The sequence below is a fragment of the Pagrus major genome, chromosome 18, assembly GCF_040436345.1.
Source record: "Pagrus major chromosome 18, Pma_NU_1.0".
NCBI classification, from domain to species: Eukaryota; Metazoa; Chordata; class Actinopteri; order Spariformes; family Sparidae; genus Pagrus; species Pagrus major.
Genome location: NC_133232.1, coordinates 29,099,993 through 29,208,914, shown reverse-complemented (window position 1 = coordinate 29,208,914; position 108,922 = coordinate 29,099,993). Strand labels below are relative to the sequence as shown.

The 108,922-nt window shown below is 41.7% G+C and overlaps 5 protein-coding genes across 5 annotated transcripts; 3 read left to right on the top strand and 2 right to left on the bottom strand.

The window, feature by feature from the left end:
- The first annotated feature begins 1,243 nt into the window (after window positions 1–1,243).
- slc25a5 (solute carrier family 25 member 5) lies at window positions 1,244–3,406 on the top strand. The gene is made up of 4 exons (XM_073487004.1): window positions 1,244–1,446; window positions 2,175–2,661; window positions 2,749–2,889; window positions 2,990–3,406. The coding sequence occupies exons 1-4, from the start codon at window positions 1,336–1,338 to the stop codon at window positions 3,145–3,147; spliced, it is 897 nt and encodes a 298-aa protein (XP_073343105.1). The 5' UTR covers window positions 1,244–1,335; the 3' UTR covers window positions 3,148–3,406.
- Window positions 3,407–9,441: 6,035 nt separating this feature from the next.
- LOC141012748 (uncharacterized) lies at window positions 9,442–25,975 on the top strand. The gene is made up of 16 exons (XM_073486258.1): window positions 9,442–9,859; window positions 10,342–10,453; window positions 13,312–13,525; window positions 13,828–13,970; window positions 15,624–15,792; window positions 15,932–15,987; window positions 17,635–17,834; window positions 17,927–18,037; window positions 18,176–18,301; window positions 20,503–20,601; window positions 20,689–20,847; window positions 22,561–23,176; window positions 24,745–24,808; window positions 24,895–25,073; window positions 25,165–25,253; window positions 25,361–25,975. Exons 1-16 carry the CDS (start codon window positions 9,671–9,673, stop codon window positions 25,457–25,459), a joined length of 2,625 nt encoding a protein of 874 aa, XP_073342359.1. The 5' UTR covers window positions 9,442–9,670; the 3' UTR covers window positions 25,460–25,975.
- Window positions 25,976–28,769: 2,794 nt separating this feature from the next.
- Window positions 28,770–77,328, top strand: mrpl11 (mitochondrial ribosomal protein L11). The gene is made up of 6 exons (XM_073487083.1): window positions 28,770–28,846; window positions 42,523–42,701; window positions 65,149–65,244; window positions 72,487–72,580; window positions 72,958–73,117; window positions 77,106–77,328. Exons 2-6 carry the CDS (start codon window positions 42,579–42,581, stop codon window positions 77,209–77,211), a joined length of 579 nt encoding a protein of 192 aa, XP_073343184.1. The 5' UTR covers window positions 28,770–28,846; window positions 42,523–42,578; the 3' UTR covers window positions 77,212–77,328.
- tmem265 (transmembrane protein 265) lies at window positions 53,750–54,814 on the bottom strand. Its single transcript, XM_073487682.1, has one exon. The coding sequence runs from the start codon at window positions 54,812–54,814 to the stop codon at window positions 53,750–53,752; it is 1,065 nt and encodes a 354-aa protein (XP_073343783.1).
- Window positions 77,329–83,249: 5,921 nt separating the features above from the next.
- On the bottom strand, window positions 83,250–87,057 carry npas4a (neuronal PAS domain protein 4a). The gene is made up of 8 exons (XM_073487742.1): window positions 86,883–87,057; window positions 86,393–86,556; window positions 86,195–86,297; window positions 85,786–86,095; window positions 85,545–85,654; window positions 85,261–85,396; window positions 83,384–85,161; window positions 83,250–83,278 (listed from the first exon to the last, which is right to left on the bottom strand). Exons 1-8 carry the CDS (start codon window positions 87,055–87,057, stop codon window positions 83,250–83,252), a joined length of 2,805 nt encoding a protein of 934 aa, XP_073343843.1.
- Window positions 87,058–108,922: the final 21,865 nt, after the last annotated feature.

The window sequence follows — 108,922 nt, the reverse complement described above, 5'->3', positions numbered from 1 at the left end:
GCAGTCACACTGAGTCAAGCAAAGGCCGCACATGTTGATGGAAAAGCCCCATTTTTGAACAAGTACGTTCAACACATAGCCGGTTGTCTACAGGAATATGTAGTTAAAAAGTGAGTATATCTCAAGCTTTATAGGTTCAAAGTTAATAGTTCCCTGTGGATTTTAATGACAGAGTTTTAATAGTTATATTTCAAATCTGAGTCACATGATGAAACAGTTTTAATCTTAACGAGGGTCAGCGTTTTTTCTTCGATAATACTGAGTGTACCAAGTAGGAAGAGTATTTACAGTGCCTCATCAATTCAAGACCCACCTTCAAGTGGGTAGCCCTGTTTTAATCGAAATGCAAATCCCTGCCATCCTCACCTCACCCATTTCTGAACAATTATGTTCAAGACATAGCCATTGTCTATTCGGACACGTACTCTAAAAAAACAGTATATCTCCAGCCTAAGTAGTTCAAAAGTTAGTAGTTCTCTGTGAACTTTAATTACAAAGTTGTAGTAGTTATATTTTAAATCTGAGTCACATAATGAAACATTTAACGAGGTTTTTGGACCTGGTGCACCACTGCATGCAGCTGGTGGCCTTTTTAGTTTTCTCCGCCACCTGCCCCTTAGACATTTCTTCTGTCTAGGTTTAGTGTGTTACAACAAGTGTTATTTCTCTTCACTTCTGACATTTAATTTAGCGAATGACTCCTCTTAATGCAACTTAATGTCTACTAAAAGTGTGACTTGTTTCCAATTAATATTCTTGCACCAGATTTCAATCGGGCTGACTTAATATTTAGGTCTGATAAGTTTGCTGACACAGAAGGTTGCACGTAATCAGTCTGCTGATTCAATCATGTACTTCTCCATACAGTGGGAAACTATGTGACAGCCAAAGGACATCAGCAGATGGGTTGACCTTTACCCACCATATCCTTTAGTCCACAGCTGCTTCAAAGGTGACATCTGACACGACCTTGAGTGAAACCCGGTCCAAAAACGGCACAACACGAGAGTAAACAATGAGTTATGCAGAGATGTGATTCAATCAGAACATCTAAAACAAACTTATTCACTAACTTTCTCTTGTTGGGAGAGGTAACAGATGGCGTTGCCATGAGCGACGATGGAGAGCATCCAATCGGAGTCCGGACACCCCGCTCGCCCCGCCCACTACTCCAGCTGCCAACCAATGAGACGCGAGAGTTGAAGTTCACGGTTTTTCTCGCGTTCGGGCTTCTTAAATCCGCTCTCCGTTAGATGGGAGTCGGCCATTTCAACTCCACGGGCAAACCCCACCGACGTGAAGTGAGCGGGACAGGCAGCTGACAACATCCGAAAGATGAGTGAGACAGCTATTTCCTTCGCCAAGGACTTCTTGGCCGGTGGTATCGCCGCTGCCATCTCCAAAACCGCCGTAGCCCCCATCGAGAGAGTCAAGCTTCTCCTCCAGGTGAGCGTGGACTTCACACCTCATCAGTCACAGCCGGTGGTGATAAGATGCTACTTCTTGTATCTGCGACACAAACTAGGAGTTGCTCAGTTTGAAGCCTCTTCTTGCTGATGTTTTCTAGAAGTTTCCAAGTGATGGAGAGTGAGTTTAAAGAGATATCGCGATAGGAAAAACAAGTGAATGTAGACTTTGTAGAGATGCTGCGTTGTTTGTGAGTCCAAACATGGTGAATCAGCTCTGTCAGAGATTTGCTGCAGGCTCACATGAATGAGCATAATCGAGGCGCATCAGACCTGTTACGTAATACACTGGCCAGCAGGCTGCAGTCTCACCCCAGCTTAAATGAAGTGTGTTATTAAAAGGCAGACATGACAGTGGTGTTTAAAAAAAAGTGCTCATCTTGCATGACAGGTCTGTAGTTTGGCTTCACAACAAACAAGCAAGGTCAGAGCAAGGTTTGCGACATGGCTTTCCTCTGCTGCATTGGGCCTGGGCTCAGCAGCAGGAGCAGGAGCAGGAGGAGGAGGAGGTGGGGCTGTGAATTGTTGAATGGATGCCATCAGAGTAGTACTCTGGCACATGGCTACAAATGTGTCTGTCACACAGACGCATTAGTGTGTCCTCACCAATCAAACATAGGTTAGGTTAACAGGTGAAAGGTAGAGGCTATGTTGAACTTTATCTGCTCTCCTGCCTTCATCGTGTCCTCATCTCTGCTTTAATTACAGGTTCAACATGCCAGCAAGCAGATCGCGGTTGACCAGCAGTACAAGGGCATCATCGACTGTGTCGTCCGTATCCCCAAAGAGCAGGGCTTCCTCTCGTTCTGGAGAGGGAACCTGGCCAACGTCATCCGATACTTCCCCACTCAGGCCCTCAACTTTGCTTTCAAGGACAAGTACAAGAAGATTTTCCTCGACGGCGTGGACAAGCACAAACAGTTCTGGAGATACTTTGCGGGTAACTTGGCGTCTGGCGGCGCCGCCGGAGCCACGTCGCTGTGTTTCGTCTACCCCCTCGACTTCGCCAGAACACGTCTGGCCGCTGATGTCGGCAAAGCCGGTGCGGAGCGTGAGTTCAAAGGCCTGGGAGACTGTTTGGTGAAGATCTCCAGGTCTGATGGCATCAAGGGTCTGTACCAGGGCTTCAGCGTCTCAGTACAGGGCATCATCATCTACAGAGCTGCTTACTTTGGTGTCTACGACACAGCAAAGGGTGAGTTTTAATTAACAGGCAGACTTAGTCGCTTTTGTTCGCCTTTGAGAGTTAAATTAACCTTCTTGATTGACATTTCTCTTTCAGGTATGCTTCCAGACCCCAAGAACACACACATTTTTGTCAGCTGGATGATTGCTCAGTCCGTCACTGCTGTCGCTGGTCTTGTTTCCTACCCCTTCGACACCGTCCGTCGTCGTATGATGATGCAGTCTGGACGCAAAGGAGGTAATAAAGACAACAAAACAAAGTATAAAGTCCTGTTTTTGCTGATGTGTTAGCAGAATAAAGTTGTGACTCCTTTTTGTAATTCTGTTTATCCCCTCAGCCGACATCATGTACAGCGGCACCATTGACTGCTGGAGGAAGATCGCGCGTGACGAGGGCTCCAAGGCCTTCTTCAAGGGAGCCTGGTCTAACGTGCTCAGAGGCATGGGTGGCGCCTTCGTGCTCGTCTTGTACGATGAGCTCAAGAAAGTCATCTAAGCTGTTTTTGTATGTCCACTGTTCATGTTGTGAAGTTTAATTGTAACATATCTTGTACATTTGGAAGGACTTAAATGCTGCACTATATTTATAGGGACCAACTAGTATTTTGTACTAGTTGTACGGGCGGAAACTGTTATGCACTCTTCACTTGGCCCATGCTTTGTCTGCTTTTGTTTTGCCCCTCACCAGAATGTCATTCCCTGAACACAGGAACTTTACCGGGAAAAGAGAAATAAACACAAACCTACTGAGTGAATCTGTCTGGTTTTGAAATGTAATCTCATTTATGGAGGGTGACGTTACAGAGCGTCCTGGCAGCTCATGTCCTCAGTCGCATTGCTTAAGGAAGCTATTTGGCAGCCTCTTGTGTCAAATGTAAGCTTAGACCTGCAGACGTCTCCCAGGTTGTAATTGGGGTCGAGCCAATATCAGCTGAGAAAGTTGACCTGCTGACAATAATTCAACCGAGGCACGCTTGCTGAAAAGTGATAGACGTGAAGTTGGAGCTTTACCGGTGTCATTTAACATTAATTGATAGTTCAGCAGAACATTTTCACAAGTGATTTCCTGCAGAGAAACAACCAGAGTTACCTATAGGGAGGTAGATTAGTCCCACCTACTAAATTTACTTTTTATCTCCTGCCAAGTCTCATCTGACTCCAATTGGAGTGAGTGAGGACTTTAACCTTGAGCTGTCTGACCACTCAGCAGAGTGACAAACCTGCTCCACGTATTTACTACCACAGTCAAGTGATCTCCAGATCTCTGCCAATTAAAGTGCGTTTAAAATTTTATTCCATATGCTTGCTATTTATTATCAGAAAGCGAAGGGCACCCAGGCGGGTTCATAGGGATTTAGGCACGTGTTCATTTGTTTTTTAAGGGGCGTCATGAATTGAATTCCTCCTGATACTTGATCTTGCCACCTTTAAAAGAAGCACATGATTGTAACCCTATCAGGACGAGACATGTTGCACTTCTTGGCGTCTAACCAGGGTGTGTACTGATCTTTCTCCAAAATCAGATCTTAATCTTCGTCCTAATGCTGTCCAGTGGTGGAACGCAACTGTAAAACAGATACTCAAGTTCAAATCTGAGTATTACTTTCTCATCCCAGTTTCTTTCTTTCTATTTCGCTACATTCTTTATACTTCATTTTTTTACTAGTTACTTTACAAATTAAGATTTTTGCATCCAAAACATACAAAGATCTTAAAAATGTTTTGTTATAATTGTTACAATTGATTAATAATTGAATTGACAGAAAATTGATAAGCAACTATTTTTGATCTGTTAAAGTTAAACATTTCATTGTTCCAGCTTCAAAAATGTAAAGATTTGCTGCTTTTTCCTTTTAATTATTTTAATTTTTGCTGCAAATAACGATTATTTTCAATCAATCAGTCCGTTATTGTCTTGACAAATCGATTGGTTGTTTGTTCTATAAAATGGTAGAAAGTGTTGATCAGTGTTTCCCAAAGCCCGAAAATCAAGTTTCTTGTTTTGTCCACAACTCAAACATATTCACTATTTTTTTTATTTTGTTTTTTTGGATGGACAAAAGCACAAGCATTGTGATGTTGTCACTCGGGGGACTTTAGGTGATTGTGACAGCATTTCTTGCTATTTACAGAATTTTTAAACCAATCAATTGATTTAATGTAGTAAATAATCAGCAGATCAATCTATAATGAGAATAATTACTGGTTGCGGTCCTTCACAAAATAGTTCGAAACGAGCTCCACTTTAACCAACCACAACAGTAAAATCCTGCTTTTACATCCATGCACAAGAACTAAAATGCATTTACTTTCAATACTTTAAGAACATTTTATGATTTTATGTACATACTTACTTGTAATAGAGTATTTTTACAGTGTGGTATTAGTACTTTTATGTAAGTGAAGGATCTGAATACTTCCTCCAACACTGGGGCTGCCATTGTTTCAAAACAACTCTCCACGCTAAGGATTTCTGACATTTGACGTCTTAAGTGTTTGCAGTAGCTATTATCTGCACCCTGATATTCCAGCAGTACACTGTCACTTTGTATTATGGACTGCACGCTGACTGTGAGGTCACATGGCCACTTGGCAGCTTTGATCAGCCTTCAGACATTTTTATTATGAACATTATCCATTTCTCTGTTTCAATTAGGAGGCTATTTGAAGTGTGCAGTCTGAAATTCTTATTAGCAGTGACTCGAACAAAAGGCAGAGTCAAATTCTCTGTTTGATTTTAACATCACAGAAAGTCTACAGCTGTAATTACTCTTACTGAAAGTGTGACTACATCATTTGAGTCTATGAGAATTAAGTTATTTTAAAATGGCTGAACCGTTACTCACTCTCACAGTTCATCAGAAGTTTAATTCTGTCAGTAGAGATGTCTCTATCGAGTATTTCCCTGACGTGATTCTTCAATTATGGATGAAGCATCAAGAATGATTAACTACACAATGAACTTTATAGAGTTTGGTGAAATGAAGCAGCTACAGACAATTTGCAGATATATTTTTTATGAATGTGGTCATGCTGTGTACTTTTAAAAGCACTCTGCTTGTGTGTAGACCCAATCGCTGTGTGTTGGACACTGAGCCCAGACGGATCTTGAATGGAGGACGTAGCCTCACTTTAGCAACACTATCAGATTACATGATTTACTCGGCTGGACGCAGTCTAATCTCCTTCCAGTGATTCAGAAAGTCTCGGATGTAACCGTCGACCTCAGAAAATCAGTTTTAAACTGTTTTGACCGCTCCATCCCCAGAAGCCCCTCTCAGCAGGTATATATGGTTAATCCTTCATCCAGCAAGCTGCTCCATTACAACTTACAACAGGGATTAAAGAATCAGAGGCAACGGGGTTCACACACAGTCTGCGTCCTCCTCGAGGTCACACAGGGAACAAGTCAGACAAGCGTAGTCTGCATGTTGTCAGCCTGACAGAGTACAGTATGATCCTGAAATGTGTGAATTCATTAATATCGCTCAGTATTTAGGGACAATAACGCCTTAAAACTTCTTCTGTTTATGCAAAGTTTTCAGCCGTCTTGCAACAGAAACACTTGTAACACTGGTTGCACTTACAGGCACACCAGCACATAATTCAGGTGTACCCAATAATACATTCTGATTTAATTTCTCAACACATTATGTAAAATTAAATGTTTTTTTCTTCATTTAAATCATAGCAGATACAACAAGAAATTGCAATAAAAGAATAAAGTTATAAAGTGCTTGTCACAAACTGACAAATTAACCTCAAATCTTATTGGGGTATTGTAAAAATGATCGATTGATATAAAAGCTTACAATTTAATCTACAGAAAATATGTTCAGAGGCTAATATCTGACTTTACACTCAGTTGGTGTTTGTTACAAAAATGTTTTTATACGGTTTTTAATCTGTCCTGCTGAATATCAGGTGCACCGGTGCGACCAATGGAAAGGGAGAGTCGCAGACTTTTGGGCAGTAGTATTTTCAAACTAAGATGGTGAAAAATATTAAATCTAATTTTGGTAAATATTTCAGCCCTCCTGTTGCAAGTACTTCCCATCATTAGATGTCCCAGCTAGAAACGCCTGCTGTAACTTTAAGGTTGAAGATACAAAATGAATTTGTCATTACACAACAAAAGATCAGATAACCAAGCTACATACCTTCTTAAGGGAAGTAGCCTCCCCATTTACTGCAGTAAAAGTCATCTTACTTGTGTGTACGTAGTATTTTGCAGTTTAAATTGTTCATGTTGGGGCTAGTTTTAACAACTATATAGACTGTTTGGTAATTGAATCTATAAGAACTCGACGTATCTCTTAAAAAGTACAATATTTATCTATGATTTGTATTTAATTAGCAGTATAAAGTAGCAGAGAGAGAGAAAATACTCAAGTACAAGTACTTCAACCAATGTAGAGTAAATGCTGTGGCTTACTCTTAAAAGAGTGGAGAGCTGTGTGTGTGTGTGTGTGTGTGTGTGTGTGTGTGTGTGTGTGTGTGTGTGTGTGTGTGTGTGTGTGTCTACATGTAGGTCTACGGATCACTGAAGCGTCCCGTCGCACTAAAAGCCGTCTGTCAGGCAGCCTGTTGCGTAATTTCAGCTGTTAGACTGAATGACGTCAGCGGGTCATGACCTCGCTGTTTCCACTCATGAGGAAAAACCACACAAAGAGATGACTGATAAATAAATAAATAAATAGTGCAGTTTAAAGGAAGTGTGGTCTTGTTATAGTTGTATCTTTTATGGTATTGAAGGAGAATTCACCCAAAGACTGTAGTGTGAAGGTTTTTAGCCTCAGTGCTTGAATATCATAGTAGTTGTTGAGTTTATTTTCTGCTTATTTATTCATCATTTCCTCATTATCAGATGTGCATTTAATGACAGTGAGCTTTGCTGTGCTGTTAAATTTATGCTCAACAGTACACATCATATAATCCTGTGTTCTGATTAATAGTATAGCATAAATTATATTTAATATCATAATCCTTGTACAAATCAGAGGGTGTCCTTCAGTTCTGATCTGTGTGTGGTTAAAGAGCAGTGTTATCGCCACCCTGTGGTATTTAACTGGTTACTGCCACCTTAAATTCAGAACAGTTAACAGTGTTCGATGATTTAGAGCATATCGATGTAACATAACGTCCTTGGAGCATATTTTATAGCTCCAGCAGCACTTTAAATTTGAGATATTTCATCACTGAGTTTGTGCAATTTAGAGGGTAGAAAACTAAATGTCATTAAAACTGATTGAATGAACCAAAGCATTTTTCATTTGTTTCTTTATTTATTTATTAAGTTTAATGGTCTGTCCAGTGGATTAGTGCGATGATGACTCTCCCCCTTCATGAACTGAATTACTACAACTTTTAAATCTTTTCCAAACATGTTCTCAGTCTAACTTTAAGATAATAAATGTTTCTCTTATCAATATCCAATTTCTTATTAACATTTCCTGTTTCCTGTTGATTTAAATAATGATTTTGGTTGGCTGATGATAGGATGCTTTTCGCAGTTTTACTTGAGCATTTCCATTTTCTGCTACTTTATACTTCCACTCCATTTTGGAGTCATATTTATGTGTACTTATTTGATAACTACAATTAGAAAAATTGTTGATTAATTTAATATCAGATACTTTATATATTTACTAAAGTACTATTTGTCTTCGTCAGAGTAATATTTTCACATGATATCTTTACTTTCACTCACACTGTGTTTTTGTGCATCCCTGTAATCGACATTGGTGGAAAGTAACTAAGTACATTTACGCAAATATTTTACTTAAATACAACTGTGAGGTACCTGTACTTCACCTGAGTATTTTCATTTTCTGCTACTTTATAATTCTATAATTATCTATTAAACATTTCAGAGGGAAATATTGTTGTTTTTTTTACAGGCACTGCGAGACGATCCGAGGCAGTGCCTACATGTACCTTGGACTTTCTTTCTGTACACTCACTGTTTTTTTCATTTTTTATGTGCGCCTGACCTTTGTACTCATTCTTGAAGAGCACCTGACACATCACTCCATTTTTACACCTGACTCGCTGCAGCACTCGCCTTATTTTTCTCAAGTATTCATACACAGTTTGGGGAGATGAGGTGAGTAGAACCCGACTGATATTCGATTATTGGGGCTGATACGGATAACGATACTGATAAATATAAAGATAATGATAACGATAATTGTAACGATAGCGATTACAATAATTGTAACAGTAACGATAACGATACTGACAACAATTATGACAAAGACAATGATGATGATACCGATAATGATAACTGTAACAATACGATACCGATTACAACAAAGATTACGATAATGATGACAATAATGATACTGACAACAATTATGACAAAGACAATGATAATGATAACGATAATGATAATTGTAACAATAATGATGCCGATACCGATAACGATTGCAACAAAGATAATGATTGTAATGATTATAATGGAGTCAAAATTTCTGATAGAGATATATATAATATATATATTCTGTATATCCGCCGATATATACAGTACATAGTTTTTGCAATGATCCTACAAATGTGGGCTTTTTAAAAATATTTTTTTGTTGCACTGTATATTAATGAGACAACTAGTTGTTAATATAATACGTCAGTCAGGGGGCATTTTATTTAAAAACCAGTACTTTCACATTATTACTGACAGACAGACATACAGACAGGCAGGCAGGCAGACAGGTGTCACATACAGCTGGTACCTGTAGATGGCATCCTGTCATAATCCACGGCAGACACGCGCCGGTTGCCTGCAGCCAATCACAGCTCCTCTTTCAGCAGCTTCACGGTTCAAGTTGGCTCCTTTCCGCCGTCTTGACTTCGTGTTATGAGGAAACAGCGTCTCTCTTCTCGTTGCTGGAGCTGAAGATGTGGGCGAACAAACACACATCCCCGACCATGAGCAACACACGTCGGCTCAGAGTGAGACACACGAGCAGAGAGAGCCTGTGGTAGTAGTGAGGAGGAGGAGGAGGAGGAGGAGAAGGAAGATGTATCTATGGCGGTTCTCCATCGCCATAACCCTCGGCTTGGTGTGGTATTTGTCAGACTGCGGCCGCTCTGTGACTCAGTACTTTTTGTGTTTCCTCTTTTGTTTTTACACTCCGCTTTTCTTCGGGAAAAGTGGGCGAGAGAGCAGCACCCAGACTGATGAGGAGACGGAGGAAAACCAGCTCCAGGTAGGCTGTTAAACGGGCTACATGTTGCATTGTTGTATGTGGGGGGGAGGAAGTGTTGCCTTCACGGAGCACTATCAACACTGAGTCATGTTTTAGTGAGTTGCATACCAAAAGTATCAGCTTGTGATGCAGCTGAAGCTCATCTGATGCCACTTTAAACAACCGTTCTCCATTATACGCGTGAATAAGTGAGATAAACATGATTATATTTTAAATAAAACATATTTTTTTTATGCCTCGAAGATGATTTGTCAAAGTAAAAGTCAGTAATCTAACTTGGTATCATTAATACCTGAGCTGTGACATCAGTACAAGTCAAATATTTAAGTGTGAGCCTATCTCTTGTAGCCTGAGGGGCTTTTTTTGGCCTGAACAACTTGTTTCCACTCATCACATAACTCAGTGTCCTCTAGAGTTCAGCTCTTGGTGTGGGTGGACTCTTTCTTTACCATGTTTTCAAGCTTCTGTTGTGACTTTTCCAGGAAACTGTGGAGGAAAGCTCGTTTGATTGCGTCTCGATTGATGGAGGAAGCCGGGAGCAGGCTGAACCCCTGGAGTCTCAGTATCCACATGTAAAGAGGTCTCTACAGAAAGGTGAAGCTTGTTTTTTTTTTTTGAACTGGTGTAAACACAGTTATCTCTCCTGCAAACGCACCGAAGGCTCTGCTCGGCTTCTTGACTTCAGGGTGTTTTGTCAGCACATTTAAGCTGTTATGACCCGACACACAGTTGAAAAGGACGGTTTTGCATAGACGCAGCTGCAGCTGGAGCTCATGTTACATGAAGCTAGGAGGGGCTTCAAGGAAGGGAGAAAAAAAGATGAAAAACACACCCTCTGAAAAGCTGGGTTGTAATGGAAATGAGATATCTGTTTCTCACACTTCATTATCAGTCGTGTTTGCTTTGCAGTGTTTATTAAATTGGCTTGCATTTGGCTAGAAGATTGATATCACAGCTCTGAATTGGCTCCGTTTCTTGGCTGGAGACACGTATTTTGTGCTATCTACGTTCAGTTTCATCGAGGCTCAACTCCGACCTCGAAAAAAGCCACTGACACGTTTGTGAAACTGAGAAATGTAGATCAAGCGTCTTCTTTTTTTTTTGCAGTAATGAGTCCTTGACTGCACTTATTATCTTCACTCCTAAATTTGCACAAGCTGATCACCCTCTGTAGTTCAGGTTGAGCTCAGGTCAAATTATTTTAGAGCTGCAACAATTAATCGATGAGATGTCAACCATTAAATATATTGCCAACTATTTAGAATTTTTTTTTTCAGACCAGCTCTTTGTGAATATTTTCTGGTTTGTTTATGTAAATTGAATATCTTTGCTGTGAACAAAACAAGACATTTAAAATCATCTTAGACTTTCTTGGTCAACATTTTTCTCCATATTCTGACATTTTATAGACCAAACAACTAATTGATTGATAGACAAGTAATCGAGTAATCGGCAAACGAAAACAGTCGTTAGTTTAACGAAGTAGGAACCCCAAAAATACATGAAAAATAACACAGGTGCCTTTTAGAAATGTGTGGACACAGTCACACAAAATATCATTAAAGAACAGTTTTATGTTGTAAAAATACTGTTTCACTATTTATACACACAAATACAGCAGAAAAAAAATATAAGACATACAACTATAACACAGTCTGCTTAGAGTCTATGTATGCCTAAATCACTGAAACTAATTAAACTGGCAGTCAGCATTATTATAAAGTAAATATTGATTGCGAAATGTAATGGCTATAGAATAATGACACCATCTGTGTTTAGATAGATCTCGCTTTCACTCTGCAGTTCGTGTCGGCAACTGGGAACGCAATCTCCCGGGGAAATAAAGACTGACTGCCGATGCAATCAGGCTGACAGCCTGGCATCGTTTCCGTCTGCTGTCACATCTCCATTATTGGCTAAATGAATGATAAACTCACATTTTGTCCTGCGTTGGTAGTTTATACTCTGAGGAAAACGCTGCTGTTGCAAAGACAGCCAACAAAACCATTTAGGCATGCCGGGGGAATTTCTGCTTAAAGTCCGCCTGCAGTCAGAAACGTGTGTTCTTCCTCTTTTGTTCCTACAGTTGAATGTTTGAGCTTCACTGTGTTTGCAGAGTGTAAATTTTCTCTGTGCTCAATGCAAATCTGATTTTAAGAGGCAAGGCTACGGGCATGACTGATGACATGGCACATAGTTTTAAAGCCAATCCAAATATTCAGCAAACACAAGTGTGAGGTGAAAAACTTGAAGCCTCCAGTGCACAAACACTGAGAATGGACTTTACAGTGAGGAAGGAGACGTCTTGTGTTCAGCAATTAAACTTGTCAATGTGCTAATTATACCATTATTCTGGGGGAACATGTCAGACACACATTAGACACACATCCGAAAACATAATGGCTCCGGCCATGACCGTCGCCGGCGTGGAGGCAGTAGGGACTTTGAGCAGCAATGGTGGAGGGACAGCTACGGCGTCAACCAAACATTCCAGCGGGTTGCTGAAGTAGTGAAAACAAATGTCACGAAGCAACGTTTAACTCTTACAACGGCTACTTCTGTAACTACACTTTTTGAAGTACTCCTCCTACCAGGGCTGGGCAGTATAAAGATATTACATCATTACCGTGATACGAGACTATATATTGTCTTAGATTTTGAATATTGTTAAGTCGTGATATAGCATTAGTGGTGTTTTATTCCTGGTTTTAAAGGCTGCATTTCAGGAAAGTGATGTAATTTTCTGAACTTACCGGACTGTTGTACTCGTTCTAATACTTGTTTTGACCTACTTTAGTCTTTATATCTACATTATTGATGGTTATCAAAAATGTCATTGCATTAATATTTTGCGAAAGAACCAATTGTCACCACTGTTGTCACAACAGAGGGGTTTTCTGTCTCTGTCTTCTGAGGAGATTTAACAATATCGAGATGTATATCGTATATTGAGATATAGCCATAATAATCTGCAATAAATGTTGCTGTTATTCGGCGCCATAGATCAAGAACAACAACTTGACTGGTGCGTGGAGGCATAAAACCGCCTGCCAGTAACTCTAGTTATGTATGCACTAAAACGGATGTGGATGTGGGAGGGATCATTAATAATTCACAGTTTTTAAAAAAAAACTTCTTCCAAAGAAATGTTTTATGGTCCTCAGACATCAATCAGCTTGTCTCTGCCTGATATATAAATAAAGTTACGTTGCTGTAAATAAAACATGCTCACTGTGTTCATCGATTAATAGTCCTGTCTCCAGCTCACAGCAGCTTCTGTCATGGATATGGATATATGTGTGCTCACTTTTGAGATGAATAATTTGGACAGGAGTTTTAAAAAGCGAGTCTGATTTTCAATGAAGTCGCTGCAGTCTTCGAGTTTGATGTTCAGGAGGTGAGCGTGGGCGCTCAGTGTTAATGTGAATTTCCTTTGTGACTGCTCCCCTCAGTGTTTGAGTGTGCCTACGCTCAGCTGGTCCTGCCTTGGTACGCCGTTCCCGAGCCTTGTGAGCACCAGCCTCTGCACCAGGTGCTCAGCAGGGAAGTCGACTACATAATCGACCGGATCATTGAGAGAGCCAAATACTTTGATGTCTGCCAGGCGGTTGTGGGCTCCATTCGGATTCTGACCCAGCACCTACATAATGCAAAGCAGTGTGACAGGTGAGACTTTACACCTACTTTCTCTTTAAATGAGATTCATGCTGCTTCAGCTACTCTGTGCTCTCAGTTATGTGTCTGAACTCCTATAAAAACCTCCATATTTCTTTATCATCTGTGAATAAGTTACCTAAGTTTTACAAGATCATACCCGCACTGACATCCTAACGATTGTTCTTGTCCTAAATGGTGTTTCAAGAGCAGTAAATCCCCTCAGATATAAGATTTAGATGAAGCGATTATCAGATATGTGGTGATAAGCATCTATGATCCATTAATCACTTCTGTTGTGCTTCCTGTTTCAGAGAGCTCTTGTTCACTTCCAGAGCAGAGGAGATGGCAGTCCTCCGAGAGTTTTCCGACGCTCTGGTACGTAACCTTTTTCCCGAATCTCTCTGGGGCCAAGAAGTCAACCGCTGTGCCTTAAATGAGATCATTGCCTTAAAGGGTAAGAAAGCCTTAAAATTTCTCTCTTACATAAGGCGTAAGCCTGCCGTGACTTCTTCTACAAGTGTGAATTGTGTGTAATCCCTAATTGTCAGAGGCGTTGAGCTCAGGATGTGAATATTCTCACTGATCTGCCAATTCCCTTCAGGGTTTCGTCATTTTTAGTTACAGATAAAATGTTTTATCTGGCGGGAGTCTTGCTGAGCAGGAGGTTTCTGCAATCAAGTTTGTAGCTCAGTTACAATAAGTGATTTTTACAGCTGTAGCTAAAAGTGATATGCATGTCCAGATTTCTTTTCATCTTGGCAGCTGCGAGCAACTCATTTCTATCATCCGTAGATATTTAATTGTTTGCAATAATTTGGAACAGTTGGTAAATTATGTAGAGCTTTGATTTTACAGTGAAAATGATTATCATAATTATGCCTAATATTGTGATTGCTCTTATCAGTTGGAGAAGACCTCAAAAGAAATGTTTCAAAAGGGCTGATTTGGCAGATTTAAACATGCTACAAGGAACGTTTAACTGGTTATGAAGCAGTCAGTTTAATTCTGAGACCTCTATATGACCTCCTCCTGAGCCGGGTTGGATTCTGAGAATTAAAAGTCGCAGAGTTGAGGATGAATTGAGGCGAGAAGCTGCTCCGTAGTCTGGTGGTACGGCAGCAGAACAACTGGCTCATATCATAACATTTTACAGTGGCCTTGCTACCGAGCTGTATCTTGCTGTTGGCGTAAAGTTACTCGGGAATGTTGATAACTTCAGCGTTATAAACAAAATTAGCTGTAGCTTCATGTAATCCATTTGTCTGAACAACTCTAAAACAAAGTTTACTTCACCTCACCAACCCCTTTTTCGGGGTTGGTGAGGTGAATACAACTTTTCGAGAAATACGACTTCAGTGACGTCTCGTCAACCCCTGCTGACCCCCATCGCTCCCTCAAACAAGCCTGTGTTGCAATATTTAACTCAAAGTCTCCGTGTGCTCGGCTCTCAGTAATTTTGTAGCTTCTGACTGAATCTCTGTGGTTTGAAGTTTAGTTTCTCTCCCGAATCCCTTTTGAGCTTTCAGATATCTGCTTTATCTCACTGTTTCATGACGTTCGTTTCCAGCAGAAAAAAAGCCAACATTTCCTGATTCTGCTGCTCTATCATAAGATGTTTTAAATAACTAAATAGCAGGGGACCTTTTTTAATGGGAAGAATTTATAGGAAATGAAATCACTAAAAGTAGTGGTGCTTTGTTTGTGGCTATGCTTCGATAGTACTGCCGCTCTTTTGACCGCCACTCAAAACAAACACATCATCAGTGAAAGACACAACTTCACCGCTTCCTTGTTGCTGTTTTAAGTAATTGTTTAACATTTTGGGAAATGCGCACACATTTGCTTTCTTGTACGGATTAAACAAACGAGATATAACATGGAAATTAGAGAGCTTTAGAGGTGTTAGTAGGTAGATTTTGTTCCCTTTGGACAGAGATAAGATGGCTGTTAGCTGCAGCTACTATATTAAGTGAACAAAAAAAAAAAACATGACTCTTCACAATCCATTAATATGATCAAATGAGAACATTGTGCCTCCTGATTTTACTGTGTTTGTGTTGTGATGAACAGCATTTGTAGGCTTATGCTGCTGCTGTGTTTTCCTCAGGTTTGGGCCTGTTGGTGACATGGCTGTCTGACCCCGACAACCTGAACCAGCTGGTGGTGAGCCAGCTTGACAGCGTGTCCCCTAAAGGCTCTGTGGAGGAGCTGAGTGAATCAGACCTGGATCAAACCTCTCTTGCTTCGCAGGAGGGCCAATGCGAGGGCAGTGAAGCGTGAGTGACTGTCAACTCTTGCACCCCACTGGCTTGACCTCGGCACAGTGAGCCCGAAAGCAATAAAAAGCAATGACTGCAAGAGCCGCCTTCTGTGTTTTGAAATTGGAACTGACCTGATTTTGACTTTTTTCCTTAGGAGCTTGGAGGGAGCAGGGATATCAACCCGCACCAGGATCAAGGCCAAAAGGAAAGGTGTGTTTTGTGATGGTTGAAATTAAAAGGCTGTAAGCTGTACATGTGAATGTTACCTGGTTTTCAGCTCGGAGCGTGAAAACATTTGTGACGCGGATGATGGAGACTTAAGAGTGGCAGATGGAGAGGTTTGTGGGTGTGAAGAAAAAAGGGACAGGGCTTACATAACGTCTTGTACAACAGTTTGAAAAATAGCAGTGTGTTGTCGGCTTCAAATATTATAATTTTCTTTACCAGCCTGCCTTTTGGCACGTAATTAATCCCCTGTTTCTTTTGTTTGTTGGTCCAGGCAGCTAATTACACAAACCCAAGCTGAATGGCAAATCAGTTCTGCTTCTATCTCTTTATATTGCGAACAATCCAACAGTTTGATGACTTAATAAGAATTCATTATGCCACAATAATGAACCCTGACATGATAAATGTGTTTATTCTCTGTACTGATTGCATCATAAATCCTGAAAAACGGCATAATTTGTCACAATCTGTAAGAATAATCTAAGGTTGATGGGATATTTATTAATTGTAAGGCTGTGTGGTTAATTATAAGATTGAAAGTTTGGTTACTAACAGAGGTGGGAAGTAAAATACTTCATTACTGTACTTCAAGTATCGGTACTTTACTTGAGTATTTATTTTTCTGACAACTTTTTGCTTTACTTGCTTTTTCTCTGCCATATATTTTCAAAACAGGCTTGTTACTTTAGTTTTAAAGGAGACCTGGTGTGCTTTTTTTTGTTTTTTCCCTTTTCTTCAGCGTTTTATAGGTTCTTGTGCTTGTAAAACATCTTGAAAGTTAAAAAGGCCAAAGCCCGCACCGACAGAAGCTCCTCTCTCCCACAGAAAACACTGCTCCTGAAACACATCGTCACCAGTCTCGCCTTTAATTCTGTGACTTTCTGACATCACACTGCGTCATCATCTCACGCATTTGCCTAGCGGCTAGTTTGGTACATAAGAATTAAATAAGATCAGCGGCTCTGTTGTTGTTGTTAGTGATACTGGCTCAGGTGTGTGTAAGCTGACCAATCAGAGAAGTTTTTGGGAGGTGGGGCCTCAACGAGATAGGAGCTCAGACGGAGGGGGAATGAGAAAACTGATGTGATTTTTGAGCATTAAAGCATGTTTTCTACCGCAAAATAAAATTATGAACCTGAATATTAGCATTATATGTGTCCTTTTAAAGCATTGAGGGGAATTAAAGTTTATTTTGTGTCATTGCACGCCACCTTCCCAACATCACAAGACTGATTTCAGTCCATCAGTGAAAATCATGCACAGCAGACATGGCAAGACAAAATGATGTAACAAGATGGAAACGGAGAGAGAGAATTGATTGGGGAGAATCTTACTGATTCTACCTTTTTAGGTTTAATAGTCTTTGAGTTTTATTATTATTATAACATGAGGTTCAGTTGTAGAAGTATCTGTACTCCTACTTGAGAAAAGAATGTGTGACACCTCTGGTTACAGGCCGTACATGCCCTGAAGCTGTTATGCTTCCTCATGATGCAGAAAAACAAATGCAAATTGCTGTTAAGGTGAAGATCAAGTCAAGGTAGACTGTATTGCTATTCTCACCATGAATAAAAATACTGATTTGTCTTCTAAATGCTGAATTTTCTCTGGTTTTTATTTATGCGTCAGGGAACAAGCTAAAAGAAGGATGGTCAAAGTTTGTGGACAAGATGAAGCCCAAGAAGGCCAAGAAGAAGAAGATGAAGAAGATTAAGCAGATGGAGCACGAGCTGATGTTGAGGGCCTTGACGATCCAGGGAGACGTGTCCAACGGCGAGGACGTCAGCAGCAGGGAGGGCTCCATTCACAGCCAGCAGGACTCTGACAGGGTGAGTCTGCTGCAGATAACTAAACATATTAAACTCGAGAGGAAAATACGTGAAAACATGACAGATTCATTTTCCCTATTTTTGGCCCTCAGGAGGACAGCGATCTGGAGAACTACCTGACAAGCGTCCAAGAGGACATGATGCAATTCAAGCTGTCGTATGAGATGTGGTGTGTCGGTCGCTGGGCTGTCAGCATCCCTCATGTGAGCTATAAATATCAGTGACAGCGTGGAATGTGGAGGAGACTTGTTATCTGTCTGCTGAGGCTCTGTAAAAGCCTGTCCTTCAGTGGTATGTTAATGTTTGAGCCGGAGTTTGAGTGGGTGTTTACTGCGTTGTAGGCCGACTGTGAGGAAGAGGAGCTGATCTTCACCGTTCACCTTGAGGAGAAGGACAGCCCAGAGAACCTGCAGTGGGACATCAGGAAGACTTACATGGATGTTATATTCTTCCGCAACAGATGGCAGGTAGAAAGGCCTCAGGCATGGTTATATTTTTCCTCATTTTCTGTCATACATATAATCTTACAATGTTGGATATTTAATAGACCTGGCCTAAGTTTTACGTAATTAGGTACATGTATATAAAAGTAATTCCTGTGAGCAAATAAACATTTAATTCTGCTTTCACAACAACCTGATGGCATTTCTTCGTCAGCTTGTTTATCGGTCATCAGCTTCAGGCACAACATGCCCTCGAAGTACAGGGACACGCCAGTCCACTCACTCTTTCAGTTTGTACCGATGTTTCAATTATCAGCGGCTCCAGCCAGGACTCTGATCTGGATCATATTTTATGAAGAAAAATATATTGTAGTTTTCCGTCTGATGTCCTCCGGCTGCTTTGCCTCAACTCTTTGTGATTTACAGAGTTTCCTGATGGATAGGTGGCTTTACTTGTTGCTGAAAGTAACCGATAACTGCTGCTAACTGTAACGTTACCTGCCCATTCGCTAGTTAGCTCAGTTAGCTGTGCAGTAAGCGGTCCTCCAGCTGAACGTTTACCAGATGTGCCAACTTGGCAACTTTGTTTTGCTAGATTTAGCAACTTCTCAGACCCTCTTAGCAACTTTATTTCTTAAATGTGACTAGCGACAAATTTGGCGACTTATTCTAACCATCAGCGAAAAGCTGAGAAATATCTCATTGTAATAAAAATGTCCACATATGCTGCTCACAGTTAGCAGATAGAGTGCAGTCACAGCACTTTAATTTTTTTGAGAGGCAAGACGAGTCGCTGCTCATGTCGCTATCCAATCGTGGGCGCCGCCCCTCAGCTGGCTTTTGGAAGCTTGTCCAATTAGAGGGAGCTAAAGTGGAGCGTTTCATAGGGTGAAGTGAGGGGCAGCACAAAGGGCCAGTTTAAGATGAATAGGCTAAGAAATCTTTTGAACAGTGAATCATGAAAAGCTCCTCCACTGAACTCCCAGAACAAAAATACAGAGCTGGAAATGAGCATAATAGGTTCTCTTTACTATCATAACCTTCATGAAGGTTGACTGAAAGAAGAGCTTGTTGGTTGTCAGGATTTTTTTCACTTTCACTTCAGAGGAAAAGAGTTATGTGTACCGCTTATTGTCTATTCAGCATGAGCCAGAGGGGGAAAAGCAATGTTGTGAAAACAAACCACCACTTCTCCTTTTTTTTTTCCACAAGTCAGGAATTCAACTTATGTGAACCACAGGATTTAATTATTTTCAAATGGGATGCAGAAAACATTTGCCACAAGTCAAAATCAATGTTTTTTTTGTATTATTATATTTATTTAAACTCAGAGATCATTGAGGGAGTTTTTACAATGATGTCGAGTAACAGTTTAAATGCATATAAGGTACAGAATATTAAAATATCCAAGACAATAAAACAGATACAAATAGCAGCTGAATGGTTTATTAACATCGGTTTAAATTTAACAAGTGATATCAAAGTGTTAATTTTAAGGTGCTTTGTGGTTGTCGGTGCATGCTAACTAAAAGCAGGTACTCCAAGTTCATTACAAACTCGAGGGATTTGCAGTGAAAGACCAAGTTTATATGACCCAGAGGACCAGACTAGCAAAGTAAACAGGACCGTATGATGCAACCCCAACAAGAGCCTTTTACGTGGACTAATACAAATGTCTTGCACGTCTCGCAGGCGGAAAAACACCCAGCTTTTTTGTACAAGCTGCTATGATGAGCGCTACAAGCATCACCAGTTATAAAGCAAAGAGCAGAATAATAAACAGCAGCTGAGGGCTTTAGAGTAGAGGCAGAGGCATGCCTATAAATCACATCACCATAATCCATAATGGAGAGAAAAACAGCTTAAACAATCCTTTCCTGACAGAGCTTAGGAATGTTAGTCCCATTTCTGTATATTGAAAAAGATGTTTGGTGTTTAAATATAATATAGACAATCTTGTCAACAAATTACGACAGCTTATGAAAATATGAGTTTGAAGTCTGAAGTCATCTTCAGCTCTGGAGCAGCAGTATTATGCTTTTTTTATTTTTTTTTCCTTTCCTTCAGTGTGTTATTTGTGTTCTTGTGCATGTAAAAGATCTTGTTAGTTAAAGTTAAAAAGCTCAACGTCCGCACAAACAGAAGCTCCTCTCTCCTACAGAAAACACTGCTCCTGAAACGCCTCGTTAGTGGTCCTGTTTGATGCCTTTTTGCCTCTTTTTCAGGAGTCGACCAGCCTGCCCACGATCCTGGTGCTGGAGGAGTCGGAGATCAACGGTGAGGTCAAAGAAGAAGCCAGAGTATCGGTGGAGAACTTCCTGCAGGTGAAAGACACCAGAGAAACGTACATGTGTCGACAGATAAACACTTCAACATCAATAACTGAACATTTTGTTATTTTTCTGTTTCAGGAATTGGTTTCCGATAATATCATCGGCCACACTCAGCCGGTGTTTCAGTTTCTCTGCCCTCTTGACAAACTGCTGAATGAAGAGGAACATTATGGAGGCGTGTGGGGAATTCTGAGCGGTTTGGCTTACTTCCTGACTCCAGGTCAAGAGGAAGAAGAGGTAAACCAAGTTGAAAAGTTGTTTCGATGTGGTAAAAGAACCCAGTGAGGCGATCAGATAAACAGATTTATTTTTTTAAGAGAACAAAGATGGATGGTGAAGCTGTTTTTCAAACTGTCCAGCGTAAACATCCGTTGCTTTTTAAAGACCCTGGTTCAACTTTGGCCTACTTATCATGGTCGTGCACACAGACAGTGTTCCTGTGCTGTAAGGGGTTATTACAGATCACTAGCCTTCACTTTTGGTTTTGGGGTTGTTTTGGTTTTACTTCCCAAAAATGTCGGTTTGCATTTGTCTGATCATGTCCTCACCCTGTTGGACGTTGTTGGATTAATGTTGTAACCTCTGCCAATTAGGTTATGTTTTCAACCGTGTCTGCTTGTTTGTTGGTTGGCTGGTTTGTCAGCAGGATTACACAACAACTACTTAATGGATTTCCACAAAACTTGGATGGAGGATGGTCTTGGCCCAGAATAGACCCTGTTAACTTTTGGTGCAGGTCCGGATAAACTTGAATGAGCTTAAATGATGGTTAAGTAGTTATTGGTGGTTTAATATTTATAGTGATTTACAGTGCTAACTTTATTCTAACCAACTAAACAATGGCCACAACTATGGAAATACAATAAGACGTAAGTCAAGCTCCAAAAGGCATAGGTCATACATTTCCCATAATGCAACTTGATAGTATTTCATTAGACCCCTGCCGGCATGATAAATGCACATATCGCCTGTTCGTAATTTTCTGTTAAAACAGTGAAGATTCAAGCTGATATCACTGTGATGTCATCTGGGTTATTTCCTCAGACGTTGTTGCCAGATTTGGCCATCTTCCATTTTATGATAGCAGAGGAATGCATGTTGCTTCCTCCTCTCTCTTTTTTTCTTCTTCTCTCGCTTCATGCATGTTTGTGGGAGGCCCGCTTTCAGTTCGCACACTGTCAAGAAGTGTTGCAGTGTACCAAGATAGATAAAACAGTTTATTTTTGTTATTTGAACCGTCCTTTTTAAGGCAGAGTGCTGAAAAGGAAAATAGTTTTATAGTTGCGTTGTACAATGTAGCCTCCTATCACCATTCTAGTGCAAATTGTTGGGGGGTTTTTTTGGATGCAAATTTTAAGGATTTCTTTAATTGATAGTTGGCAGCCTTAACAATCAATTATTGATTAATTATTCATTTAAAAAAAGAAATCTGTTATTAATGAGAGGTTTGTCCATTAGATAACTGTTGTAACCACTGCCAAAATCAATGTTTGATGCTAAATCAGAGTGGGCTACTTGATACATATTTAATCGGTAAAATTCTTGCTGGCACTTAATCGATTATTGATTAACATCCCTTGTTGTTTTATTATTAAGCTTATTGAAAGAATTGTGATGAACCACAATACTGTTTATGAAATATCGGCGAATAAAATCAGCCTATTGATATATTGGTCAGCTCTATTTATTTAAGATAATGTTTGGGTGTTTTTTTTATTTGGAGTGTTCAGCTGGAAAACATCAAAACAATCTGGCATCACACTGGCCACAAAAGACAAGATACGTCTACTTTCATGTGCCTTATAGTGCTCCTTTTAAGGATTAAACTGACACTTCCTGAACTGATATACTGTATATGGATTAGTTCAGTTGCCGGTGTCTGTCACTCTGTATTAAAAGGACCACTGCCTCTGGATCAGCTGTCACAACCTGATTGTTTTTCCTTTGCAGAGCTCCAGCCCTCAGACAGAAGCCCCGAAAGAAATCGTATCACGATCTTTACATCTAGAATCCACACCTCTGCCTTTACAAAACCCTGGTGCCTCTACTGAGACGGGCAGTGATGTTCCAGGTGCTGCAGTCCCGTCTATTGTGATTTCCCAGTGCAATCCTCCTTCAGAACGGCCTGAGGAAGCGGAAACTGAGAAGGAGCCAGCAAACGAAAACTGCTCCCAGGACAAAACAGAGGACTCTGATAATCCCTTAACCTCTCACTTCAAAATGATTTTCAAAGGACTGACCCGATCCAAGTCGCAGGAGTCTCTGGCCTCGACAAAAACCAACGGAGAGGAAGACCCACCTGATCCAGACTCCACGCCACACTGCAGCCAGAACGGAGGCTTGCAGGGGGACAGCACAGACGGCCCGTCATGGCTTCATTTCAGTACGAGGTCACATAAAAAGGAGAAAATATGTTTCAGGATGTCGGGTGGAGCGAACAAGGCTAAAGGGAAGGACCAGGGCACTCTGACACGAGGGGAGGACGCCCAGTGTCAGAAGAGCCAAGTTAACTGGGAGCAGCTGGAGGGGACCAAAGCCATATTTGACCTGCTGAAGGAAATATCCGGTTTGTTCAAACTCTGTTCACAAGAATCGAAGCTTCGGGATCATGCCAGTGTTTTTGTTATCATGTGAACTTCACTGACAGCATTTTTAAAGCTTAATGTAAATCTCGACAGCCAGTTGTTTTAGTTTATTTCAGTGCTATAAAAAAAAAAAAACCTGTAGAGACTTGACACTCGCCTGACAAAGCTAATCCCAGTGAACATTTAGTCTGTTTTATTAATCATCATGTGGTATTTTGAGGTGAAAGTATGTGCTGTTTTGATAAGTCATGCTCGAGTGGTGCACTCATGAGCTTTTGACAAGCTCCGACAGTCCCGGTTTGACAGTCGACAGCTAAAGAGCATCGTATTCACGAGCCTTGCTGCCAAAAAAGAAAAACCTGAAGACAGATAATGAGACATTGATGTGATGAAAGGGATTTGGGTAATTTGGTAACTTCATGCACTGAGAGGTTTGTCTAGGAAGACGTCTTGACTAAATCTCTAAATGCTCAAGGAAAGGTAATGTTTCAGAGAAGCCTCACCAGGAAATAATTATACACCTTTGACAAACTTCACTCACACTAAAGGAATGGGGGGAAATGAAAAATCCTAATAGATTTCCTTTTAGATTAATTAATTGATTGATTCTGTTTTATGGAAAGGACTCTAATCGTGGCAAAATTATAAATATTACAAGTCAGGTCAAGTCAGTTTGTTCTGTACAGCCAACAAATTTGCCTCGGGGGAAGAGAGCTTTACAATTTGTACAACACATAACACCTCTTTCTTTGCTTTTCTTATTTGAATATGAAGTTTAGCAAACGCATAAAGTTTCAAAATTTTAATAAAAACGATGACAGCCCCTAATCAGGAATGGCAGACGTGTAACAACTCTAGTTTTCGGAGAAAGAAGATGAATAAATCAAAAAAAGGCAAATGAAATTCTAATTCAATTCAGCTACATTTTTATGACGTGGGATTCATTGTGAGAGTTAATCCACCGCTCTGTGTTAAGTCTGAAATTTCATATGGTAGATTAACTTTTTTCCTGGGTGCCAGATTTTTAAGAATTACGTGTCGTTCCCCTTTAAAGTAGAAGAGAGGCTGTTCATTGGTAAAACCTTGGATAAGTCTCTGTGCAACTATGCTACTGTTTGAGATTTGTCTTTAATCCACTGGAACAAAATGCATCTTCTAGCTAGCAACTGCGGTTTTGTTACGAGAGTATACTGTGAAAACCTTCTGGCGAGAATACCAACAAAAACAAGGAAGGCTCCAATTTAATTTCTCTCTTAAAAAGCTCTTTTTAGATTTTCCAGAAACATTCAGCCACAGGACATTTTTTGCACATAAGAGATATGTTGGGGCTGCATTTGTTGCGATATTTAATACCTATGCTCAAATCTGCAGCTGCAGAGCTTCGTAGGAGTTTTAGCTTCAGCTTTACACTCACCCTTCTCGTCTAACTCTGCAACAACTACAAAATACTTTTTGAAAAATTAGCTAAAACATGCAAAAACACTGATATGGTCCTTTTTAAGGATGTTCTCTGGTATGATGCACTTTAATACTCTTTTTGTCTTGACAGGAAACTCCATCCTCATAAACATATTTGACGCCATTTTGAAGCCAGTTATGCCCATCCTGAAAAAGTACGTTTAGTGCCGACTTTCATTACAGATTTTACCTGGATTTTTTGCGTTTAAATAACTTCTGGTTATGTTGTATTCCTCTCCAGAAAAGTGAACTCCTTCCTGAACAAGATGAACCCAACAGAAGTGCAGATGGCCTCGTTAATCGACACCATGCGTGACAAACAGTGGCCAGAGCTTCAACCAGCAGCACCTCCCCCTCCTCGCACCGACGAGGAGAAGAAGGAGACCAGGGAGAGAGCGCACAGCTTAATCAATGCCAGATGTAGGCGACATCTTTCTGCACTATAGGAAGTATCCGGTTATTTTTGGCTGCTGATAATATATCTAAAAAACATGTGTTGTTCTCTCTGTAGATTCTAACTATCTCGTCTTGAAGAAGACGGACATGGACTCTGCTTTTAATCTTTTCCAGAACAGCGAAGAAAACAAAACGCTGGTGTATGTGAGTATTTCAACATTTACGCTACTAATACTTATTCAAATACTACGTTTGATTTAATGTAGCATGGACATCTTGTTCTGATTCTGCCGTCATGTCTTTCACAACAGATGCTCCTGTCATTCCTGTTGAGGGAATTCTTTCCCAATGAGCATTCCTTAAATGTGAGCGCCGCTGCCCTTCAGAAAGTGACCAACGCCAACAACTGATCCGTGAAGGCTTGATTGTGTTTTTAATGGTATTTTTTTTTAAAAAACAAATTATTTATTAAACATCTTAAATGCCTTAAAATATTTCTGACAATGTCTGTATGGATGTGGGACATTTTTTACCTCGAACATATCAAACATACTGTGAACATTTTGTGAAGTTCCTTTGGTTTTTATTTTGTATAGCTGAACTGCATTTGAAATTAGAAACAATCTTTGTTGCATACTGTACTTTTATTGCAAAACTCTGAGGAGAAAGTAGATTATATTTCATATTTCCAGTTTGAATTTAAATTTTCTAAAATATTTTGTGTCACTTTGAGCACTTATGTACGGTGAGAGCGTTTGTATACTGGTTAATTCGGCTTTAAGATTTTTATCATAGAATATTTCACAATGACGAATCACCTTAATCTGTCAAAGCGGTCAGTAGGCCTGCAAATGTCAAAGGAAACTTGAAGTAGTGTCAATGTAAATAACTTGAATTTATTCCAAATAAAATATTTTATTATGTTATGTTTCTGGCTTGGTCTATTTAAGTGAGTTTAGACTCTGTAAAGAATACATACAGTAAATATAAAATGTAAATTAGTTGCTGATTATTTGCTCTGATGCAATGTTCGAGTAAAAAAATGTTTCAGTTGAGTTAAACATGTTAATCCTCAGGGAAGTCGTGTGGGTGAAGTGTGAGATGTATTCAAAATAATTACTTAAATGATGTCTTGGTAGTATTTATGCACTTTCACATTTTTCTACTGGAATTAATATTTAAATAGATTTATTTGCTGAAGAATATAAACATTCCTCAGATTTGAATGACCTACTGTATCTGCATCAGTTGGAAATGCTTTGCTGATCAGCCGAAAGCAGTTTATAGCCCATATAAAGCAAACAACTTTTGCCATATTTTTATAACCCTTAATGGAAATGCTGCCTCTGGTGCTCACGCTATCTCATTATGGAAGTGTAACGGAATTAATTACAGGATTATTCTGGTCCAGGTCACAGGAGGGAGATTATCTGGCAGCGCAACAGCATTAATTTATTTTATTTTCACTGAAGTTCCCCAGAGCAAGGTAACAAACATCACACTGAACCCAACACTTTAATTTACAGAAGGGAACTTGATCCTATTAGCAGCTTGAGGTGATGACTTGTTATTAAAGATAAATGCAAAGCGACAAACTAACAACAACTAAACATTGTTCAACCCTCTGAATCTGAGGAACATAGTTCACTCTCTACCTTTTCAACAACAGCTGTGTAAACAAGGTCACCTTTTCTGGAGCGTTCATTAACACACGTGGGCCTCATCAGAAGATGGAGTCTTCACCAGCTAATAAAGATCACGTGATGTGACTGAGAGTCCCAGAATAGCTACTAAATGGACCAATTACTGCCAAAAACATGATAAAGATCTAAGACAGTTGGCAGTCAAGGTTTGTACTGGAAACAATGTGAATGATAGTGATTACAAATAGAAAATATCCAATATCACAACCAACAGTTTGAAGAAAAGTTATAAAAACAAGAAAACTGGATTCATGAAACTATATACAGTAGCTTTCGAAATAGTCCCTTATGCAAGTATCAGCTATAAAATAAACATTTACCTCCTACAGAGCTTCCAAAGTATGTCTGATTACTCCAGCAGATACAGTCCATTTAATTGCTATTCTGCCTGCAACTATAACCAGAAGTATAAATGTGCACTAAACAGAAAACCTTCATATTTTCATTCCTTCTACTTATGTTTTGCCTCCATTTTGTCCCCACGTTTCTATTTTCCATTCCATCCTAGATGAGTTGTTTATACACATTTTCTCCAGCCTTACATAATTGTTTCTGTGAACACTTGACCAGCAGGTGATTTCGGTTGAACATTCAGTTGCCAGTAGCAACTATTACTGGCACAGTTACCGTCGTAGTGAGTTCGTCTGTTTGTGTATGCTGGACACACACTGTGCTTTGAAACAACATTTCATCTTCATTGTTTCATTGTTGCATCCGTCACGATGTGACAGAATGAAAAGTTATTATGGGCCATTAGCTTTAGTAAAGGTATCTGCTTATATACTGCACTGATGGAATCCATTAAGTACATTTACTCAAGTACTGTACTTAAATAAGAAGTAGCCTACCTGTACTTTACTTGAGTATTTCAATTTGCTGTTACATTATATTAGCCTAACCAATATTCAGATAAAAATGTATTTATTTAAATATTATCAAAGTATTTTATAATTAATAAATTAATAATAATACATTTTAGCCTCTTCACATTTACTCTCCTGTTCAGGCCTATGTGTATTTTTTTATTTTTCCAGATAAATTAGACCAGCTTTGGCACCTTTTATTGGTACTGAGTGTTTATTTTTCCGTGGATGGTTTATTCCTGGAATAACTCCTGGGACTGTTTGACAGCAAGTGCTGTATCGTAGGCAACTGGACTTATTTCAGCTTCTTGAAGATGTTTCACCTCTCATCCAAGAGGCTTCTTCACTTCTAACTAACCGGAGGGGAGTTGCAGGTATTTAAACCCTGTGTGGGAGTGTCCTTACAGAGGCGTTAGGGACACGTGTGCACTCTTAACATTGTTGCCCGATACATTTTCACAACTGTTTCCAGTGAAAACCTACTGCCACTGCTTCATTATGTGTTTTAGCAGCAAGAGGTCCATTCTGGGACTCTCAGTGTCAAAAGTTGTAGTGATCACAGAAAAAGTACATTAAAACATAATTTTGTCACATCATGGTGGATGTAACAATGTGACAAATGAAGATGAAATGGTATTTATTTGGTATCAGCGCACACAAACATATAAACTCACTGCTGTGGGGTGGTTGCTACTAGCAACAAAATGTTAAACTAAAAATAAACTGCTGTTTTCAGAGATACTATTACGGTTTAATTTGGAGAAAATGTATATAAAACATGTACAACACATCCAGGATTGAATGGGATTGGAAACATGGAGGGAGCACATAAATAGAAGGAATGAAAATATGAAGATTTCTGTTTAATGCACATTTACACAACTGGGCCGACTCAATATGCTGATCCAGATGGGCGACACCATTGAAACTGCTGTTGAATGGGCCTTGTGGTTATATCTTGTCAGCTATGAGCAGAGCTACAGTCACAATGTGGGAATCTGAAAAAAAAAAGATATGTACAATTAAGCTGCTGTGTCAACAAACACCTCCCTGCTGAAGTGTCAGCTCAGCTCGCAGCTTCCTGCAGGGCGCTGCTGCAGCTGCTCCTCCTCGCCAGCAGGGGGCAGCGCTGTGATCAGCAGCAGCTGACAGGCGGCTGAGCTCAGTAATCCAAGATGTCTGCGCCCTGAAGGATGCTGCTAACGGCGTGAAGGTGCAGGACAAGTGACAGGTGAGGCGACACGGCGGTCAGTGGCGTGTCTTCAGGGTTAAACACGGGTTTGTTTGACTTGTTTGAAAGGTTTTAAGCTGTTTGTCGGCCTCCTCGTAGCCTTAATGGAGGTGACGTGCGTGTAGCTTCGCGCTGTTCAATGTGACTGTGGACAGAAAGTGTTTCTCCTGTGCGTCACGCTTATTTTTTTGAAAGAAATTGTGTTTGTTTCTTATTGAAAAACATAAATGTATCATGTTCACACATTTGTATGTGTCTTTATAATTGTTTCTTCGTCACGTGGTTTGATGAATTGGACGGGTCGAGTGTAAAAACAAATGAAATCTTTGGTGTCCAGACTCAAACTGGAGGCAAAGTCAAAGCTCCCATTAAGGCTGTGAAGAACAAAAGGAGCAAGTACAACTGTATTTAAATATGATCAGCATGTTTCTGTTCACATGTCTTATCGGTTCATGTTATGCCATATGCAAAAATGCTGAAAAAGTCTGAGAAAACGTGTTTCTAAGTCATGTCAGTATGAGCAGATGGCTCCTACATGAACACAAGACTGTCTGCCAAAGTTTGAACAGTTTTAGTTATTTTTACTTTTCACATTTGAGTCAAAATCTGGTGACAGTTGTCAAATCAAAGCACAACCACACAGTCTTAAATAAGCAGAAAATCTGAGATTTTTTGATAAACATTGTCGAACCTTTGCCCCTCACACACAGAAAGCACAACATGGCTCTTCTGATATATAATCTGAGAGTGAACAGGCGTCTTATGCTTCAGCCTGAATCTTCATAGCCTACAAGCATCAAATAATTGTTGTTTCTTAATAATTCCCAAATTAATGAGACTCACAGCAGACATTTTGACCCCCTGCAATAACCCTGTTGCCTCCAGTTTGAGAACTGCTAGTGTCAATCACACTGTATCTTCCCTAATCATCGGAGAAACAACTGTTTGGGAGTAAAAAGTGTGTCTTAGTGCTCAAACAACATAATCTACACAATGGCCACTGAAAATCCTCAATTTTAATTGGCTAGAAGGTGTGCATCAACTTTTAGTAACCTGACGGTTTCACCGGACGTCTGTGAAGTATTTCAGTGTTTGTTTGCAGGTTTAAGTTAAGTTGATGCAGCAATATTAGACTGTAGGTAAAGACAACTGTGTGCTCCGAGCTTGTATTATATTTGTAACCACAGTGACAACAACAAAAACCCAAACAGAGATAAATAGATGAAGTCACAACCATGAAATTTTAATTTATGTGTTTCTATATACGCCTGTCTTCCTGCGGAGGAGGAAAGAGGACTTTTAATGAGAGTGGTGTTAGGTGGTTCGTAGCCCTTGTGTCACCCACTACAATCACGGAACGCACAACTTGTCAAATATCCTGTACTTAATCCATGACGAGCTCGAAAAGACGTATTAAAAATGGCCAGTTTTAACAAGACCAAAGCCTGTTCTGGAGGACAGTAGTTCAGATAATAAACACTCACTGGCCACTTTATTAGATGCAACTGTTGACTACCGGGTTTGGATGTGCTGTCATGTGAGCCTTGTGACATCCCTTTGTCATAGTCGGCAATAAAAGTCAGGTAGACTGTGGCGTTAAAGCGATGCTCAGTCGATACTAAGGGGCCCAAAGTGTGCCAAGAAAATATCCCCCCACCTGAACTGTTCATATAATGCAAGATGGTTCCATACTTTCACGTTGTTTTATGCATGTTTACATGCTTAAATGCATTGAGTTGCTGCCACACGATTGGCTGATTAGATAGTTGCGTTAATGAACAGATGTGGCTAATAAAGTCACCTGTTGATCATCTATCAATGGTTCCTTATCTATTTTTGTTAAGGACCCCTCATCACAGGGTGTTTGTCCATGAGTTGAGAGCAGTTCAGTGATTTTAGCTCAATGTTAAGTCATTTTTTGCAACAAAAAAAAAGAGATTGGATAATCCGTCTTATTTTAATAAGGGTAATCATCTCGCAACTAAGGAGGTACTGATCCTCAGGTTGGAAACCACTGGTTCATGTTAGATCCGCACAATATGAGGAAAATCTGCCATGTGCGATCACATTGTTTAATATTGCGATGACAATTTGACTCGCAATAAGTAAACAAATATTGAAGTTTCCATAGCTCTCCTCTGCTTCCCTAGCCATCGTGCTTGCCATCCTTGCAGTTGCATTGCATTGGATTGACAAAATGGTGTGAATGCATCTGATACGTCTAATATTGGCATGCTACCTTATGAGGCTTATGGCTGAACACACAGGTGTTGAACCAATCAGTGTCCTTTGAGGAACTACAGGCAACTACAGGTGTGGTTAAGATGTGACGTACAGCAAGAGAAGCAGCTGTTAGTTTGAAAACAATGGTGGCTCCTCAAGAGGTTATCATAAATGCTGCTAGCAGAAGAGCAAAGAAAAGCACTGAAGGGTCTTCTCAATGGAAAATATGTTTTCCCTCTTCGCCCAACTAGCTTCCATCAGAGTTGGATTTACCAACTGGCTCCGCAGGTGGTAGCGCTCTCCTACTGTTGATCTGTTGTTGATGTTTGCCTGTGATATACGGTGTCAGACAGATGGTTCGTCCTATCACCTTCCAAGTACTTTTTCAAAGTGACTTCCCTCTTCCAAACAGTTTCTGGTGACTCCTCTCCAGATGGATTTGAGAGACAAACTCTTTGGTGACACAACCATCTGGCTAATTAGGATAATTCACTTGCCGAGTGTGAATGCATGGCACGTATAAATAAAAAGAGCCATTTTTTTTGTGTTAAATGGTGAAATTTCTGAATAGTTTGAATATGTGAGAGAACATCATTGAGTTTAAAAAAGCTGAGTCATTTCTTGCTGTACATCTTTTTCTGCAAAATCAAGTCCTGCCCGTAAATTTAGCTTCTTCCGGATTCCTTGCAGCAACAGTGATTCAGGTTTGACCCCTGTTAATTCTGATGCCTGTCTCCGGATCAGTAACCACACACCCACACTGTTATATATTAATCATATCTCCCCGATACTGTGTCTGTGAGGTCCAGCTGCAGCAGGAGCTCAGACCCAGGGGGGGCAGATGGCTGCAGAGTTCAGAGGGTTTACTGTCACATTCTGGCTGCAGTCACACTTGGCTTGCAGTTTCTGCACTGCAATTCTGAGGACTTGGTTTTTATAATGTCAGAGCGTTGTGTATCCACATGTCGCCAAGAGATGGCTGTGATGTGTGTAATCATCGAAATCTGTGACAGCATTGCCTTTCTTTCTCTTCCTCCCCTCGCGTTGGCTGTGTGAGTGTTGCTGCTGAATCTCATCTTTAGTGTAAAGAAGTCTGATGATGTTGTGAGGAAAGAAATGTCTGTTTTGCTTTTGGGTGTATAATTCATGGATCCAGATATAAATCATACTTCAGCCTTCCTAGTTTGGGATCACATGTTATATTGATTTTCTTCTTTCCTATTGTAACAGATTAAACAGTATAATTTAGAGACAAAATGTATTATTTACACTTGAGAGAAAAAGAAGAATAAGATTATTAAAACTTCAATTTATTGGATGTCCCCACAGTGTCGCATGACAGGGGAGAATACTGTCGTAACCCATCTTTTAGATCATTTGCGCCACAATGGTGCAATTGGGCTCTTAATATTCTGAGAACCTGCTTTTGTTCGGGCCTGATGAAGTCTACTCAATGATCAGTTGAATAGGTTTAAACTGTGATTGTCTAGTCCATAGTCTACTTTCAATAGAGCTAACCTTAACTGAACTTAAATTTTTGTTTTTGTAAGTTTTAAGAAAAGCTCTGCTGAAGCATCACCTCTTAATTCCAGTTTATTGTAGGCATGAATATGTAATTGACACTCGAACAGGAATTTGTTCTTTTATAAATCTGCAGGTTTTTATGCTAAGCTCCTGATTTCTTTTACCAATGCCTTGTGAGTCCTTGTACTCGTTGGTTCAGTGTTGCTCAGAGGTGTCTTTGTCTCTTTCTGTCTTTTCAATTTGTCTGGTTGAACCGTTGCACAAAACATTTCTTATTATGCAAACCCATCATACAAAGTAACATCTATTTGTAAAGCGGACTTTATACCGCCTAAAAGCAAGAAGGACCCTTCAGAAATATAAAGTAGTCCTCTCAGCCATCCGACTGTACTGAATGAAGCTTTTATGGCAAGCGAATTTTGAGTGGTTGTGTTATTTGGCACCAAAGTCCGCTTGGACTCGAGGATGAACTTATTCGATTTTGGTCGTCAAAGGTAAAGGTTGCGTGAACTCTCTTTCACCCCTTTCTCCTGAACGCAGCATCTCAGGAACCCCTGCAGGGAATTTCATTACATCTGGCGCAAACGGCAACTCAAGATTTCAAGCGCTAATTATGATTAAATTTCACACAAATGTCTAGAAAGATAACATGATGAAGTGACGACATTTTACTTTCAAATGGTCAAAGGTCAACTTCACAGTGATATCATAATGTTCTGTTGAATTGATGGTGAATCTTAGTAACAGAAGGGGAGACTGTGATACAGATACTGAATCATTGACAGTAATTTTAGCTGTCTGTGGTGATTGATTAGATCTTCTGTGCAACCGAGTTGATGAGTATATATCAGAATCAACTTTATTGGCTAAACATATGAACACATGCAAGGAATTGGATTGTATTTCTCAGTGTATTTACACACTAACACATACAGCAGCACTCCACCGTAAGCCGATTGGTTGAGCCGATATTGAGCTTTAGGTGACTGTCGTTGCAGCACTTGATGAAGCTCTCTATCAGTCGTCTGTAATCCTCTCAAAGAGGACAGCATGTTTTTCATTGGAAATTATGAATATAGTGATAACTCTCATTTTTCCAAAACGATACCCTTCATAAATTATATAAAATTCCTTCAAAGTCTTCACTACATACATTTTTTGAGTCTGGACAGCCGTGTATGTAAACTGCAGCCTGACTGGCTGGTGGAGGCACACAACCGGCAGACGGTTATTCTAGTCTAGATTTATTCCCAGTGCAGGCAGTTTGTAACACATTCTGTCTCTCCATTCAAACACGATGGAGGGAGGGAAATGTAATTCAGGGGATCCAGTAAAGAAAACGGCCTCCCTGGGATTTCAATACAGGCGAGCAGAGATAATGCATGCAGGAAGTTTAGACCCGGAGTCATCACTATTCTAGTACAAGGTCCTGGTTTGAAGCCAGACTGCAGTGATAGGCATGTATGTGCTGCTTCAGTAGTCAACTTTTCACTCAACTGCCTTCAAACAGAGCAGAGGACGGCCGCTGCCCTCATTAACTGACTTATTTTCGCACGGTCACTGCTTAGCAACAGCAAGACAAGTCAACTGATGTAATACAATGTGCGATGGACATACCAGCATATCACACACAAATGTGATGGTTGCTGAACATCTCACTCCAAATAAATTAAGATATTCATAACGCAGATATTTTTGCTACACACAGACTCAGGTTTAATGAGGAGTTTTTTGTCTGTGACATTTTATAACCTGGCTGCTGGAATTGGACTTCATACCAGAGGTGTTGAATGTGTTTGAAGTCAGGGCTTTGTGTCGGAAAACCTTTTTATGAACTTCCCCAGACTGTTTGAAACACACTACTGGCTTTAAATACCAGTATACATTGTAGCCTCTTGATTTCTCTTAACTGGAAATAAGAAGCCTATACACATTAAAACCATGGAAAAACAGCCCTTCACCCAAATTACATCATTATGTGGATTAAGAAAGCAGATTTTAAGGTATTTTTTTAATTGATAGTAGTCTGCCTTAACAGTAGATTATCAGTGAATCATTAATAGTTTAATATGTTGTCTGTTTTTCCATGAGAAAACAGTTTTAACCACTAACTTGATATGTTTGATGCAGAATCAGTTTAGGCTGCATTAGGAAAGACCAAGTTACTTAACGAAATAACAAAAATCCAACAACATCCAACCCATATTGACGACTAAACGGCTAAAATACAATAATGTTACTTTGTGTAGAACGTCTTTTTGTATGTTTTTAAATGACAAATTACTTTATTTTGATCAAATAAATGTTCTCATACCAGAATTTTATATATTAATTTGATATATTTGATGAGAAAGTATTTATAATTTGTAACAAAATCCTTTTATGTTCCAGTCTATGATTTTCAGTTAATAAATTTTTAATCAGCTAAATTGTTTATTATTATCATTAACATCCCCGATGTGAATATATTCAAGTGTTAGTAATCGATTCACTTTCGTATCTTGATTCTTTTTTCTTTTCTTTTTTTTAACTAACATTTTTAAAATAGATTTTTTTGGGGGCCCTCAAATCTCATAATTATAATCTTATAATTTTCCTATGGCACTAGCTTGATTAGCAGGAACAACTAAATGTAGCAATTTACAGCCTTTTTATATTTAGTATAGGAATGATGAATTTGTATGACGACATATTTTGGGCTGGAAATAGATAAAACACAACAGAAAACTGATTGACTGGAAATTAATCGTTATCTATTTTTAATATTTCTTCATTTTTCAAGCAAAAACAGCAAACAGTTGATGGTTCCCACTTCTTGAATTTTAGGATTTGCTGCTCTTCTTGTCTGACTTTATAGCTTTTGAAGACACCATCCAGCATGTTTCACTATTTTCTAACATTTATCGTTTGATGATTTATTTGTAAATCCCAAAAATAGTTGATAGAGTAGTTGCTAATGAAAACAATAGCAGTGGCAGCTGAAATTTTGTAGCACGAGTATTTTGTTCAATAGGAACTAAGTGTACACGAAAGCAGACTGACAGGGTGTCTACCTACTTTTGGCCGTGTGGTCAAAGAGTCATCATTTTTTAACCAGAGTAGTATCGCTGAGAGCCAGGATCTCTTTTCTTCTGTGTGCACTTATACACCCACGAACCTGGAAGCTGCTGTACATCCACAGTCTGATCTGCTGAACACTGAGTGGTTGAGGGTTAAGGGCCTTGCTCAAGGGAACCTCGGAGGTGATGATAAGGGTACGGCAGCAGCTGTTCTTTCACTTCCCGAAGTAAAGATCCAAAAAATCGAACTTAAGGTCAGAAGCCTTCTCCCCTCACCAAGGCCCTGAGATATTATGGCTGTTGTTAACTTATCGCAGAAGTCAATATTGCTGTATTTGTCAGCCGCTGAGAAACTTTCGAACTTCACTGCAGAGATACCAAAGATGTATTTGATATTGTTAAAGCAACCATTTATCTGCCAGAGAGTACTGATGATATTTTGAACATTTAAATACATATTTCGGTCCCAGATTTAACAGGTGCTGTTGAAACATGTCTTTCGTCAACGATTCATTTTTGCCCACGCGATATCTGACCGTAGTAACGGCAGATGCTGTAGAGGTCAGTTGATTGTTCAGTAAGATTGAAACGAGGCATCGTGCGATAATATTTTTTGATAGTAAAACATGCTGAACACCGAAACAGTCACCCTCCACTTCTGCTGAATATTTTTGGCAGAATTGAAACGTCTCTCTCCGCAGCAGGAACATCAGATAAATGTGACAAATGAATTTAAAGTGGTAATGCCTTCATCAGAATATATTTTTCCAAGATAATTGCACAATGAGAATTTGATATGAAGCTGTTCTTTCCGCTTACTGCTCATTTTGTAGTTAAAAACTAACGAGATCTCGTGTTACATCAGACATATTTGATGTAAAAATTCGTTTATTCCTCAAAGTGGGGGAATGATGAGGTTTTTTTCTCTCTCCTGCGCTGCGCCCGTTGGGATGAGACCTGCAGGTTCAGATCTCGGTTAAATCAGGTCATGCAAGTTCCCTTTTTCAGTCTTGTGGGATCATTCAGACTCTTGTTGAGTTCTTCGTTTTATTTGACTGGCCTTTAGGACTTGGCATTCAGCAATCAATAGCTCCAGGGCCGGAGTTTGATGGGATGAATACTAATGTGGCGGAACAGCTTTGGCATATGACTGGCCCTGTATAACTTTATATCTGACGTTATCTCTTCATCTCATCCGGAGCGTCTCGTGTGGCTCATCTAATGATCACATCCCAGGACATTTGTTCTGTTCGGTCATTGCATTAGGCTCATCGATTACAGTTAATCTGAAGCTCCTAATTCATAACATGATGTCCTCTAAACAAATAGTGTCCCAGCGTTCCCGGCTGCCAGCGAACGTCCTTCCTGTGCTCTTTATTGTGCTGTTAACAGAGATTTGATCATCTTATGTATTCAAGGGCACCAGTCGTTTATTGCAGCTCTAATGGTATTCAAACTTTTCTGCACAGATGAGCAGAAAACATGAAATTGCTATTATAATTTTAATATGCTCTTTTTCTGTTAGTATCCAGGGATACCAGCTTGTCTCCAGGGCCTTTCTTTCCTCTTTATCTTGAATTTGTTTGGCAGAAAGGATGTGTAGTGGTGACATAGGCTATCTCAGAAGTCACACACACACATGACTGAAGTGTACCGCTATCTTGTTGTGAATGAGTCTTTCAGCCAAATGTCTTACATCAAATGTAAAGGTGACTGCCACCACTAGATGGACTGCCACACTAACAGTTGAATAAAACCAATTGTCAGAGCCAGTTTTAGTGTCGCGGAGAGATAAGAATGGATTTGGTCCCTTTCCTTTTAATTTGAAAGAATACTAATCATGGTTTCTGTTTGGCAATGAACTCTGACAGGTTTTATCTGTTTTAAAGGGATAGAAACAGAATGAGTTTCACTGAGTGATGAGACTGGAATAAGAATCCTTCGGTCCTTATCAGAGTATCACAAAAAAAGACCCTCAGGGAAAGAAATGTGTATCAAGTAATGGATTGCACGTTTAAAACATAACCTATGATAGAAACTTGATGCGTTAGTTTTTTTATCAGCTAAAATCATCTTTATTAGGGCTGGGAACTCTCAGATAAGCTGTAAATACCGTACAGAGGAGACCGTAGGAAGTAAATGGAAAAAAAAAAATAGAAAAGTGTGGGGATGGGTGCCATGGATAAAATCCTTTATCACAGGGAGTCGTGGTGGCTTAGTGGTTAGGATTGATGCTATATTGTGACAACAACCTTTCATGTATATTATTCCCATTGTCTCTGCCCTCTTTCCCTGTCACCTCCCTACTGTCCTCTTTTGAAAAAAGGCTGAATACCTCTAGAAATCTTTTGTTTCCTCTTATCTCTCTATGTATTTGATTTGTAGCACTGTCCATAATGGTCTAACAGAGTGATCGTCAACCGGCGGCCCCATGGGCCACATCCAGTCCGCAGAGTATTAATGAATTCATAAAATGTGCTAATCTAACAAAGAGGCCCGGTCCGTCCTGAGAGTAATCGTCGATTATCTTTCAACCCCTGGCAACGAGCCAAAAAGTCCGTAATTCATATTTCACCTATTCCATAGACTCAGATTATTCCTCTCTACTCTACATATATATATATATATATATATATATATATATATATATATTTTAATATACAACAAGTAGAACGGTCTGCTAAGTTCAGACAACATTTGTCATATCACCAAATCTCAGATGGTATGCAGTCTCATTTCTCGTAACGATATGTATCGTACATATTGCCCAGCCCTACTTTGCACCATCATAGATTAGCATTGGTAGCATGCTAACATTTGCTAATTAGCAGAGCTATGTACAGCTGACACTGATGGGAATGTTATTAGTTTTTCCAGTTAGGTCACAAATCACGTTATCTGAAGTTTTAAGGCCAAAGTTATTACAATGTTCACTCAAAACTGCAAATTTCAACCTTGAGGTGGCACGAGAGGAAAAGCTAGGGGATCTCTTAAGTCAGTAAGCAACCATGAAAACCTGTACAAAATGATGTGTTAATCCATTAAGTGGATGATGAAATATTTGAGAGGATAAGTGAAAGTGAAAGCTGCTTGTGGCGCTACATGGAGAGCACCAAAGTCATTTTAAATCTGTATGAAATTTCAAAACAATCCATCAATCAGTCGAGGGATTTTAAAGGAGGTGGTAGAGGAGATGTCAGTGGGGTTCATCCCCTGGGGATCATGAATGTCTATACAAAATATTATGGCAATCCATCCTATAGTTGTTGAAATAATAATAATAAACTTTAGATATTATATCAGTGTGGACCAAAGTGCTGGAGCGACATCATCAGCCCTCGGGCCAAGCTGCTAGTGTGGCTAAATACTATACATACAAAATAGCTATAATGAGGGTGCTAAAGCTTACATTTAAGTTTCCCCATAAACAATACATTGACTTTTGATATGTTTGTACCACATAACTTAAAGTTATTGTTGGTATTAAACCTTGGAAAGCACAAGTCAGTAACACTGGCTGTAGTCGGACACCTAAAGATGGTTTAGGATGGACGTAGGGACGGGCTGTAGAAGCATAAACCAACCACATAAAGGTGCTCTGACAGGAAGTAAAACAGCCTTTACTGAAGCACAGTTTACAAGCTAACACATTTACACTCAAATGAATCTTTGTCAGTGTTTCTGTGATAAGATAATAATCTCTGGTTCTTGTAGCAACACAGACTCTGCGTTATTAGAAAAATGATTTGACTTCATTTTCTTCACTCGTTCTCGTCTAATTTAGCCGAGATATGAAGATGAGAAGGCAGATAAGGTGTAACAAAGGTTATTGAACCAGATTTTATTCTGTGTTGTCGCGGGTACAAAGTCTGATCCCACTGAGAAATCAATTAGTATTCAGCTTTTATTTCATCGGACTGCAGTAAAAAGATACGGAGGATATAAAGTGGAGAGGAGGAAGACATGATTTCCTCCAGGCTGATACAGTGTCAGTGTCATTTATATTGAGGAGGGTCTGGGACTCTCGGCTCAAAGCGATCTTATAGAGGCTATTTTTCAACAATGTCATTTTATACTAGATTGATATCTGTAACCTTGACTTGTAAACAAATCACAGATCCAGAGGATTCCTTGCTGTTTGGCTTGTTCCCTTAATGAAGACTAAAGAGAGCCTAATAGCCAAAACAACAAACAGCGGTGGGCTTCACTCGCGGCAATTAAACTCACATTGTAAATAGCAAACTGATTAATTTCTTTAATCAAAGTCAGCTGTCTCCTTGAAGTGCAGTCAGATTTAATTATGCTGAAACACACCACAAAAGCTGCCGTTACTGGTCTGTGAAAGTTGTCAGGAAATCCAGGCACATTTTGATAAAAATGTAATGAGTTTTTACATGGGGAGTGTAGTTTTTAGATTATCTTAACAGTTTTTATAGACCTGCATATTATCATGACGAGTGAGATTTTTCTCTCCTGCTATTCTCCTGTGTGCTCAGTTTTATTGACATGTTTACCTCTGTCAGAGATACAGTGTTTCTATCCCGAGTAGTTTCTCTGACAGGCGGCAGGAGAGCTTAAAAAATGTCCAGATATCCTCGACAGATAGCCCAAAAAACACAGTCTGGATTTAGAGTTTGCATTCTGGTGGTGGCAGGCGATCTATTAACCAAAATGGCTCGAATTGATAACCAGATAATTGTGAGGACAAAAGAAATCATTTAACTTGAAACTGACAGGAATAGGATTGAAATTGTTGGGTGCAACAGTAAATTGGATAACGGGTCTAACATTTGTTTTTTTTTTCTCCATTAAAGCTCACCGTGCCTACTTTTATTAGGTGGTTATTTAAATGCTTGTGTTGTGGCATGTCGTTTATCAAGCATGCTCTGACAAAGTGTTTTTACACACGGCGCAAACAAATTGCCTTTTCTGTGTACTCCTTGTTATCTGCAACACCGTTGCCAGTAATTGCCGTAGGAATGTAATATTCGGCCTAAAGAGCAGCTCAAAATTGTGTCTGTTCCTTCAAATTACAGCGGCTTTTGATTTGATTATTCACAGCAAAAATATTAACCGAGCTGATTGAGGCTTATTGTGCCGCCCTGAACCATGTTTCCTGCCGCTGCAGAGCTAATTCTTCTTTATTCCTTGAATCAAATGTAAATTCAGCTGTGACACATACTGTCAGCGCGGTTGTGATGCCTATGTAGGTCAGTTCTTCTTCGGCGTTAACTGCTTGGCCTTGTGATGAGTGATTTCATTTTGCGAAGGGGAACTGCGGTTTTATTATTCATACTTCAGCAGAGATTGGAGTTGCGGTGCATTAAAGCATGACGTTGTCATTTCCCAACTCTCAGTACGGTTATTCCCTTTGCCCCAAATTGGAATTAAACCCAACATTTGATGCTCGCCCTAATTGTTTTTCGCTCACAGTCACCAAACTCCAGTTAAGCCTCCTCTCTGTGGAGGTACAGTATGTCATTTTATTGGTTCAGTACTGGTTGGTGCAGCGCTCACCCCCCCCCCCCCCCCCCCTCTCAAAAATGCTGTTTTAGTTGTTTTTTCTGCAGCTTGCCAGTTAAGGATTCATGAGTCTTTCTGTCTTTGTTTGATAACAGAAGTAGGGTTTTCTCACTTTAGATTTAATGCATAGAGGTCTCCGCATTTTTCTAACTGGCTCCGAAATTGATCTGAACTGCAACATGATTTTTCCACGATGAAGGAGCTGAACACATTAGGCGAGTAGCGTGAAATTGACCTCTGAAAAGCAGCAGTGTATGTGAGTCACATTTTAACGACAGCTATTGAGAGAATTCAAACTTAATGGATTCTGTTTGGGACTTTTTCTGCAGCATGCGTATCACCTTAATGCTCTTACAAATATTGCCTCATGGTGGTTGCACTTTAACGGCTGCTGGATAATCAGCAGCGCAGATAGAATCACAACTTTTCTTGGGAGCACTTTCTCCCTGTGTGTTGCTCTAAAGCAGCATGAGGTCCCATATATCTTTTTGGTACTGTCTCTTCTGTTGATCTAATTGGATACCCTCTGTTGCCTACAATGAATCATCGCTGGACCTCTTCTCTCCCCTCAAGTACTTATTTTTATTGAATGCAGGGTTCCCCAGAATCACAAGCCCCAACCTTAAAACTTGTATTTGTCCCTTGGCTCCAGTCATTGATCTTTTTTTTTTTCTTCTTCTTTTCTTTACAGCTGTGTCAGTATCACTTTTATTCCAGCAGAGGATTATAGGCATGCTTTTATGTGCTCTTCCTCCCTAGAGAAAGGCCAGCAGTTCAGGCCATTCTCCACACTCCACTAATTGACTCCTAATTTGGCGAATGCATTTTAAGGTGGAATGAAAAAGCCGACCCCATTTTGAGGTCATATATGAGGATGACACTCCCGCCCCTCCCACATGTATTACTATTGTTACTCACCCCTCCTTCGCCCTTGACTCTTGACCTCTACTGATGCAGAGGAAGCGCTGCTGCAGCAGCGCAGGGAGTTCAGCGCCGGTGAGACATCTAAAACGGAGGTGAGACGATGGAGGCGTTTTGGCATGCACGCCATGATTTTTTCAAAGAAGTTTAAATCCTGCCAGTCCTCGGGATCTTCACGGCGAGCATCTCACTCGGCCGCTGATCCACACTGCAAACACCTCCAGGAAAGTGGCTCTCACTGAGCGGATCGAAGGCAAAGATTTTTTTAATTACTCGCCTGCTGCAGAATGGAAAGGCACGGGTTTTGCCCATGGGCATCAGTATCGATTTGTGTGTATGATGTTTTAATGAGCCCGGCGTGTAAATGATTTGTTGCGGCTGTGTATTCTTGAAAGACTAATTTGTTTGTTTTTCTTACGTTTTCAGTGGATGGATTCTCAGTTGACTTCGAGGCAGATTTAAGGATTTCCAGATAGACCAGGATGTCAAAGATCTCCAAGGCAGCCAAGGCTGTGAAGAAATTGGATGCAGGCAATGTAATCCGGGCGACAGTGAGGTCAGGACAAGCCGCCCCTGGGCCCCCACTCGGCCCCATACTGGGACAGGTACTTACGTTTCCTCTTCTTGTTCCATCTGTCTGCTCCGAGTAATCAGGAGTATTAACTTAATTGCAGGAGCAGAGCTTCATTTTATCAACTGACCTTCCGCACACAGCTCTCATTAACTGCGAGACAACCTGATCCTTCCCTATTTTCTCTTTGCCAATCACATAGTTGCCTCTCTCTCTCCTGAGTCACCCCTTCGTACACCCCCTCCACCACCTCCGTCTCCTCCCATAGCCCTATTCATATTCCCATTCTTATTCTAGTCGCACAGCTCCATTGTGCAGGTGGGTGCCACACTCTGCCTCGGTCTGCAACTATTTTCTTGCAGTTTCCAGGCCGAAGACACTAACACCTCCATCCACACCAACTGTCCGTACGCATTAGCTTCACTCTTTACAAGCCAGCTGATGAAATGGGATTTAACCTGTGATGGTTTTGTCTTAAATTCTTGTATACTTCTCCCTGATTCAACTGCTCCTGGGAGACAGCTGAGGTTGTGTTGTGTTTTATTGTTCAGGGATGCACCGCTACAACTTTGTCACCACCGGTGCCAATTCCAACGAGAGAAATTGATGTATTGGCTGGTGGTACAATAATAAAATAAGTCAGCAGTCGTGAAGCAGTGAGTAATGAACAAAGATGGTTCGGAGTGAGCGGGTAGAAATAACAGAGGCTGATTTATCCCTCACTTTAAAATAAAATCATCCTTCTGTAACTTAACTATTCGATGCTGATGCTCATTAACCTTGTCTTTGTCTCTGATGACACAAGTGTGTTGTTTTAAATATTTCTTGTAAAACTTTTATTTTATTGTACATCATAAAGGCACAATCTGCTCCCACTTTAATGGCCATTCAGCTGCTTAAAGTTTGATTGTTCTTGTGCGAGATTAAATGAAAGCAACCCTGCGGCTTGTTCCCTACATACAGATGAGATCCAGTTAGCCTCTTTAATGGACAGTGCTCATCAGGCTTGGATGCTGTTGCTCGCTCGGAAACCAGATCAATTCTCACAGCTCATCCATCTCTGTGACTTAATGGCGACACTCAGAGAGGAGAATTGAAAAGTGAACAAAAACTGGCAGAAAAGATCCACTCGTGATTTATAATATCAGGGGAAAGCAAACGTCAGAGAGGAGTTAAACGATGTGAAAATAACACATTTCTCTTATCTGACATCGACAGTAACAGCGCAGTTACTTTATGGTTGTGTTCAAAATGATGTACTCTGCTGTCAGCAGCTGCACAAAATAAACTATATAACACGCAAGATCTGTTCATTACTGGAAACCTGAACCCCCTGATGCAGTGGGTCTTAGATTTAGTGCTCGGGTATTAGTCATTTCAGACCCACCTCTGTAAGAATTTCACTTTGAAATAACAGTAAAGTGCACGCAGCCGAGTTGGCAGCATTGTACTGTTATACTACAGCACATCTACTGTAAATCAATTTAACAGCACATACATCGTAAAATTGATTACAGCATGTTACAGTAGGATAACTGTTTTATAGTACTTTTACAGTATATGCCAGCATGTTACTGTTTATTTACAAAGGTTAATAAAAATCGATTTACTTTTGCATTTATTTTCCACAAAAAAAATAAAATGGGAGGAAAAAAAAGCCGCATTTAGTGTTATTACCAACTGATTTAAATGCCAAGAATGAATATTTAACAGTATTTTACAATTTTTATGAGAAACTGTAAGATACTTTTGTAAAGCCAATAGTAATCCTACAGCAATTCATTACTGTTTTGTTTTGTTTCTTGTTCTACTCGTCTACTTGATATAATTTTCACCTATTTTATTCCCATACTGGGGTTACAATTAGCATTTTTTTTTTTTTTTTTTAAATGATTAAAGGTTCAGTGTGTAGGATTCAGTGGCATCTTGTGGTGAGGCGTAGATTGCGACCAGGTGAACACGGCTTGTTCCACCCTAATTATGAAAGATATAAAAGTCTCATTCAGTGGAAACAAACACAACCTTCTTAGTTTTGCGTGATTATACATGAATGAAAACATTAGAGCTTCAACAATTAATCAATTAGTTGTCAATTATCAAATTAATCTCCAATTTTGATAATTGATTTATCAGTTTGAGTAATTTGATGTTATTGTTTTTTGATTCGAGCTTCTCAAATGTGAATATTTTCTGGTTTATTTACTCCTCGGTGACCGCAAACTGAATATATTTGGGTTTTGGTCAAAACAAGACAACTTGATCTAGGACTTTGGGAAACACTGATCAAAAATTTTCCACCATTTTCTGATATTTTATAGACCATACAACCAATATATTAATCGAGAAATAATCAATAGATTAATAAACAATTAAAATAATTGTTAGTTGCTGCCCTAGAAAACATAGTTCTGAGTATTATATTCAATTTCTGCCAATTGGTCCCCCTAAATCATACACTATACTATCCTTTTCATTTACAGATTATTTTCTTAATAGATCAATTAATCATTCAGTCTATGGAAAGTCCCCATTTCCCAATGTGAAGTCTTCAAATTGTTTTGTTTTTTGTGAAAACCACCCAATTTTTTTTTTCTCAGTTTAATGAAAATGAGATAAAAGAGAATAGCAGCAAATCTCTCATTTGGCGTGTTATTGCTTAAAGAAACAACAAACAAAATAGTTGCCTATATAGTTGTCGAATGGCTATCAGATTATTCTACGAGTTGTTTCAGTTCTGTCACAAATACCTCCGTATCCAATAGATCATCAACATGTCATTTTACAGGTCTGAAATTGTCATAATTAGTTGGTGGTAATTACTAAATAGCATATTTGAAATTTCATTGAAATTACCCCAAAATTACCACAATCATTACCTCTAATTGTAATGAAATGTATTAATATTCTGCTATCTGTCAATAGATACCTGGTTATTTCTTTCTACATTTCCATGAAACATGCACCTGGTTTCTGCTTAACCTTTCATGATCATGCTATTTTAATTTCCAACTAGTTCCTCACTTTCCCCTCAGCAGACCTCTTTTATTGAAGTGAGTTGTTGCAGCTGCGATTTCAACTAATTATTGTGGTGATTAGTACTTTGTAATTACCACCTACTTACCATGAATTTTCTTTTAAAATGAAGTGATCTCAACCATAGTTTCTCAACCTGGAGGTTACTAGTTACTTTTCAGGAATTGCCAGATATTTGTGGAGAGAGAAATGAGATACCATATATTAGACCGGGGAATAGTTCTGGCATCACATTTCCTGTGCCCGAGATATAATTTTCCTCAAAATAGATTTTGTTGAGTGTGTTTGTGAGAGTCAGAGTGTGTCTGCACTTGAGTTCAGATTGGACACACACAAAAATATTCTTTGGCGCTTTCAGGATGCTGTGAGTTAAAAGTCTCAGTGCTTCAGGGGGTCGTGAACACTAACCGGATTTTCTAGTGTGTGGTGACTCGAAAAGGTTATGAAATAACTGAAAAAGTTCGTTTCTATCTAGTTTTAAACATTAAGCGCCCTTCTTCCACCCTCAAGCTCAGCTTAAAGCTCAGTTCTTCTTTTCCCTCCAAATGCTGATAAACTATCATCCAACTCTGCAGCGTCTCTCTCAGTGTCTTTAAACTCATTGTGTTTATTTTCATTCTCTCTGCTCTTGTATTGGTTTTTTTTTTCTCAGCTGTAGCAGGCAGCTGATTTCAGCAAAAAAGCTCTTTATAACACTGAACATTACCTGCTCAGCAATAACAGCAGACAGACACAGTGAGCAATTAGCTGGTGAACATAATGGAGCATTTAGCAGCTAAACAACCAGATATTTTTCTGGGTAGAAACCAAAAACAAAGCTAAAAGAAGAGCGAATATTGGACTTAACATTCATCAGGCGGCAAAAATAGGAATACAAATTAATGTTAAATAGGCAGCCGATTGAAAACAAGCTTACTTTATTTAACTTTAAAGGTCATGATGTGTCGGACGGTGTGTTCAGCGCTTGTATTTGCTGCTCCCACGTGAGGAAAAAAAATCAATTAACTGATTTGTCTTCAACACCATGTTAACACAGGTTTAAGAGATCTTGTTCACAGGAGTCTTGCACACATTGGTCACAGCCTCTGGACTGATGTTTGACAGTGACAGTCACTTTTGAAGGAATAATACAGTGAGTACAGTAATAATTCATACAGTTGGGAAACATCCAGACATTTTTATCCAATAACAAAGCAGAGGATCTACGCTTTAATCTCATCCCATTTCAGCCTCTTTTATTCCTGCTCCAAAATACAGCAGCCAGAATTTTAACCGCTGCCAAGTGAAGAGACCGTAATAACCCAATTTTACCCTCTCTGCACTGTTTACCAGTCAGATGTATAATTGATTTTAACATTTTACAGATCATATTTAAGGCTCAGCTAAATCTTCCCTCCTCCTCAGCTACACTGGAGACCTCTGAGCTGAGATTTAAGAAGCTCGCTCTATCATTCAACTCTCAGCTCTAAAGGTCGTAGAGTTTTTCTGTCTCACGTTTACACACATCCTGCCTCCAAAACTTGAGAATACTTCTTTGACTTTTTTTTGACTTGTTGCTCAATTTTCATACACTGCAAAAACATGTTTTTCTTTGGCAGAAATGCATCACCTGGCAGACGGAGGGCATATTTTTAATGACAGCTTTCAATAGGCACACATAAATACTCCAAACAACAACAATCGTGAATTTTTGAATGTTCCTCAGTGTCTCTTGCCTCATATAACACCTGTCAGGGTGACATGAGTGCTGTTATGTCAGCATCGGCGGGCGTCGTGTGTGGTATTTTTAGGCGTTCTTCCCCCAAAAAACTCTGTTACCCTTCCAAAGATGCTGGGGTTTGAGTTTGATCATGTTTAAAGAAGCTCAAATGTGTGACAGCTCAAAGTAAGAAAAGCGGTTTCTTTACTAACTCCCAACAAGTATGCACTGCAGTCTTTACTGCCTGTCTCTGTGTGTACTAGTGCAGTTCTCGTTCAAAACACACTGTTCAACAATATAGCATGCAAGGAATTATTATTCATTAAACTATTCAGCGTTACATTAGAATTAAAGCTCTAACATGAACAGACATTTGCCTGCGGCTCACACTTCAACAACACGCCCAAGAAAGTTACAAAGCACCCAAAGCGGCCGTCTATTTTTACAGCTAAACAGTACACTCAGACATGATTCAAAAACATTCAGAGAGACAAATGCAGGATAGCGAGGCTATGCGGTAACAAAATATTGATTCATATTTGATCTGCACGGCCTAATTTTACTGTGTGATCTGAGTTTGGTGCTCATTGTCGCAACCCGGCTCAAGGCTTGACAAAGGAGGGAGGGAACACACATGAGTTAAAAATAAGTGTATTTTACATAACTTAAGGGGAAATTAAGGCTAAGTAAGGCAAACTCAGTACAACACAACCAAACAGGGTGCAAACCAGGGGACAAGAGAGACTGGCTGCCACCGGGTTAATCTTCTTGATGACTGAACTCCGCCACATGCTCGTGGAGTGAGAGACCCGCTGTGTCGTCACAGCAGTGTGTGTTCAGATGCTGCTTTATTTACGCAAGTGGCAGCGAATGTCCTAAATGTAGTCTTTAGTAAAGGTCAACAATGCTGTTAAAATTAACTGCAAACAGTGAGCGAAGATATAAGTTTTTAGTGTATTAGTTGCTTGTGTTGGTTACAAAGTAGAGCATGGATTTAATTAGCAGATGTCTGGATGGATTCATCCGTCATTCATCCAGCCATCCAGCCATCCAGCCATCCAGCCATCCAGCCATCCAGCCATCCAGCCATACACCGGCCCTTGTTGCTTGTTGACTTACAGATGGATGATTCGGATGTTTTTATAACTTGTTTTTCATTTCATAAATGCAGCTTAGACGTAGGTGCAGTCTATTAAGGGTTCATTTGGAAAAACAGATGTCACATTTTTGATTTATTTTTCTAAATCGTGTTTTCTCATGGTGCTCTCCAAGAACTCAAACTGCTGTTGGTTTATTCATTTTAAGAATAAGTTGCCTGTTTTTGCAATTTCGCTCATCAGTCAGTGAATAAATAATGATTATAAAGTGTCATAAGTTGGTGATACATAGACACAACATTTCATTTTAATCGTGGAAAGTGGACAAATACATTCAAGTAATTTACTAAAGTAACTAAGTCACTAAGTAATTACATTTTGTGCTGTTATATTCTGTATATTTTACTTTTTTCCCACCACATTTATTTATAACAAGTATTTCTACACTGTGTGTGTTACGGTGTCTGTATCTGCATAGTTGATTGTTGAGTCTCATTTACAGGTCGTCAAATTCTGACGCCAACCCAAAGTGTCAGTATTGGACCTGCGAATGAGACTCGACTATCTTTCTTCAGAATCAGCTGTCTTAAGTCTGCTGCTAGTTTAAACTGTCGAGTCCAGTTCAGTAAAAAAAACAACCTACAAGAGTTTTACATGAGTTTTGTTTATGAGTTTTCTGATTAAGACTGTTTTTGTGGCTTTAATTGTCTTTTGACGAGGAAGTGACGTGGTGTAAGTCACAGTTGAGCTGACAGTGCTGCTGTCAGTCACCAGTAAGTGGAGCTCCACTGCTGGAAGCTACTGACTCAGTCAGTGACGATGTTGATTCAGTATTGTCTCTTCAGTTTAAAGATCTGTTCGCCTGCTCAACATATTTATTTTTATAATGATGTAAAGTAGAGAAAAGCTGCAAATCCTCATGTTTGAGCATTTTGGTTTGACAAATAATTCTTAACAATTAATAATCAAGTTATAGATAACTTTTCTGCCAATCAGTTAACTGATTAATTGACTAAATGTTTATTCTCAGTTTATTTCAGCATCAGTTAAGCTGACCAGTGTTTATCTCCTGTTTTAGCCCGAAGTCACCCCGACATCTGAGGCCAGTATTAGTATGCGTTTGTCGCCAGTGTTGCATTGCATATCATAAGAGGGTCTTTTGCATCATTTCTTTCTCCTGGAATATACTTTGAAGTTCTCTCCAGAAGCTGTGGCGCTGATGGTGTGTGCTATGATGAATGATTTAGACATCTGTCTGTTAAATTTGGCTCTCTCTGGCAGACAAGGTGGCTGGGAGCTCATAGGCATACTGTAGCTGTCGTTGCATCTGGAGTAATGAGGTGAGATGGGTTGTAACCAAGTGTTCAACCAGGCAAAACAAAGCCATATGTTTGTCTAAAGGTGCCTCTTTTTGGACTGTTTGGATGTCACTGTTGTCGGCACGGCGTGTTGTGTGCGTTTGTCTCTCTCGACTCTCGTGCTCCATCAAGCTCACCCTGTGTGTGTGTGAAGCAAACGGTAAATAAATGGCAGTCGGCAGCCCCTCTGCTTTAGGCAGTGGCCCCAGCCCTTTAATCTTAGCCAGCCTCTCCTCCTCGGTTTTTTTCCTCGTCTCTGACTAACCACCCTTGACAGGGGAAGTGCAGATAGGTAGGCTGCCTGTCGGCTGCGGGGCAAATTTAAACAAACGAGAGAAATAAAAGGAGGAACGGGAGACGCAGAAAGGGAAGCTGACAGCTTTGGTACAGGAGAATAATTACAGACTGGAATGAAATTAGCACAGGAGAAAGGAGGGAAAGAATGGAAGGCGGTGGGGAGAGCGGCAAAAAGAAGAAAGAAAATAGTAGAGCAGCTCGTGCACTTCTCTTCAGGAGCAGGTTATGAGAGTCTGAGGGAGCTGAGGGAAACTGCTGAGCATTGTATCTAGAGCTTAACAGGTGTAACAAATTCTAGGAGGTAGTCATTTGCAGGGGCTGCTGCCTATGCAGTTACTGCTTTTAGTATAATAGAAATATGAGAAGTTGCCCAACAGGGAGTGCATCTAGAATGCATGTGTTTGAAATGTAGAGTGAGCTGGGAGGAGGAGATGAAAGGAGGAGGCTAGGTTAGAGTCGGATGCCGTCTACTACACTGGTTATTCCTTTGTGGTTTTTCCTCAAAAGTCTCCCTGAACTGTAGAGAAATTCCCCCACTGAAACTTTAACTGAGTTTCTTTGTGTGGCTGACTGTGTACATTAGTCTTAATGCATCCTGTGAATATAGCCTGTAAGTCAAGCATAAAGCAGCCAGAATAAGCGCTCGCATTTTGACAAATAGCCTCGATTTCAATTAATAGGACCATTAAAGCTCAGAGGAGAGGCCGACGGGTGCATTCACAGCCGCTGTGAGCCAAAGAGCCGGTTCTGAAAAATATCACACACACACGCTCTCTTACTACAACTCTTGACATGCACACCCCATCACGTCAAGACTTTGCTCTCTTTCAGCATTAAAGGCAGACAACACGACAGCACACTCAAGGATTACTGCGAGAGGATCCGAGCTGATGGGGCCGCTGGCATAATTGTGATAAATGACGGCCTTTTGTCAGGGTGCCGCTCCATGAAGCAAAGAGCGCGCTTTTTCTAGCTTGGATATGTGGGGGGGCTTACATCCACTTCACCAACTCCAGTCTGAGCAAAACATAAAAACACACAGTTTTCTCTCTGTGCCTGCAGAACGGGGCCTGATTGACTTTAATATAATGAAGGTTTTGAAAGTATGAGGCAGTTATTTGTCCCTCAGGCCTCTTAGCTTTGAACATTTCGGACCGACTCCTCCTGTTTTTTCCCCTATATGTGGCCGACAGAATGCCAATAATGCTCCTACATAATAGCCAATGAACTGTCAACACCAGACGAGTATGAAACACTTTATTAGTTTGCACTCTGTCCTGGAGGTGTAGCTGACAACAGCTGTGGAATAACGTCACAATATACACATGGTAGTATGTCCAAGTCCCACATGGTACACATGATGTGTGTACGCCTCATGACGACTAAGAGGCTTGTAGCTCCATGAGGAAACAAGGCACTTGACTGTAGGGCTGCAACTGATGATTATTTTCATTGTTGATTATTTTCATGATTACTTGATTGATCATTTAGTTCATAAAATGTCAAAAAAATGCTCCCAGAGCTCAAAGTGATGTCTTCAAATAGCTTATTTTGTCCAACCAACAGTCCAAAACCCCAAGATTCTTCATTTGCTATCATAAATGACAAAGAAAAGCAGGAAATCCTTGCATTTAAAGGAGACCTATTATGTTTTTTGTTTTTTTTAGAGGTTTTTGTGCATGTAAAGGGTCTTGAAAGTTAAAAAGGTCAAAGTCACTGGACAGTATGAGAAAACTGATGCGTTTGAGCACTAAAACCTAGGAACATGAAAATGAGCATACTATGTCTCCTTTTAAGAGGTTGAAACTAGCAAATTATTGACATTTTTGCTTTAAAAATGACTGAAGCAGTTAATCGATAATCAGAATAACTGGTGAGTAATTTTCTTTCAATCGATTAATCGTCGCAGCTCTACTTGACTGTACTCTTTGTCCTCTACACCTGCTGCACTGACCCTTAATCCCATGATGCCCAAAAACTACAACACCCACATCTTAACAAATCAGTGATTGAAAGAAAAAGTTTAACTCTTCCATTTACATTGGGGGGAAAAAAAGATTTTTTTTGGTTGGACAGACAGCGGTGACAGTTTTTTCTTCGTCTCTTTTAAAATGACAAACATAGACCTTTGAGAGGAGAACAGACTATAGAAGACAGCAAAACATCAATTTTGAATGTGTTCTGAGACTGTAAAAGGATTACTTACACTGGTATTCTGTCTTTGTAAACAATGTACGAAAATAGACCTGTACTGTAGTTTGTGTTGCAATAGGATTAAGATGATGCAAGATGCTTATTGCCCATCTTTTAAGCCCTACCACTGAAATATTTTATTTATGGAAACTGTGTTTTTCATGGATAGTTGGCATCTTTATGCACATTTGCACAATTTGTTGTGCTAAAATGGCTACCGGATGGTTTTAACACCAGCGGCTAGTATGTATGTGTAGGTGCAGCACACATCTCTAAAATAATCTCTCACTGAAATTTTGCATTTAAATCAAGTAAAAGACAAACACAGTTTGGCAGGGATGGTCGGGCACAAGGTCCATGAGTCTGCAGGTTTTCACTCCAACCAAACGCCACAGTGAGTGATTTCACTGATGAATATTTCTTGCCAGACGACTATTATATTATCAGCCGGTGTTTCCCTTTTGGTTGAAACAACACCGCAGTACTTGTACAAGATAAATCAGGGAGGTCAGGACATGGAAAGATAGGATATGAGGAGAAAACATCCTCTACAAATGCTATGTTTATTGTGTTTGTCTGACTCTTCACCAGCTTTGTTTTACTGTGGGGGAAAAAGTTGCTTCACCTTTCCAGGCCTCTGAAATAAGAAAATCCAAAAAGGGAACATCACTTGGGATCGTGACTAGACTTTGATTTGAAGGGCCACAAGCCAAAGAGGTTTGGATTCTCTGGGTTAGACTCTATTGAAATACTGAAGCACTGTGCAGAGTGAGTTTTACTCCGTAGATGGCTTTTGAATCAAGTCTCTGTGGTACTGAAGGGGAAAATAAATCGTCACTCCTCTCTGTATTAAACTTTTCTCTGTGAAGGTCGCCTTCTAAAGTGACAGAGAAATTGTACACTAAAGGTCACAGTCTGTATTTTGGCATCTAATATGAAAAGAGTGTTGATCAAATTGTCCTCAAACCACATGAACTGGACTCAAAGTTAAATGAGTAAATCACAAATACTGGTATATGGAAACAGCAAAAAATCAGAATATGAAGAAAACCTCAGTGAAACGAATTCAACACGTCTGACAGTTCAAAAAGGGAATTAGCACGACTAGACTTCAACATACATTTCTGGAATATTCTTTACAGTCTGATAGATGTGTTCACAGTGTTCAATTTAAAAATACACTCACACAAATCACAGTAATGCGTTTTGAGTTATTCTTAGCACAACAAAGTGTGCAGAAAGCCAAGCTTGCCAAATGCATTTCCACAGTTCTGCATTGTACCCATCACCATTGTACTGAAATCCAATACAAGTTCTCTGTTTGGATGTGATACTGGCTCGGCTGTTCCGACTTCTGGGTGTGGGTACATGCTTTTGTGCATGCGTGCATGTTCAGAGTGACTCTCTAGAGTTCATGGGAGATGAAAGAGGGTCCTAAGGGCGTCTCTGTGGGCTCCAGGCTGACGTGGGAGAGAGTATGGCTCTGAGAGCGAGACAGTGAGTGATAATGAGAGGCAGGGGCTTTCCCCTGGGCCTGGCCCTCTCCTTGCCCCGAGCTCTGGCTTGGCAGAGCTGAGTCTCCTGGTTCTGCTCCAGCCACAGTTCCAGCTCCCGCAGCAGCGCGCTCCTGCTTGTGTTTCTCCCAGGCTGAGCTCAGCTTCACAGCCAGAGCCAGCAGGTTCTTCCCCAGGAACACAGTGGACACACGGGAGTCCCTGTACCACAGCATGCCTGTGCCCCTCAGGGCCAGGGTGAAGATATTGATAGTGACCAAGCTGAGCCAAGGGTACAGAGCCTCCTTACGGGGCCCCCTCTGTCCTGGCAGGCCGGTGGCTCCCAGCTCTGTGAGGGCCACACACGGCAGCAGAAGCAGGAGGGCGTAGCAGTAAAAGAAGACCAGGCCCTCGGCCCAGATGGGCAGCCTCGGCTCAACAACCCCTCCAGTCCCCGCTGCAGCACCTCCTTGGGCTTCCCACAGCCCTGCCTGCAGGTCCAGCACATCCAGCAGGTCCACCACCACCCACAGGAGCCGCCCCCGCACCTCCTGCTTCCTGCGCTGCGGCGTCATGTGGTCAGCCCCCGTCAGGATGAGAAACAGGGACGGCAGGCAGATGGACAGCAGCAGAGTCAGCGTCTTTCTGGCCAGTGGGTCGGGCGGCCGGCGCTCCTGCCTGTAGTTATGGCAGACAAAGAAGAGCTTGAGCTGGAGCAGAGACAGGAACAGGAACCAGAGGGCATTGGCAAAACCACGACGTGGCGACCGCGCCTCCGACACCACACCGGCCGACACGAAGCGCAGCGCCAGCAGGAAGCCCACATCACCGAGCAACACTGCAGCGTACTGCCACACACTTGGTCCTGGAAGACCACGCGATCCCAGCATGCTCTGCTCCAGCAGGTAGAGGTCGACCACTGCCATCGTGCTCACTGTGACCAGGGTTGATACGCACACCTGGGGCGTGGGCACCATGCCTGAAAGAGACGCACACACATGCACAGTAAATCTGTTGCATCGGCTAAATTCAAACTCAGCTCACATCGCGTTTCACGGTGCCATCTGTCCTCAGAGAAACTAAGAAATGTGAAGATAAGAGCATGCTTCTTTTTAGCAGCAATAATTCAAACCAGATGTAAAATAGTTTTATGCTTGTTGCTATGGTTTAAGACATTGGCTGCCTAGTAAGCAGTGAGCGCCCTTCATCTTTGGCCAGAGCTACATCTACCCTGGCTGCTCAAGCCGAGAAGCCTGTTAAATTGTGGTTTTTTTTTTTCTTTTTCTCTGCAGCTCTTTGAATTAAGCAGTCTTCATTTTCCATAAAGGTCTTAACATTGCTGCTTTTTGATTCGGAAACCTTCCCCAAGTTCTCTGCTGATACTTTTTTTCCTGTTTGTTGTTGTGGCTCCTGTTCTTTTTTTGTACTCCGCTTATTCATTATTAATTAATTGTCTTCAGACGCAGCTAGGTGCCCTGTCAAAGCCTTTTCTTTGCCTCTATAGTCTGCCATGTTTATTCTCATGTCGTGCTGCAGTCTTTAATCATCACAAATTCCTCTCTCATTCCAGATGAATATTGATAACTCCCTATTTGTTTAGAGATGTGTTTGACTCGTGTCTTTGTGTACACACTGTGTGCGCCTGGGTGAGTGCATGCAGGCAATGCTAATTTGGCCTAATATGAAGGTTTATTTTTTGTGTGTTGCAGCTCATATCTCAGGCACGGACAGTATAAACCTCAGTATTGACATAACGTGAGAAACGATCATTGACTTTACGGCGTAATCGAACCGACATCTCTTTATCGTATTTAGCTGTAAAGCAACGTGCAGACCGGCGGGCTGTCTGCTATCTGCTCAGCAGCACTCGGGGGTGTCAACCCCTCAACTGGATCGATGACATTATAATATAAAATCATTACCGGCTCAGATGTGTCGTAATGGCAACAGTTGAGCGTGATCGAGCGAGGGATTGTCGGCATGATTGCGGCCTCTGAGAAAAGTCTGCCAGTGGAAAGTGTGTATTGATATCTTTCAGACGGAAGACGCATCACTTCCCTCACTGTAAGACTAACAGGAGCTCTGCCATCTCCTCTGTGCTGGTGAATCATTGAAGAGGGCTGAGGAACTCCACTGGGTTAAAAAAGAGGGTTAGATATGGTGAATGCGTGTGTGGAGAAGCAGAGTGAGCATACGACTGCAAGTGAAAGATTAATAGGCCTCTTGGCTGTCTACATGCCTAATAAAGTGTTACTGCATGATGGTAATAGTTCATAAATAAGCTCAGGGGGAGAAGGGGTGAAAGTGATGAAGAGGAAAAGACTCAAATGCAGATACAAAGTGACTTCCACCCACTTATGTGAAGACGTGCATTTCACGAGCCAGCCTGGCCTGGTTGAATCGAAATGTATTCATCAGCGGGGGTATTGAAATATCACAGACATTAAGGGTTTGTTCTGAAACAGATGAATCAAAGAGATGAGGAAGAGGAGCGATCTCGACTGATTAATCAGCTCGGAGGCATGGTGGGAGGACAGGCGTGGATCATGCCAGCATTCGCAATATCTGATTGTCTGCGAAGCCTTTTGTCTCACCACACACTGCAAACTTGATTATCATTCCCCCGAAAAAATTGAATAAATCTCGCCACAGATTGAGAGGATATTGGAATTTAAATTTGGTTTTGCTTTCTCGGGGAACAAGCCCACTCTGCAGGGGGGGAGGGGATGGAGAAGTTTAAATCCACCGTTGCAGCTGGCTCTTCCTCGAGGTCGTGCCTCTAAAGTTATTCCACCTGCGCCTTAATTTTCACCCTGGATATCTCCCTGTCAGGCCGTGTTTGTGTTTTGACTCCCTGTCAACGCCTGTGTAATTTATTCTGCCCTGAGTGAGGGACTGGGATGACAGCCCGTGTGTCCACTCAGCTCATCAATAACGGCCAAATTCATCATTCCCCTGTCTGGGAAGTGACACTTGCTGTTGACAAGGTGAGGTAACCTATTTCGCTCTAAGCATGAGTAATGGCATGTAATGGCGCAGGTGAAAGATGAGTTCATTTTCGTTTTTTTTTTCCAGACATTTGTTCAATGTTTTTCCTTACTTCTTGCCTTAAAGCTAATCATGTGTGACACCTGGTGCGCAGGAATCTTCCTCCATCTTTGTAAGTCTAAAAAAGCTCTCAAATTCTGTGCAGGTGGGGTTTTGCATCTTGTATTTGTTTCCCATTAATCCTGGGCGATTTCCAAGTAGGCAAAGCAAAGATTAATTAGCCCACACCCTCGGTTGATCTCCACAGACTCGCCTCAGAGAGCCCCTAATTGTATCAAAGACCAGGATCCCTCACAAGTTTTCACATGTGCCACTGGAGCACCAAGGGCATCAGGACAACATCTCAGCCATAATGTGCAAACTAATTAATTAATAGAGAGCCAGGCAGTGTGCTGAATAAATCCCCTCCCCAGACTTAAACCCACGTGACTCAAACATCTGTTGATTTGTCAGGTAGCAGCCAAAGTGTTGCCTGAGGTGCCTGTGTTGTTGTTTTTTTATATATAGAGTTATCACGTTTGTTTTTCTCTAGAGGAAAAAAAAAAATGAGGTTTATCATTTGCTGCCCCAGCATGCAGCCCACTTGCATCCTCCTGGCAATTTAACAATCTCTCCCTGCAACACCTGTTTCATAACTGCCCTGTTAACAGCAGGTATACTGAGGGTTTTTTTTGTATCCGTGCATGGCTGGTAGTAAAGTGAAGCTTTTTAGTTACCCAAACCATTCGTCTTGCACTCTGGCTCGATCCTCCTGGCTTGATTTACAGCTAGTAATGTTGCTCTCTTTTCCCCCCCCAAGAAGAAGAAGAAGGAGAAGAAGGAGGAGGAGGAGAAGCAGCAGCAGCGCTGTCGGTGACCAATAAAGTCGCTTTTATTGGCGTTGATGAGCCGGGCACGGTGGTAAAGTCTTATTCCAACAGTCCGGGTGTTTGTGCACAGGAGAGGAGGCTGCAAGGGGGGAAAGTCATCGCTACAGCAGACCAGAAAAAAAAAAAAAAAATCGCACAGACTTCTCTAGATTCCCTCCTCTTCCCGTGCAGATCTGGCGTGGCCGATATCTCCAATGGCTCCGAGGTTTATTGCAGAGGCTCGAGTCTGGATCTGTCACCTCCCGCAGTGTCGGCTTCTTGCTGTTGTCGGGGGTTTATCTTTTGACAGAAAGAGAGAGAGAGAGAGAGCCGTGCAAGGAGGGGAGCTGCTCCTCCTGCTCCTCCTGCTGCTGCTGCCGCTGCTGCTCGGTCGGGCTCCGGCTGTGCGGAGCGGAGCGGCCGGGGGAAGTCGCTCAGAAGTGGAGCGGCGGCGACGCGCAATCGTTAAAGTGGCGACCGCAGAGAGATCCAGCCGAGAAAGATGGAGAGAGAGAGGAGAGGAGAGCAGAGGACGAGGGGAGAAACTCACTCACGCTGTCCGAGTTTGGCTGTGCTGTTCATTTGTAAGCATGTTACGTGCCTCCAGTCCAGACCTCCCACCCTCCTCCAGTTTCTCCTCCTCCTCCTCCACCACCTCCTCCTCCTCCTCCTCCTCCTCCTCCTCCTCCTCCATCAGCTGTGGAAGTTGGATGCTATGAATTCTTGAAAGCCAAACCCAGTTACAGTATATTCATTGGTTATGGTAATGCCACTTGCAGAAGATTAGTTGCATTTGTTTCGGGAGCAGGCAAGATACCTTATTTACCCTCCCTCGCTTGGAATAAAAGCGGGAGGAAGTGGAGCGAAAGATGCTTGTAGCCTGTAGACACATTTAGAGCTCAGAAGGCAGATGTTACAACTTTAATTAGTCCTCCTTCTGTCTACTTACTGTCTTAGTCACACAAGGAAATCATCCCTCTGTTGTAGATTAACTCATTACAGCCGGCTTACTGCATACTTAAACAGAAGGATTGGGAATTTCTGAGGCAGATCTGCTCGAAAATGAATCTTTTGGAAACAGTTTCAGAAGAAAGGCTGGCCGCTGTCTTCGTTGGAGAAATTAATTTGGGTTCCTTTGTCGACCACAGATGCAATTTTTTTAAAAATGTCCAAGGTCCAAAGGCTGAAGTCCTCTCCTCTCAGTGCGGTGGGTTCATTTTAGAGTGAGAGGTTTAATCAGACTGGTGAGAAAGGGGATGGAGACTCATCTTTCTTGTCAGATTCAGCTCTGCGCTCTGCTGGCTTCCAAGAGAAGAGAGATTTTCCATTTTCCTCACTTCAGCGTGAGGTTTTTCTCTTTTTTTATCTTCTTCACCCCTCTTTTTTCTCGCCACTGTCACACCTCTATCCTCTTGTTCATCCCATTCTCTCCTCCTTTCTGATACAATGCTCCTGTTTTCTTTTTTTTTGCTCCCTGTGGGTGTGGTTGAAGGTCATTCTGCACACTGGCTCACTTTCAGAGAAAAGAGAGAGGTGGGGGGGGGGACGAGGCAGGGAAAAAGGACAAGAGAGAACAGTGAGAATAGCAGAGGAGGGCGAGGGGCAGCCAGGCGGACAGGCTGTCCACAGTACTGTGCAGTCATCACTTTTTGCTTCCGACATGATTGGGGAAGTTTGGAAGGACACATGGGGTTACAGACCGTCCGAGAATGCTAAAGGCGTCAACAGTGTGCAGTGCTACACATCAGACCCGAGGCTGACCTCACCAGACATGGAGGACTCAATCCCTTCACCCCCTCCGCTTGGATCTTTCCCTCAGTGTCATCTCGGAGTGTGAGACATGAATTAAAATCAGCGCTCCTCTGGTTTTTAGCATTGACTTCCTGTAACATCATCACAGTTTCGATGCACGGTAAAACAAAACGGATGCAACAGAGTCGGAGAGAACTTTGTTTTATTCCTTGTGATCTTCTTTCTTGTCAAAATTTTGGCACCCGCTTTTACCCACAATGCAACTCGACCACTGACGGTTCAGTCTGAGGTTTACGAAGACTTGAAAGCTGATTTTTAATTGATCTGTTTTGGGGATGCACGATAAGGATTCTTATCAGCTGGTACAGTTAACCGATAATTACCTGCTTCTCATGGCTGACAACAATAAGAGATGGATTTTCAAAAAAGTTCCTAGAGATGGATGACATGATGTTGTTTGGCTCTCTAGTCTGCACGCTGTGGCTCTACCCAGGTGGAACAGTTTGATGTCATGAGCCCGACAGCAGCGTGCTGCGCGTCTTCTGCTTCTTCTTTGTGTTTACTGACAAAATGCCAAACAATTTTAGAGGAGCATGCTGCCACCGACTGTACCTGAGTGCGTAGATCAACTGATAATATCAATCTCCCAACATAGGGCCTATATTTATCATGCATTACTAATGTTTTCAGATTAGGAAATATGAATTCAAAGAGCTGACTCCTTAAAAAATGCTAGATTTTCAGCATGATATGTAGCATGTCTAGAAATCTGAGACCTTTTGTTATAAATGTTTACAAAAAAAATCAAACCCAGAGAAATCCACAAGATTACTCGAGTTAACATAACTTTCCAGGAGAGAGTCGGAGAGTGAGGAGGAAGTCGGCTAACGTGGCTAAACGTAAGGTGAATAAAACATTACCTCGTCCGTGAACATTTCTGCCCAAGTCACGTCGGATAGATTTTCGTTAGCAATGGTGGTTGTTTAACAATGAAAACAACAACTCCCATGATGCCGTGCTGCTTATGTCCTGTGTTTTGTTATGAGTGAGAGAGCCCCTAGTGGCAGAAATTTCATACTGTGTATTTAAAAACTCATAATCTAAACATACGTGCCAGGACTGCACGATATGGTACAAAAAAAACACAAACATATTGAGATTATTTTGATTATTAATCATGATAATGTGACATTTGTTGGGCTCTGTACTAAACAAACATGTTTTCTCAAATCTGGAGAACAAGATTTGCTAACGTTGCCTGGAAGCTTCAAGCAGAGATGAGGAGCAGCCTCTTGTCCTCTTCAGCCCCAACAGATGCGGACTCGAGTGAAAGCACTTGAGAGAGTTTATCTCCGGCTCCCACTGAAACTACAAAAGGCTTATAAGACTTTTATTTTCCATATGCAGTAGATCTCTTCAAGAGCTATAAACAGACTTGGATGTATAATATCAGTTGAGCAGAACACCTGTAGTGTACAAAATTCACCATTTTCTCTCTGAATACTCAACAAAAGATTTGGTGGAAACATTTCTATAAAGTCAGACTTTATTCCAACTGCTGACTCTCTTTTTTTTGTGCGTCTCTGCTCGGCTTGTCAGCGTATCTTGTGATTGTTCAGTCATCACCAGCGTGGAGCCTCAGCTGCCTGCCGCTCAGGCTTCTGTGTTTCTGCTGCAGCCTCCACACGTGATTAATCATGTGAAGTGGCAAAAAGCACAACACTGTCAAGACTGTGAGGGAGACCTAATGGAGTTGAAAATGGGATGTTTTGTCGTGATGCAATCCATTTTGTTCCACCTTTCGCCCGCTCGCCTGCCTGCCTGCTTGCTTTGCTTGCTTGCTTTCGCCGTGCCCTCAAACAGCGAATTCTTCTTCTGGCGCCAGGTAGCAAAAGAAAGTGTGAAGGCTGTGTCTATTTTAAGCAAAGATCCAGACGGCGGCAACACTGCTGAGAAGTTTTGGCTTGTTTTGGTGGTTATAAGGATGAGTCCCTGTATTTGGTTCGCTCCGTCAGCTCTGCACTCATGGCCGTTTGAGCAGCACTCCTCTGCTCTTTTATGCAGGGCTGTATATTGGCCTCAGCACAGTTCACTGGAGACTTGGGGTGAAAATCGTTTTCATTTTCCACTTTTAAGACTAATCCACTGATTCCAGGGTGAAAAATCAAGTAAAATGCATGTCCAGCGTGAACTCAATTTATTTTGTGCTGTTTGCTGTGTGTGTGTGGCTGTGAGTGTTGGACCTAAACTCCAAACACTCTCAGTTACCCTGCCTGCAGCCGAGGGTTCAACATGAAACCTAATCAGCTGTATGACGCTACAATGAGGCTGAATGTGATAAAATGCCAACAGCGGTGCAGATTAAATGAACAAGGTAATGAAGGTAATGAATGAGAGTGTTTCACACCGAAGAGTTTAATTAACCTCGCTTCCCACCAGCCTCTCTCCTCTGTAACACCTTCCTCACCGTATCGCAGACCTCCTCCGGGTCGACCGCCCAGGGCAATTTATCGAGTGGCCTTGCGTGCCAGGGGCAATTACTCTAGCCTCCTGCCCCAAGGCCTTATCCTGTATCTGTGTCCTTTATCTCCATGTTTGCCACAGTCCACTAAGCACAGTACTTCTCTTGACCTACTCTCCCTGTTTCCCATCTTCATCCTCCTCCTCCTCCTCCTCCACTCCCTTTCTCTTCCTCTCTCCTCATTTTTTTTTTCCCTGAGCCACCTGCGACCACACACAGCGAGCACTTCCTCACCGTCAGCACTCCCTGGCAGCTTAATATGCACAAATATCCATGCTTGAACTGATAGTCTTGTCAGATTGAAATGAGGCCGAAGTCTTCATACATAAACATACACACTCACACACACACACTCACCCATATTCATGAGGACCTCCCGCGGCCTTCGCTTTCCTTCTCTCCCGTCGCTCAAACAAACCTCCTTCCCATTGTTCAAATATTGACCACGACCACTGGACACGTTCTGACAACTTTAATACACCTCAGCTGTCTCTCTCTTCTTCCCAGTCCTGTCTCTCCTCCTTTCCATCCACACACACACACACACACACACACACACACACACACACACACACACATACACACTCTCACCATCCTGCCACACCAGTGCTACATCTTGTTAAAAAGAGTTAGTGAAGCTGAAAGGCCAATCACATTAACACGGAGGGAGTGTCAAAAAAGACTGCAGAGAATATGGTGGAAGGGTCAAATCAAACGGACACTTCTCAGATTTTAATTGCAAATGCTTAATTGCTCCCATAATTATGAGTAATAAAGCTCTGCCGCGCTGATCTTGAATGGATCATATAGCAATTACTCACCACTGTCGCCGCCGGATTTGACGGCGAGAAATATCTTCGTAGATTAGCGTCTAATCCCGGTGCCCACGATCTCAGAAGTCTTTGAAGATGTGCGGCTGAATGTCCTCGTCCGCAGCCGGCGTTGGAAGGCCCCGCCTCGGGTGATGGGCTGCAGCCATTTTATACTGGAGAGCACCCGGCTCTAATCAGTCATGGTGGAGGAGAGAGGATTTATCCAGCAGCTCGGACTCGAGGATGATTAGATGCTCAGATGCAGTGAGCGGGGTTAGCGATTTGGCCAGGGCATGAGTGTTGCTGTTCCAGTTCTCTCTCGCTCCCTAGCTGATAAATGTCATGTGAAGTTGGAGGAGCCAACCTTGAAACCTGCTCTCGTGGCACACCAGCCCTCCGCTGCATTTAAAGACGGTGATTGCAATTACCAGCATGGTTCAATTTGCTGTAATTACAGCAGTTAAACTATTAAATAGCCTGAGGCCAAAATAAAACTTGCTCACACTGTCGTTTCCGGGATCTAAGACGGTTGGACTCTGGAGAAACAACTTCATTAAAATATGATTACCTGTCTCTGGTGCATACTTAACTGTGTGTGTAACTCAGGGCAAACTGCCTGCTATCCTCAAGTGGCTCCTGTCTATTGTCTTTGTTCTCACGGGCCACTTTTTAGCCTCTTTTTCATGTTTGTTCTCGCCCCTGTCTGGTCAGGGTGGCCGTGTGAAGTCTTTGCCTCTGTCTATCTTTAGAACAGTCGCTCCTCTGTCTGCATAATGTCCCGCTGCCCGTGCTTAAGCACATTTTAGAGGCATCAGGCATTATCTCTGGCTGGTTGGGGAGGCCCTTTCATGGCATTGTGTGGCATGAAAGGGCCATCGGAGTCGGTGGGAGAGATCATTATCCGACACGGGCTGAACAGAAGGAAGGGAACGGGAGCTGAATGTGTGAGGCAGAGCCCGAGGGTTTGCTTTGACTCATACCCAACATCACAGCCTTTATACTAATCCATATTTAATTAGACTTTCCTTCATTGCTCCCTCCCCACTTGTTTACCCTTGCTATGTTGTTTTATGGGATGCGGAGGGAGGGAAAGGGGCACGGGTAGAAGGTATTGAGGTTGACATGGGATTACTATTAATAAGCACGGGAGGGGAGGGAAGGTAGAGCCTAGTGAGGGCTCTGGGGACGTAGCTGTGTTTCATTTCATTAATTGGATATTGTGATTCAAATAGCAGCCATAAGCTCAGAAACAATAACCTTCCCTCCGACTCACGACGTGATGTGTTGAAATTTCAATCAGTTTGGTGTTATGGTGTCAGCGGATGCATAGAAACGCCTGTGAGTAATGAGTAGCATTTTGGACGCTAATGAAGTGACGGTCTTGTCTGATTTGCATTCATCAGGTGCCTTCAAAGCCTTTAGTGGGAATGATGTTCACAGAAGTTTCTGCTCCGTTAAGTTCAAATAAATGTCTTCCTGCACACTGTCATTGGAGAATGTCTCAGGATGACTGACTTTTCATCAGATCCATTATTAGAATCTGAAAGCTGTGCCGTGCTCGGTCGTGGAGCAATAGAAGCTCGCGAGTCCATTAAACTGTATAAAACCAAAAATTTTTTTCCCTCCTCTCATTTCTGAAATGAACATTTCAATCAGTGTGTTGCCTTTGGGAAGGATGGCAGATGAAGGTCAGTGTAAGTTTCAGCAGTAATAATTAGATTCTTTATTAGGCTTTGCCGCTGAATTCAGCTCCGAAGAGGAATGGTGCAAAGAAGCAGCGTTGGCCGGGTGTTGACTTAATGTCACCCATCCATTTTGCTTTCGCTCTGGTTGGCCTTGCAGGAGCTGGAAAATGGGAGGCTCATTCATCACTGGGTTTCTCTGGCTCTGGGCGCCAACATGCATTCAGTCATAACTGGAGTGACACACACACACACACACACACACACACTCTCACACACACAAACACAAACAGTCTGGAAGAACAAGAGGGCTGCATACACACACACACACACACACACACACACACAGATCCATCTCAGTGTGACTCTAGCAAGAATAACTCGTATGAAGTGTCTCAAAATGTAACGGCACATGAACACACACACCTGTCACATATATACCGTGACACGTCTGCTCCCTGAACCACTCGTGTGTGCAAATATAGTCAGACCTGTGCTAAGTTTTGTCACTGATTGACTGACAGCAGCCCGGGCATCTGTATTCAGGCTGCGCAGTGTGACACTGTTTCACTGTTTAACTGTTTCCTATACATTTTAAAGCCATCCTCACTCATTTTTCCATGTTTATATCCCTGTTTTCCCATCCAGAGAGGAATCCCCATCGGGCAGTTCTGCAAAGACTTCAATGAGAAAACGAAGGAGGTGAAGGAGGGAATCCCTCTCCCAATCAAGATCCACGTGAAGGTGCGTCTGCGATCGTCGCCGTGGGTCCCTCTAACCCATTCATGACCCTCTCCACTTAACATGCCTTCCTCTGACGGTTTTGGTTAATTCCTCCAGCTGCATAACATTACCATAGCACTTCCATTATTCATACTCTACCACTGAAGTAAGCCTTTTCCATTTGCATTCATTAATGAAGCAATACCCAGAGGAACTCGGAGTCAAGAAGCATTAAGTGCACGCAGGAAATGTGAATTACTCAGAAAAGAGGTGTTATGAGCTTGTAGTTTTTATTTTACACAACCACATATTGTTTGACTCGTCACACCCTCCCTCCTTCCCTCCCTCCGCTTCGTGTGTTGTTGTGTCCTTTCCGCTGAGTAAATGTGTGCTGTAATGAGGTTTGTGATGTAAGGAGGGGGAAGCCTAATCCTTTAAAAGGCGTGAATTTATTTTGACATGCAATATTCAGCCAACAGCTCTGCCATCACAACTGGGGCCTCGCTGCTGCCGAACGTTGCCATCTGCTGGAGGTGTTCAGTACTGTACTGTACTGTGTCTCTTCACACTGTACTGTGTCAACGTGTTCATGCAACATGTTTCAGCCTCTCAGATTGATGTTTCTCAGCTCAACTTTCACCTCGGGCTAGTTTGAGTAATTCTCACACTGCCTTTCATCTCACTTAAGAGAAGTAGCTTGACATTTTGGGGAATTCACTTATTTACTATCTTGCAGAGAGTTGGATGAGAAGATCGATAGCACTCAGCCAGCAGGCAATTAGCTTAGCATAAAGAGTGGAAACAGGGGAAAACAGCTAGCCTGCTCTGTCCAAAGTTTTTTAAACGTTATGTATCTATTTAGTTTAATCAATGCACAAGCAGACTTCTAACATGGTTAAGAGACGGACATGACCGTGACTCCGTGAGGCTGTACAGTACTGAGTCATGGCGGTGCCTTCAGCTAAATGCTAACATCAGCGTGCTAACATGGCTGATGGCCGCCCCCAAAAGTTTCTGATTGCAACACCACTGTTGTCAAAAGAATCCAAATATCAATAAGTACTGATACTGAATATTTTAAATGTTCTCAATACTTATTTTTTGCAGTATTGTTACTCCAGTACTGGCTTTTTTTTTTTTTCAATCTCCTCTCTTACAGCAAGTTGACACATGCACCACTGAAGTGCCTGCATAGTCCCACCTCCTCCAGACGCAAAATAAACATAGATGCTGTTGTTAGTAATGCACAGTACAGAGGCCTTGTAATGTTTTTCTTCTATCAAAAATCTGAAATTTTATTCCCCCAATGTTGTATCGACTATCAACCGATTGAACTCTTCAGACAGAGCTCGTGATCTGCAGCGATCGCTTCGGCATCCGTTACATTTACTCCGCCTGTCACAAGCGAATCTGGCAAGAAAACACACTGATGATCTATTAGAAATAGTGTCACTGCTGTTTTTTTGATTGTGTTTTTACATATTTATTCCTCAGAGATGAGCAGACTCACACAGGCTGCAGGCAGTAAAGCAACAGCCTGCTTATCCAGGAACTCATAAAGGACTATACACTTTAAAGTCAGGAGGTTATTATGAAGATGTATGTGTAATTAGAAAAGATCAGAGGAGCAGAATTGACCTGTGTGGTGAAATGTGCTTCTGAAAAGACTGTAGGCACTTATTTTTTTCCACTTCAAGCACTGATAGTTACTCCAGTTATTCTTGTCAAGTCATCGGGTCGGATTCTGACTTATCCGGGCCAGATAAGACATAAAATTTAAACCGTTTTTTTACGGTGGAGTGCTGAGGATCAATTGAGTTTCACAGCCTGAGGAAAGAAGCTGCTCTGTAGTCTGATGTAATTTACTTTATTTCACCATTTTCATATTACAGTTTTGATCTCACTCAACCGTAACCGTATATTTCCATGCATCCTGCGAAGAGCTGTGACTAAAAAAGAAAACTGGTATGAAAAATGTGCCTTTCTTTCACTCCCTTCCAAAGCAAATCTAAGGGGCTAGCAGATCAACATCTTTACGATGGAAAGGCGGTGCTGCTCATACAGCTTTTGTCCACAGGGGGCGGCAAAATCAATAAAAAAAACTCATTATTAAAAAGTTCATTGTAGCTGCTTTAAACAAAATTCATTTTTGACCTGCAAGTTCTGAGTCACCCTGAGAGGAACATTAATATGTGCACCAAAATTTCACATCAATCCATGCAACAGTTTCAGAGATATTTCAGTCTGGAGGAAAAAAAGTTGCGGACCGACAGACCGATACTGTCATCCATAAAAATGACAAGTTGGGGAGTTATGTGCTGGAGATACTTCTCGGCTGAAGGTGGCTCGGTGCATTCACCTTCTGGTGTCTTCTTGTCACACAGGTTGCCAGACAACAATTTATGTTTCGGTTACAGTTTAAGCAAACAAGACATGGCCAATAAATTAATGAGGCAGACAGATTTTGTTGTGTGTTGGACAGAGCAGACTAACTGTTTCCCTCCGTAACACTTTATATTAAGATCCTGGTAATAAGCTAATGAGTCTTTTTAAGATGCTTATTAAAATTAATAAGACTATTTAAGTGACTATTTAAAGAAATCATCACATTTATTATAATAGACATTTATAACACATTCTTCTCTCTTTAGGTCCCAAAAAGCACATTTAACTGTTCGTTAGTCTGCTAACAAATGCATGATTAAGTATTTATGTATCTGACAAAGCAACAAAAAAGCTTAATAAAGGTTTAACAATAACATAATAGTTAAGTTAAACTAATTGTGATGCTGTTATAAACATTTATAAGTAACTCATAAAGCTTTTATTACGTTCTAGAGCATCTTTAAATTGTAAAGTGCTTATAGATGTCTTACAGTCAAACAATAAATGTACATAAAATGCTATGATTAACACTTATATAGTCTTATTAATGGTAATTAGGTAATTACCTAATGCTTAATACAAGGACCTTAATATATATATAGTGTTACAGATTAACTGTGTTTCCAGTCTTTGTGCTAAGCTAAGCTAATGCCTCTCATCTATATATCTGAGCATAAAAATCCAAAACCTTCCTTAAACATTTTGGGGTTTACTTGTTCGTTCACCGCAATCCACTTTTTTGTCTGTCTGTCTCTGTATTTTTCTCTCTCTCGCCTGTCAGAAGAGCCGGTACAGTAAATGTTTGTGTTTCGTCTTATAAAAATGGCGGAGGAAACCACAGCGAGCATCAGACCTTTGCAACTGATCTCTTTTTTCATAGATGGAGAAGAATACTGTTCCCTCTGTCGAAAGGTCAATACTGTTGGATAACACGGCTCAGATGACAAATCACCTGCTCTATAGTATCTCCTCTGTTCCACCCACAGTTTATTGCCCTGTGTTTTTTCCATTTATTTATTTTTCTATTTGACAGGTAACAGATAATCCAAAGTAAACTTTCCTCAGATGATTCATTGATTGGCTCGATATGTCAGAGTGTAATAAATAAAGGTCTCAGGCTAGGGAATGAATCTGAATTAAAAGAAAAGGGCCAGAAAAACATAGTGAGGCTGAAAAGATTATTTTTATTTTTAGTCCTGAGGGGAGGATGGAAAGGGCAGGCGAACGAGGCCGGAGGGCAGTTGAAGATGCAGCCGGAAGACGCCTCATGCACACAGCTTAAATTACTCACTTTTTTAATGAGCGTTATTTTGTCTTCTTGAACACTTTTACTTATCAAGTATCAGAATTATCAGCTACTTCTGTAAGGCTCGCTTTAATTCTTCTCCCATCAGCAATGTTTCCAGCTGCAGCAGATTAAAAACTTGAATGGTACTCGGCAGCTCTGCCACGTCCCAACAGACCCCTTTATACACATCAAACTGTACTCACTCATAGATACCAGCCACCTAAATACACCTGATTTTTTTTTCTCCATTAAGATCCATGCATTATGAGAAGTTGGCAAAAATGTGGGAAAATGCCCCATAATGCACGTTGAAGGAAGTGAAATAAAACTCCTGGCAGCATCTTAAATCACTGTTTATTTCAAAGGAGTCTGGTTGCTGCAGATAAAGCGATACAACTGGTTCAGCCTCCTGCTGGAAAGGGCTGTCTGACAGCGAGGTGAATCAATGAAAATATTCTAAATATAGCACAGACTTAAACTGAAATTGATGAATGATTGATGAAATTCATTTTTCAGGTAAACCAATCCGTGGCAGAACATTAATTAGCTACCTACAACGGTACGCCTACTGATTCGAGATTCAAAAGCATTGTCCATTAATGCAGGCAATAATGGAAATGTGTCTTTCATACAAATACATACAGTACATATAAGAACATCAAATACACATAAAAGAGAAGACGTTACATGTGGAACGTACCTGTTTCTCCAGGTCGGTGCGTGCCGACTCCCCGACTATGGATAAGCACCACATTCAACCCGACCTCCAAAAACCAAAACTGTCCCTTTGTGCTCTTGAAAGAATAATAAAAAAAAAAAAAAAACAAGCTGAGAGTAGCACACAACAGAAACAGGAAATTACATTGAACTGTCGCCAGGGACTGTCTAATCGCAAACAAGAAGTGTTCTCTCACCTTTTCTGTAACCTGAAATGTTGTTTAATTAAATGTTGTTGAGTTCTGACCCTCAGAACCACCAAATACAACAGTTAACAGTAAAAGACAAAATGCTAATTTACTGTTTTGGTTAGGCTCTGTAAAGAATATATCTGACATTCAAGTTGTTATATTATAATATTTGTCTCTGTTACAGTAATAATTGCATTGAACACGAAGCAATTAGGCCCAAAAAGTAAAGGAAGTAAGACTTGAATCTGAGAAGGATGAAAGAAAACGCAGGTTTCTCCAGATTGATGAGGAACCTTAAATACTGTAGATGAGAGGGAATGATTTCTCCACAAAAACACGTACAGCTTCACTGAAGACGCAGAGGAAACCAGTGAGCGGTCGATAGACGTTCGTCTGAGCTTTAATCATCTCGCCTTGATTTATAAAAGGCTTTTTAACTTCTTGAAGTTTAACGAGGCAAAGTGCCTTGAATTTCTTGTGGGGAGGTCTGTCTCTGTCGAACAGTAGGTCCAAACTACAGTATGATTAAATTTCAGTTAGAAACTGCAGAAAATGTTTCAAAACACAGAGAAAGTCCTACTCATATTTGAGCTTTTAGATTCATGTTTTAATCATGTTTTAGCACGATTAAAAAATGTTTGATTAATTTCAGTGATTATCCAGAACCATAAACTGATATATTGTGGTCTGTAGCTACGACAGAGGTGAACATGTTTCCAGAGTTGTTTCCTGCAGTAATCAATAACTTAAGGAAAAGTTTACATCCTACAATTACACAGAAAGAACACATGGTGGGTTTTGAAGGCTTGTTCTGGTGGTTTTTACTTTCAATTTTGGAGTTTATGGGCAAATAGAAAAATATTGTATTTTTACACCAGTTTTATTCCCAGCAGTGTGTTGACTGCTTCAAAACAGCTCATCACGCACCATCATGTTGGACCGTAATATTATCGAATTCAACACAACAGGCCTGTCGAGCTTTGGATTTCTCCGCATGACGAAGCGGTACGCTTTAAGCTGTAGCAAGAAAGATAATCAGCATTTGAAGAGTCTGGAGGCTTATTCCTTTCTCCCCCCCCCCCCCAAAAAAAACTAAAAACACAAGTGTGTGGAAACCATTATACATTGTGTTTGTCTGCTCTGTGATGAGCTGTCATCCTTAGCATGTCTGGCTTACTACCCACTGTGGTAACCTGACCCAGCTTTACTTCTAACAGCTTAACCAGCCCGTCAACTGTTATATTTCCCCAGCTCACGTTAGTCCTGAATATTAAAGTTTAAGGCCTTTACAAACGGGGGACATGACGAATGAACGAAATGAAAATGTGAAGCATTGGCTGACGACTTAATGGCGGTGTGAAAGCTCCAAAAATGAACCTTGTTGGGGAGAATATGCAGTGCTTCTTCACCATGTTATGTTCATGTTCTGTGTGAAAGTACTCACAAAAACAACAGACGAAAAGGAAATAAAATGACGTCCGATTTAAGATGAAAATCTTTATTGTCATTGTGCAAAACGGTGAAACTGTGAAGCATCTCCCTGAGCTGCGTAGTGCAGAATATAATAATGTTACTAGGAATAAAACGGGTATCAAAAGGATTGTCAGCACTTACATTTTCTTATTTTTTTCAACAAAGTTTTATTATCTTCAAAACAGAAATAGTTTCACAATTCACATAACTGCGATTTCAAGAGCAAAGTCGAACTAATGTACAGGCTATAAAACCGTCTCTGTCAACTGAGCAAAGTTTGCATCCACTTAGGAGGTTATTGACCTTTTAACAGAGTCTGTGTAATCTCTGAGGGCAAATAATCAAGGACAAGATTCCATCGTCAGCCTCATTATCATTAAGCACTGCACTCAACCTCTCATGAGGAAGGAAATTAAAAATCTCCTTGTACCATAGAGTCACAGTTGGTGGGGTATTTTTAATCCATTTTAAAAGGATATATTTTCGAGCAAGAAAGAAGCGTTTGTCTAATAATATGTTGTAATGATTAGGAAGTGCCATCTCCTCGGAGGGCAGGCCTAGAAGAAATAATCCCGGATCTTTTTCTTATTGCAGTCTGAAAGATACCACTTAGGTGGCCAGATATGTGAGTCGTGAACCTGAAATCCATCCAGGCCAAGTCAATTATTTTTGTATAGGTCACAATCACAATCACAATCACAATCACAGTGCCTCAGGGGGCTTCACGAACTGTACAGTAAACTAACATCCTCTGTCCTTAAACCCTCAAATTAATAAGGACAAATTCCCCAGAGAAAAACCCTTGTAGCATCCACAGAGGAGCCACAGGACGTCCTCTCTTAGCAGAAAGTGTCAGGATGTATACAGACTTTGATGCTTGTAAAAAGTACAGACGGTTGTCATTTCAGCTGGTCGTTGGCTCTGAAATGATGAGCATGATTTTGTCTGCCTCTGTCTGAAATCAAGGGCCCACGTTTCAATAACAACCAAGAACATCAATCATCAATCAATTGTAAAACTGCTATTCAAGAGTAAAAAGTTTGACAGTTGTAGCAGAGTGTTGAGGCTTAGCGAACAGTGTGGGTATCCTCTGATGTCTTTTTAATATCCTGTCTCCAGCCCGTTCCTTGCCAAGATTTTAATCCCATAAAGTTTTAATGTTCACACCTTTGATCACAGGTTTTAACTCTAATTCTTCTGTCTCTTCAGCCCGACAGAACCTACGACCTGAAGATCGGCCAGCCCACAGTGTCCTACTTCCTCAAGCAAGCGGCGGGCATCGCGAAAGGGGCCGGAAAGACAGGTGAGATGTGCTGCTGCACTGATGTAACTGCTCCAGTTTTCACCCGCTGAGCCCATCCTGTAATGGACACACGTCTCTCCCCGGGCTCGGTTTTGAGCTTTGCTGTGATTGATGTTATATTCATGACGTGGGGGGAATTGCAGCAGAGGAAGGAAGTGGCAAAGGTGGAGTGTTAGGAAAAGAGAATTATGAATTTCAACCTTTAACGCTTCAAGCTATCTGCAGCCTCGTTTCACCTGTTGACTTCTGATACCTCCTCCTCGCTGTCACCCACACACACTCACACTTTTGTGTCAAACTATCCTTGAACTGTTTATTTCATTTTCACCTCATTTTAATTCTTTATTCAAACTCTGGATTCTTGTTTGTGTGTGAAGGTCACGAGACGGCAGGGATGGTGTCTGTGAGGGCGGTGTACGAGATCGCAAGGGTTAAAGCCGAGGATGACTGCTTCAAAATGAGGAACACCTCCATGGAAACCATCGTCAAAAGCATCGTCGGCTCGGCCCGTTCGCTGGGAATCAAGGTCGTCAGCGAGTAAGTCCTGATTCTGTGCTCGGTGTACAACAAACCTGACGTGTCAGAAGCGTCAAGCATATTTCTGCAGAGTTGCAAAGAAGCAGCAAGTGAATGATCATCTGTAGAACGCCCACTAGAGGTCAGAGAAGAAAACAGTAAAGTGACACGGTGTTGCAAATAATATGACCACTGAAGAATAATAATAATAATAATAATAAAACATTTTGTTTATATAGAGCTTTTCATGATACCCAAAGACACTTTACATTATCACATTTTAAAAGGAAACAAGACATTAGGAACAAAAAGAAACAAGTGACACAGATCCGAGACCTCTCACAATACAACCGGACCTGACCTCGTTATGAGGAACCGTTAGTCCTTTAAAGGAACAGTCCACCCAAAAATGAAAATGCCATCATTATCTACTCACCCTCATGCTGATGAAAGGTCAGGTGAAGTTTCGAAGTCCAAAAACCATTTCAGGAGCTTCCGGGGATTGGATTACACAAGACGAGCTGTACAGAGCCATTTTTGTTGTTGTTGTTGTTTTCTTACGTTTTAAAAACGAGTCCCCATCTAATTCAGTTGTTTGACAACGCTGTTTTGCTGCGAAGCTCCAGAAATGTTTTGTGAACTATGAAACTTCCCCTGACTTTCCATCGGCATCATTACTGAATTTGCATTTTTGGGTGAACTTTACACATTATTCCAAACGGAGTCCTATGAATTATTCATCATTCATTATATTTACGTTCGATTTCTCCTGTCATGCAGCTTCGCAGTTTATATTTGGGCTACAGTCAGCTATTATATTAGAGAAGAAATTTGAGTGCAGAGGTCTGCTGGTCCAACGTCATAAAGCCTTGAAAACTAAAATACACCTTTTGTGTTTCCAGTTCAGTACCTCACCATACTAATACTTGACATTATACAGTATCTGCTGTACTACCAGTGCACCTCACATGATTTACGTGTGGTCTTGGTTTGGTTTTTGTGACGGACATGATTTGGCTGCTGTAATGACACCACTCTGCTCATAAGATGCTCTATTCATCTGTCTGGCCGTCGTTCTGTGGTTGAGGCTTTAGTTTTAGTTGCAGTTAGTCATACTATGTTGTAGAGGTCACTTATTATTATGCAGCCCAACTCTTCTTATAGAAAAATAACATGAATAATAACATACAGAGTACCTGACAATAACAAGCAGTCAGTGCAACAACACCAGAAATTGAATCAGCATCTCTCTCTTGGCAGCGATGCTGGACCCTGTGGTTTAAGATGTGTACAGCGTGATAAACAATGTGCCTGGCTTGGTTCCAGCCAGAGACCTTTGTCGCATATCATCCCGACCGACTGTGAGCTGGTGTTGTCAAAAATATTGATTTATCAGTACATACCGATTCTGAATATTTGAAAAGGTTTCAGTACTCGGATACACAGACAGCAGCTGTGCTTTCTCTGTTGCTCATTAAAGATGACAAGTGCAGAGCGTCCACGACTGGCTTTAGTTGACACAAAAAATAAAGGAGTGCAGTTTAGAAATATATCACATTTCAGGCAAATGGTACAGGAGCAGTGCAGACACGTTTAGTAAAGCACCTGAAGGCAGACACTTTTATGAAGGACTTGGAGACAGTTCCCATTTCAGCATCACAGAAGTAGTTTACAAGGTGGCCCAGTAAAGTGTTGTTGATAAGTGTGTTGCCCTGTTGTTGGCCCAGCGGCCATTTGTAACTCTCTGATAAGCTAATCCCTCGCAGAGCTATCGGGCCTGAGGAATCTCTGCTGATAGGAAAAGACTGACTGTGGTCAGAAGTAAATTAACTTACTTGCTGTGCTTTAACACAAACTACACAAGCCCTGTTAAATTTATCTTTTAATAAAAACCTACAGTTTTATGCCCTGTAGTATTGAACATTGAATATCAATATTTTTTATGGTATTTAAGTGAAGTTACATACTCCAGTATTGTGAACCAACCAATAAAGGCCAAGAATTAAAAGAAAGAATGAACAGAGCTCTGACACAGTGGATGTTTTGGGTATGTTTGTTGAGTATTATGTTAAGTATAAATAAAAGTAGGTACTCAAAAACGATTGATTTTTGAATGTGCTTTTGTTTACTGTACCACAATGCAATGAACAAAGGCAACAGAGGAGCTGCTCACAGCTGCTTTTCTTGCTTCCAGCGCCACAACGGAGTGACACAGCAGCTCGACACAGCAGCTCCCCTCTCCCCTTTCCTTTATTTATTTGTGTATGTTATTTTATTCTCTTTTATTTTGGTCTTAGTCTACTCCACCTTGTGCTGCTACTTATTGGATTGTTTGGTCACTTTTTGCTCCCTTTTGCTGCTGTGTCAGGTTGAATTCCTCCTACAGGGGATCAATAAAATTTAATCTTATTGTATATGGTCGCCATCCCAGTCGGCAGAATAAATGTTGGCAATGTACGTTTCTGCAAACCAAAGAAACTTTCTTTAGGTTCAGTTTCCTATTTTATATTGTGTATTATTATATATTTTAAAAAAAGGTTGGGCTTTGGAAAAGATCATGTTTGAGTTTGAGATACCTGTTTTGGTCGCAGCGTGGCCGCAGATGTCAAAAATTTCCGCTTTTTGTCACCAGAAAACACGTCTGGAAATGGTCTCCTTAAATATATCCAGCTTTGTCACACTTACAAATGTTGAAACACAGTCTGGGACTGCAGTCACCAGCTTCTCCCCTGTAACTCCACCACCTCCACACATGAACGACAGGTCATAAACATGTAACATGAGCGTGATGTGATGTTTTTTAGAAATGTCAATATGAAATGGAGTAGGGGTGTTGTGTCAAATCGCAATATTCATGATAAACGTGAGATTAAAAATGTAAATATTGATACTTTGTTAATAATACACATGAATAATCCAGCGAAGGAGGAAGGAATTGAGTGTAATTCTTCTTTTTGTACACTTTTACATTTATGGTTTCAGACTCTCTCTTCACCTCCCTGCACTCGAATTCTTCAGCCACGATAATCGTGTAGTGAAAATCTGCTATCGTGATGGCCCTAGTGGTATAGCCTATGACACACACTGTATATATTTGAATGCATCAGTGGTTGGCAGAAACATTACCTGCTGACATTTGATCCTGGTTACTGGGCTGGTGAAACAGCCTTCTGAACTGCAGTAAACAGAAAAATAACTACTAAAATTGTAGAAATCAATTAAGTGGAGGGTGAATTAGCAGTGATATCCCAAAGTCACAAGTTGCATAATGTCCTGTTGTATAAAACATTTGAATTAAGTGTGTTGACCTTTCTCAACAAAGCTTGTACATCTGTCTTTTGTATCAGAGTGCTTTAAACACCACCACACTCACACCGACTCACTTTCTTGCCCACGAGGGGCTTTGCATCTTAACATCCACCTGTGTTTACTTTCAGATATTTATCATTTATTACGTGAGCAGCATTCGTTGCTTCGGTTCAGTATTCTCGCACGATCTCGGTCCCTCTACCTGCCGCATCTACTTCTCCTTCAGTTAATGATATTGTACTTCTCCCAGAATCCCTTTCTCCCCCTTACTTAAAACTTAACATGTCTTGCGGCTGCAGAGCATTATGATTTATTGAGAGTACTGTCAGTGGAGAAATTGGTATCTCTGCTTCTTTTACAATGGATGTTTCCCCGGATGGTTGTTGAACACTGCTGCATTGTGGCGAGTCCACAAAGAAGACGTTGCTGAGGGGGCTGATGCCAAAAAAACTGTGTTCCACAGTTAATGTTGCAGATAGATGAAGGATAAAGCTGAGTAGTAGAAATCCACCATCTCCACTTGAAACATCGTGATGTCGTGTTTGTCGTCCACATTTGTCCAGTTTTATTAAATTCACCAAACTACTAAAAGATGTAGGAATGTAAGGAACTGTTCAATTAGATTTTACTGCAGCGGTACGTCACAGTTTGGTGTAACGGAGTATAATTTTTCCTTCTCTTTCTCCTTCCTCTTCTTCAGTCTGTCAGCTGATGAGTACAAAATCTTCCTGGAGCAGCGAGAGGAGAAGTTGAAAGCTGACGCCGCCGCAGCTGCTGCAGAAGCTTTGTTGGTGAAAAAGAAATGAAGACCTGCAACATCCAAAATCAACGCCCTCATTCCTGTTTTTACTGACTGTATGCATTCGTACAAAAACACTGTTAATGTCGTTTGTCTGATCTTAATAAACAGTTATGTGACTGTCTGTTCGTCTAAATTGTTTGGTTTGAGTGTTTCAGAAGGATTTTAAAGAGGTTTATCTTCACCTGCGTCTCACCAACAAAAACATCTTCTCAAATTTGGGAAATATTTATGACCCCGAGCGTTTCATTTCCCCTGAGCCGAGCTAATGAAACTGTAATTGCTCTGTCTTGGAAGGATTTGTACATGCAGTCTCTTTGATGTTATTATCTATTATTAACACTTCTGGAAGCAATTTGGATCTTTGTCAGGTTGTGCAGATGGTTTCTTGCACACTTGACACACTTCTCATCAATCTGTGATCCAAAGGGCTCAGCACATGAATTAATGCAAAAACATCGCATGAACATGAGCAACTCAGTATTATTGTTTATTGACTTTAACTGGAATAATCGTGTGGATGTTAGTTTAACGCATATAAATGGGTCAGTCTCATTTAACGCCTTAATATTTAACGCCTCATTGTTAAACCCAGACTGAACAATTAATCAATGGACAGAAACGATTCTTTTCAACCATTTTTACAGCCAGTTGAGTCATTTGTCAAGCAAATACCAACAATTAATTAATTCAAGCTCTTAAAAGTGAGGATTTGCTGTTTTTTTGGATAACATTTTGTATGTTTTGTGTTTTTTTACTGTTGATGAGATCAAACGAGCAATTTAGAAGATCCCAGATGACTCTGGGATGTTTCCTTTGATGTTTTCCCATTATTTTGTGACATAAATTCTTTGATTAATGAGGGAAAATATCTGAAGCTCCTGTTAGAGACAGTAATACTGACGCTTTGGGTTCCCCAACTCATCAAATACTGATACTTTGGGACTGTAGGTAAGGTTAAGATCCAAAGCGTCAGTACTTGACGAGTTGGGAATGACACTCGAAGGTCAACTATCTTACTAACAGGAGCTTTGATCAAGAATGTAAATAATCTTACACTTTGTATAAAGGTACACATAAGCCTTAATTAGTTGTTTATTAGTGTACATGTTATGGTGCATAAAAAACAACCTGTGACACGGAAAAGTGCGCTGGATCTGCCATCCAAGTCACGATAACAGGTCAGAAGCTCGGGCAAGATCAAGATTTAAAAACCTCATAAACATGGTTTATTCTTATGTAACAAAATACTGAACTACAAGTGTTAAAAATAACTAAATAATTAAAACAATGTTATGCAGAAATTGGCATTTGGTGTGATTTGGCGCCCCCCACAGCATCCATCCACCCTATTACAAGACACTGTACCATCAACATGATTTTGAAGCTGTTATTTTAAGGTAAAGGAGTATAATGTTTTAAATCAATGCTCACCCGCCCATTATCTGCATTAAGACTTAATTGTTGCTGTAATTGTTCCTTCTTTAGACACCGACACTGATGAAATCCTTCTGAAGTGATTTAAAGTTCCCGTGAAAGGCTAGTGGAGTGCTGTTTGCTTCGGCAATACGAGTTTCCTGTCCAAACAGGCAGCTAGGGAGCCATTTGTCACAGGTATTGATTGGCGTTTGCTGCCGCCAGTAGTGCTAAATGTGCATTACACATTAAGAGAGGGGTTATTGGTCACAAAGTTAGGATATGCCCTTGAGTGCAGGATGAGTCATCACCATTTTTTAAGGGAAGTTACAAACTCTGAAATATCATTTATTTTAAGAAACACATACAAAACGACTTTTTTGGCACCGTTGGACCTGATGTATCGGTGTGACATAGAGCAAGATGTGTGGGAAAAAAAACATCTTTTTTTTAATTTCATGGGAGCTTAAAATGAAAGTGTTGAGAGACAAAATCCACAGTCCTCTCTCTGTAAACACTTCTGAAGTTTAGCTGAACCTGGATACCTGCCAACAGGACCATGCCTCCACCATCTGTGGCTCAGGAGGTGGAGGAGGCTCTCCATTAATCACATGGTTGGACTCCTGTCCTGTGCAAGTGTCCTTGGGAACTCCATTTTAAGGAACTGCTGCCATCGGTGTCTGAGAGAGAGTCAGACCTGGTATTAACATCCGTCTGAGTGATCACAAGTGGACATGCGTCTCGACTTGAGTCTCAAGTGACCACTTCCCCGCTCGCTCTATATGCAAATAAACGCGTACATCACTGGGTCTAACAGATATAATGTTTTTTACACGTAGAAAAGAAATATATTCATGTGAAACATTAGCCGAATTATGAAGAAGGCCAAAATAATTCAGAATTCTTGTAGACAGCATTTCTTAGAGTTTATAAAGTTTCTCTTATTTCAACAACTCACAAAATTGAGAGATTTTCAAAGGGAGTCTGGGGGCTTTTCCACGAGCGACAATGAAGTTGCTGCAAGATGTTTTTTTATACAAATAGACATTTCTTCATCTATAACATTAGCCGAATTATGAAGAAGGTCCAGATGATTAAAAATGTATTGTAAACAGCGTTTCCTAAAGTTTATAAAGTTTCTCTTATTGCAGCAACGCATAGAATTGAGAGATTTTTAAAGGGAGTCTGGGGACGTTCTCTAGGGGCGACAGAATTTGCCTGTATTTGTTACTGAATTAGTGAATAAGCAGCAAAGAGTGTTTTAGATCAACTTAAAAGCTATATTTGTTTAGTACAACCATCTACCTTTGTACCAGCCTGCTGTTCTTCACCACTGATCAGCAAAGACACTTTCTGGGGAAACAGAAAGAGGAAACTATGTCTTCAAAGCTATTAATTCATCAAACATTGACGAACAGTGTGCATATTTGCATGTGAGTATTGTTTTAAGTCAGAGTTTGAAAATGTGAACCTTTCCTTTCATATTCTAATCATAAATGTTGGCAATGTACGTTTGGAGTGACCACTTCTGATCAGATTATGTATCATATGCATTTAAACATGTACATCACCGGGACAAACGGACACAAATGAAAAAATATCTTCATGTGTAACATGCCGAGTTATGAAGAAGGCCCAAACCATTCCGAATTTGTTGTAGACAGTGTTTCCTGCACTTTATAAAGTTTCTTCTGACTCAAAAACTCACACAATTGAGCGGTTTTTAAGGGGAGTCTGGGGACTTTCTCTACGGGCGACAGGGAGTGAGAGGATTAGCAGCACAATAAGATAACAAGATGTACTCCAGACCCCGTCAGTACATCTCAAGCAATCCCGATATCAGATGCACAAATCAAAAACATATTTTGTTTTGTTACAATATCAGAAAATTGTGAAATATTCTGACAAATTCTGTGTTTTTTCGTTTGAATTAGCATTTTTTTTAATAAAGAAGAAAAATAGTTCAGTAGATTCTCAAAACTAGTTAGAGATGTTTTTTGTTTTCTCCATTTAAATGCATGAATTTCATATTTTCCCATGATTATTAGGCTATAATTATCAGTCTCTCTGGGTGTGGGTGCAGTGCTTGTCTTGGCCAGCAGATAGCAGCAGTCAGCTGTGCAGCTCTTCCTCCTCTGCTCATCTTCCCTCCATCAGACACTGCAGCAGCAGCAGCAGCAGCCAATGAAGGAAGGAAATCTTCGCTTTGCAGAAAAAAACAGTATAATGTCTCTGGCTCTGCCTCATTACATGCAATACATTCTGTGTTATCTCTAACGTGGCCTGAAGATATTACATATTACATTTGGCTCCATCTTCTGTCTTTTATCCGTCACGATTTACAGAAAATTGGTGTATTTTTGTCTGATTTTGATTATATGTTCACCTCCATCCAGTTTGTCCCACATCCCTCTTTACTGTACCTCTAATTTTAGCCTCCCCTCACTCTCCCTCTGTCTCCCCCCCTCTCTCCAGCCCTCCCCTCTCCGCTCCTTCTGAATGGAGGCTGAGAATAGACGAGCAGGAATGCCTATATATGGAGTCTTACACCAGCACGTCGAGCGCTGATGGAGTCACAGGTACACCGAGTGAACGTGGGCCACTGCTGTGATTTGTAAAGAGGGGGTGCTGGGGAGGGAGGAGGAGAGGGGGGGTCATATGCCTACTATTATGTGTGTGCGTGCATCATCATCATCACCATCAGCAGCAGCATCATCATCATAAGTGGGAGGCCGGCTGTGTGTGCACATGCGCACGCAAAAAACCTCGATGCCAAGAGTGTGCGTCAGTCTGAGTCAGATAGTGTCTCATTCTGTCTCGTCATGTGTGTGCGTCAGTGCTGTTGCTGAGCGAAACTCGCTCCAGGGGAAGAAATGGAGGAGAGTGTGTATGGGAGGGAGAGGAGGAGAGAGAGAGGCAGGGATGGTGGTGGGATGATGATGTTGATGATGATGATGATGATGATGATGATGAGGCTGAGGGAGGAACAAGGGAGGCTTGACTGTGACGACACGAATGCATCAGCCGCATTATAAGTGCACTTTAATATAAATGCATTTGTATGACAACCAAATACACTTATAAGCAACACAATAGAACACTGGTCCACAATGTCCATTCTGCAGTAAGTAAGATGTTCAGAATATATTCCATCTTATGCGATAAAAATCTCTTTCTCATATGTACAGACCGAGAACAGTTTCATACAAATGTACAAATGTGTACAACCTTTCTGAAAAGAACATATGCCTATATCCACAGACATAACGCATATGCATTAACATCTTGTTCAAATGTCACACATACAATATAGTAATTTTACACATGTATAATAACTTAGCCTTTAATAGCTAGAAACGTAGGAATCAATCCTTTACTTGACCGTAGACAACTCTACGTGAGCATGTCGACACCATGGGAATAGTACCATTCTCAACCCGTGTCGCTTGGTAACTGAATAGAAATAGCACCCCATCCCTATATTTGTCATTTTTTAAAACAAAACTTTTGTGTATTCTAACCCCTCTCAAAAAAGAAGAATCGCTCATTCACATAGTCAATTGTGCCTCACTACACCGCGCTCCAGTGGAGCAACGATGTAAAAGTCCATGTTGAATGGACATGATAAAGAGTTCAGAGTTCAGCAGGTCAGGGGGCCGCTTCAGGAGCCGCTATAAGCTGCCAGCATTGCAAATATTGATGCTGCAACAATATCCAGCCGACTGGAGGGACCTGAAGAGCCCACATTCAGAGTCTAATGTACAGTACGACGTAGCAGTGGATTTGTGGCATGATCAGAGAAACTTCCAGACACCTTCTCCTTCGACAATCTTGATATCTTCACATGCCAGAATCTCTTCACATGTTTTTTTTTCTTTTGTTTGTTTGCACATCACGTTGATACACAAGATTTTCAGATGGAGAGATAAATATGAAATGTTAAAGGTTTTGAAGCCGCAAACTCAAAGCTCAAAGTATCTCAGGTTTAAAGTTACTGTCTGTGAGTTTTGTGTCGCCTTTAAGGCTCTGAAGTTTGTCAGAAATCTCTTGCGATTCGATGCACTGATAGTGGTCACCCTAAGGATGTAAAAAAATTGTAAACATTTGACTTCCAGTACGTTTGAGGTTTGGGTTTGCGTTGCTGCATGTCAGGCAAAATAGTGCTATAATTCATTTCCCCCATTGAAGTAGCAAGAAATGTTTTGTCTTTTTTTTTTTTTTGTTCACAACAGATTTTTTTTTCACTACGAGTGAATACAAATGCGCGTCTGGAAGTTAAACAGCGCGTACACGTTCAGAGAGTTTTCCTCTGTCTGATCATATCTGAAGCTCATGTCACAGAAAAGCTGAGAGACACCACATGGACTCAAAACCCAGTCAGTTATGAGCCCATGCGGTTGAACCATCATGTAAAATGTTGCACCAGGTTTGTAGTAGTATACAGATTAATGACTGAACAAAAATATAAAGCCAATCTTTGTTCTGAGGAGACATGTAGGAGTTAAAGTCCTTAAGTTGTATATACATTATGTATATTTATACACTTAATTATTTTTTACTTTGCAGTAAAAGGGGCTCCACAAAATATGACAATATGCCATACTTAATGAAGTAAGTCACAGACTTATTTTAGAACGGAGGAACACTTCCACTCCCATCTGGAAGACAAAAAAGAGAGAAGAGAGAAAGAGGACGTTAGTGGTCTATTTTCAGATTTCAGTGTTTTTTCATTTAACATGTCAACAGAAGAGACAGATTCTCACCTTTGTGGAAGCACTGTGGCGATGGATGACATTGGAGTTGATACAACTCAGGTTGTTGCCCTAAGCCAGGGGCGATCGAGGCACCTGCCCCAAACATGGGTTCCAGGACGGCCAGTTCCTCCAGGAGGGACTGAGTGCAAGACACAGCGGGCGTGGGCGAGGCGATGGGCGTGGACGTGACGGGGCTGGGGGAGGCAGTGAGGATGAGGGGAGGGGAAGCCGGGATGGAGGAGCAGGAGGACACAGGAGATGACACCACCTCGATCTCCATTGCTTCCTCCGCCAGCCCCTCCCCTTCCACATTTGCCCCGGCCTCAGCAGCCACAGTCGCCCCGCACCCAGCCATGGAGTTACATTGCGCCGATTGGACGCTACAGAAGTGGCCCACTCCCTCAAACTGGGAGGGTTGGCGCCAGCACACTGGGGTCTGAGGGGAGGTGGGGCTGGAGGGAATGGGCACGGGGGAGGTGGAGGGGGTGGCGGAGGAGAGGATGGTGGACTGAGGAGGAGCGAAGTCGTCTTGGAGGAGGGTTTCTAGGATGCTCTCTTCAAACAGAGAATCATCATCGTCGAGGAAGATGGGAATGTCCAGACCTCTCCATGCTTTGATGGGATAAAACTCCCTCAGCATGTGGACTGAATCCGCAGGTTCTACGGTGGGGGACAGGAAGGGGGAGGGAGGGGAGGATGAGGGTGACATGGAGGGGGGAGAGAGTTTGGACAGCAGTGGATCCAGGTAGAACCCCTCTGCCAGGGAGCTGATGTGCTGAGCTAAGAGGGAGATCTCCGCCCTCTCCTTCTCCCTCTCCCTCTCCAGGGAGAAGAAGGAGAGGCAGGGCTGTTTGCCGGGTGACGCTTCAGGGGTGAGGAGGCCCTCAGGGGGACATTGGAGGGGCCCCAGTGGTACATCTACATACAGTGGACCCCGAACCTCGGGAAGGGTCATCACTGTGCAGTCGCCGTCTCCGGGGCTGTCAGGCGTGGGGGGCAGCTTCTCGTACAGGGAGCCGCTGCAGGGGTCGACGGAGAACAGGAAGTCAGTGGACAGAGTGGGCAGAGCGAGGGGAGGCTTGGTAGAGAGGGTGCTGGGGGGAGCAGGGCTAGAGGCGGTGGTTGGTGGGGCTGAGGAGGAGGCTGCAGGGGCCAGAGAGGTGGTGGCTGTGGCTGTTGTGGCAGAGGGCGGAGGAGTGGTGGTGCCAGTGGGGTCAAAGCTGAAGAGAGGCTCACCGAATGGGAAGCTGGCCCCTGCGATCTGTGGGGTGTAGGGTGGAGTGCACACAAACTCTTTGCTCTGCTGAGCTTGTGTGGTGGGGACAGGCGGGAGAGGCAGGGGGAGAGATGGCAGAGGAGGGTCGAGCTGGAAGGAGGGAGGCAGGAGGATGTTCTGGGTTAAAAAGTCTAAGTCTGCTACTGTTTCAACAGTGACCGGAGTGGGTGAGGAGGCGACTGAGGGGCTCTCAGTGGGATGCTGCTGGAAGAAGCTCTCTTCCTCCAGAGAGGAGATACTGGAGCGAGGGTCGCCCTCCAGCTGCATGGCCTCGGCGGCAGAGCTCCCCGGTTCATCAGAGGAGCCCACGCTGCAGCCGGCGGTGCTGAAGTCGAAGGACTGGGCGGAGAGGCCGCTGCTGCCGGGGGTGAAGACCTGGTCTGGGCTGGAGAGGGTTTCTGGAGACTGGAGGCTCAGACCCTCCTGCTGAGAGGTGCCAGAACTCAGGACCAGGGTGAGCTGGGTCTGCTCTGAGCTGAGCTGCTGGCGGACTGACCAGGCCTCAGACTCACTGGAGGGGGAAACAGAGGAGAAACAGGAAGTTAGGGAGGTGTTTTGTGATATTTCAATCAATTGGACTTGAAATGGATGAGTGGCCTGTTGTAAATACCTGATGATGTAGTTGTTGCTGCTGACGGGGATCTCTCCAGGCTGCAGCTGGAGCACCATGTAGAGCCAAACCCACGACTGGTCCAGAGCTTGCACACGCACCACCATCTCAGCTCTGCCCTCTCCTCCTTCTCTCACTGTTGAACAACAGTCACAGCACAAGTTGGCACCGGTTTGTAATCCTATTAATCATCATAGTGTTCTTCTTCACTGCGTGGATGTGCCAGTGGGCACGATGTGTGTGTGATTGTGTGGGCAAGGACGGTTGTAGAAGAGTATACTTACATAGGCTGCGGTGCTGAGCGGAGGCATGTGACAGATCCTGTGGGTGGAGGAGGCTGTACCAGGAGCGGGAGCGTAAAGCTGTCACATCAAAGCCGAGATAGGCGCTCACGCTGCGGGGGAGAGTGGGTGGTGATGCGTTAGGACGATAATGCTTCACCCTTGTTTTTTTTAAGTTATCTCACAAACATATTGTATTAAAGCAACAGGTGGAGGGTGAAGGGTGGAGTTTTTTTGGGCTTACCTGTCCTGAGCAAGCTGCAGCCTCATGTCCCGGCCGTGCTGCGAGTGGAAGCAGGCCAGGAACAAGTTGGTGTCGGCCAGAGGAGGGGCGGAGGTGGACTCCCTCTCTGCCCCGGGGCCGGAACGGCTCGGGTGGGGCTCCAGGGGGGAGCAGAAGCACACCCAGACCGGGTTGGAGGTCCAGTAGGAGCCGGTGGTGGGAGAGGTGGAGGGGGGAGAGAGGCAGCGAGCTCGGATCAGAACCAGCTTGTTCCCAGCACTCTGCCTCCGCACGGACTTGGAGGTGTTGAAACGACAGCGGAAGAGACGGTCTGTGGAGGAGAGGAGGGTTAGAGATTTCTCTAGAATTAAAAAATAAAAACGTGCGACTTTATTCAGACGTTTTTTGTTGTTTTTTGCTGATAACTCACCCATCTCAAGAGAGGTGGAGGTCGACAGGTTGGTCCTCATGATGTAGTGGTCTGAGGCGTCGATGATATCATACACGCTGTCCCCCTGAGCCACGAGATCCACCTGGAAACACGAGCAAAAAACATACACGTTACCCCTGAAGTAAAGAGTGTGTGTCTCCTTTCAGTGTGTGTGTGTGTGTGTGTGTGTGTGCTCACCATGGAGTGTCCGAGGTGCTCGGAGACGCTGTCTGACAGGTACAGGAGCTTCCCCTCCCCGGTCACCAGCATCAGAAAGCCCGGCAGCGCCTGCATCAACTCCGACAGCTCGTGGAAAGACAGAAACCCCGCGCTCTCCTCCAGACCAGCAGCGGTTCCCCCTCCTACAGAGACGAACCAGGACAGAATGTGCAGAATGTGTTAACGGAGCCGAACAGACCCGATCTCTGCAGCGCGTTTTCAGCACCGCGGACAGACGCAGCCGGAGCGTTTCAGCACCGCGGACAGCGACGCGCGCTGCTTTAAACTCATCTATCAGCTTCTCTATTGATTAGTTCTGATCAATTAAGACACCCAGCTGTAGAGGATGAGATACATGTCGAGAGAGCCGCCTGCAGTGCCGCTAAAACACTTGTTGCTCGCCCCCCCTCCCCCCCTCTCTCTCACTGCTACACGAGCTTCATCAACAGGTTGTTTAATTCATTCTCACCTTGAGTGAAGAAGACGGATTTCCTGGTGTACATGCAGGCCAGCGACATGATGTGCAGGTATGACAGCCGCGCTTTATCTGCATCGGTGATGGGCAACAAGTCCTTCAGGTTCCGGATCTCGGCGTTGATCTGGTCCCGTCGAGCCTTGGATGCTCCTTTGGTTGAGCGGTACATGGTGGCCGGGTGCTGCTGCTGCTGAACTATCGAAATTCCTCCAGATGTGAGTTGGAGAGTTTGTTGTGAGCGGGTTCGTGTCCGCGCGGTGCCTCGGCTGAAGTCTCAGGTTGTCAGAGTGGAGAGAAGAAGAAGAAGAAGAAGAAGAGCTCGGAGGTGTTATTGGACTTTCATCTCAGCTATGTTTTGTTGTTGTTGTTGTTGTTTTCTGTTTCCAGAGAGAGAGAGGTTTTAAAAACCCTTCTCCTGTCCTGTCCTCCGGCTGCTTTAGCTCCACCACAGCGTCCACCAGCTCTGATGGCTGGGCCGGCTGCTGGATGTCTGTCCCCCCGCTCGGAGTGCAGGTGAATCGGCGGCTGTGGTAGCCGTCTCTCGCACAGAAGTCCGGAACCCGTAAATCTGGTTGAGGGACTCTGCTCGCGGGTCACTTATATAGGCTGGGACTCCGCCGGAGTAGGGGGGCTCCCAACGCACCAACACCGACGTAAAAGGGAGGGAGGGGGGTGGAGAAGGAGGGGGGAGAGATGTCTCATATCAGTGTTTGCAATGGTGAATCTCTCCCCCCCTCCCTCACCCGTGCCCTCTCCTTTCGGTGACTCTCGCTCGACGTCAGCTCTTCCCTCTACTCGATGATGACGTCGGGATGAAATCGGGAGCTCCGGCGACGCAAAAAGCCCGATTTGGACAAAACCGAGTAAGAGGCGGAGCGAGCGTAAAACGTAAACGGAGTCACCGGACTCCGGTGTATTGGAAGAAGAGGAGGAGGTGGAGGAGGGGGTGCAGCAGCAGCAGCAGCAGCAGCAGGAGGAGGAGGACGAGGAGGATGAGGAGGAGGAGGAGGGGTGTGTGGTGCATACGAAAAGAGGTCTCTGTGTTTATATGTCTGGCACCTGAGGAAGGCTACCCGTCATTTATTTATTTTTGCCCCGGACCTGTCAGAAAGGTGACATCCAGCGGTTTTATTTGACCAGCACCTTAAACATGTCGGACTGATGCCGCAGACACGTCGTCTCTGTCGCCTTTTATGAATGAACATCATCCCTGAAAACTGTAATAAATGCTCAAACATACACGAAATGTGCGGATAGCCTCCAGTCAGTCAGTCAGTCAGTCTGTCGGACGTGGAGGCTGCGCATGTTCACTGCAAATTCATATTTCCCTGTCGTTAGGAGACGATCTTTGATATTTTAATGAGCATGTTTTGCTGTGATAAAACACCAACACTGCCTGTGTACAGAGTGACACACGTCAAATAGTCCCACAGCCCTGCGATCGACGGTACGTGTCGAGAATAGACAGATTGTGAGAGGAAGTTTTGGTTTTGTTGAACATAAATGTGGACTAATGACGAGAGAAAACAACCATGACAGCTTCACCAGTATGACACCAGCTCACACCATCATAACCATCGTATTTTTTTTATTTTATTTTTTTATTTTTTTCACCCTCTTTTAATTTAATGACGTGCTCGTGTGCGTCAGGGTTTGTCTCTTTGTTCTCCAGCTCTTTAAACCCTCACAAGGACGATCTCCAGAGGCTTCATGGAGACTGACGCCGTGTCAATAATTGGCATCTGTGAATACAAAAAAATCAAACAGACGCCAGAATTGCGCAACCCGCCATCCTGTCACCGCGAGCCTCACGTGAGCAGGGGAAGCGGTGCGGTGTCTAAAAATAGATCTCGCAGGTGACCCGCACAAGGACCGCGAGGCGCGCCCCCGCAACCAGCTCCCATCTTCCCTATTTATAGGGAGGAGATTTCACTTGTAGCCCCCCAAAATAGATCTGAAGTGCGTGCTTCACATGTGGAGCACACACACACACACACGCACGCACGCACACACACAGCTGGATCTGCGCGCACACACTTATGTTTCATCCGGATAGATTATGAACACAATCGTCACATATTTCAATTCTCCAGCCTGATTATTTTTTGTTATTTTTAGGAAAAACTCAATGGAGAAAGTGTCCCAGCACACTGTGTCTGTCTTGGTCAGGAGGTGTGTGTGTGTGTGTGTGTGTGTGTGTGTGTGTGTGTGTGTGTGTGTGTGTGTGTGTGTGTGTGTGTGTGTGTGTGTGTGTTACTCATGTTGTTGGGACGTATATGAAATACCCGTAGTAACATTTGTATATGCACATATATGAAAAATGTCTATATGTTGCGTTTTTATATGGTGCTACATCCCTGTTAGTACTTTATAGGCTATATGTCAAGATACAAGTTTATGACATAATGAAATAGCCATAGTAAAATCTGCACATGTAGGCCTACATACAGTAAATATATTGTTTTGGGGGGTAGGTGAGTAAGTTTCCCAGCATGCTTTGAGACAATGTTTTTTAGGCCATAAGCCAAAGCAAACATGTTGTAAATCACCACAAATATTACCTGTCACACAGTAATTAGTGTTGCTGTTCTTCACAAGTGTTTCTCATGGATTATGGTTAAAAAAGATGTTTGAGTGAAGTGTAAACACAAGTGTGTTCTTCAATGTGCCGTGAGCATCAAGAGGAGTTAGCTCACCCTGCTAATTACAATGCTACACAACAGCAAAACCAACAACAATAGGACGACTCGACACATATATGATGTGTGATGACCATGATGGGCTCTCAGTGATGGTAAATCCAAGGAACCCACGACTGTTCACCTGCTCCACCTCAGATCCACTGATGCAGACAGGTGTGTGTGTGACTTTGCCTCCTTTTCTCTAAGATCAAAAATCAGCTCCTTGGTTTAGTTGTGGTTGAGCAGCAGATTGTTCTCTGTGCACCACTCTGCAAGATTGTTGACATGCCAAAATATGTCATTTACATACAGACAGTAAACATACATATTTGTATGGGCTGGACATAAATGTATATCTGTGAAGTTGTTCCAGTTTCCGACAGGTTTCATTATAATGTTTGCACATATATTTCACATACGGGCCTCCTGTAAAAGTACACACTGTGTATGGGAACACACAAGTGACCGCACCATCTGAAAATCAATACATCAAGTTTTGTTCCCTGAGAGACAGAAAAGCAACTTCATCACAGATAAACAGTTTGTTGGATAAAGAACGCATGACTCAATACTTAGATATTCTGACATGGTGGTCTGTAATTCCACTCATACTAACTTTTACTTACTTATTAGTTACTTTTTGAGGACTGAGTTTAATCCAAATCAATATCTAAACCTGTCTTCATCTGCATTTTTGTAGCCAATAAGGCTGTCTGATCACAGACGGGCCAATAAAACCGGCAAAATGTGAATTGTGAGGTTAAGTTATTTATTTTATTAAGGTGTTTATTGAGCTGAGAGATTAAGATTATTGTCAAGCAAGTCCCAGGTAAATCTTTTTTAATGGGCAAGTCAAGTCACTTTTTCCAGAACCCAAGAAACTTCAGTCTCACCTTCAGTATACAGTCTTTATGAAGAGAATGGACCCGGTTGGTACCGATTGTTCAAAGAGTTTGACAAATAATTACACTTTTGTTTATTGAGGCTCTAAAATAAATGTAATCAAACAAAAACAAAAAAACTACCCCATCACTTTTAAAGATTTATTTGTTATTTAATCATAACAATTCATTCATTCAACATTTTACTGTTTATCATAATTATAAGATATATTTTATTTATTACATTTTTTAAAATCATTTTGTAAGTTTAGTATTTTATCATTTTATTTTTATTGCCTGTGTTTTTCCTTTGTTCTTTATCTTTTATTATTTTTAACTTTCCATATTTTATTGCTGTCTTGGTGTGCATTAGTCTCTTAATCAGCTTATGTTTTGTTAATATTCTATGGGGATTGATTGATTGATTGATTGATTGATTGATTGATTGATTGATTGATTGATTGATTGATTGATTGATTCAAAGATTGAAATACTGACAGCCAGACAGCAAGAAACTAAAGAGTCTCAGGTCATTTATTTTCTGTTGATTCAAGTTTCAGGACATCATAACTTTAACTGAGTCCACGTCTCTGACTGAGGTTATGGCTTTGGACCGGGTCAGAACTTGAATCAGGCAGTCCGGACGTTTCAGCCAGAAGCCGTCATCAGTGTCCACAGAGTCCAAACAAAGACAGCTGCTTCAAAAACCTGTGTGTCTTAACTTTTCATTGACAAACATTTCTGAAACCTGATCTATTATCTTCTTCTACCAGATGAATGGAGACGGATGCAGAACCAACAGTGCGAGGCCCATTTGTTAAATATATTGATGACTTCGGCCCACTGTTTACTTTATTTTTTATATGATTCAATATGCAGAAGATAACTCATTGATGAATCATCCTGGATCTAACTGGGGCTCTCAGCTGTAGTTTTTTTCGCTCTGTATTTCTTGCCTCGGTGCTTGTGGGTCTGCCTCTGTGTCTGTTTTCTCTCATATTTTTTGGTTTTCTTATCGGATGACTCAGCCATCTCTGCTTCCTCTGTAGTTGTTTTTCACCGCTGGTTCCTGTTTGGTAACGACCCAAAGGTACCAGATTATTACCAGATGATCAGAGAAGAATGACGAAGTGCAGCACTGATTTATTGACTTTTTTTTGGGAGTTTTAATCTGCTTCACTCGAGTTTGTCATCTGTGCTGCACGTCACATGGGCGAGCACAGAGAAATACATCACACACACCAGTCTGTGGCTAAAGTGGGAACCACAGCGTGTCAGCGCCGTGACATCAGCTCTCCTTGTGGCTATTCAGGGTGCAGCGTCACGCTCAGTCATTAGGGCAGTTCACTCACAGGAGATATAATTGTACAGAGGTGGTGACAAAGTCTTTTGTCAACCGACCCTGAAAGGACTAACATCGAGTCACGCTCTTTCCTTCAGGTGCATCTAATAACCCTTTGCTTTGGTGTTTTGGTGTCAAAGATCATCCAGATTATTGTTCCTTCTCCTGGATTTGGTGAATAAAAAATGGAGGAGTGAGTAATCTAGGTTGAAGATTGTGGCCGCTAAAAATGTTGTGTGTTTAGTTTGTCTGTTCTGGGCTACTGTAGAAACACGCTGGACTCCACAGAAGAGGGACTCGCTCCACCTGTAGATGTAAAAGGTTTATTCCAAGGTAACAAGAACACAAAGATTCTTAGTTCAGGTGATTATTATTACATGAAAACATGATTATGAATATTATATTTCATTTCTGTCAGTAGTGTCTTCGTCCTCCCTTCTTTCCTGTTTTATTTTGAAGTTTACATTCCACTTCCTGTCTCTGTCTGTTTTCCCGCCCTTTTTCCCCACTCACCTGTAAGTTGATCACTTCCTGTGTATCTCAGCCTGTGTTTTGCCCCCTCTCTCTCTCTTTGCTGGTTCATCTGTGTTCCTGTTCCTGTTCTCCGGTCCTCGTGTGTCCTCGTGCTCCTGCTTCGTTCTATGTGACTTCTGGTTTGACCTCAGTTTTGGATTTCTGTTGTATTTGTTTATTTCTAGGTCTTTTACCTGCCTTTTGTCGCTTGCTTTTTGGGATTTTGGACATCAGCTTATCATCACCTCTGTCCATTTTTGTAAAAACTTCTCTTCAGCAAAAATTGCCAGATATTTTCTGGTGCCTTCTTCTCGGATTTGCTGCTTCACTCATGATGCAGCTGTGACAGTCTCGCTCCTTATTTACACAGTCTGATCTCATGTTTGATTTGTTTATGAATGCCCAGGGTAGATAATGATTGAATTTTGTGCTCGCTGGTGTAAAAAGGTTGATTGTTTTATCGTTCTACACCACTTCTGTCTCTCAGAGCCTCATCTCAGGTTCACCTCACACTGCATTATGACATTTCCTTCCGCCTGATTCCTCTTGTTGACAAAACGCTTCCCTTCCCTGAAATAAGTACTCAACATGTTTGTACCAAAAACCCTCACATTTCTTCAGCTGCCACACAACTCAGTCTGTACTGATTACAGTCCTCTGCATCTTGGTGTCATTAGCGATCGTAAAATGTTCAGATTCTTCAGCGCGACTACTCCAGCAGTCTCATTTATTGTAAAAAAATAAATAAATAAATGATCAAATCAATTGAACGGACACAGTTAAGTCTGCTGCATCATTAACCAGCCCATAAGCATGTATGTGGCCGTCTCATCTCAGCCATCATTAGAGTAAAAAATGACGGACAACAATCTTTAACTACAATTAAAAAAAGTCTTTTTTTCCAAATATGACTGACTACAAAATGATTTTTATCTCGTGTTATGTTCGACCTTGTAGTCTGTCACCATCCACTACAAGTTAATGTGATAGTAAGTTATTCAGATTCTAACTCTCTTAACACTTTAAGGACCGTGCCAGTGTTTGTACATGATTTGTTTCATTTTCCGAACCACATATTCATTATTACAGATCGTTCACTGAAGCCTCTCGTGATGATGTATTAACTTTTGGACTCTCAGTTATATGTGCTGGCTGTTGTTGTGCTTTCTCCCTCTCTCTCTCTCTGTTGCTCTCAAATTACATTTCAGCTTTTAAATTATCATCTTGGAAAAAGACAGGTTTTCCTAATGGACATTAAAGCTGCCAAAAACCGTTCACTTTCTGTAGGAAATCTCTGCATACGATTAATAAAGCCCAATGGATTAACACTTACCTTGATTTGATTCATTTGGATCTTGGACACGAGGAGGACTGGTGCCAGGATGGAAACCATCCTAGTCTGACGATTTATTTATTATAGTCATCAACTTTATCTGTGTCATTGTTTTTGCCACCTCATTGAATTTTAGGTCCCATTTCCCGAGAAGGGAAGTCGTTCTTCTGACTTCGGTGTGTTCGTGTGCATCATGTCAGAATGTGGGAGCGACATGGACGCCAAGAAGAAGTTGTTTTGCAGTTTCCAGTATTCGAGTGACCAGGAAGAGCAAAGGAAACAATACAGTGACTATACAGCACAATACATGTTTACTTTCGTCCGCCATGTTTCAGCATCATACGACATCAACTCAGCTCAAATTTCTCAGGAGTTTCAAGGTTGTTGCATTCACGAATTGAATTTTCCTGCAAAAAAGTTTTTCAGATAAGTCCAACAGTACTTTAACACACAGTGAGATACTGTACACGGCTGCTCTTTGAGTAAGAGTCAGAGTTTTCTGGAAATATTAGCTGGCTAGCTTGAATTCTTCACTTGTGTGGGCTAAGCATCTGTAGTGATGTGACAAACTTGTGTACACTTGTGGTTGTGTTTGTGTTTGTGTGTGTGTGTGTGTGTGTGTGCTTGCAGGGGCAAAAGCAATCAATACTAGCTTGCTGTCGAGGTTTGTTCTAGTTCAGTGTAGATGTTTCCCTGGTGGGGCAGAGAAACATCTCAACCACGCGGTCCAGAGGACTCAGAGGACCAGGATCTCATTTCTCAGTTTGTACCTCTTCGACAACACAGTTTCATACTGTTTGACATTGTTCATATGTGGCGGACCCTGCCACCTTTCTACCTTTCTACAGCTTGTTTATTCAGTTATGGAAAAATAATAATATTTCTGAGTTTGTGTTATTACATCATTAATAGCGTAAAAAATAAAAAATCTGAGTTTTAATTTAAATTTTAAAAAAAACATTTTTAACATTTATGGTGCAGTTGAAGTTAAAATAACTTTGAAAATGAAGTTAATCTCATCAATAAATGCCAAGTTTGTCTATTTTAAAATTACTCATGAGGCCAGGTGTTGAGGAAGACCCTCCTTTACAAGATCTCTCGAAAAACAACTTTGAGTTTGAACCTAAAATGCTGCTTAAAATGCCAATTCCCTGATGTTTGAACAGAGGGTCTGCAGCTGCACATGTGAATCTCATTTTCTCTGGATTTGTGACCAAGCACACACCACTTTCCTTCAAGATGTAGTGTATCCAGAGATTGCCTTATAAAAACACAGCGCAGGTAGACTTTCTGCAGACAGAAATAGCACACCTCTTTATGCAGGAGCTCCCAGAACAAAAACACTCAAAGTTGTTTGTTTTTTTTCCAGCCCGGCAGTCTCGTAGGTACTTAAGCTGTCCCGGTGTCCCACACACACTCTCTTGTCTAAAGCGCTGCCATTGTTGCGGTTGTCATGATAATCCGTGCCATTATGAGACGGGGTTGTGTTGGTATCATAGGTGGGTGGCAGAGAGGAACATGGCTGTGGAGAGGCGGATGGGTGAAGAGCGAGGGGTCGGAGGGATGAGTGCCTCGTCTCCCTGACAGCAAATGGACTCAAATGAATCCAATTAGTTGAGCGTCTTTGTGCCAGAAACTCCTGTTTGTCTCAATATTCATGTGGAGGCTCATTTGGTCTTATAACCCTCTTTACTCTACACTCACCCAGACACATTAAGTCAGGCACTCATTCATTCATGTTCCCACTCGCTGATTCATTTTTTTTTTTACTGCCTCACTTCTGTCACTCATTCACAGGGGCTGTCTGGTACATTTTCAATGGAAGTGAGCTGTCTGGTTTGGTTATTTTGTTCAAATGTAATGTATTAAGAAGTGTCAGACAGAGTGCAATTAGCCTGGCGAGCTAGCGGTCAGTAATGGATGGAAACTGAGAGTCTGCAGCAGATTTGTGAGGCTGCACTGAGGCACAGTGTCCTCACAGAAACACACGCTGTCGAACCAAAGTTTTAATGTTGACTTCTTCATTATCTTAGCTTTGAATGTTAGCATGCTCATATTATATTCAACATGACATGTGAAAATGTACACGTGAAATGTAATTTACTTTTGAAAATGTAAATTTATTATGCAGAAATTTTCATTCATATATGAACAACAATTGCTTGTGGAAATGAGTAATACGCATGTGAAGAAGGAAATTTCATGTGCCACGTTTACTTTACACATGAAAAAAGCTTTTTTTTAATGTTTTTAAAACATTTTAACGTCGACAAATCATTTTTAAAAAAGAATACATATAAAGCTTGTAGAAAGGTGCGGAATAAAAGTATCTCTTCTCCTTGAAAACATTATTACTAATCATTTAAAAAATGTTTGTGGGGTCCAAAATTATTGAAAAAAATATGTATGGTAGTGACTGGAGGGAGACAATTACTTTTTTGTTCGCGTTTGAATTGTGCCACGAATCACACATGTGATGTTTGTCAATTTAAAAGATAATTTTCCATGTTGCATGAGTACAAGAACGCTCTCTCTTAGTGCAGCCTTCACTCATCACACAGATTTCTCACACAGTCTCTCACTTATCCTCACATTCACTCATTAAAGTCCCCCTCCAGTGTATTTTGATATTTGTATGATATTTCATATGAGTCCTGTTGACAATGTTGATGAGCCAAATATTTTTTGACAAGTAACTTAATTTTGTGCTCAAAGTCACTAAATTTCAGCTGTTGCTAACATGGACTATATACTACATACTATACTATAGTAGGGTTAAAAAGCAGATTGGCTCTCTTTGCCTCTGTTTAAGTGACAGCGATCACTACCCCTGCTAACATTCATGCTGCTGGTCCATGCTGTTATGGACGGAGATGCCCCCAAAGGTCCTGATCGAGGTCACAGGTCATCAGGAGTTATTGGGTGCACCTGTGATGTTCTCCCTCAGCTGGCTGCGATCAGTCAGCTGGGAGACTATATAAGGTGGGTTGCAGTTCGCCTGCTCAGTTGGTTGTGTGTCTTCAGGGAGTCGACACCATCAGTTGGCTGAGTTGAGTGTTTGAGATTTTTTTTCTTTGGCCAATTTCCATACATTTTGTTTCCCCCGCTGTTCAGTGAGTCCCACTTCACTTTTGGTTTTTCGATCCATTCCTTTTGTTTGTCCATCAGTTTGATAGATTTAGTGTGCGGCTGTGTGTTTTATTCACACCACCACCTTTTTAGACACCGAGGGACCAGCTTGTTTCGACCCTTTTGTGATTTGTGCAGAGCTTTGTTAGTTTCCCAACCTGCGACCCCTTCAGGTCCTTCAGGTTTTGTTTTCTAGGGGGAAACGTAACATTTGGAGGCTCGTCCGGGATATTGAAATAAACCTGTTTTGCAGGTATTTTGTTGTTCGCTTTTGCATTGTAGAATAGTTTGTTTACTGCACAAACTCACACACTCAACTCGTGTTAAAAGGCAGATCTACTGCAAATTGCTCAGCAGTTTGGCATCGCAGTGACAGCAGGAGGTAGGAAAGATGCAATAAAACCGGCCGTGGTCACTTGTTTGTTGGAGAAACAGATCCTCGCTGATGACTCTGAACCCAAATCAGAATGTGTGGGTGAGGAGCTGACCCGTGGTAGTGATGTTGATTTTGCAAGAGCAGCAGTCTGGTTGCGATGGTAATAACTACATATGACTAGTAACCAGGCCTCCATTCTTTGTTAGACAGGAAGGAACACTGACTGGAGGAGGCTGTAAAGCAACATTAAGTAGAAATTGACGTTTTGTGTGATTTGATGCCCTCCACAGTTTCTGAGTGCAACACCACTGTCGTAAATACAAATCGTAATGTAGGTGCTAACTACAAACAAAACTCCTGGCTCCTGGCTAACTTGAATGGGGATAAAATAATTTAACCATGCGGCTCTTCTAGACTTTCCGAAGGATTTTGGACCGAATGGCTCAAATTATGACAGTGAAACGAGTCATTTCGCTCAGAAAGATTTATCCACCGCTTTAGAGATGCTTCTTCTCTCATGTTAGCTCATCCGACGAAGTCTTTTTGGGCCCCAGTTCAAATCCTGGCGCTCTTCCTGGGGCCAGGGTTAGACACTGTACCATCAATAAGATTTTAAAGCTGTTATTTTAAGGTAAAGAAGTTGCATAACGTTGCTTTAATGTCGTCTCCTGCTCGTGGTCACATCACCTTCCCCTCCTCACTCACTCACTCACCCTCATGTTACCTTTCTCGACCTCTCACATTCACTCACTCATGAACATTACACTCATTTCATTTCTCACCGCCGCCATCGCTCAGTTATTCACACGGTTACACACTCATTCACTCAACACTTACACTCCGTCCCTGTCCTCCACGCACACACACACACACACACACACACACACACACACACACACACACACACACTGAGCAGATGTACAAAGCGCAGGAGTATTCTGGCTCTTTCTGTTCACACACACACACACATTTTTCAGCAGCAGTGGCCAACAGGTGTGACTTTCACAGCTTCGGTCGTTGGCAGACTGAAACTGCCGATGAGGGACGAGCAGCGTGTTCCTCCACAACCTTAGTCATCATCGGAGGGAACAGAGAGGACAGATCATCCGTCAGTGCGGCGAGATGAAGCTTTATTACAGATAAAATGTCAACACTTATGCTGACGATGAGTGGTACAATGTGTTTATCTCAGATGTAAATGGGGGCCCATAAATAAGTGAATTATTTCTGGACCACTTCAGGGTGAAGGGTGCAGGAGAGGAGGGGGGTGAAAGAGGCTGAAGGCCAGGAGGGGGGGATGGAGGTTGTAAAATTCAAGGTTCTCACGCCAGAGGTGAAAGATACTTGTCCCTTTTCCCCCTCTAAGACAGCCTCTCCTCCTTTTTTCCTGTTTATTTTTACACCCAGAGAGTCGAGGTCTGCGCTCTGCTTCTTGAAAGGAAGGAGCTAATCTGTCGCTTAGCAACACCTCCCACTCCCGCACCGGAGCGGGAGCCGGAGAGAGGATGCGGAGTAGTAAAGAGGAGCGGTGAGGAGGGAGAGCAGGCAGAAATTTAGGGACAGGGAGAAGGTGGAGGGGGGACGGAGATGGACATCAGTGTGTGTGAAGTCTGAATAATCGCACGTTAACAGCGAGAGTGAGGAGACTGTCACATACGTGAATAAACACACATAATACACTGTTTTATTTATTAACCTGGATTCAGAAGGCGAACCAGGGTTGATGTACTGATACAGATACACTGTGCGTTACATCTGTTGCACTGTTTCTCCCGAGAATAGATCATCCCTGTTGAATAAACATGAGTTAATAAATAGAAATAGAGATTTTAATAGACAATTCAAGAATCAGGAAGATGATGGAGGTGTGACAGGCACTAAAGATTGTAGATCTGAACCAATGTAGATAAGAACAGGTGATTAAAAGTTGATATACTTTTATATCCTAAAGAGATTTTCTGTATTTTATGATGTTATTGACAGATGAAGTCAATGGGAGATGCATGGAGAAACACACTAAAACCTAACATATCTACGTTGCATGACTTCTGATGAAGAAATGCCTCCAGAAAATTACAGAAGACACTCCAGGGAGGAGGTTAATGACCAAATGATTGACAGGGCTGACAATATCCTGACCAAACGGGGCAGGTCCGACCAAATATTGCTGATTAAACTGCAGTTATGTTGCGAAAAGGAGCCTTTCCAAAACAAAATTGAGGGCTGAACAATGTATCGATAAAATAAATCACTTGTTAACCTTCTCTCTTCAGTGTGTGTGTGTTCATTTTCTGGAGGCTTTTCTTCATCAGAAGTCATCTGACGTAGATATGTTCAGTTTTAGTGTGTTTCTTGCACATGCATTTCCTATTGACTTCAACGCAGCTGTCTGACACCAAAGCAAGATTCAGTGGCGTAATGACCCTTTCTACTTTTTTAAGTTCCTTGTATTCCTCATGGTACACGGTAAAGACAGGGACAGGAAATGAGGGGAAAAGAGAGAAATGGTCATGGTACACAAGACCCCCGAGGCCTCCGTGATGTCACACTTTTTCTGTCTTTTTCCAATGTCCACCTAAAGTTTTTTTTTACTTCTAAACTACTAAACCTCTAAAATATGCAGGGCGGGGGGCCTCCATGAACAGGACTGAAGGAAAAGTTTACCCAAACAGGAAAATTCAGTCATTATCTACTCCCCCTCATTACCCAACAACAGGACAGGTTGTGTAGAAAATGTAAGATTCACCGTTTGGGCCTCAGATTGAGTCTCTAAATATATAACCAGCACCACAAAGATTGACAAAATATCATTTTAATGGCACGCGTCTGTGGATGTCGACCAAATTCAGTCAAATTCACATAAAAAGTAGAAGAATGCTCCCACAATGTCGACAGTATCCTCACGTAATCTTAACATGTCTCACTTCGCATTCAAACGGCTCCTGACTACATGTCACTCTGATTTGAAGCCTGTCAGATCCGTCGACAGTCAAACCTGTGAATACGAACCATACAAACACCCACGCACAACCCTGCTCCTCACCTCCCGCCTTTATCCATCACTCCCTTCCTCCCTCTCGTGGTGTGGCTTTGTGAGCTGGTAGCCTTGTACCTTTTCTCTTTGCTTTTCAATATCCAGTTTATTTTTAGCAGGCAGGGAACAGAGGGCAGAAGTTTTTTTTCTCCGGAGCTCTTTAGTTGTGCTCACAGTCCTCTGTCTGCCCAAGGTCCCTGAAAATATACATGGGGCAATAAATAGCCGAGAGATTTCTATGGAGAGGAGGCGTCATTATACTGTACGAGATTGTGTTTGTGCTCAAGGATAAGAGCTGTATAAGTTTGTCAGGGAAAACAATGTTTGAATACAAGAAAAGTATTAATTTTAACATTTGCTGTTTGTCTATAAAAATGTGTCTTTTTTTTTGAGTACTGTACTGTGACATACCAGCGCAGACACTGACTCTTTCTCCCCACAGTAAGTTGGTGCTGATGCGGGGTTGCCATGGCGACGACGTGATGTAGATGTGTTATATCACGAGAGACCTCCTAGCAGCAGATCTTTTCATTGAGACTCCCTCTCTACCTTTTCTTTTTTTTTTTTTCTCCCTCTCTCCCCTCCCGTTTCTCCCCTCGATTACCTCTCAGCCTCATTTTGCCAGACAAAAAGGTCGAGCACGGATCAAAGGACAAAGACGCTGGAGAAGATGTACAGGGAACATTTTACTTTTTTTTTTTTTTTTTTTTTAAGCCTTAATCTTAATGTGTATTATCCAGACGTGTGTTCAAGGTGAGCTGACAGAGCGAGGTGTTGCATAACAAAAGCAGAGAGTGGGTTGATGAGAGTGAGGGAGGAGCAGATGTGCTGAATGGGCTTCAGATCCACCAATGAACCACATTTGTACCTTTTCTTAGACTCGGTCTACTTGTCCTCTTTTCCGTTGCTGTCCTTGCTCAAAATACATCTCCATTGACCGAACATTTTGATAACAGTCACGTGACTCACCTCTCATAACTGCCATTACTGCATTTTGTCTTCCCTCTTCTATGTTGTCTACGGTCCTGAGCAATCGTTCACTCCGGGCTGATTCATAAATGGACGGGGTCAGTTACCTGTCAGCTGTGGCTTGTTCGTTTCTTCCAATTAAAGCTGGTTTTCTATCTATAGCGCTCCAAAAATACATGAAAAAACAAACAAGACCTGTATGGTGTCAACAAGCTGGAAAACAGGTAACAGGTTATAGACAAGCCCCATTTTTCAGGATATTATTATCATATTGGTTTGTTGATAAAAAACTAAGTAGGAATTGCCACAATAAGCAGGTTGGGATGTTTTTTAGACACCTGATTGTTGTTGTAAAGAGTTATTCGGGCAGATGAGAGGAGTATTTCTATTTTCTGCTTCATTTCAGAGGGAAATGTTGCTTTGATTTCTCCACCACATTTATCGGACAGCAGTTAGTTAGCAGATTTAGACTTTACAAACAAAACATATGGTCAGATTATTAAATATATTTCATTTAACTACTTAAAAGTACATACAGTTGTTTAAATAACCACAACGTTGAAGTGTTTCTGTACATTACATCAGTGATAATAATGCTATATTATAAAATGTGAAATATAAGTCAGACGGGGGGGCGTTCTGCACTTTAAAGGAACAATTTATAAGATATTTTAAAACAAAAAAATGAACTAACGTTAACTGAGTGTGGAGAAACAACAGTGTTGACATTATGTCGGGGAAGTCTACGTATTTTTATGTAGAGATGACATTAGTATGCTAACCAGCTAGCCCCAGTCTGATAGCACCCATATTTTCTGAATGGGAGTGACGAGTTATACATGTTTTCCGTACTAAACAGAAAAATACAGCTGTAGACCTTCTGATTCAAGTTTCTCCACAATCACCAAGTCTATCTCTCTCTCACTCCTCTCCTGCTGCACGCCTGCCATGTCTTCTCGTCCCTGGAGTCATTGTCCTGGTCAAAGCTGCTGTAAATCGCCTCTGTACTGTATCCCCTGTTGTCAAACTGACCTCAGTCGGTCCTGGAGGCTGCGTTCAGTCCCAGCTCGGTGTCCAAGAACGATCCAAGAAACATACAACCATCCAGGCAAATTCCAGTCAGCTAATAGGACATCTAGCTTCACGGCTACTAGAGCTAATTAGCTAATGGCAGCTAGTAGCTACATCCGCTACATTTTCTCTTCGCCACAAACTGAGTGAACAGTTTTGAGTAAGGATACAAAGTCATATCAGCTACAAGTGAACAAAAACAAAACTTCAAACTTCTGACAAAAGTTATGAAACTCCAATTAAATAAATGAGATTTTGTAGAAAATGTTCTGTCAGTATCAATCACATACATAGAACATATTGATATTTGTTTTATTTAACCACATTTTACAGCAAAGATCTCTGAGGACACAAACAGAAGTAATGTCTCATTTCGTGCAGTGGGAAACTGAAACTTCTTCACTTTAAGATCATGTTTAAACCACCAGAGTCCTGATTTGGGGTCGGTTGATTGGGTTGATTTTGACTTTCAACAAATTAATTCTTAAAAAAATTACGTCGTCATCTCATTTGTCAGTCTAACAAAAGTACAAAGCTGGCAGGAACCTAAAAATATATGAAATACGTCAGCAGATCTTTAGTGATAATGACTCAAAAGGTTTTTTACAGGACAGTTTTATGTTCTTTTACTATTCATACACACAAATACAGCAGGAGGATGTGAGTAATAAAACTATAAGGCTGTTTTTCTGAGCCTGTTTCCAGATAAATAACTTAAGTTTTGTAAATGAAATTATAAAACAGACTACAGACGATGAAAAAGCAATTGTCATCAAACAAGGAAAAGCCATGACGTGTCAAAGTGAAAAACAATGTTTCCCTCCAGGAACTCAAAGTGTTTTCACATCGTTGTTATGAGACTTTTACTTCAGTAAAGGATCTGAGTGCTTCCTCCTCCTCTGATGTTTTTACTCAGGATGACGCTGTTCTGCCTGCTGAATCCACAGCGAGCTGATTTTTTCAGCAGGCCGCATTTTAGCCTGAAGTCACAGCCCAAATATCTGTTTCACAATCAGCTTCTGTTCTGTGATTCACAAAATCCCTCTCCAGCTTCTGCTCCCTGCCGCTCACACATATCTTAAGTTTTTCCATCTCTGTTATTTTCTCAGGGCTGAATGTCTTTTCAGCATAGGTCCCTTTTGCTGCTGTACACCCACACACCCATAGCAACACGTTGTCGTTTCTTGGTAACCACATTTACGCAATGGGTAAAGAAAATTGAAGGTAGAGTAGGCATGGATAAGGTCTAGATAGAGCCTTATATAAATCCATCCAAGGCTCTCATGCAATGCTGTTTGTCAGCTGAAGTTTAGTTTGTTTGAATGACAGAGAAAGATGAAGACGTTGTGAAGTGAACCTGAACCTCCACAAAGGGAACATGCAGTGTGCAGACGTCCTGGCACACCTGCATGGTTGTGTTTTTAATTACACTCTTGTTAACAATCACTGACATGTGACCAAGTATCCTGCTCGCTGAGATACCCTGGGCTAAACTCCCAGGGTGTTGGTGGAGATTACGCTGACCCGCAGTAATGAACATGCCCAGCAGTTGAACCTGTAATTGGACCAGACTGATAAGCTAATTATTTCCAGAGCTAACAAGAAGCGTCTGCTGTTGTGTTACGGGGAGGACGCTTTAGAGAGCGTATCACATGTAAGCTCCTGTGTGGTCTGTGCGGGTCACTGGAGGCCTGACGAATGTTCATATTTAAAAGAAGAGGAAGGAAATCCTGCAGGATTTATTTCTAAATGATAGAAAATCCAATAAAAACTCATTATGTCATCAGATTTAAATGTCAAGGCCTCCTGTTTTTTAGCCATTCTGATGGCGCCGGTTATTTGGTCCTATTGGACTGGATGGATCCAACTATTGGATTGATTAGCATGAGATTTTGTACAGATAAGTATGATCCCCAGAAGATGAACCCTAAATACTTTGGTGAATCCTGACTCTTTCTATAACACCAGCAGCAGCTTCACATTTGTTTTGTTTTGTAACAAAACAATGTAATTGTGCCGTAACAAACAAGGTGTGTGTATAGGAATAAAACAAAACAAACAAACAAACAAATATAAAAGAAAAAAGGTGGGTTTTTTTGTGTTTCATTGTGGTCGTTTTACGTCTCTTTGTGGTTGTTTTGCATCTTTTTGTGGTTGTTTTGTGTCTCTTTGTGGTTGTTTTGTGTCTCTTTGTGGTTGTTTTGCATCTTTTTGTGGTTGTTTTGCATCTTTTTGTGGTTGTTTTGTGTCTCTTTGTGGTTGTTTTGTGTCTCTTTGTGGTCATTTTGTGTCTCTTTGTGGTTGTTGTGTGTCTCTTTGTGGTTGTTTTGCATCTTTTTGTGGTTGTTTTGCATCTTTTTGTGGTCGTTTTGTGCCTCTTTGTGGTCGTTTTGCGTCTCTTTGTGGTTGTTTTGTGTCTCTTTGTGGTTGTTTTGTGTCTCTTTGTGGTAGTTTTGAGTCCGTTTTTGGTCATTTGCTTCTCTTTGTGGTAATTTTGCGTCCCTTTTTGGTAGTTTTGCCTCTTTTTGTGGTTGTATTGTGTCTTTTTGTGGTCGTCTTGCATATCTTTGTAGTTGTTTCGTGTGTCTCTGTGGACATTTTTCATCTTTTTTGGTTATTTTACATCTTTTTGTAGTCATTTTGCAAAACCTAGTATTAGTTCAAGACCTGTTTATCATCAGATTACGGGTTATACTGGAGATTTGCCTCATACTGTATGTTAGCAGTAGTAATTAAAATATCACAACATTAAGATTCTCCTGTTGGTTACCTAGATAAGTGGTTTTTTGATTTAGTTGTTTTAGAAATAATGTTTGCGGTACAAACACCATCTCCAAAGTAAATTTTGATTCAATAAGATATTTATTCCAGGCTGTATGTTTCATGTTCTTATAGAGAGAGATGTCGGAGTCTACCTCTAGTTTACGCGCAGAGATGTTGCCATGGAAAGAGTTTGTAACATGATTTGCATCACAAAGTCTTTGTAATTATGAGTCTGTAACAGCCAGCAGGCATTGAATTCAAACTCAGATGTGTCGTGGCTGTTGTTGCTCACTGACGTGATTGTTTATGTAGTATTGTGTAATTGTCCTCTGCCTCTGCTCAGCCTCTCTCCGTATATATTTATATATAACCAGAGGAGAGAGCCATTTCCTGCCTCATGCCCTCACTAATTTACACTCCCCTAATCACCCGGCCCTCTTCGTATTGTGCAGCCTGTTTTTGATGTCCTACAGATTCCACTGTCCGCTCTTTGGGTTAATGAACTAACATCAGTGTCCGGGGGGGTGTGGGTGGAGGGAAATGACACTCCAGCTCGCTCTTTCATTCATAAATATAATACCTGCATTGTGGTGTAGTGGAGGGGGGAGGCGTGAGAGCTTTTTGTAATGCAATAGGAGGAGATCAAAGGGAATTAGATTGCTCCTCCATCATGGCCTCAGACTGAGGGACAGAGCAGGATTTCATAAGGTGTGTCCACCATTTTTGTTCTGTCTGCGCTCCGGGCCTTCGTATCCCCTCTTCCGGTCCCACGCCTTCCCCGCTGTGGCCTGCAGGGCACGGCTTGCCCAGAAATGAGATCATACCGGAGCAAAGGTGCCAGAGAGAAGGAAAAAAAATGAGGCCCAGGCGCTCCAAGACTCCCCTCTGCCACCCCAAACACTCCTCCCACTCAGTGTCTGTGTGGGCAATGCCACACTCAAACACACGCTCTCCAATGTAAACACCCACACCCTGCACACACACACACACACACACAGAGACACATCCCACACACAAACACAGACACACAAACAACACAAGAAGAATCATGCAGATTTCATTACTACGCTTTCACACACACACACAAACACACTCCACCCTGCCAACTGTGTTAACACCGTGTCCATGGACAGATTATGAGCAACAGGCACCTGGACGCAGACACGTAAAAGCCCCCACAACTCAAAACACAAAACACAAGAGTAAGACACCCGCGCCGAACCACACACACGACTGCAAACGGTTTTGTCTCTGAAATGAAATATTGTCTTGTGTCTATATTTAGTAGTTTTGTGTTTATTTTTAGTTATGCTGCAACTCTTTGTGCTTTTTGCATCTCTTTGTGGTCAAGTTTGCATCTTTCTGTGGTCGTCTTGTGTCTCTTTGTGGTTGTCACATGTGTCTTTGTGGTCGTCTTGCGTCCCTTTCTAGTTGTTTCATGTCTTTCTGTGGACATTTTGCGTTTATCTGTGGATCTTTTGTATCTCTTTGTGGTCGTCTTGTGTCTCTTTGTTTTGTGTTGTTTTGTTGTCATTTTATGTCACTCTGTGTACGTTTTGTATCTCTGTGGTCGTTTTGTGTCTCTGTGGTTGTTTTGCATCTCTGTCATCATTGTGCATCTGTTTGTGTTTGTTTCATGTCTCTCTGTGGACGTTTTGTGTCTCTGTGGTCATTTTATGTCTCTTTGTGGTTGTCCTGAGTCCCTTTGTGGCTGTTTCACGTCTCTCTGTTGACTCTCTGTTGCATATTTTTTGGTCATTTTGCGTCTCTTAGTGGTTGTTGAACATCTCGTTGAGGTTTTTTTTTTGCTCTTAATGGTCAATTTTGCATCTCTTTAGCTGTTTTTACCTCATCCTGGTTGATTTCCAACTATTTTTAGTCATGTTGCATCTCTTTGTGGTGTTTTTTTGGCTTTGTGGTCATTTCACGCCTCTCCGTGGACATGTTGTGCCTCTTTGTGGTTGTTTTGTGTCTCTTAGTGGTTGTTTTGTGTCTCTTTAGCTGCTTTGCATCTCATTCTGCTGGGTTTGTATCTATTTCAAGTCAAGTTGCATCTGTTTGTGGACATTTTGCGTCTCTTTGTGGATGTTTTGTGGATCTTTACAGTCAGTTTGTGTTTCCTTCAGTGACATTTTGCAGGTGAGTCCCCTCGCACCTCTGGGTCTGTGCCCAGTAGGCCCGTTCAGTAATCCATCCATGACAGTGTCGTCCGATTTCAGTCAGGTTTTCGTTCTGTCTGATTGCCAACAGGAAATGCCAGGGGACTGCTACACTCCCCTAATGTGAAAACACACACACCTCCTACCCTACTGCACTCTTTAACACCACCACCAGGCTCTGTCATCTTTGTTCTCCATCATCACAGGATGCCAAGTTATGCAAGAAAAAGTCTGCGCTACAACCCTCAGTATTTCAGAGCTTGGAAACTCTTTGTACGCTGTAGTTATTATTTGTGAAAAGTAGACAAAGTTGCCATCACTTTTTTTCCTCCCACAGGTGTATGAGTTCACGGAAAACAAGAGAAAATGTAGGTTCAGTCGTCAATTAGGTTATAAAACCAACACTCTCTCCTCAGGTTGTTGCTATTCCTGGACTTCTGCTGTGTGAGGAGATGTGTGTGATCTGCTGCCTCCTGGCGGCTGAACACCGTCTGCTCCGATTACATAAAACTGGGCTGTGTGTGTGAGTCATCACCCCCCAGTGAGGACAGATGGGAGGTGTGTGTGGTGTGTTTGTGTGCTTGTGTGTAGGACGGGGCGGAGCGAACAGCAGTGGACTGTGAAATAAGGGCTTTCCCCTCTCTCTTTTTCTCCCTCTCTCTCTCTTTTTCCTTAGTTTTTTTTTTTGTGGGTCAGGAGAATCAGTTACAACACAAGTGAAGTGCTGTGACAGTAAAAATAGAGCAGAAGGCTGCAGAGCTTCAGTCTTGTGTAAGCTAAACTGCAGACATTTGCTGCCTTCCCTCTCTAATTTGAGGACTTTAAGAAGATTTACTCGGCTTCATCCTGTCACAAAAATGAAACATTTATAGATAATCAGCGATGAGGATAGAAACCAGAATGGGGAATTGATATTTCTGTCTTTATTTTATATGTTTCTGATACGCTGTTTAGCTCAAGAGATCCCAGGCTGCGACTGAGAGCATTTTAGGGAAGAAAAATCATGATGTTAGCTTGTTGTTGTGAGCTGACGATGACACAGAAAGAAGCAAATATATTGTGCAACGGAGGGCTGCGTTGAGTGTGTGGGTGCAGATAAAGGGGGGGTGGTACGGGGAAGCTCGAACACCGGTTACCCCGCAGACTACCCTGTTCTCACGACTTCATATATAAACCACTCTTTTTGTCTTTAGTGAAAAAAAAAAAAAAAGGAGGAGGGAGGGGAATGAATAGAGGAGCTAGAAAACAGTGATGGTGTTCGACAAATGAACAGGCAATATACTGTACATATGTCTGGACCAGTTTTATGTCAGATTTGGCCCCATAGCATGTTATAAAATAGTAAAAACGAACATTTTCATCTTCCTGATGTAGTCGGGAAGCTCTCTTGAGATGGTCAACAGTCTAAAAGTCAAAGATAGGTTTAGTTTATAACGATAGAAAACAGAGAAAGCAGCCCATCGTCACAGCAGAGAAGCTGGAATCAACTGTGTTTCTCGAATTGATTGATTGAAAATCAGAATAATTGCAAATGTGTTATCTGTCGATCGACTATCTTCATATTGTAGGAAGTGAGATTCATGCATGTTGTGACTATAAAGCAGATCTGCATGCTACAAACTGTAAATACTGTGTAAACATGCTCTTATACCAACCCAGTGTTCAGGCAGTTTGTGTCAATCTACATGCTTCCTACACATTACATCATCACTATTTCACAAACTGTCCAAATCGTGTCCATGTACGTGAATTATAAAGGTTACAGTTTGTCACTATTTGAAGA

Excerpts from the sequence above, each read along its gene's own strand:
- mrpl11 (XM_073487083.1), top strand. The coding sequence starts at position 42,579 with ATGTCAAAGATCTCCAAGGCAGCCAAGGCTGTGAAGAAATTGGATGCA. Across the intron at positions 42,702-65,148 it reads TCGGCCCCATACTGGGACAG|AGAGGAATCCCCATCGGGCA; the intron begins GTACTTACGTTT and ends TTTCCCATCCAG. Across the intron at positions 72,581-72,957 it reads GAAAGGGGCCGGAAAGACAG|GTCACGAGACGGCAGGGATG; the intron begins GTGAGATGTGCT and ends TTGTGTGTGAAG.
- LOC141012748 (XM_073486258.1), top strand. The coding sequence starts at position 9,671 with ATGTATCTATGGCGGTTCTCCATCGCCATAACCCTCGGCTTGGTGTGG. Across the intron at positions 13,971-15,623 it reads TGAGATCATTGCCTTAAAGG|GTTTGGGCCTGTTGGTGACA; the intron begins GTAAGAAAGCCT and ends TGTTTTCCTCAG. Across the intron at positions 18,038-18,175 it reads GGGCTGTCAGCATCCCTCAT|GCCGACTGTGAGGAAGAGGA; the intron begins GTGAGCTATAAA and ends ACTGCGTTGTAG.
- slc25a5 (XM_073487004.1), top strand. The coding sequence starts at position 1,336 with ATGAGTGAGACAGCTATTTCCTTCGCCAAGGACTTCTTGGCCGGTGGT. Across the intron at positions 2,662-2,748 it reads TGTCTACGACACAGCAAAGG|GTATGCTTCCAGACCCCAAG; the intron begins GTGAGTTTTAAT and ends TTTCTCTTTCAG. Across the intron at positions 2,890-2,989 it reads GCAGTCTGGACGCAAAGGAG|CCGACATCATGTACAGCGGC; the intron begins GTAATAAAGACA and ends TTATCCCCTCAG.
- npas4a (XM_073487742.1), bottom strand. The coding sequence starts at position 87,057 with ATGTACCGCTCAACCAAAGGAGCATCCAAGGCTCGACGGGACCAGATC. Across the intron at positions 86,096-86,194 it reads CTCCACCTCTCTTGAGATGG|ACCGTCTCTTCCGCTGTCGT; the intron begins GTGAGTTATCAG and ends TCTCCTCCACAG. Across the intron at positions 85,655-85,785 it reads CTGCAGCTTGCTCAGGACAG|CGTGAGCGCCTATCTCGGCT; the intron begins GTAAGCCCAAAA and ends TCTCCCCCGCAG.
- tmem265 (XM_073487682.1), bottom strand. The coding sequence starts at position 54,814 with ATGGTGCCCACGCCCCAGGTGTGCGTATCAACCCTGGTCACAGTGAGC.